Source organism: Oncorhynchus mykiss, chromosome 19 (genome assembly GCF_057628025.1).
Source record: "Oncorhynchus mykiss isolate SJ-2025 chromosome 19, ASM5762802v1, whole genome shotgun sequence".
NCBI lineage: Eukaryota > Metazoa > Chordata > Actinopteri > Salmoniformes > Salmonidae > Oncorhynchus > Oncorhynchus mykiss.
In genome coordinates this window covers 47,905,445-48,027,340 of record NC_143040.1, presented here as the reverse complement: position 1 = coordinate 48,027,340, position 121,896 = coordinate 47,905,445, and the positions used below count along the sequence as shown (strand labels likewise).

The window sequence follows — 121,896 nt, the reverse complement described above, 5'->3', positions numbered from 1 at the left end:
TGGCATATCAAGGAGCTGATTAAACAGCATGATCATTACACAGGTGCCCCTTGTGCTGGGGATATTAAACAGCCACTTTAAAATGTGTAATTTTGTCAACACAATGCCACAGATGTTGGCATGCTGACTGCAGGAATGTCCACCAGAGCTGTTGCCAGAGAATTTAATGTTAATTTCTCTACCATAAGCTGCCTCCATCATTTTTAGAGAATTTGGCAGTACGTCCAATCGGCCTCACAACCCCGGAGCACGTGTATGGCGTTGTACGTTTTTCTTAAAGGTTAGAGTGCCTAATGGTATGGGCGGGCATAAGCTACGGACAATGAACGCAATTGAATTTTATAGATGGCAATTTGAATGCACAGAGATACCGTGGCGAGATCCTGAGCCCATTGTCGTGACATTCATCCGACGCCATTACCTCATGTTTCAGCATAATAATGCATGGCCCCATGTCGTAAGGATCTGTACACAATTCCTGGTAGCTGAACATTTTCCTTTTTCTTCTATGGCCTGCATACTCACCAGACATGTTACCCGTTGAGCATGTTTGGAATGCTCTGGATCGACATGTACGACAGCTCGTTCCAGTTCACTCCAATATCCAGCAACTTCGCACATCCATTGACGAGAAGTGGAACAATATTCCACAGGCCACAATCAATTGCCTGATCAAATATGTGAAGGAGATGTCGCGCTGCATGATGCAAGTGGTGGTCAAACCAGAGACTGGTTTTCTGATCTAAGCCCCTACTTTTTTGTTAAGGTATCTGTGACCAACAGATGCGTATCTGTATTGTGAAATCCATATATTAGGGCCTAATGAATTTATTTCAATTGATGGATTTCCTTATGAATTGTAACTCAGTAAAATCTTTTGAAATAGTTGCATTTCATATTTTTTCGGTGTATAAAAATACAAACGTCACTTAGTTTTATTTGTTTTTTTACATGTCTGTGTGGAGATTAAATGGAGTTTATGTTTGCAGTCAAATTGTGCTTATTTTATAATTGTAGGAAGCTCTGTGGAAAGACGCTGAACTTCAGTCATGGATGTTGTGACAAGTTACCAACTTGATCCGAGGAGCGAACAGAGCTGTCAAACATCGACGTTTGTGGCCTCCCTCTGATGTCTTCAACTTCACAGGGATACGATGGCAGAGCTGCGGTAAATGCCTGGAGAGGTTATTTTCATTGTGCACAGTCTTCTGTTTTTGGAGGAGAGCATCCGTGTGGATACGAGTTTTTTGTGAAGAATTTAGGAATATCAGCTTTCTCTCTGATCTGGCCTTTCTTACTGACATAACCCAGCATCTGAAGGTGTAAGAATATTTTGCAGATAAATACACAACGCAGAGGACGAGAGGTCAAAGTACTAAAAGTAAATTGAGTACTAATGGTCAATAGGGAATTATCAATGGAAATGGTTGGTTTTCAGTACAACATCTGGTAGGAATGTCAGTCCTGAACTTATGCTATGTGTGGCACCTTCTTATTGGTCCAACCTGAAATGGAATACTTGTTATTTGGCCATTGGCCCAGTTTTATTGCAAGGAATTCTAATTGGTCAACCACAGGCTAGGGCTGTTATAAAACTACATTCTATCCCTTTGTTCTGTGGAGAGAACCATAGGAGAGAACCACTGGAGAGCATGAACATCTACCATCTACTTCCAAGCATGATTTGTCTGCTTTGAATACACCTATTTTCATCCCCCTGATTTGCTTTGGGGTCTGTGTTACTAAAGAATAACCAACTGCTTGACACAAGGACGAAATCAGACTGTGGTAGCTCTTTACGCCAATGTGAATGGGTTTCGGCGCAAACTTGGAACTGTTCAAAGACCACCTGTCATTAGACCTGCTGAATCTGGCCCACTTTCACACATGTGCAGATTTGCACACTGACATGTCTGAATGCGAGAACACTGTCCCCTTCAGCTGGTACACAGCTGACATCACATTATTACAGGAGCAATTCAAAGATCGCTTTCAAGACTTCCACAATATGCAGCCTCGCATCCATCTGTTCACTGATCCGATCTCCTCTGTTGTGAATGAACAGCCCACCGAATTGCAAATTGAGCTTTGAGAGTTGCAGGCCGACCCCTTCTTTCAATCAAAACGGAACGAGAGGGGGATTGAGTTTTGGAAACTGTTGCAAGAGTCCAGTTTCCCACGCTTGAGAGAATTTGCACCTTCACTGGCCAGCATTTTTGGGAGAACATTTTGTAGGAGCAGCTTTTCCACAGACTCACAAAACACTTCCATCTCATGCGTGTGGTATGTACAACCATCCCTCCCTTGTGCGTGCACATGAGAGACACAAGTGTCACATTTTAAAAGACAACTGATTACAAGTGGTTGTTGCTGCTGGTTGCACTTATTTCTGTAACCTAACCCTCACATTATATTTTTTCCATTTGGGGAGTATGTCTCCTGCACCATTGTGGGATATGAATTATTAAACAATGTTTGGGGTAGGGCAGGCTATAAGCAGTGGTGGAAAATGTACCCAGTTGTCGTACTTGAGTAAAGACCCGTTAATAGAAGATGACTGTACCAAATATTTGAAGACTTTTACTTAAGTATCAAAAGTAAAATCATTTCAAATTCCGTACATTAAGTAAACCCGACGGCACGATTTTTGTGTTTTTTAAATTTACAGATAGCCAGGGGCACACGCCAACACTCAGACCATAATTTACAAATTTAAGCAATTGTGTTTAGTGAGTCTGCCAGATCAGATGCTGTAGGGGTGACCAAGGATGTTCTCATGAAAAGTGTGTGAATTGGACCATCTTCCGGTTCTGCTAAGCATTCAAAATGTAACAAGTACTTTTTGGTGTCAAGGAAAATGTATGGAGTAAATTATTTATTTGACCTTTTTTACGTCACTACATTCCTAAAGAAAATAAAGTACACATACCAACAACAAACTACATGAACTAGTGTTAAAGTAGTTTTACTTAAAAGCCTGCACTTTTTGGGAAAATTAGCTACATAGGAATAGAGCATAGCCTACCATAAATATACCTGCCGCATGTATTGACAGCTACAAAATCTCCATTTATTTTACTGTTAGGCTAAAGAAATCTCTAAGGCAGATATTGACATTTTATGTGTTTAATACTCAATGGAAGTAGTGAGGGCTGCACTTATCTGTTGCCCTTTGTTTTGAAATTAACTCAAATACCAATGAATTTATATTGAAAAAAATACAAAATATTCCTTGAATGCAGTTTCTATACAAGTATAGAACTTCTTATTGTGGTATTATTTGTATCCAATGTCAAGGATTTTGAATGCCACTGGTATAATGCATCGAGTTGTGGTTTAACTGCACAAATGGGTTGATTGTAAAAATCAGTTGACTACATGTTTGGGTGTGCGTACACAGAACCACGAGCCACTGCTGCCCCTCATGCGTTCAAATTTTGTGGCCCTCACCCCCATCAAGGTAACCCATTTCACATGAGTCACTCCCCCTGTTCTGATGTTCTCTATACTGCTGTCTTGGCAAAATTAGAACGTAACCTCTATTTTTCTACTGTTCCACTTTTCTAAATTAGAAAATTCTGGGCCTAATACATCTTGGCTGGGTTAAATAATATAACCCTAAGCAGCACATCTGCATATATTTGAATGTTTAACTGTCAATGTGCTTTGCTGTCCTTGCCCAGCATTGATCACTAGACAGTCTGACAAGTCTGCCACAGTGCTGTTTAATTGTTAATGGCATCCAATCTATTCCTGTTGTCCTGAGTCTAGTCTACACATTGTGAACCTGGCTAGTGAGATTGTTTGCTCAATAGCATAGTTGATCTACCCCTAGGCTTTTTATGTTGGTTCTGAGAACAACGAGCTCATTGTTGAACTGGAATGCTAGTGTTGCGCACACTATCTCTTCGAACAGGTTAACAGGATGAATTAATCTGTGTAGGTTAGAGTAGAGGCGGGGGTTAAAGGTTTGTCACTGCGGCGGATTTCCATCATATGTATTTAGGAGAGGTCTTTTCTGAGATCAGTGTAGATCCGCAATAAAATCACATCTGGGGGTGGGCAGGGGTGCTGGTTTGGAGATGACACAGCGTAATACAGAAGCATGTCTGTTCTGCGAAATATATATTCCCAAATGTATTCTCATTTTTATTTTCGCTGTTAAACTTTATGCCCCCTACTGACATGCACTGGTGTTGCTAACACCACATTGCAGGCCATATAATTTGGTCAGGTATTTATTTACTTAATTTTTTAAACTCATGTTTCATGATCTGGCATAATGGTAGGCAACATTTTAGGCTTTAAAAGTGACTTAATAGTTAGGTCAGTTATTAAGCATTAATAAACGAAGAACCGTTTGGGAGCCAAATGAACCAGCCCACAGAAAAAACACAATACCCATCACTACGCAACAGAGCTCAAAAGGGACAATGGCGTGTTTTAAAAGGGCAACTCGCCGTTGCAGTGCATATACAAAATTACAATCTTTCCCTAAAAGCATGATGGTCATGACTTTCTTAATTGAAGGGTAGGTTAATTTGTTAGTTTGTCATGGGATTTATTTTTGCTTTAATCCCCGAGTTAAATGGCTGTTGTAGATATTTGTTTCAGGTACCATCTGACTATTTGCTAGGCTCTTAACAAGATTTGGGTCAATATCACTCAAACTTTTCCATTAAGAAATTATTCCTTAATTTACTAAACAGATGAAATTGACTCCACCTCAGTGCATTAGACTAGTAAACATTTTTACCTTCTGTAGACAAATTTAAGTAGCAGAACATTCCTGTATACATTTCTACCCTCTGAAAGAAGCTTATTCGTCTTGGTTAATACCACAATCATTCCCACTTTGTTTGTGTGTGGCAATGTATGCAAGCGCTTGTGAGTGTTTGAGAGGAAGTGTGCTTGCGAGATTGAGTCTGAGGCCGGTGTCTGAAGCTCTTCTACTCATCACTTCAGCAGCAGAAGTGGGTCTTATGGCAGGTACGTCCTACTCCACAACACCCCCATCCCACGCCCAGCTGTCTGTTTACATATGTGCGGTACATGACCACACACACTGTCGCTCTCTTATTGTGTAACTATTTAGTTTCTTTCGTATGTCTCAATTGGTGAACACCTGGCAGGAAACTAAAGCATGGCCCAACATTTTTGCATGGCCTTTTCATTCATTCTCTGTTGCTGTAGTAGAGCTATGGTTTGTATTTTATCGTGGTGATGTGGGTGTTGTACAGTAGTCATGTTGTCTCAAGTGGTTGATAAACTGACTACTGTGGTTGTGGCCCATGTGTCAGCGATGTTGCCTACACTGATTATGAAGCGCATATCAATGATGTGGTCTACACATTGTATGTAAACACCGTTTTTGGTTTTGTGATCTCATGACAGATAAGAACTGTACAATAAGAATGTAATTTTCATTCCAATGAAAAGTCTATTAAATCATGAGGCTCACCCGGAATAACAGTATGTCAATGCAAGCCCCCCCCCCATATAGCACAGAAATATGTAGATATTATATATTTCCACAGGAGTAAATAATGTAGAGAGAATTCCACACAGCTGGATGACGGGGATCCTTTCAGCTCTACAGGTGTGTCTAATATAGGGGGTAGAGGTTCATTTGGAACTCTGCAGAATTCAGAATGGCTTTAGGAGGTCTGCAGAGCAACATTATCATGCCTCTTGGTCGATTTGTTTAGGTCCACATCCTCGTGGTGTTTTCATTGTTTTCTTTTAATATAGCTAGGTTCGGTGAAGACGTTTCGTGTCTACTTTAATTTGATGAATCTATTCTGTCATGTGGGCTTCTAAGTAAAGCCAGGGACACTTTTTTTAAAATCCTAGATGTAGGCTACCATAAGGATGTGATGATGAAGGTAGTACTATGGTCTACTCCACATTAAGCTATTTTCTATGTTAATAGCAAGGAGGTTGACATAGTAGCTGTGTTCTTTGGATTGTAATGACACTACGTAGTTATGTTTGAGCAGTCCGTTTCAAGTGAAATTCTTAGTGACTTTCTTTGACTCAGTTGGATGGACTGCTGATCAGGGTGAGTTTGGTGTATGGATGGAATAGTGATGTTAAAACACATCCTGTATGTCAATTCTCACTTTGCTTTTTTTTTAAAGGCATGTCTGAGTCGGAGCAGTCTTTGAAGGGCACTTCACAGATCAAGATCCTTTCTGCCGAAGACATAGAAGGCATGACAGTTGTGTGTAAGGTAAATTATTCAATTGCTTTGTCACCTTTCTCCGTTGCCGTTATTAACATGGTTCTAAAACAGTTTGAAATGGAAAGACATTTGTCTTTTTGTAGCTGGCCCGAGAGGTGCTTGACATCGCCGCCCTGATGGTAAAACCTGGCATGACCACGGAGGAGATTGACTACACTGTGCATCTGGTAAAGACCCTGAACTCCTTTTCCCCCTCTCCCATCCCCTCATTCTCTTCCTTTCCCACTCTATTCTCCTCTCTCCCTCATCTTGGTTGTTGTGTAATTACTTTTTTGTTTCTCGCTCCAGGCCTGCACAGCCAGAAACTGTTACCCCTCCCCTCTCAACTACTATAACTTCCCCAAGTCCTGCTGCACGTCAGTCAACGAGGTCATCTGCCACGGCATCCCAGACAGGAGACCTCTGGTGGATGGGGATATCCTCAACGGTAGGCTTCCCGAGAGGAATCTCCATAGTCTAGTGGCTTCCTCATCTCACTCCCTTAGTTTTTACTGATGTGACTGGGCAGGTAAAAAACAAATCCCTATTTGGCATCCTTCATATGCTTTCACCTAATGGATGTGCTATCAGATCATTGAGTATAATGGGATTTAACTAGAGACAGCCACTTTAGACTATTGAGATGCACATAGAGAATGGGCTGTTCCCAATCGACAGACTGCCGTAGACTTCTTGCTCACAGCATGGTTTGACAAGAGAAATTATTTGATTTAGCAACAGTCTATAGGACTTCAGCCAAAATGTAGCCTTCGTCTTATATATTTCTGCTAAGTCTCTTCTGAAGAATCGGTGACGGAGCCAAAAAATGACTTTACAGCATGGTTAGACAAGACAAATGGTCTCATTAGCGTTCAGCTTTGCCATTTTGCTCCCTAGCATGCATATATTTCTGCTCATGTTCGGCATCTCTTTCCCCCTCCTTTGCAGTGGATATTACTGTGTACCATAATGGATTTCACGGAGACCTCAACGAGACCTTCTTTGTTGGGGAGGCAGATGAAGGGGCGAAAAAACTTGTCCAGACCACCTTCGAATGCCTTATGCAAGCCATCGACTCCGGTAGGATCTCTTACCTGTTGCCAGATGATGATGATTTCTTTAACAATTAGGTCACCATCTCAAAGTTAAAGGGGCAGTCAGCTGTTGCTACATCCATTTTGGGACTCAAATGAATGATATGTACTAGAGGTGGACCGATTAATCGTAATGGCCGATTTAATTAGGGCCGATTTCGTAACATTCGGAAATCAGTATATTTTTTTTGTATACCTTTATTTTAACTAGGCAAGTCGGTTAAGGACACATCCTTATATTCAATGACGGCCTAGGAACGGTGGGTTAACTGCCTTGTTCAGGGGCAGAACGACAGATTTTCACCCTGTCAGCTCGGGGGATACAATCTTGCAACCGTACAGTTAACTAATCCAACGCAATAACGACCTGCCTCTCTCTCGTTGCACTCGCCTGTTACGCAAATGCAGTAAGCCAAGGTAAATTGCTAGCTAGCATTAAACATATCTTATAAAAAAAACAATTGATCATAATCACTAGTTAACTACACATGGTTGATATTGCTAGATATTATCTAGCGTGTCCTGCGTTGCATATAATCTGACTGAGCATACAAGTATCTAAGTATCTGACAGCGGTGGTAGGCAGAGGCAGGCGCGTAAACATTCATTCAAACAGCACTTTCTTTGCGTTTTGCCAGCAGCTCTTCATTGTGCTTCAAGCATTGCGCTGTTTATGACTTCAAGCCTATGTAACCGAAGTGAAATGGCTAGCTAGTTAGCGCGCACTAATAGCGTTTCAAACATCACTCGCTCTGAGCCTTCTAGTAGTTGTTCCCCTTGCTCTGCATGGGTAACGCTGCTTCGATGGTGGCTGATGTCGTTGTGTTGCTGTTTTGAGCCCAGGGAGGAGCGAGGAGAGGGACGGAAACTATACTGTTACACTGGCAATACTAAAGTGCCTATAAGAACATCTAATAGTCAAAGGTTAATGAAATACAAATGGTACAGAGGGAAATAGTCCTATAATAACTACAACCTAAAACTTCTTACCTGGGAATATTGAAGACTCATGTTAAAAGGAACCACCAACCATGTTTCATTATTTACTTGAGTCTAAATAGATTTTATTGATGTATTATATTAAGTTAAAATAAGTGTTCATTCAGTATTGTTGTAATTGTCATTATCGCCCGATGAATTAATTGTAAAAATCGGCCGATGAATCGGTATCGGCTTTTTTGGTCCTCCAATAATCAGCATTGGCGTTGAAAAATCATAATTGGTCGTACTCTATGTACCCATTTGATTCTTGAAGAAAATAGCTTATAAATGCCTCATGAGCTTAGTTCAACTGCATACCCCATCCTTAACCCAAAATTGAAATATGTTTTACTCCAATGTTTGTAAACAAACGCCTCAACGTGGTTAACTATCATTTTGATATCATGGATGGTCAGTCCTTGCATCCACAGTTCTGTCTTTGAATTTGAGAGGTAACTTTTCTTCAGCCCCATCCCTCAGCTTTTTACTGAAACTGGTGGGGAGAATGCTTTGTTTCAACTGCTGATTGCCACTTTGTTTTTTCCCCTCCCTTTTCTAGTGAAGCCAGGTATCCGCTACAGGGAGCTTGGTAACATCATCCAGAAACATGCCCAGGCTAACGGCTTCTCTGTGGTGCGGAGCTACTGTGGCCACGGCATCCACAAACTGTTCCACACTGCTCCTAACGTGCCGCACTATGCCAGTGCGTAACAATACTTCTTAGGGCCGGGATGATACCTGTATTACGATAGTCATTTGTATCGTGGCAAGGAAACAACACAAAGCCGATGTAACTTGTTTAGTAAAACAGCCCTAATGTTGGAAACAAACAGTTGTTGTCATTTATTTAGTCATATTTATTTTCCAAGCTACAGCACACTATTTTACATACAGCAGGACCAAGGAGTTGCTTTTTTTCCCTTCATTTTTGCCATGGAAAAAATATAGATACTGGCATTGTTCCGGCCCTAATTCCTCTCCTTAGACCAATAAGCTTGTGAAATTGACATCCTATTCTCAGATATCATAGTAGCCTACTTTATTAATCCCAACTGTGAGTTGGGAAGATGTATAAAGCAGTGGGTTTACTCTTTCCTTTGCAGAAAACAAAGCAGTCGGAGTGATTAAGCCCGGCCATGTATTCACCATCGAGCCCATGATCTGTGAAGGTAAGGGCCCTCTGAGACATGACCGCAGATTTGGGGTGTAATTTTGTATGTAATGGTTGGTAATTATATACCTATGTGTAATACTGTGTGTGTGTTCTGTGTAGGTGGTTGGCAGGACGAGACATGGCCTGATGGTTGGACAGCAGTGACCCGGGACGGAAAGCGTTCGGCCCAGTTTGAGCACACCCTCCTGGTGACTGAGACGGGCTGTGACATTCTGACGCGCCGGCTGGATGACAATGGACGTCCCCACTTCCTGAACCAAACCTAAACTGGGGGGGGGGGACGACACAGCATCACATGGACTGTCTCACGGGATGCGTTCTCTTTTGCACCCCTGTTGTATCACACACACCTCTAACCTGAGGCATCACACCCCCTGGAGGCCCGCCCGCCGTGGCCCAGCTCTCACTGTTCAACGAATTTACTGTCCTTCTCCAAAATTAACGGAAAGTACTTGAATACATTTGATATCAACTGTGTGGATTTTTTTATCTAGGCTGTTTTAAAAAGAATTCTCATCAGGAGATAAAAAGGACAAATAAGAGAAGGGAAGTGTATTCATGAAATATGGCTTTGCGCAGTTGCAGGTTGAATTCTTACCTTGATTGTTAGCTTGGATTCTGTTGATGTGTATAACTGAAGAGGCATGGAAGGGATCAGGCTTTAGTTTGACCCCATGACTTTTAGACGTGCTGCCTTACTGTATTGCTTAATTGATTGCAAGGCAGCCATGCTCCTATTGACCGGCTGTTCAGCTCACCTGTAGTGTTCTGTTAAGGTGTGTCGTCCAGGTCTATTCAAATCTGGGCCCTGAGGAGTGAACTAGTTTAGTAATAATTGGAGTCCCTCACCTGGCATCCCCCGGTCTGGTTTGAATCGGGATTGAAGTCAGCAGTGCTACGAACCCTGGGGTCTGGATTGGACTTGTCCTGGTGTAGCGCGTTGGGCCTTCATTTTTGTGAATTAAGAATGAGCATGCTGGCTAATGTCCAGGCAGCATATATCCGTTATTCCTCAGTCCAGTCAATCACGATTTACCTTGGTATGCTGTCGATTTACTGGTGCGAGCAACAGTCTTGAGTCTCCATTTCCAGTCTTTCCACAGTTTTTCTGCCACCTTTTTATTTCTTCTATGATGGAGTGATAAGCAGCTGTTGTGTATGTTTTTTTTTGTTTGAGTGTGAGGACTGTATAAATGCCAAAGGCTCTATTGCAGCAGAAGTTTGGGTTTACCACCGACCTGTGAGTTAATACCCGATTCAAGAATACTGTATTAAAATAGTAATCATTTGAAGTATTGTTTTACATTAGCTGGTAGTTCTGCATTTGTTTTTCTTCCCATAATGTGCACATTTTCTAATGTGCACATTAGAAAATGAAAAATTAGACTAGATTCTTACTCCCAATGCTATGCGCAATTAGCCTGGCGAAGAGGTTCAAATGAAATTGACCAGTAGGACAATCCTTTGATTTATTGTATTAAATTCAAATTGTTAAACACTTTTCTAGAATTTCATGACAACACAAATACTGCAAAGTAAGAAAGGGGAAAGGATGGTATTAATTTATAACCTTGTAAATAGAAAGCTGGCTTTAATGTGATTCTTCTGCAATGCCTTACCATTTCCCAGCATGCATTAAACCAAAGCCCTCTGATACTCTCGAAGGGCAGTGTATGGGTCACAAACTCATCCAGCTTCTTGTTCATGTACTCACTGACCAGTTCAGGAAAACTCTCCACACTTTTATATCCTGTGGAAAGCAGATGCGAAGTGTGACCTCAATCTAATCAAAGACCACATCCCAGAAAATGCTGGAAAACTGATGATTGGATAATGTGGGGTGCCAACTACACAGAGCTATTGGCTCTAACTGTGACATCATTAGACCCATCCCAGTCACATCCAAGCAGTTCCAGTCAAGGTGCGTCCTGTCACCAGCTGGAATGGGCAATTCAAAATCTCTTGCCCGGCTGCTGCCACCCTCTGGAACACAGTATGTCACTTAGACAACCGTCACCTTGCTATGGTGCCACTCTAGCCATTGGGTGTAACAGAACATTTGCTGCAATTAAGATTTGAACCACTTTTTATGTATTATTCAATAAGATAAAATTGAGAAAAGCACTGTGTGCTCTACTTCCTCAATATTGTCAACAAAATAGTAATTCACTCCCCAAACACTCATGGGAGTGGTCAGTAAAGGTGACATTCACCTCATTGCCCACACACTCCAGACTAATCCAGTCCTTTAGTCATCTCAACCAAAACCTCCTGGATAGGATTGCTGTTACCTGATAGGCTTGCTGGGGTTCACCAGCTCAGTGACTCCGAACTTCTTGGCCACCTAAAACTTGTCTGGGTTGAGGTCGATCCCATTGGTCCTGGTCGCCCCTGCAGCTTTGCATCCCACGATGGCGCCCAGGCCCAAAGCCCCAAGGCCAAACTGCACAGGTGGAGCCCGCCCCCACCTGTAGGGGAATGGAAATGAAACACCAAAGCCAGTAGGTGAGAGTTGTCCTGCTATACTCAATCAGTTGAATCTGGTGTATTTAAAATAAAATAAAATCAACCCAACTACCACCACCCCCCTCTTCAGAGGACAAAATAAATATTTTTGGTTTTCTAGGTTTTTTGTTACATATTGATACATTTGACAAACATGGCACTTTTATATACAGCTTTCCCTTGACATATTAACGATCATGAGCTCCTTAATCGCACCCTTCAGCTGCTCCCAGCCCCTACCATCATAGAATCCGCTCATTTGGTTTCCATGTGCCATATAGTTTTCTAACTGCTGTTTTACATGTATTTTGAACCTTTCTAATTGCATAGTATCCACAAATTGTGACATAAAGATGAAAACCTTTGCTACCAGTTTTATATTGTTGATTGACTATGGCTTTCCAAATCGACCAACACTGCTATTTGTATGGTTCATTTTAAATGAATGTTTTGCTTTTTTAGCCATTCCTGAACCTGTGACAAGAAACGAGCTACATACCAGAATAAAATAAGGGCAATACCAGAATAAATGATCTAGTGATTGTCTCTTCGTGGTAAAATCTGCAGAGTTGAGATTGTTTTATGCTCCATATATATAGCATTATATTGGTGGCAATAATTGTGTAATTTAAATTGAAAAATTTGAAGTGTTGTTTCTTGTATGAGGTCATATACCATGTGCCATGGAATCGGTACTTCAAAAATATTTTCCCAGCTATTTTGCAACCTGTATGGCATAGCTGTCAACATTTTTGCCCTCAAAGTTCCCTACCATCTCCCTCTTCCACTTGCCTTCTCCATTTTTGTGGTAATGCTGCAATCATTTGGTTGTAACTTGGAATCTGATGTGTTAGTGAGGAAATATTCTGCATTTACAAAATGTCATGCTGTTTTCCTTGTTCTTGTTAAAGCTTTTAGAAATCGTGTTTTTGTCCCCCTGGAGTAAGTTAATTGCTGCCCCGTAGCCTGTGGAAATCCCACAGCACAGCAGCCAGACCCTGTCCAGAGATGCCTTCTCGTCCACCTTGTGCACTCAGAGAAAGTGCTCCAGCCCATGAAGTGGGGCCAGACACTTCCCCTTACAGGATAATCGGGAGGTTCCATCTGGCATCTGCTCCCTGCTCTGTGTCACCCTGGGTTAAGAAGAAACATGACTTTGGAAGAGTCCCAATTGCGCAAGTGTGAAGGATGTCTGGGCTAGTGGTTGTTTGATTGTTCTGGGTACAGTTAACACTCACCTGGCCTTTTGACACCGGTTGGTTGGTCATTGAGCTTGCACACTCCACACCAATGGATGTACAGGGGGTTCATAGTATCCCTTAAACAAACACACAATAAATAACTTAATATGAAGAGCCTGTACGATATCAAGATATTGCAATAAAATGATAAACTCTTTGAACACGAGCGATAGGTGACTTATTGCCCTTGTAAACCAAGAGCTCCCATTGGCTAATTGATAATCATGTGATTTAAGTGTTGCGTATTTAAACCCCTTTTTGTGTTCTAGGTGGCCGTCCATCCAGGAGCATGGTGGATCCCAGATGGATCACTGATGGCAGAGATCATGTAGCCAGAGGAAGAGATGAAACGAGAGGTTTTACTCTGCCCAAAATCCTTCCATGAAAATAAGCCCATGAAGTGAGTAATTTTGGGATGGAGGTCAGTGAGTGTTGAATTTGGTCAACAAAAATGTAATTGCTAATTTGCTACGTGAGGCTTATTTGATCTAATATACATTTTTTTATTTATTTTTATGGATAGGTTGTTAGGACTGCACTGATGCAAGTCGACGCACGTGGCATTTCGCCATTTTACCCCAAAACAACTTTATCAGAGTTGTGCCTGTTGTCATAGACACAGTAGCTAGAGGACTCATCATGGATATAACCTGTTTTAGCATGGGCAACTGGGTGGGGATTCCTATGAGTTCGGCGCAATCAGCCAATAAAAATTGACTTCTTTAAAGATACGCTATGTAGAAATCGCTCTGGCTTTTCCTGGATTCTAAAATTCTAATAATTCGCCTAATTTCAGTTTGTGACAAAATAAGCAAGTAGAGTGTACCATCTAAACCATCTAATATATTTTCCATAACCAAAAATATTGTATTTTCAGCTAGTGTACAAAAGTGAAAGATGCAAAAATTAAACTTCAGCATGGGAAGCATAAAAATAGTGCACATAGAGCTGATCTACCACTTCTTAGACTTGCGTTCAATGACAAGAACAGATCTAGAACTTATATTCAAATATGTATCTGCCCTATCGTAGGCTAGATTGGTCCCATCTGATCTCGCCTCCATCCGCCTGCCTTCCATCTTTGAGGATATGTATTTCGATTGTTAGAGCAGTCACTCTAATATCTTGTCAATATAATAGACCATCTTTGATGTGGCAAGCATTTGATAAGAGTGTATGGCTACTACTGAAGGTTGTGACGTGTCAGAACAGAAATGTCAAGATTATGATATAATGCTGTTATTGCATCAAATGGTTGTTTTATGCAACAGAATAAGGGCTTGTTAACGATCATCTGTGTGTCTTCTACTGAGGATGGGCCTCTGGAAGATTTACGATGTCTTTGGGTGATACCTCATTCCAGAGCATGAGTTATTTTTTCTGTTCTATAAGGTACCAGGGAGAGATGACCCTAGGGCCAAACCTTGGTCTCTACACAAAGATTATTTGTTTTTACAGCAGATACTGTCTGCTGTGAATTATAAGTATCCTTCATACAAATCTTAACCTTGTGACCCATTCCATACATTTGTTGTGCGTCATGTAGACTGAAGGAGGAGTATCTTGGCTATAAAATACCTTTATCTTTGTCTCGGGGCTCCCAACGAATCATCTGAGGGTGATTCGTCGACCAGCCATCATTATCATAGAGCACTCAATCGATTCACATTATATGTGTGTTGTATTGACATGCTCCCTTATTAATAAGTGAATAAATATTTTGTTTATGTATAACTGACTTGTGTGATAAGTTTCCCTCTTCATTTGATGGTAAAGAAATGAACCACCACACATGGATGGTTATAGAAAATGAATGCCTGCCTCCAGTGTTGCGCCGCGTCCTGTGCTTTTGTTTATGTTCTTCATTATGATATGTTTTTGTGTGATCTTTTCATAACTTTTTGTTATAATGTATGAGCTAAATCAAGCATAGTATGGAATTGGTTGAGACTTGATTGCAAAGATATGGACAGAACTATGCCTTAAAATAAATGTTTGAAACTGCCCCTTTGTTTTTGGTCTCTACTTCACTATGCCTTGTCAACCCAGAGCTTAAAGAACCTGCCACTGTTTTTGACAGTAACAATACCTTGAATGTATTTATTTTTCCACTGCATCATTCATTATGACTACAGGGTTTGAATTTGTTAACACTCTCTCCACTGTCCCAGCACCTTCATGGTCCAACACGACAGGGAAAACCCCCTCTGGGTCTGAGCCATTCAGGGTGTAGGAATCTTGATGGCAGATTGCTGCCGTGGCAACAATCTGCAACACACAGGGTAAGTAAATCTATTTTAATTCAGCCAATTAAGGAGATGATTCAACTTTACTGTTGTCTACTGAGGTAATTACAGTAACTGCAGTGTTTTCCCTCAAAGGCAAGTATGAAACCACCTAAGTGCCAATGATGTTAATAATTGAAGGGTAAATGGACTCTTGCCTACGATTCTTGGTTGCCCACTCACTCTCTCCCTTCCCAACACCCATCTTTACAGTAATCTCATATAGCAATATAAGGTGCTAAATCAATCCTATCTAAAGTAATCAAAATAAAGGGGTGCCTAATGTTAAGTGCTATTGTGAGCCATGTCTACTGTACACGAGACGGTTTCTGACCATTTGTGCATCAATTCTTCGCTTGTGTACACACAGTTTCATCACACAGTCTCAGACAATCCAGCAGGGGAAGAAGCCAGATACGGAAGTCTTGGGCATGCCAAAAGTGTGCGAAACTGTCAAAGCAAAGGGTGGCTACTTTGAAGAATCTAAAATATGACATATATTTTATTTGTTTAACGCTTTGAGTTAATACATTATTCAATATATGTTGTTTCATAGTTTCGATGTCTTCACTATTATTCTACAATGTAGAAAGTAGTCAAATTAAAGAAAAACCCTGGAATGAGTAGGTGTCTAAACTTTTGACTAGTACTGTATGTGACATTGTGTTGTGACAAAATTGTACATTTTAGAGTGGCTTTTTATTGTCCCCAGCACAAGGTGCACCTGTATAATGATCATGTTTAATCAGCTTCTTGATATGCCACACCTGACTGGTGGATGAATTATCTTGGCAAAGAAGAAATGCTCATTAACAGGGATATGAACACATTTGTGCACAACATTTGAGAGAAATAAGCTTTGTTTGAACTTGACCACCAATGTCATGCCAAGGATTCATGTATGGCTTAGCACTCAAAAGATTCCCCAGACACATCCAGATTATAAACAGCAGTTTTCCTTGTTTTTCCTTTACCAGGGTTTGTGTGGAAATAATTGCAACAGTGGACTATCTCTCCCAAAACGACAGATTGCTCAAGCCCTGAATTTATGCCTTTTCAGTTGAAAAACAGTAATCATGCTCTGTATAATTTAGCAATATTCTACATGACCTTTTGATACATTGGGATATCACAAATGGCTTCATATTAGTTTTTTTTCAAGAGGCATTGCTGCTGAGTGAGAATACAGCACACATAATGGCACATCCTCTTATAAACGATGGATACGCTGGAGAGCTTGTGTGTGTGTCTGACTACACAGTTTTGTTGACATATCACATTTAGAAAAATATGTAATTATTAATATACTACGCTCCTGTTCAAAAGTTTGGGGTCACTTAGAAATGTCCTTGTTTTTGAAAGAAAAGCATGTTTTTTTCTTGTCCATTTAAAATAACATCAAATTGATCAGAAATACAGTGTAGACATTGTTAATGTTGTAAATGACTATTGTAGCTGGAAACTGATTATTTTTAATGGAATATCTACATAGGCGAACAGAGGCCCATTATCAGCAACCATCACTCCTCTGTTCCATCACTCCTCTGTTGTGTTAGCCTTTTAGAATGATACACTTGGATTAGCTAATTGATCATTAGAAAACATTTTGCAATTGTTAGCACAGCTGAAAACTTGTCTTGATTTAAAGTAGTAAAACTGGCCTTCTTTAGACTAGTTGAGTTTCTGCAGTATAAGCATTTGGGCGTTCGATTACAGGCTCAAAATGGCCAGAAACAAAGAACGTTTCTGAAACTCGTCAGTCTATTCTTGTTCTGAGAAATGAAGGCTATTCCATGTGAGAAATTGCCAAGAAACTGAAGATCTCATACTACTCCCTTCACAGAACAGCCCTAACCAGAATAGAACGAGTGGGAGGCCCCATTGCACCATTGAGCAAGAGGAGAAGTACATTAGTGTCAAGTTTGAAAAACCGATGCCTCACAAGTCCTCAACTGGCAGATCCATTAAATAGTACCTGCAAAACACCAGTCTCAACATCAACAGTGAAGAGGCAACTCCGGGATGCTGGCCTTCTAGGCAGAGTTGCAAAGAAAAAGCCATATCTCAGACTGGCCAATAAAAATAAAATATTAAGATGGGCAAATTAACACAGACACTGGACAGAGGAAGATTGGAAGAAAGTGTTATGGACAGACTAATCTAAGTTTGAGGTGTTTGGATCACAAAGAAGTGTGATGATCGTGAGATGCCGAAAAAATGTAAAGATGCTGGAGGAGTGCTTGACGCCATCTGTCAAGCATGGTGGAGGCAATGTGATGGTCTGGGAGTGCTTTGGTGGTGGTAAAGTGGGAGATTTGTACAGGGTAAAAGGGATCTTGAAGGAAGACTCGCTCCATTTTGCACCGCCATACCCTGTGGACAGCGCTCAATTGGAGCCAATTTCCTCCTACAACAGGACATTGACCCAAAGCACAGCTTTGAAGTAGTAGTCAGCTGGTATTCTTTCCATAATGGAGTGGCCAGCACAGTCACCGGATCGCAACCCTATTGAGCTGTTGTGAGAGCAGCTTGACCGTATGATATGTAAGAAGTCTAAGCTAGATGTCCTCAATCTCACACAAATTATCAAGGAACCTACCAGGTACAACCTTAAATCCGTAAACAACGGGCACCCTCATAGATATTCCTGACCAACCTGCCCTCTAAATACACCTCTGCTACCTTCAACCAGGATCTCAGCGATCACTGCCTCATTGCCTGCGTCCGTAATGGGTCAAACGACCACCCCTCATCACTGTCAAACGCTCCCTTAAACACTTCAGCGAGCAGGACATTCTAATCGACCTTGCCCGGGTATCGTGGAAGGATTTTGGCCTCACTCCGTCAGTAGAGGATGCCTGGATATTCTTTATAAGTGCATTCCTCACCATCTTAAATAAGTACGCCCTGTTCAAAAAATGTAGAACAAAGAACAGATATATCCCTTGGTTCACTCAACTTCTCTCCTTGACCAGCGCAAAAACATCCTGTGGCGTACTACATTAGCATCGAATAGCCCCAGCGATATACAACTTTTCAGGGAAGTTAGGAACCAATATACACAGGCAGTAAGGAAAGCAAAGGCTAGCTTTTTCAAACAGAAATTTGTGTCCTGTAACACAAACTCCAAAAAGTTCTGGGACACTGTAAAGTCCATTGAGAATAAGAGCACCTCCTCCCAGCTGCCTACTGCACTGAGGCTAGGAAACACTGTCACAACCGATGATCTACGATAACCAAGAATTTCAATAAGCATTTTTCTGTGGCTGGCCATGCTTTCCACCTGGCTACCCCTACCCCGGTCAACAGCTCTGCACCCCCCACAGCAAGTTGCCCAAGCCTCCCCCATTTCTCCTTCACCCAAATCCAGACAGTTGATGTTCTGAAAGAGTTGCAAAATTGGACCTATACTAATCAGCTAGGCTAGACAGTCTGGACCCTCTTTCTAAAATTGTTCAACCTCGCTTTCGTATCGTCTGAGATCCCATAAGATTGGAAAGCTGCCGTGGTAATTTTCCTCTTCAAAGGGAGAGACACTCTAGACCACATATGTCAGAGTCAAGGCCCGCGGGCCACATCCGGCCCGCAAGAAGGTTTTTTACGGCCCCTGGGATGATCTTGATTTATTATTAGAACCGGCCCGCAGCAAGCCGGCAGCCCGCAGATCTTTTACACGCACCAATACTACATTTCCCACAATGCAAAGGTGACGCACCGAGCAGTAGGCTGCTTCATTTCAATATTTATTGGCACAGCAGTCGTCAGCATCACAGTAAAATTAACTTTCAGATACCCATCAAAAATGGCAAAACGGAAGGTGGATACTGAGAACCGGGGGTTTCAAACAAGGTGGGAGTCGGAGTATATGTTCACGAAGGTAGCTGGAAAACCTGTGTGTCTTCTGTGTGGAGAAAGTGTGGCGGTACTGAAAGAGTATAATCTGAGACGACATTATGAAACGAAACACGCGGACAAAAACAAGAATATGGACATGGAACAAAGGCTACAAAAGGCAGAGGAATTAAAACGAGGCCTCAAATCTCGACAGGCTCTGTTCAAAAAAGCCAAATCACAAGGCCAGGCTGCTGTCAAGGCCAGTTTTATTTTGGCAGAAGAGATCGCTAAATCAGCCCGGCCATTTACGGAGGGGGATTTCATCAAAAACTGCATGATTAAAGTTTGTGACGAAGTTTGCCCAGAAAAAAGGCAACTCTTTTTAAATGTGAGTCTGAGCAGAAACACCATTGCCGAGAGAGTAGACCAGTTGTCCATCAATCTAAAAGAGCAGCTTGTGAAAAAGGGAAAAGATTTTATTGCATATTCCTTGGCTGTGGATGAGAGCACCGACATTTCTGACATTGCCCAGTTGTCAATTTTCATCCGCGGAGTGGACTCCAGCCTAAGCGTGACAGAGGAGTTTTTGGCTTTACGTCCTATGCATGGCACAACTACGGGGCATGATTTGTATGAAGAGGTGTCAAGATGTGTAAATGAGATGGAGCTGCCTTGGGAAAAACTCGTGGGTTTGACAACCGACGGAGCACCTGCGATGTGTGGACACAGGAGCGGACTGGTGGCGAAGATACGGGAAAAGATGCAAGAGGAAAACGCGACAGGTGAGCTGACAGCTTATCATTGTATCATACACCAGGAAGCGTTGTGCGGTAAAGCCTTGAAAATGGAGCATGTAATGAGCATCATCACGCGCACAGTTAACTTTATCAGAGCCAAAGGTTTGAATCACCGCCAGTTCAAGGCATTTCTGACGGAGTTAGAAACGGAGCATGGTGATTTGCCTTATCACACAGAGGTGCGATGGCTAAGCCAGGGAAAGGTGCTTCAAAGATGTTTCGAGCTTCGTGAGGAGATTTGTCTATTCTTGGACAGCAAAGGGAAAGACACAACACAACTCCGAGACGAAATGTTTCTGTGTGAAATGGCTTTTCTGTGTGACATTACGAGTCATCTGAATGCAATAAACTTGCAGCTGCAGGGTCGGGATCGTGTCATCTCTGATATGTACAGTACAGTGAAGGCATTTAAAACCAAACTGACTCTGTGGGAGACGCAGATGCGGAAAGAAAATTTGAGCCACTTTCCCAGCTGCCAGACCATGAAAGAGAAGCTCTCTACCAGTGCGTTCCCGAGCACACAGTTGGCTGATAAAATAGGTATGCTTACCACTGACTTTCGACGCCGATTTGCTGACTTTGAAGCACAAAAAAGCAGGTTGGAACTGCTCGGTAACCCATTTGCTGTTGACGTGGAAAGCTCACCACCAAACCTCCAAATGGAGTTGATTGACCTCCAATGCAATGATGCACTGAGGGAAAAATATGCGGCAGTGGGTGCTGCGGAGTTTGCCCGTTTCCTCCCCGGCACAATGCCCCAGCTGCGCATCCAGGCTGCTCAAACGTTGTCTATGTTTGGCAGCACATACCTGTGTGAACAACTGTTTTCTTTGATGAACCTGAACAAAACATCACACAGAAGTCGACTTACTGCTGAACACCTCCACTCAATTCTGAGGATTTCTTCAGCTCAGAGCCTTACCCCGAACATTGATGAACTTGTGGAAAAGATGGGACACCACCAAGTATCACCCTCAACCTCAAACAAGTGAACATTACTGTGCAATCACATATTTAGAGTTTTTACTCAGTTCAAGTTTAAAAGTTAAAATGTAATATTTGTTTTCACTGCATGTTACTTCTCCTTAAACAAAGTGTTGTTTTTGATTAATAGATTTTTGCACTTTATTTTTTTGTATTTCAATCCAATTATATTTTAAAAATATTTCAGTTGAGTGGATGATAGAAAATTGCTATTATTGTTTTTTCTTTGAAGTAAATTTAGCCCACTTTTGCTAAAATAGAAAATATAGTCTACTGATGGTGCCTTGAATACCGGTTTCTTTCATTTAATGTTCATGTTATGGGGATATTTATATAAAGGAAATTTGTCTTTTGTGTCTGTTGAAAATTAAAGATTACTGACAGAGCCATAAGAAAATATTGCTTTATTTATCTGATCATATTGTAATATATTTGTTAGGTTTTCAGTAGGTTCAATTAGGTTCACTAGACTATATGCGTCATTTAAACATTTTTCAATGAACATTCGAACAGTCCGGCCCTCGTCTTGTAGCTGATTTTTTTATTTGGCCCTCCGTCCATTTGACTTTGACACCCCTGCTCTAGACCTAAACTGTTACAGATCTATATCTATCCTACCCTGCCTTTTCAAAGGCCTCCGAAAGCCAAGTTAACAAACAGATCACAGACCATTTCGAATCCCACCATACCTTATCCGCTATGCAATCTGGATTCCGAGCTGGTCATGGGTGCACCTCAGCAACGCTCAAGGTCCTAAACAATATAACTGCCATCGATAAAAGACAATACCTGCGATATTGCTGCATTTTGCTGAGAGGCTACAATGTCTCTCAAACCCATGAATACAGTCACGATGCCTTTGCGATCTAATCCAACAAGGACAAGTCCTGTGTGATGAACTGGTGGAAACCTTGAAAAATGAGTCCTTTTCATTCAGCTAAGCATTCACGTGTGGGCCTGTCAAATAGGTGAATCCGTTGCGTCCAATATCGTTAATCTGGGTATTATGAAAAGTGTTGAGACGCTTTGTTGACTATGTGGTGTCGCTTTGAGTTTAACTTTTTGTCCTGAATACAATACGTGTTGAATTTGCCCCAAACATAACATCACTGAGAAGCACTCTGTTTTCAAGCATGGTGGTGGCTGCATCATGTTACAGGCATGTTAGAGTTTTTAGGATAGAAACAAACAGAATCGAGCTAAGCACAGGCCAAATCCTAGAGGAAAACTTGGTTCAGTCCACTTTCCAACACACTTTCACCTTTCAGCAGGACAATTACCTAAAACACAAGGCCAAATATACACGAGTTGCTTACCAAGACGACATTGAATGTTCCTGTGTGACCTACAGTACCAGTCAAAAGTTTGGACAGACCTACTCATTCAAGGGTTTTCTTTTTTTCACTATTTTCTACATTATAGAATAATAGTGAAGACATATAAACTATGAAATAACACATGGAATCATGTAGTAACCAAAAAAAAAGTGTTAAATAAATCAAAAAAGATTTTAGATTCTTCAAAGTAGCTACCCTTTGCCTTGATGACAGCTTTGCACACTCTTGGTGTTCTCTCAACCAGCTTCATGAGGTAGTCACCTGGAATGCATTTCAATTAACAGGTGTGCCTTGTTAAAAGTTCATTTGTGGAATTGGCACAGTATACAGAAGATAGCCCTATTTGGTAAAATACCAAGTCCATATTATGGCAAGAACAGCTCAAATAAGCAAAGAGAAATGACAGTAAATCATTATTACAGGGTAAGCATTTCCCATCCTGCCTACCCTGACTCCACATCACCGCTGGTTAACCAGTAACTGTGTGTTGTTACTGTGTAAACTGTTGACTGTGGTATTGACTTTGAAGGACCAGGTCAGAATTATTATGTGGATGGAGTTCTCACAAACATCACTAAATATTCCTCCATGTGAAATCTAAGTCTTTTAAAATGGGGTCCATCACATTTTAGGTGAATCTTTTTTGTAATGTTTTTACATTTTAAAAAGTGTGTAAGCATGCATAGGCAAAGGTGTGTGTGTGTGTGTGTGTGTGTGTGTGTGTGTGTGCACCCTTTCAGGAAGAGCAAATAACTGTCATCTGAAGTTCATCTGTTTTTGTTCCCCATCTTCTCTGAATGATACAATACATCTGTCCTAACAATCCCAAATTACTTCAAACACTTATTTTCTCCACCCATGTACAGTAGACAGTTCGCTTGTATTATTGTAAAATACTTTGTTTTTACTGTAATGTTAGAATGTGAACTCATGGATAAGGATATTCTGGAAGTACTCTTTTTTTTTTTGTTTGTTTTACTTCAGTCTCTCAAAAGACTAATTTTAAAAACATGTTATGATTTACCAATGTATGTTTTTTGTTTTCATTCTGTTAATGCTGCAACAAGTTGGTCTTCTGGGAAAATAAAGATGCATCGAATTGGAATTGAAGCAGTGCTTTTATTACCTGTAATCAGACCTGTACTTTTTTATTTGTTATATTCTGAAACACATTTCGCTTTAATTTTCTATGTGATCAGGTTCCCATTCCCGGTCAGTGTGTGCCGCTCTGCAGTATGCTTGTGATCACATGCAGTGTGTGTCACCTCACCACTTTGATGTTTGTGTGTTTGATCCAGGCTGCTTCTGTCACTTTTCATCTGTGTGAGTCTGATGCAGTCATTGAAGTGACACAAATTGCCTGTATCTTTATCACTCTGTGGTTTTTAGTCAATGTTCTGATAGCAGCAATGTGTTATAAATATCTTTCATGCCAGAATCAATCCTACTCTATTTCAATCACATATATTTATAATTATCTAACTATAGAATATCATCAAATGTAGGGACAAGCTGATCCCCAACAATATTATTACAAATAACTACACTGTCTGATTTAAAAAAACAAGAAAGAAACAACTGGGTCACTCCTTGACAAACACAATCACGACAATAAGTATCATAACAGACTAACCCGGAGAAGCATGTAAGTGTTGTTGAAACACGTTTGTGTGGAAATGTACTCTGTTTATATATTAATAATAATGTATGAGAACAGACATTACACTGATAAAGGGTATTGAAAGGCCCGGATACCATACTGATAAGTTATCGTCGCTCACAGCGACTTTATGTTTAGATGCGCAAACTAAGGTATGAGATAGGATAACTAATAACCGCCAATCTATTGACCTAGCATTGATTGAGCAATGGCCAAGAAGTAGGGAATGGTTTTATTCAAAACTGACACATGATAGCCAGATCTCTTTGTCAAGTGGGAGTAGGATAAAGTACAATGACTAAAGCAGAAACATAATTGGCTTCCAGGCAACATAACAAAATCAAAACATGATTATCACTGTTGTTACAATGGTTACTAGCAGCATGCCTGCAGTATGCTACCTACCATTCACCCCTACTAATACATATTGTGATATAGTGAATCATTGGTTTATCAAGCCATATTGTATAGTTTTGCTCGTTGATTGCTTGAGCAGGAAAAGTAAGTGATATTGGCTGGGTTGAGTTGACCCTCTTACTGCAGTGCCACACTCAGGACTGACCGTATACTGCAAAACAAGGAGAACACAAGCATTTATTTTTCTGAACATTAAATTAAACTTCTCACAGAGACAAACAGTACTAAGGTGAAAGTTACCAGTCTCCTGTCTGCATGAGTTGGATGGCGTCGTTGACCTGGGCCAGGGTCATGTTGTGGGTGACAAACTCATCCAGCTTCACCTTCTTCTCCAGGTACTCATTCACCAGCTTGGGCACACCATCCTTACTCTTAAAACCTGGTGTGTGCACGCACACACACACAGACACACATTTAGAAATATATCACACACACTCAAATACATGCATAATGTTTGACAGTTGATTGATAGGTGGCACACCTCCAAACAGAGATCCTTTCCAGGTGCGGCCAGCTATGAGCTGAATGGGTCTGGCAGCAAAATCATCCATGTCAGTCCATCCGACCAGCACACTTACTCCCCATCCCTTAACACACGACTCCAAAGCACTCCTCTAAAGAGAGGAAGGAATAGATAGAGAATTATAGATCTATACCACTTGACTCAATCAAGACATCACACGCACACACTTATCTCAACATCATACAAACACACAATCTAAACCCACCATTACGGCCACATTCCCCACACATTCCAGGGAAAAGTCCACTCCTCCGTTGGTCATCTCATGCAGCACTTGACTGATGGGTTTGTTGTGGTCCTTGGGGTTGACAAACTCTGTGGCACCGAAGATCTTGGCCTTCTCATATTTGGTTGGGTTAATATCAATGGCGATGATCCTCTTGGCCCCAGCGTTTTTGCAGCCCATGACCGCTGCCAACCCCACAGCTCCCAGGCCAAACACAGCACATGTAGACCCTGGCTCCACCTGGGGGAAAGGTGTCCTATGCATCAACACTTTAGTATATGAAGACATCACTACAACTAAACCTGATAGTTACAATTAACACACCTTGGCTGTGTTAAGGGCTGCGCCATATCCGGTGGCGACTCCACAGCCAAGGAGACAGACCTTGTCGAGAGGGGCTGAGGGATGGATCTTGGCCACGGCGATCTCATTGACCACAGTGTATTCTGAGAAAGTGCTGGTCCCCATGAACTGCAGCACCTTCTTCCCCTTACAAGTGAACCGGGTGTCTGACTCTGACATCACATCATACCTATCACTGGCCCTGGTGGGATTGGCTCATGTTCAGTGCAAGAATAACACACAAAAGTTATATTAAAAAAAAAAAAAAGGTATTGTGAAAGTTTCTCAAGACTAGGCTAGTAATGGGACCTCACCAGCCCTTCTCACACAGGTTGGTCTTTGGGCTCTTGCAGAACCGGCACTGGCCACATTGGGAGATGAACAGAGGGATGACTTTATCACCTAACAGGAGGAGAGGCAGAGTACACAGCTTTTTCGTACATGCTGTTATTTGTATCCAATTTGAAAATACAGGTTTACTAGCTATATTTCCAACCTGGATTGAACTTGGTCACTTCCGACCCCACACTCTCGACAATCCCAGCCCCTTCGTGACCCAGGACACAAGGGAAGCCATCCTTGTGTTTCCCCTCAAACAGGTGGTACAGGTCAGTGTGACACACACCCGTGGCCACTATCTACACTCAACAGGACAAAAACAAAGAGGTATGAATTTTGAGAAGTGTTCTAAAAATATGCTAATGTGAGTGTCAGAAGTGTTTCTGTATGCTCATGTTTATTTATGTGTGGCACGTTGTGTGTATTCATGTGTATTTATGTGTACTGGACCCATGGCATGTTATGTGTATTTATGTGTACTGGACCCATGGAACGTTATGTGTATTCATGTGTGCTGTGTGTCCTCAGCAGTGCCCTCATACTTGGCCAGGGTAATATCAATGGCGATGATCAACACTTGATCATTGCCTTCTATGCGCTGCATAAATGAGAGCTTGTGTGTGTATTTGCATTAATTGTAGCCTCTCTCACCTTGATGCGAATCTCATGTGCCTGGGGAGGAGCCACCTCAATTTCCTCCATCACCAGGGGTTTGCTTGGCTCCCATGCCACTGCAGCGCGGCATTTAATCACCTATAAAACACAACACGACCCAAAACAGGTCCAGTGGTGTAAAGTACTTACATAAAAATGATTTAAAGTACTACTCAAGTCGTTTTATGTACATTAATATTTATCTTTTTGACAACTTTTACTTTTACTTCACTACATTAGTGAATTTGGCTATTTCAGCCACACCCGTTGCTGACAGGTGTATAAAATCGAGCACACAGCCATGCAATCTCCATAGACAAACATTGGCAGTATAATGGCTTTACTGAAGAGCTCAGTGACTTTCAATGTGGCACCGCCATAGGATGACACCTTTCCAACAAGTCAGTTCATCAAATTTCTGCTCTACTAGAGCTGCCCTGGTCAACTGTAGGTGCTGTTAAGTGAAAACATCTAACAAGTGGTAGGCTAAGCTCACAGAACAGGACTGAAGCGCATAGCCCGTAAAAATTGTCTGTCCTTGGTTGCAACACTCACTGCCATGGTCCAAACTGCCTCTGGAAGCAAAGTCAGCACTGTGAGCCAGGCCTAATCGCCAAACATCAGTACCCAACCTCACTAATGCTCTTGTGGTTGAATGGAAGCAAGTCTTAGCAGCAATGTTCCAACATTCAGTGGAAAGCCTTACCAGAAGAGTGGAGGCTGTTATAGCAGCAAAGGGGGGACCAACTTAATATTAATGCCCATGATTTTAGAATGAGATGCTCGACAAGTTGGTGTTCACATACTTTTGGTTATGTTGTGTAATTCAGCGAAGGGCTTCATTTCAGTCTTTATATACTTCATTGTTTACAGTACAATCTGATTCATTCAACTGTTGAGCAACTGAAACCCTATATAAATATTTATCTTTTAGTCCATTGGCTTTATCCCAGATGCACTCTCTGCCAAAGTCAATGGTTGTGCAAAAACAATTTGGATAGTTTCAGAGAGACTCTCCCCAAAAAACATATTATGCTTCACATTAGGCATGGAGTTTACAGTGTGTGTGTTTGTGCGTGAGCAAGTGTGAGGGAGTGAGTGACCGCAGTTGCCAGGTTTCAAGACCATTCCAGTTATTGTGTAATTCCAAAATGATATTTATCCCAAACAAGAGGTTGTTATTCTGCAGGACAAACCTCTGATGAACTTGAAAATAACTTACTAGAGAGCTATAGTAAGCCCAGCGTTGGGAAGTTAATCATTGTTTTTTAACGTTATATTGTAATCTAATTACAGATACTTTTGAAAAACTAGATGATTACTTCTTGGATTATATTTCTTAAGTTTTCGCAATGCCGTTCAATTCAGCATTGAAAAAAGGTGCAAGTTTAAGTTTGTTCCACCTGAGTAATCTCATCACAAGTCAGAGAGCACTATGATGACACACCAAATGCGTTTGATGGATTATTTTTGTCTTATTCTGATGCCTTTTAAGGGGAAATTAATGCAAAGGTAACTGAAAGCAATCCAATTAGTTTGGATAATCCAAAAATTGCGTTACTGTCACCACTCACAGTCATTTTCGAAAGTACACACTCAACCTTAATCAAATCGTACCAAAACACTTTAAATCACAGATTGTGCATCATCACATGTCAGTTCAATATCAGGTAGAGGCTTGATCAACTAATTCAAATGCAGAGGATTCTCTATTGTTACATCTTTACACATGCATATCTCTCAATAACAATCACTTGGTAGGAAGACAAATGTATGTGTACAGCTGTATGTGTACTGTACATGAACCCAAATACAAAATAAATAAGTGAGAAAAGTTTCAGTAGATATATTAATAAAAACATATATACAGATGTGTATTCGAGAAAGAGAGGGGTGAAGACAGAGATACATACTTTTCCTGCAGTTGCCATCTTCTATCAACCTAAGGAGTTTGGATGAGAAGAGCAATATATTTCAGCTTAGAGTTAGAGGGAGAGAGTGTGACAGAGGGATGGTTTGGACAACCTTTAAATACTCCAGCCATCCAGACTAGAGGCTAACATTCAAAAAGGGAGGGACCTTTTATTGCAAGGCTAGATATCCTTACACTGATACAAGTGGCATGAAATTGGATATCACAACTGCCGGTTCGTTCAACGTAGATTACAACTAACACTGCACAGTTATTGTTTGTAGCTAACATAACTGCATGTAATATAGATAAGTCACCGAGATGAGTCAATCATGTGATTCATCTGTTTGTAATGACCTTTGATATAACCTGTGAATTTTGGCTTTATGATTAAATGCAATATAGTGTTAACTAGAAACTAGATTGAACAGTCTGTGTGGGATAGGCTCTTCTGGGAGATAGTGTTGTCTCGTTCTTCTCGAACACTGTGGAGACTTATTCTCTTCGATATCTTCGGCGTCCTGGAAAAACCTTGTATCTCATTGTTTGGCGATTTTGTTTTTTTCACATACATTGAAAGTAGTCATTCCCCTCAATATTCAGTGAATGAATGAATTACATTTTATTTTTGTGTCAAATTGCCAGTTGGCAACCCATCCCTTACGGGATTAATTGATACATAAACATTACAATGATTCACAGTGATAATTTAGTGACAATTCCTCCGGTGTTTTACGGAGAATGAAAAATAAATCAATACATAATAGTAGATAAGGTTATCCAAGAAATAATAACAACCTAGAGCAGTAAAATAATACAAATAAATACAGATAAATTAAACTGAAGTTGTGAAGGTTTCATGACTCTAGGTCTAATACAAGTCACGCAAAATACCTTGTGATGTCCCATTAATAGAATAAAGCATTGTTCATAAAAAAGTTATTTTTTTAAATACAGGGTTTCCTCAAGGACGACAATAGGCAGCCTTTGCCTGTGGCTCAGATAGTTGCATGTTAGGTAATATTACACAGGTGATTTCAGGACTCAAAACATGTTACTCAAAACAAACAATCTGAAAATGATTGAGTGAGAAAAGAGTATATTATTTTTTTAAAGCTAGATTATGTAAATATGTATCAGCTTTCTGTGCTGATGAACTGCTGATATGGCAATGTCTCACAGCACTTTTTAATTAGACCCTGTTTGCTCTGGGTTTACAGATTAAAGAACATAATATTGAATAGCTTCCCGTCTTTGTTGCCAGTACCTTAGTGGATAGGTGAAAGGACTACTATGTTGAATAGCCATTTTAGCAGCAACACTTAGGCATTATTACACATTGTAAAAAGGGTTATGTAATTACAGCGTAGGCACATATATTGTTACAAAACTACTTTCAGGTATTACATCTGTTTGCAGCATGCACAATTTAAAATACAACTTTCAAATATAAACTCATACGAATTTGAGTTTTACAATTTTATTGCAAATGGAAATTTCTACATTTTGGATTTTTGTTTTATTGGTTATGCAAATGTTTTATAATGCTTCTCAATTAACTTCAGAAGTTTTGCCCTACTGTTCTGATAAAATGGTAATTAGAGACGTAACATCTGTAAGCTGTCTGCTGTATCTGTGGTTACCTTCAAAATAAAGGGACATTTGAATCCCAGACAACGTAGGTGCTCAATATTGTCTAGTAGATAATTGTAGCTCTTATTGTAAAGATAAAGAACAATCAATTTATGTTGACTTAGGGACATATAAAGGGCAGAAATGTATATGAAAGAGTTTTAATTACATCATACATTATCTTTTAGAGGCCAATCGAAACAGTAAGCAAACACAAAAGCAAATTATATTGTCAACTTTTATTCATCAGTCTTTGAGAGTTATTTTTACATCTTGCTCCTGTGGCGGCCATGTTGGATAGAGCTGTCCTTCATGGCGTCCTCTACTAGGACCTGGTGGTAGGTGAGCAGGGGCTGCAGGTCAGCCACCGAGGACTCCACCGTGCAAAGCAGTCTACTCAGCTTGTCATTCTCTTTCAGAAACTCGGCAGAGCGGTTCCGCTCCACGTCAAACTGGGCCTGCATCTCAGATAGCTGAAAAAGAGAACCACTAGACATTAGGCTTTGTAGCTCAGGGCTCAATGGAGGCCCACATGCATAGCTTCCCTTTTATTATTATTATGATTTTAAAAAATGAATTAGGCATGAGAGATAAGACTCACTTGAATTAAACAAGCATCCATCTTACCTGCATTTTCATCTCTCTCTGCCTCCGCCTCCAGATCTCCAGGTGCTCTTCAAGGGCTTGAACTTGGCATGTGTCCAGGCTGTGCTGTCTGTTGTTCAAGAGGCCGGCGGCCATCACCTGCATGCTCTCTGTCTCCCTCTTCATGTCGGCCTTCAGCCTCTTCACAATATCCCTCTGTCCCCCCAGCGTCTTCTGCCACCTCCACAGCAACGTCTCTAGGCAGGAGTGCTGGTCCTGGGCTCCCTTCTCTGGTTCTAGTTCTGGGTTCCTTTGGGACTTCCTTTGGGCCTGCATTTGTGGATCTGGGTGCATTGCCTGACACTGGTTTACGCACTCTGAGTTAAGGGTGTTTGCAGGCTTCCTCTCCTCTTCTTCTTCCTCCTCATCCTTCATCCCAGCCCATCCACCCCAGCTTATCTTGCGTAGCAGTATGGTGCTAAACTCCTGCACCTTCCCCCTCATCCGCTCCACCATGCCGCCCATCTCCTGGTTGGTCTCCATCTCTTGGTGGACAGTGTTCCAGCTTTCCTTGGCGTCTTGCTCCTGCTGCTGCCTCAGCTCCTCTGACTTCTGCTCGGCCCTCTCCAGACGCTCCACCAGCCTCGATACTTGGTCCTTCTCTCTCTGAAGCTCCTCCTGAAGCTGCTGGACGGAGACCTGGTAGGATCTCATGGGGTCTAATAATAGGGAGGGTGATGCTGTTGTCTGCAGCTGGAGGCCCTCTAAGGCCTGGTGCAGGTCGGAGTGGAGCTTCATGGTGCGCTGCAGCCGGGGCCTGCTCTGATTGTAGCCCATGCCTTCAGCAGCATCAGCAACCATCTAAAAGAGAAGTAAGCGCAAGTATGTAAAGCTGGCATAACTCCTTAATAAACAGTGTTAAGGTCAATGAAGAATAAACAGATACATAAATTTTACCTCATCTTGTTTGCCCGGCTTTTCCGTGCTTCATGAAATAAAGAAGAAATGGTCAACAAGGAATCATTATCAACTTAAATCTGGGGGTTTCGATTCCGGTCCCCAGAAATCATAAATGTTTTCGTGATTCAATAAATCAACTAATCATCAAGCTCTTGGGTAGAAATCTTTTAACACAGCCTTTCATTATCAATTTACAGACCTCCGCTCTGCAAACTGATTGGCTGCTTTCTTCTGCTCGGTTTTGACTGTCTCAATCAAACTGTCGGTCATCTGCCTGTGGTCTCCCAACAAACAGGTAAGGGAGGACACTACACATACACACACACACCACATACACACGCACTGCTGAAACAGGCCTTTTTGGAGCAAATTCTAGGATCTTCCCCAAGAAACAGATTGGGAAACATTGCACCAAATTATAAAACACACATTTTAGATGAAGATGAGTGCCATTGTTACCTTCATGGTGCAGCCGCTCCTCTTGGGCCCTCCAGTGGCTCTGGGCTGTGGAGAAAGTGTCCTGCAGGTCCTTCTGTCTCTGCTGGCACTTAGACAACTCAATCTCCAGGCCCTGGACAGCTTCCAGCAGCACAGCCCGCTCTACACGCTGGGCCTCCTGGGCTTTGCAGAGCTGCTGGTCCCCCTGCGGCCGAAAGCACAGTTCAACACATGATGAACATAGTTCAGCCTTCAACACCAAAGTACCCTCCAAGCTCATCATTAAGCTCGGGGCCCTGGGTCTGAACCCCACCCTGTGCAACTGGGTACTCGACTTCCCGACAGGCCACCAGGTGGTCAAGGTAGGAAACAACACCTCCACTTCGCTGATCCTCAACACAGGGGCCCCAGAAGGGTCCGTGCTCAGCCGCCTCCTGTGCTCCCTGTTCACCCATGGTTGTGTGGCCATACACGCCTCCAACTCAATAATCCAGTTTGCAGACGACACAACAGTAGTAGGCCTGATTACCAACAATGATGAGGCAGCCTACAGGGAGGAGGTGAGGTCCCTGGCAGAGTGGTGCCAGGAAAATAACCTCCTGTCAACATCAACAAAAAGAAGATGATCGTGGACTTCAGGAAACAGCAGAGGAAGCACGCCTCTATCCATATCAACGGGACCGCAGTGGAGAAGGTGGAAAGCTTCAAGTTCCTCAGCGTACACATCACTGACAATCTGAAATGGTCTACCCACACAGACAGTGTGGTGAAGAATGTGCAACAGTGCCTCTTCAACCTCAGGAGGCTGAAGAAATTGGCTTGGCCCCTAAGACCCTCACAAACTTTTAAAGATGCACAATTGAGAGCATCCTGTCAGGCTATGACCACATGGTACGGCAACTGCACCGCCCGCAACTGCAGAGGGTGCTGCGGTCTGCCCAACGCATCACCGGGGGCACTCTTGCTGCCCTCCGGGACACCTACAGAATCCGATGTCACAGAAAAGCCAAAAAGATCATCAAGGACATCAAACACCCAAACCACAGCCTGTTCACCCAGCTACCGTCCAGAAGGCGAGGTCAGCAGAGTTGCATCAAATCTGGGACAGAGAGACTGAAAAACAGCTTCTATCTCAAGACCATCAGACTGTTAAATAGCCATCACTAGCCGGCTACAACCCGGTTACTCAACCTTGCATCTTAGAGGCTGCTGCCCCATATACAGTGGGGCAAAAAAGTATTTAGTCAGTCACCAATTGTGCAAGTTCTCCCACTTAAAAAGATGAGAGAGGCCTGTAATTTTCATCATAGGTACACTTCAACTATGACAGACAAAATGAGAAAGAAAATCCTGAAAATCACATTGTAGGATTTTTAATGAATTTAATTGCAAATTATGGTGGATGATAAGTATTTGGTCACCTACAAACAAGATTTCTGGCTCTCACAGACCTGTAACTTATTATTTAAGAGGATCCTCTCTCCTCTGTACTCGTTACCTGTATTAATGGCACCTGTTTGAACTTGTTATCAGTACAAAAGACACCTGTCCACAACCTCAAACAGTCACACTCCAAACTCCACTATGGCCAAGACCAAAGAGCTGTCAAAGGACACTAGAAACAAAATTGTAGACCTGCACCAGCCTGGGAAGACTGAATCTGCAATAGGTAAGCAGCTTGGTTTGAAGAAATCAACTTTGGGAGCAATTATTAGGAAATGGAAGACATACAAGACGACTGATAATCTCCCTTGATCTGGGGCTCCACGCAAGATCTCACCCCGTGGGGTCAAAATGATCACAAGAACGGTGAGCAAAAATCCCAGAACCACACGGGGGACCTAGTGAATGACCTGCTGAGAGCTGGGACCAAAGTAACAAAGCCTACCATCAGTAACACACTACGCCGCCAGGGACTCAAATCCTGCAGTGCCAGATGTGTCCCCCTGCTTAAGCCAGTACATGTCCAGGCCCGTCTGAAGTTTGCTAGAGAGCATTTGGATGATCCAGAAGAAGATTGGGAGAATGTCATATGGTCAGATGAAACCAAAATATAACTTTTTGGTAAAAACTCAACTCGTCGTGTTTGGAGGACAAAGAATGCTGAGTTGCATCCAAAGAACACCATACCTACTGTGAAGCATGGGGGTGGAAACATCATGCTTTGGGGCTGTTTTCTGCAAAGGGACCAGGACGACTGATCCGTGTAAAGGAAAGAATGAATGGGGCCATGTATCGTGAGATTTTGAGTGAAAACCTCCTTCCATCAGCAAGGACATCGAAGATGAAACGTGGCTGGATCTTTCAGCATGACAATGATCCCAAACACACCGCCCGGGCAACGAAGGAGTGGCTTCGTAAGAAGCATTTTAAGGTCCTGGAGTGGCCTAGCCAGTCTCCAGATCTCAACCCCATAGAAAATCTTTGGAGGGAGTTGAAAGTCTGTGTTGCCTAGAAACAGCCCCAAAACATCACTGCTCTAGAGGAGATCTGCATGGAGGAATGGGCCAAAATACCAGCAACAGTGTGTGAAAACCTTGTGAAGACTTACAGAAAACGTTTGACCTCTGTCATTGCCAATAAAGGGTATATAACAAAGTATTGAGAAACTTTTGTTATTGACCAAATACTTACTTTCCACCATAATTTGCAAATAAATTCATTAAAAATCCTACAAAGTGATTTTCTGGATTTTTTTTCTCATAGTTGAAGTGTACCTATGATTAAAATTACAGGCCTCTCTCATCTTTTTAAGTGGGAGAACTTGCACAATTGGTGGCTGACTAAATACTTTTTTGCCCCACTGTGCATAGACATGGAATCACTAATCACTTTAATAATGTTTACATACTGCTTTACTCATTTCCTATGTATAAACTGTATTCTATTCTACTGTATTTTAGTCAATGCCACTCCTTCGTTGCTCGTCCTAATATTTATATATTTCTTAATTCCATTCTTTTACTTTTAGATTTGTGTGTATTGTTGCGAATTGTCAGATACTGTTGGAGCTAGGAGAACAAGCATTTCCCTACACCCGCAATAACATCTGCTGTATGCGACCAATAAAATATTACTTGAATATACAATAACTATATGTGACTGAGTTTCAACACAGATCACCTGGTCAGCGTCCCATATGACTGTGTTTGCCCGCTGAGCTAAAGCCTAGATTGTTGATCAAGAGCATAAAGAAGTTGTCAGGTCTCAGGCAAGATATTTTTACAAATTAAGCACTGACCTGCTCTTGCATCATGGTATGGTTAAATGTAGCAGGACCTTCCTGAAACCTCCCTGTTCTGGTCAAGGAATTTTGATTTACATCATAAACAGGTTTATTAAAATTCATTATGATGTCATCAGTTATCATCAGAACAGTATGATGTTATGACCATAGAATTAGAATTAAATATTTCTATGGCCATGACTTGCTCAACTAGTTTGGTAATTCTGCAGAGGCATACGTGTTGAGAACAGGACACACAGGAATAACATAACAACCCACTTAACCCCAACATTTCTCCAAGGTTTCACCATCATTGTAAAGCCCTAGTTAAGTTCTTTCAGGCGATTATTATTTATTTAATGTGATTAGTGATTCCTTTTAAGGTCAAAAAGGTAAAAAAAAATCCCCTGATCAACCCTGTTACGTGAATTTAACTATCGTTTTAATATGATGAAACTATTCCTTTCCCCAAAAATGTTTTTAAATATCTTTTTTTAAAGAAACATTGAAAATCTTTTAGTCATACCCTAGTGTAAAAGTGGTTGAACTCGTACTCTTTTCAACCATTTTCTGGTATTCTGTGGTGGAAAACTGAGTGGGTTGAGCATACCACATCAACCCTGTTACCCATCGATTGACAGGCTAGACTTTTTTTAATTTAAGGCTGATTTAAGATGAAATTGTCAACCCTGTCATGGTCAACCCTGTTATTTTATATGGCACTTACTATTGTCATATTTTTTTATTCAACCTCTTGAGATGGTAAAACATGTTATTTATTCATTTTGATTAAGTTTAACATGTGCTTTTTATGACAGAATGTAAAGATTTGGTCAAACAAAACTAACTTTTTACCCAGTTACACTACTCAAAAAGGCACCCAATTGGTGGAACGACCCTCATACTCATACAGTAGTAAAACATTAACACTTAGTGTACAATTAGTGCCAAAAAGATTGAGAAAAAAAACCTTTACATTGGTTACAAATTTCTCAAACATCATCCACCTTGTAATTTACCCAACATTTCAACATAAACAGAAGAATTATATTCTCATTTGTAAACAAAGATCACTCATCCCTTTAGCAAACTGATCACAGACATACCTACAGTGAATCTGATGCAATGTCAATTCAATCCAGTAAATTCACTCTCAATTCACTCGCTCCATTTGCAGATTCACATCTTGCTTTGCTTTGTCACCAAACACTCTTAAAAACCTACTTTGTAAGACATTCCACTTTTTTTTTTTTGCATATACAGTGCCTTTGGAAAGTATTCAGACCCCTTGACTTTTTCCACATTTTGATACGCTACAGCCTTATTCTGTCATGTGCCTTTTACTGAGGAGTGGCTTCTGCCTGGCCACTCTTCCATAAAGGCCTGACTGGTGGAGTGCTGCAGAGATGGGAGAACTTTCCAGAAGGACAACAATCTCCAAAGGTGAACGCTAGAGCTCTGTCAAAGTGACCATCAGGTTCTTGGTCACCTCCCTGACCAAGGCCCTTCTCCCCCGATTGCTCAGTTTGGCCAGGAGGCCAGCTCTAGGAAGAGCCTTGATGGTTCCAAACTTCTTCCATTTAAGAATGATGGAGGGCACTGTGTTCTTGGGGACCTTCAATGATGGCAAATTATTTTGGTACCCTTCCCCAGATCTGTGCCTCGACACGATCCTGTCTCGGCGCTCTACGGACAATTCCTTCAACCTCATGGCTTGGTTTTTGCTGTGACATGCACTGTCAATTGTGAGACCCTTTATAGACAGTTGTGTGCCTTTCCAAATCATGTCCAATCATTTGAATGTACCACAGGTGGACCCCAATCAAGTTGTAGAAACATCTCAAGGATGATCACCTGAGCTCAATTTTGAGTCTCATAGCAAAGGGTCTGAATATTTATGTAAATAAGCTATTTCTGTTTTCTATTATTAATAAATGTGGTAAAATTTCTAAAAGCCTGTTTTCATTATGTCACTATGGGGTATTGTGTGTAGATTGCCGAGGATTTAAAAAAATAATACATTTTAAAATACAGCTGTAACGTAACAAAATTTGGAAAAGGTCAAGGGGTTTGAATACTTTCCAAAAGCACTGTAAACATGGAACATGCCAAACACCAAAAAGCATTCCACAAGGACTACGGTATTTTAGTTGGCAGCACAAGATTATAAAATGACTTTTATTCTACAGTCGATGAATCCTGGTAGAGATTGGCCCCAGCAAAGATCTAGGATCAGGTTTCCCTAACCTTAACTATTTGGTAGCAAAGGCTACTTTGGATCGGCACTTATGGACAACAATAATTTACCAGTGTGGACTACATCCCTGGCTCTTGCACTCAACTAATAGTGTTGCTGAATATTTTCCTAGGAGTATATGTGATGTATCTAATACTCCACAAGTTAAACAATGATTCTCATGCAGTGAACACTGGGCATGCTTTGCAGTGCACCGGGTTACAGTAGTATAAGTAGATACTGTAAGCTATCATCCATTCTGATGTGTTTGATGTTGAATATTTAGACACCAATGACAGAAAAAAGTCATCCCCCATTATCTTCAAACTGTATGATAGTAGCCATATCTAACAAAAGCAGTGATTTAGTCAGTTTCAACTTTGCAATTTGATATAGACTTTCCCACATGAATTGACAATGAAAAACCATCAAGAAAGGTATTTGTTAGCCTTACAGCACCACCTTCTGGTTACATTTGGAGTGATTTTCAGAATGATATACCACTCATTAACAAGGGTATGTATGATTCCTGACAATGTACAGTGCATTTGGAAAGTATTCAGACCCCATTACTTTTTCCACATTTTGTTACAGCCTTACTCTAACATGTATTAAATCGTTTTTTCCCCTCATCAATCTACACACAATACCCCATAATGACAGAGCAAAAACAGGTTTTTTGAAGTGTTTGCAAATTTATAAAAAATACATTTAAAAAGCTGAAATATCACATTTACATAAGTATTCAGACCCTTTACTCATATTTCGATGAAGCACCTTTGGAAGCGCTCATGGCTCGGTTTTTGCTCTGAGATGCACTGTCAACTGTGGGACCTTATATAGACAGGTGTGTGTGTGCCTTTCCAAATCACCACAGGTGGACTCCAATCAAGTTGTAGAAAATTCTCAAGGATGATCAATCGAAACAGGATGCACCTGAGCTCAATTTCAAGTCTCATAGCAAAGGGTCTGAATACTTATTTACATAAGGTATTTCTGTTTTTTAAACCAGTTTTCGCTATGTCATTATGGGGATTGTGCGTAGATGTATTAAATAAATACAAATTCTCATCAATTTTAGAAAAAGGCTGTAAAGTAACAAAATGGTGGAAAAAGTCAACGGGTCTGAATACTTCCGAATGCACTGTACAATTCTCATTCAAAAGGATAGGCTTGAGATAAGTGCAAGTTAAACATCCATGATTGTCATGAGCACACATTTCTCCTTCACTTTGAGGTTACATGCATGTCAAATGGAGATGTTTGAATGCATATTAAAAGTAGGGGGACAACTTCAGTTACTATAGAACCTAATAAACCAGTCAGTGATATGCGTTCCAGTCCAAACACTTAAATGACACACCCTCATCCACTTACCCTCGCCGTATGCCCTTGGGGGAATCCCCGTCGCCATCTTGGCGGGTGGTCGAAATCTATTTTTGTTTGGTTATCTTTTGGAAATTGTAGAAATAAAACATTTCCCTTCACAAGTTCCAGCTAGGCAGGCTAACGTTAGTTAGCTAATTAATTTGCTAGCTATTATACAGTAGGCGTATATTAATAATTATATATTTAGATATGCACTCATAATTGAATGTAGTGCATATAAAGCACCGACAAGCCACCGGTGGCTGAAAACACAATCATCGTGGCACGAAGGAGTAAAGAATTTCCGGCCAAGAGGGGTCCATTTAAAAATCATTGCTTCCTCCCTCGCCCTGCAAGTGTATACTCGTCAGACGTCATGATAACGTCATCAGAAGTGTCCACTTCATTTGAGGGCTGAGGGGGATAGGGTGTGTCTTTTAAGTATTTGGACCGAAAGCTTTGTCCTTTTGAGGCATACAGGTGTTAGAATGTTGCTCCCAATTCGCCTTAAAAAGGTGCAATCTGTAAGATGTCCTGATGGTCATTGGCAATTAAAACTAATGCAGCAGCAAAAGACCTGCTGATTTTTTAAATAGTTGCTAACGACTAAAGGACATTCATTCCAATGTTTATAACGAAATGGCATGTAACATCAAATGTGGAGGTAAGTAATGTTGCTCTCACTACAAATATACTGTATCATAGAAATTATTATGAGCTGCTGATGTGTAAATCTCATAGAAAGAATATGGTCTAAGGCTACAGGTTAATTTCCCCCCACACATAATATAATTCCCTGAACACCATAGATATCATTTTACAGATTGCACCTTTAGAAATGCTACTTGAAGCAATCTGCATCAAAATGCTCCTGACAGACTTTCTTTCCTTGATTGCTATCACTCATGATCAAATTCTCATAACACTTGAAAATGATAGATACCAGTTAATCTGTGAGACAAAACTAGTTAAAGGTAGAGTCAGCTATATGATGAAGTAAACAGTATAGAGGGTCCATTTCTGCAACAACTAAGAGTTGGAGCGTGAGGCTAAAGTTTGCTGTTTTTGTCCAGTGGCTACCATATTGTAAGATCTCGACGCGAAACCGTGTACATGCGCAGATACTGTATGTGATTTGCATCTTGCTCATCACACTATCTGCAGCGCTTCTAGTGCAATGTCATTTCGCTGACTCTACCTTTAAGCTATGAGACATATTGCTTTCATTGATTCAGTTCTTTCAAATCAGTACTCACACGTAAGATCAGACATCGCCTTTGAGTATAGGGGTACAGCTAGTGAGCCAAGTGGTCTGATTTTGAGTTAGATTTGTTTTAAAAGCTTGAAACCAGGCAACTGGTAGTTAGAAGCAAGGCCTCCATTTTATTCGTCAGCACTCAAATGTTAATCCATATAGTGTACATTGGCCAGTATGAAGCTGAGCATCGAGAAATGCTCAACAAATCTAGGAAGCCTTATTGCAAAAAGAAAAGACAGTGAGGGACTCGCGCTGTAGGTTCACATTTTTAGACACCGGAGCTCCCAACTGCCAATCAAACAGGCCGGAGATCCAGTTACTTATGGATGAAGATGATGACAATGCTCAGAGTCCCCACCAGCCCCAGAGCTTGGATGCCCAGGAACCACAGTAGGACCCAGAAAAAGATGATCACAGGCTCCACAATCTTCTCCCCAAAGTACATCTGGGTGAAGCCTGCACTACGCAGGCACTTGTTCAGCTGCCCAAACAGGGTCCCCATCCGCTCGCAGTCGTCCACCTGAGGTCTGGTCGTGAGGTCGTCAATGCTTGGCCACCTTGCCGTAGGGTCACCGGCTGGGAGTGGTCTGGCCCTGGGGTCTCTGGAGCGGCATAACCTGGCTCTGGGGTCAGCGACTGGGTGGGACCTGGTTCCGGGATCACCAGAGGGGCATGACCACCAAGTCCTGGGGTCACCAGGAGGGCCTTGCCACCTAGATCCAAGTGGTCTGCCTCTGGGGTCATCCTGAAAAGACAAGTATGGATTAAGTTTAAATGACACCCCTATTCCCCATACAGTGTGCTGGACTACAATTCCCCAGGACGACATAGGGCTCTGTTCAAAATAAGTAGCTACTCTACATGGAATGTACAGGAGAGGATACCATACCAAGGATAGGCATGTGGTCTTGTTTAGTTTATTAGGATCCCCATTAGCTACTGCACATGCAGCAGCTACTCTTCCTGGGATCCATATACAATGTACAAATACATGAAAGTACAGAACAGTAATAGACAAGAACAATAAGATTTTATATATAGGAAAGACACCAAGAGACAACAAAAATACTACTTACATATACATGTTCATATATACAGTACAGCTAAAGTAGATCTTTAGAAAAAAGGAGGTGCTGTGGGGTGTTTGGTGGTAGTAAATTTCTCCTCAACCATGAAAGACTGTCATGCATGTTGTTGATGTTAGTTCTGTGTGTGCAGTTAAGCACAAGACTTAACTGGCTTGGGGAGGTCTGGTCAGATCCATCTGACAAAGGGAATGTGCTGGTGTGGGAGGAGGAGTTTACTGGGTCTGGTTACTGACCTCTTGTGCCGAGTCTGTGAGTTCCAGAGGTTCACTATGAGAAGCAGTGGAACTAACAATGTGAGGGTGTGGTAGTGAGGTTTGTGGTAGGCTACAGTTGTTCTGTTAGATTGTGGAGTCTCTGTGTTGTAGCATTTCTATGACTGCTGACAACTCCTTTTCTAACTCCTCCCTAATGTCAGCTACCTCATTATGCTCTGGACCGCTGCCAGTTTCTTTCTCAGCTCCTCCTTTTCCTGCCTCAGAACTGTCACCTCACCACGAAGCTCATTCACCTCTGCCTCCAGTAGGGAGATACTCCCAAAGGCTTGGTCACTTTGGGAGGCTGGTCACAGGCTTGGTCACTCTCCATGTCTGCTAGGGTGGCTTGGTTACATATGAGGATGGGGGAACTTTTGGAATGAACTGATTTCTCATCAGATCTGTCTTCTGATTGAAGTGTAGCAGTTAGAGTTCCGTTCTCTTTCAAGGTGTCTGCTAGCTCTTTCAGTGATGTCATAAGGCGGTGTAAAATGCTATAAGGTTGTGTGAATAGGACTCTTATCAGAGTATAACTTCATTATGTGCGTTATACTGGTACATGCTGGAGTCAGACTGCCTGTCAGCCTTGAAATGCAACTGTTGGTTGTGCAAGTAGCTAGGTGACAGCAGAATCCTTGGCCAAAGCAATACAATAAATGCACTAAATGTAGCTGTCAATGTTCCCTCCCTGATGACCCGAGGTACACAGATCACTGTTGTCATATCTACCTGTTAGCTAGCTATCGAGTTGCTCTCATATCATCATGACTCAAATACATGGCAAGGGATTAGCTAGCTAATAGTAATAATCCGGGCAAGCAAGCACAACATGAAATGTAAATCACCTAGCTAGGCTTAAACTTTTGAGCTGAAGCCACTTGATAAATATTGCGCTGCTCGCATTGCCTAGATAACTAGCTAACTACACCCGCTGGATAGCATTGGTTAACGTTACTAAATATAGACCAATGAGGGTTCATTATAAAACATATTTTAGCTACCTGGAACGTTTTCCTTTCTGTGTAGTTGGGTGGATTATGAGATTGACATCTTATTCGACTCTCTAGCTCCTCAACTCCCACCGGTTGATCATTCACAGTTGGTGGTATGGTCGACATGTTATACACGCCGTTAGAATGATGTTTCAGGAAACAAACAAAACATTCAAGACTGTCAATGGCACTTCCGGACCCCCGCCCACCCTGTGTCACGTGTGTAATAAACCAATCTAACAGCATGGTAAGGGGCGTGTCAACTTCAACTGTCAGATAGTTGAAATGTCAAAATCAAGCAACACTGTTTCTAGAATTAGTACAGTGCTTTTTTTTAGAAGTTTATATATATATATCATATATACATATACATATATACTGTATATATGATATATATATATATATATATATATTTTTACTGTGGCTCCACTATTTAGTACATTTAAGTGACTATCAAGCAGTATGTAACTTTTCAAGTGGTAAGTGTGTGGAAATGAAACTGAATAATATATAGTAACCAAACTAATACAGGACTATGCAAGAAAATACACATTTGCACGACAGAATAAAAACCATGACAAGTGTTGTGTATCAATTAAATATCACAAAACATAGCTATTTATTTAAAATACCATAAAATCTAACTACTGGAAATAAGGGTTTTTCCAATAATCAGCAATGGATTACATGTCAGGCCAACCAACTGGCATTGTTTTAGGTAGGGTACTTGACCTCTGATTTTGTGATTTAGCAGTATGCTATATAGTGAAGCACAGGATTAAGAAGAAGACCTAGTAACCTGCGTAATCCCAACTAATCTGCCTCTGCTTCTTTCCACTTGACGTTAATGTAGGAGAATTTGGGAGCGGCAAACTGGGAATGTCAGCTAAAGAGAGGAATGTGGAGCTAAACAGAGGTTTTGCTTACTCTGACCTTGCTTGGTGAATAATGTATCGACTTCTCTTGGTTCAGATGCTACATTGTTGTTTCCTGGTGGCCCATTCCTGCCCTACTCTGTGTACTTGTGTTTACCTAGGAGGGAGCAATGGGACAGGTCTCAGGTAGCGTACACTTTAGTTAATTAAATGTCTTAATTTACTGCCTTAATTTCAGTTGCTTGCTTGGGTGTGCTCCTTCTCTCATATCAATGGATCTGCATGAATTTACCTAACATCTTGGATCAATGGTGTTGTTCTTTAAAACATATACTGTACTTTATACAGCATTGTCTGACGGACTACATTTTGATCAACTATGCATCAATATGTATGTGCTCTGGAATGGTTGGACAACATTTTAGAAATATGTTTGGTCAGAGGTTGAGTAAAATATTATTGTAAAAAATAACGGCAAAGGAGGTGGTAGACATGTCATTTGCCATGCTTGTTTGTTTATACAACAAACACAGTTAACTCTTAAATTCCTTGAGTTGCTAAATAGGACTGAAAGGCATTTTTAGCTCTGATAGCTAGCTACTCTTCTCAGTGCATTCTTCACATACATGATTCATATATCACGCTGTTTGCACTGACAGGTCTGTTTTGTGCAGCGAACCCCGCATGTCGGCCATCCCCCTCAATGCTCCAGCCGACACAGTCAAGTTTCGTCTGGAGAAAACCTCTATCTCCAGAGTGCCCAGGGCAGCCTTCTTCTACCTGTCTGAGCTCCAGTTCCTGTGGTTGACCTACAACTCCATCACCACCATCCACCCCAGCAGCTTCCTTAACTTGAAGGTAGAAGTGGGCATACTCCTACCTGTATAATCCTCTCTATTTAAACTAGCAGTATCTGCAACACTATCCTTAGACTTACTTGGTTTTGTATGAAAACTACATTTGACAGTATCTAAAACTTACCTCTCCCTGAAGGCGTTGCGTGAGCTGCGATTGGACGGGAACCTTCTCTCTGCCTTCCCCTGGGAGGGGCTTAGGGACATGCCGCGGCTGCGCACACTGGGTCTGCACAATAACCGCCTCTCCAGCCTCCCTGCCCACGCTGCCCTCTTTCTTCCCAACGTCACCTACCTAGATCTGTCCAGCAACAGACTGACCACTCTGCCCTCAGAGCTGTTGGACCTTTGGTTCCCTCCCCCTGCCCAACTAACAGGCCCAACACAGAGAAGAGTGCTAGGTATGGTTCACTAATAGTAATCTTAGTGTTCTATGCAAAAATAGGTCCCTTGTCAAAGGACAGCATCTGAAATTGAGAAATGCTCATATCTCAAACGTTCACGTTAATTTCTTATTGGACATGTTCCCCATTTCACTCCCTTTCAAAGCTAAGCCAAATGGTCCAGCTCTTTTTGTGTCTCCAGGTGTCCATGACAACATGTGGCACTGTGACTGCCAAATCTCTATGCTGCTGGCCCAGTCTAAGTACCAGGAGAGCCCTGTAGTTCTGATGGACCAGCTCCTGACCTGTAGCCGTAGCGGGGGAACCGCCGACCAGCTGGGGGCCCCCCTCACAGAGGCTGACTTGTCGCGGTGCCAGAGGCCCTCTGTCCAGCCTTCAGCCACCCGGGTTACCTCCCCGCTGGGCAGCAACGTGATGCTCCGCTGTGATGCCACAGGCTACCCCACGCCAGTGCTCACCTGGACCAAAGCAGCAGGAGCCTCCATATACAACACAGGTAAATATCTATGAACATTCTGTAACATCGCACCTAATTAAACTCAAACCTACTCTTCAATTTTAACATGGAAAATCATTCCCTCTGCTGTTTTCAAATGTCTGATTATGTTTGATCTTGACAGAGTGCTGTCAACAACCGTACAGCAAATCTGACCCTGAAAAACTACCCATTAACTTGGACAGCTGTAAGTACTTCATGTGCATTGCTGCATTTTGACTCTTTTATTGCCGCATGTCTTGTCAATAGACTTGAGTCACCTATTTTTGTGTTACATTATAGTTATTCAGGAATCTCCGCGTGTGGGAATCCGATGGTCCATCATCAACCTAAATGGACTTTCGTACAAGGATGCAGGAGAATATCGGTGCCAGGCACGGAACATGGCAGGAACAGCAGAAGCCCCCATTAGACTTAGGGTGGTGGGGGTGGTGCCCCCTTCCATAAAGAGCAAGACCCGCAAAGCCCCTTCTAGATCCTCAACCAGCAACAGAAAACCTCTCCCACAAAAGCCGAAACGGGCACAGAATATTACTTCAATCTCCACCTCAAAAAATAAGACTCTTCTGAACCTCAAGTATGTTACACCCCCCACTCCAACGAACAAGACCCAGAGTATCAAAATGGCCCCGGTCCCCACCCCCCTGAAAAAAATGTAATCGTCCTCAAAAAAGTCAAACAGAAAACCTCAGATATCTGTCAATATTATACCCACCTCACCAGAAAACACTACCACTACATCGTCTTCACCAGAAAACAACAAGGACCAGATGTAGTGGCCCTTTCATCTATTACTATAACAACCCTTCTTATTCTATGCCTTTCTGTTGGTCAATATTTTAAAGAGCTCATACATGACCCTTTAAAAACAGAGTGATCAGTGGCCAACAGAGGGCGTCCAGAGCCCAGAGACATGAATAGCAAACTATTACTCAAACTATTACTGTTACTCTGTTTAAGTGACAACAATTACCATTGAGGATCTGATGTATTCTTTTTCCAGATTTGTTTTATTTTGTTTTACTGTTTTTAGAGAGGTAACGCTTATCACCCTCTTATCTGTGTAAGATCTGTACTTGTGCTAAAGATTACGAGGACATATTCCTACAAGGACATATTCTTACTAGGAGCTCAGCTATAAAGGGTAATTCCGCCACTTCATATTCATTCTCTCCTCCACCATACCAGTGTCTACATGAAAATGGTGCGTTTCTATGATCTCTGGTAAAGAGCAGAAAGGTCCTCAAATGCTTCTCAATGAAATAACAGTGCATGATGAAAGTAAAAGTAAGATATTTTTTTAATCATGGCTGAATTACCGACCGGGCATGAAGGCCACGTGCCCCCATTGATTTTGTTAGCCACTCTCACACATATATAATTCTAACATGGCATAAGTCATGGCAAAATGTGTAGAATTTCAGGAAATTAGCTTTAAAACAAAGGAAAAAAAATCTTTACTCCATGGCAAAATCTGTCGAATTGTAGTAAATGTGCTGTAACACTAACAATTTTCCTCTTCATCTCATGGCAAAATGAGTAGGTAGCCTAAAGGCAGATAGCCTAGCAGTTAAGTGTTTGGCCATGAACCAGAAGGCAGTTAACCCCCATCAACAACTGCTCCCTGGGTGCCATGGACGTTAAATAAGGCAGCCCACTGCACCTCTAATTCAGAGGGGTTGGGTTAAATGCAGAAAGCACATTTCGGTTGAATGCATTCACTTGTGCAATTGACTAGGTTTCCTAATTCCCTGAAATTAGTTATACATTTGCAAAATGTGTCCAATTTGCCATAAACGTGCTTTAAAGTTGCACAATTTTCTCTGTGCCTATGGTAAAATGTGTAGAATTGCAGGAAATTTACTTTAAAACTAAAATAAATTATTCGCGGTCAAGAAAGGGGGCCACTAAAATGTTTTGCTGCCGAGGTTTGCATGTAAAGGCTAGTAAACTTTGAAATGTGTGTGGACATTTCTTCAAGATTTAAAAAAAAATATATATATTTCACCAGGTAGGCTAGTTGAGAACAAGTTCTCATTTACAACTGCGACCTGGCCAAGATAGAGCAAAGCAGTGTGACACAAACAACACAGAGTTACACATGGAATAAACAAAACATACAGTCAATAACACAATAGAAAAAGGCTATATACAGTGTGTGCAAATGAGGTAAGATAAGGGAGGTAAGGCAATACATAGGCCATAGTGGTGAAATAATTACAATTGAGCAATTAAACACTGGAGTGATAGAGACTGGAGTGATAGATGTGCAGAAAATGAATGTGCAGCAGAGAACTGGAAGGAAAGGCGGCCAAAGGAGGAATTGGCTTTGGGGTTGACCAGTGAAATATACCTGCTGGAGCACGTGCTACTGGTGGGTGCTGCTATGGTGACCAGTGAGCTGAGATAAGGCGGGGCTTTACCTAGCAAAGACTTATAGATGACCTGGAGCCAGTGGGGTTGGCGACGAATATGAAGCGAGGGCCAGCCAACAAGAGCATACAGGTCGCAGTGGTGCGTAGTATATGGGGCTTTGGTGATAAAACGGACGGCACTGTGATAGACTGCATCCAATTTGCTGAGTAGAGTGTTGGAAGCTCAAGGATTGGTAGGATAGTCAGTTTTACGAGGGTATGTTTGGCAGCATGAGTGAAGGATGCTTTGTTGCGAAATAGGAAGCCGATTCTAGATTTCATTTTGTGTTGGAGATGCTAAATGTGAGTCTGGAAGGAGAGTCTTACCAGACACCTAGGTATTTGTAGATGTCCACATATTCTAAGTCAGAACTGTCCAGAGTAGTGATGCTGGACGGGCGGGCGGGCAGGTGCTGGTAGCGATCGGTTGAAGACTATGCATTTAGTTTTACTTGCATTTAAGAGCAGTTGGACGCCATGGAAGGAGAGTTGTATGTCATTGAAGCTCGTCTGGAGGTTAGTTAACACAGTGTCCAAAGAAGGGCCAGAAGAATACAGAATGGTGTCGTCTGCGTAGAGGTGGATCAGAGAATCATCAGCAGCAAGAGCAACATCATTAATGTATACAGAGAAAAGAGTCGGCCTGAGAATTGAACACTGTGGCACCCCATAGAGACTGCCAGAGGTCCGGACAAAAGGCCCTCTGATTTGATACACTGAACTCTGTCTGATAAGTAGTATGTGAACCAGGCGAGGCAGTCATTTGAGAAACAAAGGCTGTTGAGTCTGCCGATAAGAATGTGGTGATTGACAGAGTCGAAAGCCTTGGCCAGGTCTATGAATACAGCTGCACAGTATTGTCTCTTATCAATGGCAGTTATGATATAGTTTAGGACCTTGAGCGAGGTTGAGGTGCACCAAAGACCAGCTCGGAATCCAGATTGCATAGCAGATAAGGTACGGTGGGATTCTAAATGGTTGGAGATCTGTTTGTTAACTTGGCTTTCGAAGACTTTAGAAAGGCAGGGTAGGATAGATATAGGTCTGTAGCAGTTCGGGTCTAGAGTGTCTCCCCTTTTGAAGAGGGGGATGACCACGGCAGCTTTCCAATCTTTGGGGATCTCAGACAATATGAAAGTGAGGTTGAACAGGCTAGTAATAGGGGTTGCAACAATTTCGACTGATAATTTTAGAAAGAGAGTGTCCAAATTTTCTAGTCCTGCTGATTTGTAGGGTCCAGATTTGCAGCTCTTTCAGAACATCAGCTATCTGGATTTGGGTGGAGGAGAAATGGGGAGGCTTTGGCAAGTTGCTGTGGGGGGTACAGGGCTGTTGACCGGGGTAGGGGTGGCCAGGTGGAAAGCATGACCAGCCGTAGAAAAATGCTTATTGAAATTCTCAATTATCGTGGATTTATCGCTGGTGACAGTGTTTCCTAGCCTCGGTGCAGTGGGCAGCTGGGAGGAGGTGCTCTTATCCTCCATGGACTTTACAGTGTCCCAGAACTTTTTGGAGTTTGTGCTGCAGGATGCAAATTTCTGTTTGAAAAGTTGCATATCGGGGGCTATTCGATACTAATGCAGTATGCCCCAGATTTTTTTTGTGCTGGTCAAGGGCAGTCAGGTCTGGAGTGACCCATGGACTATATCTGTTTCTGGTTCTACAATTTTTTGAATTGGGCATGCTTATTTAAGATTGTGAGGAAGCACTTTAAAGAATAACCAGGCGTCTTCTACTGACGGAATGAGGTCAACATCCTTACAGGATACCCGGGCCAGGTCTATTAGAAAGGCCTGCTCGCTGAAGTGTTTTAGGGAGCGTTTGACAGTGATGAGGGGTGGTCGTTTGACCGCAGACCCATTACGGACGCAAGCAATGAGGCAGTGATCGCTTAGATCCTGGTTGAAGACAGCAGAGTTGTATTTGGAGGACTGGTTGGTTCGGATGATATCTTTGAGGGTGCCTATGTTTACGGATTTGGGGTTGTACCTGATAGGTTCATTGATAATTTGTGTGAGATTGAGGGCATCAAGCTTAGATTGTAGGATGGCCGGGGTGTTAAGCATGTCCCAGTTCAGGTCACCTAACAGCACGAGCTCTGAAGTTAGATGGGGGGCAATCAATTCACATATGCTGTCCAGGACACAGCTGGGGGCAGAAGGTTGTCTATAGCAACCGACAACGGTGAGAGACTTGTTTCTGGAAAGGTGGATTTTTAAAGGTAGAAGCTCAAATTGTTTGGGCACATACCTGGATAGTAAGACAAAACTCTGCAGGCTATCTCTGCAGTAGATTGCAACTCCGCCACCTTTAGCAGTTCTATCTTGTCGGGAAATGTTATAGTTAGGGATTGAAATTTCAGGGTTTTTGGTGGCCTTCCTACACCAGGATTCAAACACGACTAGGACATATGGGTTGGCAGAGTGTGCTAAAGTAGTGAATAAAACAAACTTAGGGAGGAGGCTTCTAATGTTAACATGCATGAAACCAAGGCTTTTTTACGGTTACAGAAGTCAACAAATGAGAGCGCCTGTGGAATGGGTGTGGAGCTAGGCACTGCAGGGCCTGGATTACCCTTTGCATCAGCAGAGGAGAAGAGGAAGAGTAGGATAAGGGTACGGCTAAAGTCTATAAGAACTGGTCGTCTAGTGCATTTAGAACAGAGAGTAAAAGGAGCAGGTTTCTGGGCGCGGTAGAATAGATTCAATGCATAATGTACAGACAAAGGTATGGTAGGATGTGAGTACAGTGGAGGTAAACCTAAGCATTGAGTGATGATGAGAGATGTATTGTTTCTAGAGACATCAATTAAACCAGGTGAGGACACCGCATGTGGGAGGTGGGGCGAGAGGTTTAGCAGAGGCATATTGAGCAGGGCTGGAGGCTCTACAGTGAAATAAGAAAATAATCACTAACCAAAACAGCTAACCAAAAATGGACAAGGCATATTGACATAAGGGAGAGGCATGCGTAGCCGGCGGGCTGGAGGCACGGAGATTCAGACAGCTAGCGGGCCGAGGATAGCAGGCTAGCGGAAGGGCTTTAGAGGGACGTCGCGAAGGAAGAAGTCTGTTGTAGCCACCTCGTGCAGTTACGTCGGCAGACCAGTCATGATGGATCAGCAGGGGTCCGTGTAGTAAAAGGGTCCAGGCCAATTGGCAAAATATGTATAGTAGCCCGATGGACCTCTTCAGCTAACAGTCCGTTATGCTCTAGGCAGCTAGCGGGCCACGGCTAGCAGGCTAGCAGATGGGCATTTAGGGGACGTCGCAATGGAGGCGCCTGTTGAAAAAAAAAACTCGGGCGGATTACGTCAGTAGTCCAGTCATGATGGATCGGCGGGGCTCCATATTGGCAATAAAAGGGGTCCAGGCCAATTGGCAAAATAGGTATTGTAGCCCAAGGAGTGGCTGATGGACCTCTTCAGCTAGCCGGGAGATGGGCCTTGCAAAGGCTAGCTCCAGGCTGTAGTATCTGGGATCTACATCGGTTTATATTAGTTACTGTGCTGTTACTAAGCAGTAATGCATTACGACAGTGTTACGTTACTACACCTAATAGGAAATGCACATGCGCACTGGGGTGCCGCGAACTGTAGAGCACGAGGGGTTTTGACTAAACAAAAACTAACTGTACTCCCGTCTCCTGCCTGGTCATTTCTCCACAACACAAATATTACACAGGCTAATTGGTGCTTGCTTCGGGACAGAGACGTTAGCCAGGAGAAGCCAATCGGATAGCAGCTAGCTAGCCTAGCTGTGATGATCCAGGTGAAGAGGTTCAGAACTTGCGGTGGGAATCTGGGGATATGGAGAAAAATAAGTCTGATAAGCTCTGGGTTGAATCACGCTGTGCAGACTGGTGTTAAGGGTTGAGTCAATCAAATCTAGTATCAGGATAAGTATGACACTGAGTCACCGTATTGTATACTATGTACTTTTTATTAGCTAAGCAATAAGTGGTAAATGCAATTTTCGTATATACGGGTTTGCTGTAACACCACGCAGGGTAGAACAGAGAACTAACTTGTTCCTGACAAAGTTATTATAATATACTCTGACAGAAGTAGTTCCCGCTTCTGAGCTGGCCTGTCACAGAGTAGAGTCTGGGCGTGGTTTAAACTCACTCAGCCTATCGTTGATTGTTGGCACACGAGCTGGTCCCAGCCCCCTAGGCGCTTCAGCGGTCAGTCGTTGTAGTTGTGTAGAATATCTATACGCTCACACACTCGATACAGTTATCACACACCTGGCTCCTGTTATCTAACAAAAGACCATTTGTTCTCTACACTACGTTCTTTTTCTGTATTTTTCCATCACGAGAAAGGCCCATGGCCCTGAAACTGTTAACAATGTCTCAAGTCAGCTATGTTGCATAACACATACACCCACACAAGCCAACAGCAGATAATATTAAATCACATATGATATGGTAACGGGCTATAGTGCATAACACAGAACCTCACACTGGCAGGAGTTGACCGGGCTGAAGGGTAGCTGATGACCGCTAGCAGTGGCTAGCTAACTACTACCTAGTAGCTAGTTAGCTGGCTAGCTGCTGTTGGGGGTTCCAGTTCTAAAGTAAAGAAAATAGCAGATCCATACCACATTGGGTGAGATGGGTTGCAGGAGAGTATGTTAAAGTTTGGGGTTAAGAAAAATAGAAAAAATATATATGCGGAGAAAAAAAATGTATAGAAGATATACCCGGGACACGACAAGATGAAGACAAAAGACTCCTGACTGCTACACCATCTTGGAATAGGATTGATTAAGATACCACAGTGTCTATGAACATCATTGATTGTCATATTTCATTGTAAAAATTGTACTTTTATATGATGAGCAATGCATTCTTTGAATACTGTCTCATACTTGTGTTAGGATGTTATAGACATACACTGAAGAGGCAAAGGTGTACACTGTGCAAGTAAAGTAAGTTGAAGTAACAAGGAAACCATGCTACCTACATTTAATCAAGGAAAGTCTCCTATTCTACACCTGCATTGCTTGCTGTTTGGAGTTTTAGGCTGGGTTTCTGTATAGCACATTGTGACATCAGCTGATGTAAGAAGGGCTTTATAAATACATTTGATTGATAGATATTCTGAGGAGAGCATGTGTGTACCAAATGTTCTAATAATCTGACAGTTTGGAAGCTCTTCACCTTCATGTATTTATTCATGCATACAGTGGTGTTGATGTGCATGGAGAAGTGGCTATACAAAAATTTTGCACAAAATTTCGCAAACAGCCCGCCTGGCGAAGGCGCCCCGCCCCGTGTGAAAAATTAGATGAGAAACAGTGTACTATGAATGACCTAAAATCACGGCAGTGCGAAATATATCCACCATGCAGCGGTTATTTTAGGATGTAAATCTTGGTGGGGCAAACAAATATATATATATATTTTTTAATGCATGCCAGCAAAGCCACAACACTAAACAATACATTCATTGCACTACAACGGTGACAAATGATGCCCACAAACTGTTAGGGCCTACATAAATCAAATCAAATAAAATCACATTTTATTGGTCACATACACATATTTAGCAGATGTTATTTTGGGTGTACCGAAATGCTTGTGTTCCTAAGCACCAACAGTGCAGTAGTATCTAACAATTCATAACAATACACACAAATCTAAAAACAAGTGAATGGAATTAAGAAATATATAAATGTTAGGGCGAGCAATGTCGGAGTGGCATTGACTAAAATACAGTTGAATAGAATACAGTATATAATATGAAATTAGTAAAGCAGTATGTAAACATTATTAATGTGACTAGTGTTCCATTATTAAAGTGGCCAGTGATTCCATGTCTATGTATACAGGGCAGCACAGGGCTACGGTTCTTTTTTCTGACTTTCCGCCTGACTGACGTGCCCAAAGTAAACTGCCTGTTACTCAGGCCCAGAAGCCAGGATATGCATATAATTGGTACCATTGGATAGAAAACACTTTGAAGTTTGTGGAAATGTTAAAATAATGTATAAGACTATAACACAATAGATATGGTAGGAGAAAATCCAAAGAAAAACCAACCGGAAACGGTACCTCTGCTGTTGAGTTCCGTTTTGTTCTTAAATGGAAGTTGTAGTTCCGTCGGGTCTCTCTTCCCCCGCAAAAAAATAAGCATCTAGAAGAAGTTGGAAGGAACCCCGGGACTTCAATCCACTTTAGAATGCGGATGATTTGATAATTTATACAATCCATCCGGAAAGTATACAGACGGCTAGACATTTTCCACATTTTGTTACGTTGCAATCTTATTCTAAAATTCATTAAATCGTTTCCACCCCTCATCAATCTACACACAATACCCCATGATGACAAAGCCAAAACTGGTTTTAGACATTTTTGAAAATGTATTAAAAATAAATATGGAAATATCATATTTACATACACTGCAGATATTCAGATTCTTTACTCAGTACTTTGTTGAAGCACATTTTGCAGCAATTACAGCCTCGAGTCTCCTTGGGTATGACGCTACAAGCTTGGCACACCTGTACTTGGGGAGTTTCTCCCATTCTTCTCTGCAGATCCTCTCAAGCTCGGTCAGGTGATTTCGGGAGTGTCGCTGCACAGCTATTTTCAGGTCTCTCCAGAGATGTTTCGATTGGGTTCAAATCTGGGCTCTGGCTGGGCCACTTAAGGACATTCAGAGACTTGTCCCGAAGCCACTCCTGCGTTGTCTTGGCTGTGTGCTTAGGGTCGTTGTCCTGTTGGAAGGGGAACCTTCACCCCAGTCTGAGGTCCTGAGCACTCTGAAACAGGTTATCATCAAGGATCTCTCTCTACTTTGCTCCGTTCATCTTCGCCTCGACCCAGACTATTCTCACACTCCCTGCCACTGAAAAACATCCCCACAGCATGACGCTGCCACCACCATGCTTCACCGTAGGGATGGTATCAGGTTTCCTCCAGATGTGACGCTTGGCATTCAGGCCAAAGAGTTCAATCTTGGTTTCATCAGACCAGAGAATCTTGTTTCTCATGGTCTGAGAGTGTTTTAGGTGAATTTTGGCAAACTTCAAGCGGGCTGTCATGTGCCTTTTACTGAGGAGTGGCTTCTGTCTGGGCCACTCTACTACAAATGCCTGATTGGTGAAGTGCTGCAGAGATGGTTGTCTTTCTGGAAGTTTCTCCCATCTCCACAGAAGAACTCTGGAGCTCTGTCAGAGTGGCCATCAGGTTCTTGGTCACCTCCAGGACCAAGGCCCTTCTCCGATTGCTCAGTTTGGCCGGGCGGCCAGCTCTAGGAAGAGTCTTGGTTATTCCAAACTTCCTCTATTTAAGAATGGAGGCCACTGTGTTCTTGGGGACCTTCAATGCTGCAGAATTTTTTTTGCTATCCTTCCCAGATTTGTGCCTCAACAAAATCCTGAGCTCTACAGACAATTCCTTCGACCTCGTGGCTTGGTTTTTGCTCTGACATACACTGTCAACGGTGGGACCTTATATAGACAGGTGTGTGCCTTTCCAAATCATGTCCAGGTTTTTGAATTGATCACAGGTGGACTCCAGTCAAGTTGTAGAAACATCTGAAGGATGACCAATGGAAACAGGATACACCTGAGCTCAATTTCGAGTCTCATAGCAAAGGGTCTGAATACTTATGTAAATAAGGTATTGCAGTTTTTTTGTTTACTAAATTTGCAAAAATGTCTAAAACCTGTTTTCACTTTGTCATTATGGGGTATTGTGTGTAGAATGATGAGGATTTAAAAAATATTTATCTATTTTAGAATAAGGCTGTAACTTAACAAAATGTGGAAAAGGTAAATTGGTCTGAATACTTTCCGAAGGCAATGTACATAATTGATATGGCGTAGGCCTTAACCTCCACTACACTACTTTGATATGCATCAGTGGGGATTAAGAAGTGAGTATATGTATACGCAATGCCCACTGAAAAACAACTGCCCTGCATTAGTGTATAAGATTTGCCTCCAGTGCGTGGTATTCCCTCTCTCTATTGTAGACTCCCCCTCAGCAACCCTGCTCCTCCTTCTCCACCTCCTCTCCACCGCTCCAGCTAACCTCTCTCCACCTCCCACAGGCAGCCTTGCACTCGATGGCAGGCAGACTGAGCTTGGATCAACTCAGACCAATAGTTTTTCATCTTTGATATGCTGGAACTCTGAATGATAAGCTGTTAGTTTCAGATTAGCTCAACCTAGGGTTCTCTTTTATCAGGTTTTACAGGAACTGATCTGTGGTCAGCTGCAACTCCTTGGAAATCTGATCAGGAAATAGTGTTTTCTTTCCTTACGTTATTCCTCCAGTAGGGGATTCAGAAGATATCTGAGGCCACAGCATTTTGTCTTGGGCCACCAAGGCGGGCACCATGGTTGAAAGCCTGGACTTTGAGAAGGAGGAGAAGAGGTATTGCATCCGAGGAAAGCATGTGGCCCTCATCTGTGCTGTGGTGGTGGTGTCAGCTGTAGCTGTGGGGCTGGGGGTGGGCCTCACACAGCCCGACAGTACCCCGGCTGACCCGGCCCCCACCGAGGGACCCCCCAAGCCCACCTCCCCTCCCCCACCAGCTGACAGGGGGCCCTGCAAGCCCTCCAACAACACTGACGGGGACTGGAAGAATTTCCGGCTGCCGGACTACGTGAAGCCGGTGCACTATGACCTCCACCTGGAGCCTGACCTGACCACTGACCTCTACATGGGGAATGTATCCGTGCACCTGGAGGTGAGACGACCCACGAGGCACCTGTGGCTCCACATCCGGGAGACTTTCGTCAGGGCAGTCCCCAGGCTTGTCCTGAAAACCCCACAGGCTCAGAGGGATGTGACTGTGGCCATCAAGGGTTGCTTTGAGTTCAAACTGCAGGAGTATGTCGTAGTGGAGGCGGAGGAGGAGCTTGCGGCCACCAAGCCCAATGAGGTGTACATCCTCACCCTGGACTTCCAGGGCTGGCTCAACGGATCTCTGGTGGGCTTCTACAGAGTCACCTACACAGAAAATGGGGCCACCAAGTAAGTCCTTCGAGGCATGCATTTGTGGTTATAGATTGGGTGTATTTCAGTTTGTTTTTGTGTGTCTCCATGCATGTATGCATTTTGGTACACCAGAATTACCTTCATTTCCAATGGAACGCTGCATTTGCCTTGCAGCATTATGTTGCAGAGGCAGTTGCAGTGCGTTCTGTGTTCTATTGTGGTGCATGCGTTGGATATATCCAACGTATACATCAAATTGTATTCGTATACTTGACAGAAATAGTATCAAAAGGTGAACTTTTAACTTTTGTTGCACACATATCCAGTTGAAGGAAAAAGGAAACCGCACACTGCTCTTGATAGTATCACCGATATTTAATAAGCTTACATATCGGCCTCACGGCCTTCGTCAGAGCCATATCAAGTTAAAATGTATAACTGCGGAATTTATTACTCAGCATTGAAGCAATGACACTGTCCGTCTGATCAAGGCGTAGGGGAAGACAATATTTACGAAGACATAAATTAATGATTGCTGAGAATGGTTACAATGCAGCTAAATCCCTCACATGCTCAGTGTTATGAGTGCTGCATATGCTACTTTGGACCCATTTGAATAGATCTATAACCATGACTCCATTATGCAATGTGGGATAGGGAAGAAAATCTGCAGAACTTTAGACCCTCAGCCAAATTCCTTCAAGGACAATTTCCTTTTGGGAACAAGTTTACGAGACGTAATCTGAGTGTTGACAGCTGAGTTTAGCTGAATGTGAGTGTGTGCATCTGTGCTTGTCTGTGTGTGTATGCGTGCACATGAGGCCCAGCAGCACACCATCTGTTAGTACTTTATGTCACACTAAAGAGACAGGGGTGTAATGGGATGAAACCAATGAGGGAAAAATAAACCTCGTCATTTTTTTTCACAGTAGTTATTTTCCCAGGGAGTGCATTGATTCTTAACACTAATAGGACCATGGTTGAACTTCCGTTAGGTAAGAGTATATTTACCCGTCACAGTACGTTATCGGTTAAGTTGCTCTTATTCAAAGTTAAAATGATAGTGTTGATAATGTACAGTCGTGGCCAAAAGTTTTGAGAAAGACAAATATTAATTTCCACAAATTTTGATGCTTCAGTGTCTTTAGATATTTTTTTCAGATGTTACTATGGATAACTGAAGTATAATTACAAGCATTTCATAAGTGTCAAAGGCGTTTATTGACAATTACATTAAGTTGATGCAAAGAGTCAATATTTGCAGTGTTGACCCTTCTTTTTCAAGACCTCTGCAATCTGCCCTGGCATGCTGTCAATTAACTTCTGGGTCACATCCTGACTGATGGCAGCCCATTCTTGCATAATCAATGCTTGGAGTTTGTCAGAATTTGTGGGGTTTTGTTTGTCCACCCGCCTCTTGAGGATTGACCACAAGTTCTCAATGGGATTAAGGTCTGGAGAGTTTCCTGGCTATGGACCCAAAATATCAATGTTTTGTTCCCCGAGCCACTTAGTTATCACTTTTGCCTTATGGCAAGGTGCTCCATCATGCTGGAAAGGCCATTGTTTGTCACCAAACTGTTCCTGGATGGTTGGGAGAAGTTGGTCTCGGAGGATGTGTTGGTACCATTCTTTATTCATGGCTGTGTCCTTGGCTGAGAAACAACCCCACACATGAATGGTCAGGATGCTTTACTCTTGGCATGACACCGGACTGATGGTAGCGCTCACCTTGTCTTCTCCGGACAATCTTTTTTCCAGATGCCCCAAACAATCAGAAAGGGGATTCATCAGAGAAAATGACTTTACCCCAGTCCTCAGCAGTCCAATCCCTGTACCTTTTGCAGAATATCAGTCTGTCCCTGATGTTTTACCTGGAGAGAAGTGGCTTCTTTGCTGCCCTTCTTTACACCAGGCCATCCTCCAAAAGTCTTCGCCTCACTGTGCGTGCAGATGCACTCACACCTGCCTGCTGCCATTCCTGAGCAAGCCCTGTACTGGTGGTGCCCCGATCCCACAGCTGAATCAACTTTAGGGGACGGTCCTGGCGCTTGCTGGACCCTGAAGCCTTCTTCACAACAATTGAACCGCTCTCCTTGAAGGTCTTGATGATCCGATAAATGGTTGATTTAGGTGCAATCTTACTGGCAGCAATATCCTGGCCTGTGAAGTCCTTTTTGTGCAAAGCAATGATGACGGCACGTGTTTCATTGCAGGTAATCATGGTTGACAGAGGAAGAACAATGATTCCAAGCACCACCCTCCTTTTGAAGCTTCCAGTCTGTTATTCGAACTCAATCAGCATGACAGAGTGATCTCCTGCCTTCTCCTCGTCAACATTCACACCTGTGTTAACGAGAGAATCACTAGCATGATGTCAGCTGGTTCTTTTATGGCAGGGCTGAAATGTTTTTTTTGGGATTCAGTTAATTTGCATGGTAAAGAGGGACTTTGCAATTAATTGCAATTAATCTGATCACTCTTCATAACATTCGGGAGTATATGCAAATTGCCATCATACATGAGGCAGCAGACTTTGTGAAAATTCATATTTGTGTCATTCTTAAAACTTTTGGCCACGACTGTAGTGTAGTTTTTAGTGTGTCGATAAGTATGACTTGAAAGGTGGACAGGTGTAGTAAAGCTACTTGCAGCCTTGGCCATGAAATGTAAATTTTCTCTTTGCTCAAGCACATTTAGCAGCCACAATCCAGTAATCGCTGTATACTTAAACATTTATTGTACACAACAGTCTAATAAAAAGTCATATAAAGGGGTGACTTAGTCATGCCATGTTTCTTTTTCTTCCAAGAAAAATTGCTGCCACCGACCATGAGCCGACAGACGCCCGCAAATCTTTCCCCTGTTTTGATGAGCCAAACCAGAAGGCCACCTACAAGATTTCCATCACCCATGACAAGGACTATGAAGCCCTCTCCAATATGCCAGTGGAGGTACAGTCTTTTCAAGAAAAACATTTCATAGTAACAAATTGCTCCTTATAAAACATACCAAATAAATGCATATAATGTATCCACAATCTATCACAAAAAAAGGTGTGCATAGTGTTATCCGTTAGTTTACTTGAAGCTGCAATGGAAGTCACTAAGAGGGAGAAGAGATTCAGTGCCATGAATGCAAAAGCAGGAGCCATCAATCTTTTGCTTTGGGTCCTTGGTGCTGAGAACACAACCATTAGAGAGGTTGACTCACATCTGTATTAAACCACAGACCTTCTTCCTCTCCAGGGCGCCCCAGAGCTGCTTCCTGACAATAAGATCAAAACGTCCTTCCAGAGATCCGTTCCAATGAGTACCTATTTGGTATGTTTTGCTGTGCACCAGTTTACGTTTGTGGAAAGGAAATCGTCTAGAGGAATTCCTGTAAGTACTTGCAATTTTTCTCAGCAGTCATTTTCACTGGTCCCTCTACTGCATTAAACTAAGAAAATATTTACTGTTGAAAGTCATATTTTATAGTCTACAGAGTATATTGAGAGTAAATATTGTAACACTTTACCTTAAGCCTGTCCAGTTCAAAGTTTTAAATGGTGTAAAAGCTAGGTAAAAAGTTTATTTAATTGTTGTGTTGAGATTTCAGCAGTTAGTTACACTTTACAATGTTTTGGAGAAAATCTAAATCATTATAAACACTGTGTTGATTAAATGCACGCATGTATGTACACAGGCATGCTCGCACATACTGTAGTGTATACACACTCCCATAACCTACCTCAACAACTTTGCTTTTAATCATTTTCTTCCAGTTGCGAATCTATGCACAGCCTGCACAAATTGCGACAGCAGAGTATGCTGCTAACACAACCAAGATCATTTTTGACTACTTTGAGGAATATTTCGACATGACATACTCCATCCCAAAGCTAGGTAATTTGATATCTCCTCTGTTTGTGAACTGTTGTAACTACTGGATACAATTAATTCATAATGACTTATACACACATGCTTGCAATTTTTGTTTTTCCAGATAAGATTGCCATCCCTGACTTTGGCACAGGTGCCATGGAGAACTGGGGTCTGATCACCTACAGGGAGGCCAACCTCCTCTATGATGAGAACCAGTCGTCATCGTACAACAAACAACGTGTGGCTAGCGTCATCGCTCATGAGCTGGTCCACCAGGTGAGAAACACCTGTCTCCAACATTCCCACAACAGAAACACAACCACGAGAAAACATTCAAAAGTGATTATAGTGGAAAACTAATGGAAAACATCTTATAGTGGAAAATTAAAAAACATATTTCATAGTCATAGTCATAGAGGGACCCAAACTCAATCACCCCAAAATGATATTACAGTATTCGGTGACGATTTAGCGTGTACATTTTGGTGGGGCAAACTCATATTTTTATGCATGCCACAAAGCCACTACACAACAAAACACTAAACAATACATTAATTGCACTATAACGGTGACAACAAAACAAAAAACGACCCTCACAATATCAACTGGAATTACATGCGTCTATTACTGAACTTTTTGTATGAAAACAAATAATTGAATGGGAAGAGAATGCCACTGGCAAACGTGGTTACAGATCCAACAACATTATTTAGTATCCTCTCCTCATGAAGAAAAGCACTTGAGCTAATTTATGCAGCAGCATACAAGCCATTTTTGGACTCACCGTTGTTGTGCTGTGCTCACTTGGACAGGGAGGTGGCGCAGCGGTCCTTCTTGTTGTCACATTTTGTTGTCAAAGGGGCTTTCAACACAACTGGGAACAAAAAAAAACCAAGGTTGAATCATGACGTCAGTGATCTTCAGGTCGTTGCTCTAGAAGAGGCCGTAGTTCTCGGTTTGGAATTCCGAGTTGGATGACCGTTCAAGATGTATTTTCCCAATCGGAGCTCGTCACTGAATTCCCAGTTCCGAGTTTCTAGTTGTTTTGTTCGCAGCAGAAGTCATGCTTGATTAACAGCATGTCCAATGTATTCAACTTTTTCTGGCCCATGGTGTTGCAAGTGAATCTTTTTTTTTACCCCTTTTTCGTGGTATCCAATTGGTACAGGTGCCATGGAGAACTTGTCTCATCGCTGCAACTCCTGAATGGACCTGGGAGAGGTAATGGTCAAGAGTCGTGCGTCCAAGCCGCACTGCTTCTTGACACAATGCCCACTTAACCCGGAAGCCAGCCACACCAATGTGTTGGAAGAAACACGTGTATACTGTACCTGGCGCTGCGCCCAGCCCGCCACAGGAGTCGCTAGTGCGCGATGGGACAAGGACATCCCTGCCGGCCAAACCCTTCCCTGGGATTGGGGAGGGTCATGGCCAGTTGTGACAGAGCCTGGACTCGAACCCAGAATCTCTAGTGGCACAGCTAGCACTGCAGTGCCTTAGACCACTGCGCCACTCGGGAGGCCCCAATGTTTATATTTTTAAGCTTGGAAAAGAGACACTTTCAGACAGATGTTTTAAATTCTTAAACCCAGACTTGGACCACACACCCTCGCCACCAAATAGCAGCCTGTCGAAGCAAAATAGTGATTGCTTTGCAACGCTTGCGGCTGAGAGGATGATGCGCGTGTTAGCGGGTGACCCACTCATTGTTGAAATTGCGATTTCCGACTTGTTGTGTAATGTTTATGTCCGATGGACGATGAGCACCGATACCTTTTATCTATAATTTATCTTCATATGACAAGGATTGAAAAGGAATTGCCAGTAGATTGTTTACGCGACGATGACTGCTTGTCTAGCTTGCTAGCTGAGATTTAGAAAGCAACATGATCAGTCCAATTAAAGCTACAGTAGATATAAGGTGATTTGACATACATTTTATCTGTGGCCGATGACCTTGAGCCTTCTTGGATGGGCACTTCTAATGTAAATCTATGGCAGCACCCAAGGGGGCTTGAACTGCCTAGCTCTCCCTGTAGATTCTGTGGTGACATAGTGTCCCCATGAGTGACAGAACACTGAGCCAATCATGGCACAACTAAAGAAGATTACCAACACCTACGCTCTGTATATTCCGCTGGCTGCCCCTCAACCACAGTAAGCACTGAGCTAGACTGAAACACCTGCATTTTGGAGCTGCCTTACTCAAGATAGAGACCATGTTTTTAAAAAAAAATAATTACAGTTTTATGTGACATGAATTAATGCCAAACTAACATGCAAAACAGGCAATTATTTTTATAAATGTATATACAGTTGAAGTCGGAAGTTTACATACACTTAGGTTGGAGTCATTAAAACTTGTTTTTCAACAACTCTACAAAATTTCTTGTTAACAAACTATAGTTTTGGCAAGTCGGTTAGGACATCTACTTTGCGCATGACACAAGTATTTTCTCCAACAATTGTTTACAAACAGACTATTTCACTTATAATTCACTGTATCACAATTCCAGTGGGTCAGAGGTTTAGATACACTAAGTTGACTGTGCCTTTGAACAGCTTGGAAAATTCCAGAAAATTATGTCATGGCTTTAGAAGCTTCTGATAAATTATGTAAATTAGCCTGAGTCAATTGGAGGTGTACCTGTGGATGTATTTCAAGGCCTACCTTCAAACCCAGTGCCTCTTTGCTTGACATCATGGAAAAATCAAAAGAAATCAGCCAAGACCTCAGAAAATAAATTGTAGACCTCCACAAGTCTGGTTCATCCTTGGGAGCAATTTCCAAATGCCTGAAGGTACCACGTTCATTTGTACAAACAATAGTACACAAGTATAAACACCATGGGACCACGTAGGCGTCATACCGCTCAGGAAGGAGACGCGTTCTGTCTCCTAGAGATGAACGTACTTTGGTGCGAAAAGTGAAAATCAATCCCAGAGCAACAGCAAAGGATCTTGTGAAGATGCTGGAGGAAACAGGTACAAAAGTATCTATAACCACAATAAAACGAGTCCTATCTCGACATAACCCGAAAGGCCGCTCAGCAAGGAAGAAGCCACTGCTCCAAAACCTCCATAAAATAGCCAGACTACGGTTTGCAACTGCACATGGTTACAAAGATCGTACTTTTTGGAGAAATGATGAAACAAAAATAGAACTGTTTGGCCATAATGACCATTGTTATGTTTGGAGGAGAAAGGGGGAAGCTTGCAAGCTGAAGAACATCATCCCAACCGTGAAGCACGGGGGTGGCAGCATCATGTTGTGGGAGTGCTTTTCTGCAGGAGGGTCTGGTGCAATTCACAAAATAGATGGCATCATGAGGAAAGAAAATGATGTGGATATATTGAAGCAACATCTCAAGACATCAGTCAGGAAGTTAAAGCTTGGTCACAAATGGGTCTCCCAAATGGACAATGATCCCAAGGACACTTCCAAAGTTGTGGCAAAATGGCTTAAGGACAACAAAGTCAAGGTATTGGAGTGGCCATCACAAAGCCCTGACCTCAATCCCATATAAAATTGTGGGGAGAACTGAAAAAGCGTGTGCAAGCAAGGAGGCCTACAAACCTGATTCAGTTACACCAGCTCTGTCAGGAGGAATGGGACAAAATTCATCCAATTTATTGTGGGAAGCTTGTGGCTACCCGAAACGTTTGACCCAAGTTAAACAATTTAAAGGCAATGCTACCAAGTACTAATTGAGTGTATGTAAACTTCTGACCCACTGGGAATGTGAAGAAAGAAATTAAAGCTGAACAAAATAATTCTCTCTACTATTATTCTGACATTTCACATTCTTAAAATAAAGTGGTCATCCTAACTGACCTAAAACAGGGCATTTTTACTAGGATTAATTGTTGGGAAATGTGAAAACTGAGTTTAAATGTATTTGGCTAAGGTGTATGTAAACTTCCGACTTCAACTGTATACAATAATACAGTATGTATTTTATAGCTAAACAGGTGTGGCCTTTCCCGGAATGACGGGTCACCACTGACGGTATTGTGTCACCATGATGAAGCCCAAATGATGAGGGAAAAGTCATGAAGCACATGTTAGCGGCAGAGCTCAAAGTTTGGAAAAGAGAACAACCCTATCTTTGTATCAATCAATAGCTTGGAATGGTTTGATATTGACCATGAATTTGTTCATGGGAATGATAGTGTTTTATTGACTTACGTCAGCCCTCCAGTTATCCATTAAGCCTTTTATGATGTGCAACAATGAGGATGTTTTTTCTTTTTTGGGCAATAAGAGAGTGATGGTGCTGTCCATAAAGTTTTATGAACTGTCCAAAGTGACAGGACTGAGGGGCAAGTGCGAACTGGGAGCTTTTTCCTTGTTCACACCTTCCTGTTTACAGGAAGGTGAATATCAGCACAGTTGCAACCACATCCTAGAGTTACAAGAAAACATGCTTACAATGTTCAGTTCAGATAGTGATCCAGTCATAAAGAAATAAAACACTCCGGTAATCCATAAAAAGCAATAAAGAGCATGAAAATCCACAGAAAAGCATATGTCTGTTTCTTACATTGAGGTCTACAATTCCATACCCAGCATTTGGAAATCAGCTTATGTCCTCTCACTGCTAAAGGGTGGAGATCCCTCAGATACTAATAACTATCGTCCTATCTCTAAACGCCCTATCTTGGCCAAAGTTTATGAATCCCTAGTGAACTCAGTTAAACTTCTTAATTGAAAAGAACATATTGAGCGTGGTTCAGTCTGGCTTTAGATCGGGGCACAGCACCACAACTGCAGCTACGGCAGTGGCAAACGACATCATTAATGGACTTGATAAAAAGCAACGTTGTGCTGCTCTGTTTGTGGATTCATAAAAGGCCTTTTATTCAGTTGACCATGAATTGTTGCTAGCTAGACTCAGTAACATTGGTCTCAGTGAAGGGGCAGTAAATTGGTTTAGGAACTATCTTTCTGACAGAACACAATGTGTATATACTGACAATCACAAGTCTAGCTTTCTTGAGATTAATAGAGGTGTGACCCAGGGTTCCATTTTAGCTCCTGTGTTCTTCTCAATTTTTATTAATGATTTGGGAAATGGGATGCAACCAGCAATGTTACATCTATATGCAGATGATACAGTTATATATTCATGTGCTCCTTCTCTGGTTCAGGCTGTTGAAGAGCTCCAGACTGCTTTTCAATCACTGCAGGCCTCCCTTTATTATCTCAAATTGGTCTTGAATATACAAAAAACTAAATTCATGACCTTTACCAGAGCTAGAACTCTGCCAGAGAGCATTAGCCTTGTCACATCTGGTGGCTTATCCATTGAAAAAGTGTCATCCTACAAATACCTAGGTATTTGGTTGGATGACAAGTTGTCCTTTAAAGTTCACGTGGATAATATTGTGACAAAGCTTAAATTGAAATAGGGTTTTTAGTTTCGTAATAAGTCTTGCTTCCTGCTTACGGCTAGAAAGAAGCTTGTTCAGGACACTTTTCTCTCTGTTATTGATTGTAGTGACTTGTTGCATATGCATGCAACCTCCTCCGTCTTACAGAGACTGGACTCTGTTTATCATGCATCCTTGCGCTTTATTACAAATGCCAAGTCACTCACCCACCATTGCACATTGTACCATATGGTAGGATGGACCTCACGTTATATGCTCAGAAAGATACATTTGTATGTGTTCATCGACAAAGCCCTTTTGGGTAAACTCCCTCTTTACCTCTGTAGTCTGGTCTCCTTCACCACTAGCTGTTACCATACCTGGTCTGCTAGGTGGTTGCTACTTAAAGTCCCCAGGACATTCACAGTATTAGGCAAGACTGCCTTCTCTTCTTGTGCACCAGACACATGGAATAGTCTACAATCCATGCTTCATCTAGATATGTTAGTGCCACTGAATGAATTTAAAATATTGATGGGAGACTCTGTTACAGAGGAGTGTAAATGCTTTTTTGGGGCTGGATCATGTTGTATTGTATTGTTGTATGTTTTAATTATGTAATGTATTGATTGTTGCTGCCTTCTTGGCCAGGTCTCCCTTGAAAAAGAGACTCTGGGTCTCAATGGGCTTTTTCTGGTTAAATAAATAAAATAAAAATAAAAATTAAAAAAAAAAATATATATATATATATATATATATATATATATATATATATATATATATATGAGTATATCATAAGAAAATGTGAAAAAGTGAGAGTAGCACTTAACTTCACTAGTAAATACCAGTAGAAACTATGTGGGTTTTATATGTTCTCATTGTGTCTGTAACTTTGTTCTGTGTTTTATGTTTTATACTGTATGCAGTGTGTGCATGAAAATATTGTGTTGTTGGAACTTTGTCTGGTATGTGTGTGTTTCTCTGTTGTTTTGTGTCCTTGGCTCACCTGCTATTTATGAGTCCAACTATCTTTGAGTCCCACTGTTGGCTGGAGTATCCAGAACACACAAGCACTCACACACACATGCACGCCCTCACACTCACCCATACACACTTGTTTGTAAATAAAGTCAGCTGGAAGATAACTTTGCATGTTGTATTTTCCTGCAGTGGTTCGGGAACATCGTGACAATGGATTGGTGGGATGACCTTTGGCTAAATGAGGGCTTTGCCAGTTTCTTTGAGTACATCGGTGTAGAGGAGGCTGAGCCCCTCTGGGGAATGGTGAGTCCATCTAACAGATCCTAAATTGAGTGATTTGAAATGGATTTGCTTTAACCTCAACTCTGGTTATGAATAAATTCTAAATCTACTTTGGTCTCGGTCTTTACCAGCGTGACATCATGATCATCAGTGATGTACTTCCTGTCATGGTGGACGATGCACTCGTCACCTCCCATCCAATCATTGTGGATGTATCAACTCCGGCTCAGATTACCTCTGTGTTTGATAGCATATCCTACAGTAAGGTAATCTTAAACTGTGCCTCTTTTCGCCTTACTTCATGAGATGGAATGAAATGTAATGAAATTAAATGAGTCCTTAAATTCATTCCAAACATGTTCCTGTAACTGTTATTCTAGGGGGCATCAATTCTCAGGATGGTGGAGGACTGGTTGGGTCGAGACAACTTCAGAGATGGCTGTCGGGTAAGAGTCAATTTCATCTGAGTCGATAGAAGTATCCTTACAGCAAGTCTCTTGATTCCTATTCAGTCAATAGCGGAATCATGTGGTAATAGCGAGTGTTAGGGAGATGCAATCCCTTCCTTGTTGAATTAAAATGATGATTACTGTCAGACACTCTACCATGGTAATACTTAACTTGAAAGGGTCATAGCAATACATAGCCTACATTTGATTTCTCATTAAATCTATGGATGGCCACATTGCTAAATTGATGGTAACCTGTTTTTCTCTCCCTTCAACAGAAATACTTGAAAGATTTCCACTTTGAGAATGCCAAAACAGACAACTTTTGGGCATCACTTGCTAATGTATGTTTGTCATATCTAATTTGGTCGTAGTACTTCAAAAATATATAAATTGTTGATATTATTGACATTATTTCACTGCATCTATCTTCGTGTTTTTATGTGTATGATACACACTAAAACATTTTGTTTGCAGGTGAGTGGGTTGCCTGTAGCAGACGTGATGGACACATGGACCAAACAGATGGGCTACCCAGTACTGGACCTGTCTACCATCAATGCTCAGACCAAACTCACCCAGCGACGATTCCTGTTGGACCCCAATGCTAATCCCACCCAGCCACCCTCACCACTCAGGTCAGTTATTCACAGCACTATCAAATCCCTTTGTGATAATTGATTGATTTCCCCATGGATATAGTTTCAGCTATATTTTTTAGGAGAAACCAGTATTTCTTAAAAGGTCTATGTTTTTATCTTAGTTACAAGTGGAACATCCCTGTTAAGTGGTACTCAGTGGATAGTAATACGTCTATTTCCATCATGTTCAACAAGTCCAATCCAGGTAAAGATATTTCTGACCAAATCCTAGACGTGACCTTTTTAACATTACATTTCCAGCCTCTGGTAACATCATGTATTTAGTCAAATTGAAGTCATACACGTTCGTCTGTCATACGAATAGAGCTAGTCCTAGCTGGCTATTCACCTGCTACGGATGGACTGCTGAAGGTCAACAACGACCACATTGGATTTTACAGAGTCAATCACCCTGACAGCATATGGAGCACAATTAGTCAACAACTCCAAACAAATCACCAGGTAATATAATTCAAACTGCTACTATTGTATCAGATGCAATATTAATTGTTTTAATCTTACCAGTTCATGGGTTAAACTTGTGGTAATCAGCATGACACTTTCTTTACTAGGAGTTAGACGCTGCTGACCGATGCAGTTACATTGATGATGTCTTTGCTCTGGGAAGGTAAATTAACACTACTGACATTTACTTGAAGTACATCTGTCAATATAAATCTGAGATTAAACATAATGTCGTTGTCTTATCGGCCTCATCAGGGCAGACGCTGTCGATTATGGAAATGCATTCAACCTGACAAAATACCTGACCAATGAGACGGAGTACATCGTCTGGAAACGTGTGTCTTCTTCCATCGCCTATGTGCAAGACATGTTATCAGACGACACTGTTCTTTACCCCAAATTCCAGGTGAGTCATTTAAAAACAAAAACATTTAACAGGTGAATTCCGCCCCCTGCTGGCCAACCAGAACACACACACACACACACACACACACACACACACACACACAAAATAATAATCTTGTGAGTTTACTCATACATGGGGTGTCACTTACTTTCCCTAAAGAAATTATTCCGTGAGCATGTGCAGACTATCTCCAGGCAACTGGGATGGGACGACGTGGGAAGCCAGAGAGATAGGTAAGACTAGGAGAGACGGTCTACTGTATTTGACAGATCACTGGTGTATTTACTGAATATTGATCCTAAACTGTATTGTCTATATTGGTTTTGTATAGGCTGTTGCGTGAGACAGTCCTGGAAATTGCTTGTCAAATGGGCGACCAGGAAGTTCTAAATGAAGCATCTGCTATATTTGACCAATGGATCGCAGGAACCATCAGGTAAATACAGTATTAGTCTTGACTCTTGAATAAAATCACTAAAATGACACATGATCTACTTACTAAACCAATCTGCCGTACATGGACATAACTAACTACTTCATTAGCATTCCTATTCCTAAAATCCTGTTTATCCCACTAAGCCTAAATGGTAACATGACCTTTGGCCTCCAGCACTGTGGGGGTGAACCTGCGCTTGCTGGTGTATCGCTACGGCATGAAGAACTCAGGCACTGGGGCGAAGTGGAACGTAATGTTTGAGAGATACAAAACAGAGAGTTTGGCCCAAGAGAAGGACAAGCTCTTGTATGGATTGGCATCTGTGGAGAACATCAGTCTTCTGAATAAGTAAATAAAAAACAATCATTCTCTTCATACTTTCTCTTTATATATAATTTTTAAAAGCATTATTCAAAATCACTTCTTAACATAATCCATTGAAAAGTTATTACTAGAGCGAGAGTACATTTATTGGCAAAAGTGTGATACTTTTTTTCTGGGAATATTTTAGTTTGTTCAGCTAGATATGGCTTATGAGAATGGTGCTTAAGATAACGGTGTTGTGTTGTTTCACAGCTTGCTGGAGGCGTGTAAAGATGAGAGTATTGTGAGGACTCAGGATCTGTTCACTGTGGTCCGCTATGTCTCTCTGAATCGCTACGGCAAGACCATGGCCTGGAACTGGGTCGTCCTCAACTGGAACTACCTAGTGAACAGGTGAGCCCATTCTCTGATTTACTTCTCTGAGTCTGAATGGAGAGTCACTGAGCCCAGAGTCATTGAAGTGATAGTGACTACATGGAATGCGATGCTGTAAGTAAATTGACTGAATTAGCAGCAATTAAGCCTCCTTTTGTTTTGTTACAGATACACGATCAATGACAGGAACCTGGGACGCCTGCTGACCAGAATCAGCACCACCTACAACACAGAGCTACAGCTGTGGCAGGTTAAGACAGAGCCCTTCTATTCATAGAACTGGAATAACTCTAACATTAAACCACTCAAATCGAAAACAAGCGCTGGTGTGCTCGAATTTAAGATTGACTGATGTATGTGGATTGTGCCTTTAGACTGTGGCTGTGTTTATGACTGACTGTTTGGTTGTATTTTAGATGGAGCACTTTTTCAAGCTGAACCCTAATGCCGGGGCTGGGGAGATGCCTAGGCAGCAAGCTCTAGAAACAGTGAAGAACAACATTGAATGGGTCAGGAGGAACAAGGCAGAGATCAGCTCATGGCTGGAGAGCAACTTCACTTACTGATGACATCAGGCCAACACAAGACTAAAGAACTGTAAACCTAATCCAAATCACAAACCTTCATGCGGTTTCTACTCAATCATTCAACAATAGGGATAGATCATGCCACAGGACTGCTTGTTTCTAAATCAAGTGTCAAGTCCCTCCATCCTGGGCACTCTGCTGTGCAAATCAAACACACTTCTGAAGGGCAGAAAAACTCTATCTGAAATGACTGAATTCCGGCCAGTAACTCAGCGGAATACTCTATCTTTAATCTAGTGGAATCAATTTACAGTACTTAGTGCCTTTCCTGCATTACTTATAAAAGTATGTTTTTGATGCAGAAATATTTAATTTTGTATGAAGTGCTTGTACAGAATTTCAGATGATCTAAATAACCATGAAAACTTTTCATCTCTGGCCAGGTATGTTGATTTACATGTATAAAAGATTATTTCAAAATTGTTTCAAACAATGAAAAGTGTTCAAATGTATAAGAAATAAAGAAGAGTGTATATGCACTTACTGTGAATACTGCTGTCTGGATGAGTGTGTTGCCACAGGGAAGAACATTTTGAAAGCATAATGTTGTACACAGAAACATACTTTGTTCGTTTATGCTAATATTACAGTAAAGTAAAACGCATCGGGAAGACTATGGCTATAATGTCATGAAATAAAAATGTACATGGTTAACCCCAACATATCAAAATAAATCCCAGTTAATATAGAAGCACCAACACTACATGACCAAAAGTATGTGAACACCTGCTCATTGAACATCTCATTCGAAAATCATTGCCATGAATATGGAGTTGGTCCCCGCTTTGCTGCGATAACAGCCTCCACTCTTCTGGGAAGGCTTTCCACTAGATGTTGGAACATTGCTGCACGGACTTGCTTCCATTCAGCCACAAGAGCATTAGTGAGGTTGGGCACTGATGTTGGGCCATTACGCCTGGCTCGCAGTCGCCGTTCCAATTCATCCCAAATGTGTTCAATGGGGTTGAGGTCAGGGCTCTGTGCAGGTAAGTCAAGTTCTTCCACACAGATCTCGACAAACCATTTCTGTATAGATCTCACTGTGCACAGGGGCATTGTCATGCTGAAACAGGAAAAGGCCTTTCCCAAACTGTTGCCACAAAGTTGGAAGCACAGAATCGTCTAGAATGTCATTGTGTGCTGTAGCGTTAAGATTTACATTCACTGGAACTAAGGGGCCTAGCCCAAGCCATGAAAAACAGCCCCAGACCATTATTCCTTCTCCACCAAACTTTACAGTTGGCACTATGCATTCGGGCAGGTAGCGTTCTCTTGGCATCCGCCAAACCCAGATTCGTCTGTCATATCAAATCAAATGTTATTGGTCACATACACATGTTTAGCAGATGTTATTGCGGGTGCAGCGAAATGCTTGTGTTTCTAGCTCCAACAGTGCAGTAATATCTAACAATTACCTAAATGTAAAATAATGGAATCAAGGAATATATAAATATTAGGATGAGCAATGTCGGAGTGGCATAGACAAATACAGTAGAATAGAATACAGTACACACATATGAGATTAGTAAAGCAAAATATGTAAACATTATTAAAGTGGCCAGTGATTTCAAGTCTATGTATATAGTGCAGCAGCCTCTAAGGTGCAGGGTTACATAACCGGAAGGAAGCTGCCTAGTGATGGCTATTTAACAGTCTGATGGCCTTGAGATAGAAGCTGTTTTTCAGTCTCTCAGTCCCAGCTTTGATGCACCTGTACTGACCTTGCCTTCTAGATGATAACGGGGTGAACAGGCAGTGGCTCGGGTGGTTGTTGTCCTTGATGATCTTTTTGGCTTTCCAGTGACATCAGGTGCTGTAGGTGTCCTGGAGGGCAGGTAGTTTGTCGGACTGCCAGATGGTGAAGAGTGATTCATCCCTCCAGAGAACGCGCTTACACCACTCCAGCCGCTGCTCGGCCTTGGAATCCCATTTCATGAAGCTCCCGACTAAAAAGTTATAGTGCTGACGTTACTTCCAGAGGAAGTTTGGAACTTGGTAGTGAGTGTTGAAACCGAGGACAGATTACTTTTACATGCTACGTGCTTCAGCACTCGACAGTCCCGTTCGGTAAGCTTGTGTGGTCTGCCACTTAGCGGCTGAGCCATTATTGCGTCTAGACGTTTCCACTTCCTAATAACAGCACTTACAGTTGACCGGGGCAGTTCTAGCAGGGCAGGAATTTGACAAACTGACTTGTTGGAATGGTGGCATCCTGTGATGGTGCCACGTTCAAAGTCACTGAGCTCTTCAGTAAGGCTCTCTTGACAATTTTTGTCTATGGAGATTGCATGGTGGTATGGCAATGGGTGTGGCTGAAATAGCCAAATCCACTCATTTGAAGGGGTGTTCACATACTTTCGTATATATAGTGAATCTTAAAAATGTAACCATGGTCCAGAAACACTGACATTGGACATAAGCTCTTCTTTGATACACAGCAATGCAGGGGAAAGCTGTAAGGTTGACGTCTAATGTGTCTCAAATTAAATAAAACCACTTTCGTATATTTTGATGTCCCAATAAATAATGGGTGACTTGGGCTGTACCTCAGTAGTCTTAAATAGATGTTTTAACTGTTCTCTCATGACCACTGGTAGGGTCTAGAAAGCTTGGTAGGGTAGGACCTTTTTTAAATAAATTTGTATTTTACCGTTATTTTACCAGGTAAGTTGACTGAGAACACGTTCTCATTTACAGCAACGACCCGGGGAATAGTTACAGGGGAGAGGAGGGGGATTAATGAGCCAATTGTAAACTGGGGATGATTAGGTGACCGCGATGGTATGAGGGACAGCTTGGGAATTTAGCCAGGACACCGGGGTTAACACCCCTACTCTTACGATAAGTGCCATGAGATCTTTATTGACCTCAGAGAGTCAGGACACCCCTTTAACGTCCCATCCTTTTAAAAAGTTGCTTACACCTATCCCATCCTCTAACATCAGTGCAATCAAATAATAAATACCATACAGTGTGTACATATACTGTAATTACACTGTAAATACATATACAGTGCCTTTGGAAAGTATACAAACCCCTTGACTTTTTCCACATTTTGTTATGTTACAACCTTATTCTAAAATGTATTAAATCGTTTTTCCCCTCATCAATCTACACACAATACCCTATGACAAAGAATAAACAGGTTTTTGTATAAATAAAATTCAAACTGAAATATCACATTAACATAATTATTCAGACACTTTACTCAGTACTTTGTTGAAGTACCTTTGGCAGCGATTACAGCCTTGAGTCTTGCTGGGTATGACGATACAAGCTTGGCACACCTGTATTTGGGGAGTTTCTCCCATTCTTCTCTGCAGATCCTCTCAAGCTCTGTCAGGTTGGATGGGGAGTGTTGCTGCACAGCTATTTTCAGGTCTCTCAAGAGATGTTTGATCGGGTTCAAGTTCGGGCTCTGGCTGGGCCACTCAAGAGACTTGTCCCGAAGCCACTCGAGCATTGTTTTGGCTGTGTGCTTAGGGTCGTTGTCCTGTTGGAAGGTAAACCGTCGCCCCAGTCTGAGGTCCTGAGCGCTCAGGAGGAGCTTTTCATCAAGGATCTCTCTGTACTTTTGTCCGTTCATGTTTGTCTCGATCCCGACCAGTCTCCCAGTCTCTGCTGCTGAAAAACATCCCCACAGCATGATGCTGCCACCACCATGCTTCACCGTAGGTGTGGTGCCAGGTTTCCTCCAGATGTGACGCTGGCATTCAGAACAAAAATAGTTCAATCTTGGTTTCATCAGACCAGAGAATCTTGTTTCTTATGGTCTGAGAGTCTTTATGTGAATTTTGGCAAACTCCAAGCGGGCTGTCATGTGCCTTTTACTGAGGAGTGGCTTCCATCTGGCCACTACCATAAAGGCCTGATTGGTGAAGTGCTGCAGAGATGGTTGTCCTTCTGGAAGGTTCTCCCATCTCCACAGAGGAACTCTAGAGCTCTGTCAGAACATCGGATTCTTGGTAACCTCCCTGACCAAGGCCCTTCTCCCCCCGATTGCTCAGTTTGGCCGGGCGGCCAGCTCTAGGAAGAGTCTTGGTTGTTCCAAACTTCTTCCATTTAAGAATGATGGAGGGCACTTCTGTTCTTGCGGACCTTCAATGCTGCAGACATTTTTTGGTACACTTCCCCAGATCTGTGCCTCAACACAATCCTATCTCAGAGCTCTACAGACATTTCCTTCGATCTCATGGATGGTTTTTTACTGTGGGACCTTATATAGACAGATGTGTGCCCTTCCAAATCATGTCCAGTCAATTGAATTTGCCACTGGTGGACTCGCATTTAAGTTGTAGAAACATCTCAAGGATGATCAATGGAAACAGGATGTACTTGAGCTCAATTTCGAGTCTCATAGCAAAGGGTCAGAATACTTATGTAAATAAGGTATTTCTGTTTTTTCAGTTTTATAAATTTGCAACAATTTCTAAAAACCTGTTTTCACTTTGTCATTATTGGGTATTGTATGTAGGATTTTTTATTAATTTAATCCATTTTAGAATAAGGCTGTAATGTAACAAAGTGTCAAAAAGGGAAGGGGTCTGAATACTTTCCGAAGGCACTGTAGGCATTATGGTCACTTTTTGCTGGCAATGACGTAGATCCAGGGATTGTAGAAAGTGGAGGACTTGGCAAAGAGAGGAGCGATGATAGCAATGGGGGCAGGACTCTTTTTGGGGTCCTCAAATGATGCCCATAGACACACTATGGAGTATGGTGACCACGCCACCAGGAACATGACCATTACAATTGACATCTAGCCAGCAACGACAATTCAGAGAAAAAAGATTAATGTAGTTTTAATGGACTGTACATAACCTTCTGCCGATTGCTACTGCTTGTTATAACCATAGAATCCTATAATCAAATCAAATGTTATTTGTCACATGCGCCGAATGCAACAGGTGTGTAGACCTTACAGTGAAATGCTTACTGACAAGCCCTTAACCAACAATGCAGTTTTAAGAAAAATACCTTCAAAAATCATTAAAGAGCAGCAGTAAAATAACAATAGCGAGGCTATATACTGGGGGTACTGGTACAGAGTCAATGTACGGAGGCACCGGTTAGTCGAGGTAAATGAGGTCATGTGTACATGTAAGTAGAGTTATTAAAGTGACCATGCATAGATAATAAACAGAGAGTAGCAGCAGCGTAAAAGAGGGGGTGGGGGGGACAATGCAAATAGTCCCCCCCCACTTGATGAGCCATTTCATGAGCTGTTCAGGAGTCTTATGGCTTGAAAGACTATGTTGCGTGTTGGGGACCATACCCAGCAAAAAGAGATTGTACCTAAGTTAATGCATAGGAGTTCAGACTGTGTAATTTAACGCTTTCATGCTGGTTCAGGATGTGAAGTAGCACATTAAAGAGAATAACACTGTTTCAGGATGTGAAGATGCATGTTAAAGAGAATAACACTGGTTTCCAATTGCATTTCAGATATGCTTGAATTACTGTTCATTGGAGAGGGGAAGATGTAGTAAGATGGCCCTTGTGGGTATCCGTACCTACAGTTGAAGTCAGAAGTTTACATACACTTAGGTTGTGTGATGTGATTCATGTGGTCTGAAAACAAAGAGCAAGTGAAATTGAATGGATACCCACTTGGATTTTACTTCTACTTTACCATTAGAGTCATTGTCAGAGGGGTGGCAACGGCCCCCCCTGAAATATGGTTGGCCACCCTTAAGGCGTCCGCATGCTTCCCAGCCGAAACAGTTCAGAAGAGTTCATGCATATATTATGACATTTTGTGGCGTTTTTGTTAGTTTTGCACTTCAGTAAGGGTTTTTCTGGCTGTTCGGGCGCAACACTGTTTTTCTAGAGGCAACCTATAGTTCGGAGCCGCAGTCTACACCCCTTCTTCGGGGATTGGTCAACAGTAGTGATTATTTAATAAAGTTGTCATTCAATGAGACAACTCATTTTCATGCTATTTTTTTCGGTGAGAAAAACTGCACAAAACATTTTAGTTTGACGTTAAAATTGAGCGACTAAGATCTCATTAGGTCAGAGCGGCGCTGTCAACTCGCTAAGATTGGAGAGGGAAAAAAACATGTCTACTATTAGCGGGTGAGACAAACAGCTGTTTCTATCTTCTTCATACAATCTTTGTCCTAACTTTTGAACGGTTAGAGCTATTCGCTATTATGACCCCAATCCTGAAAGGTAAAAATCTCAGGAACATGTAAGGGAGAACCTACACGTGTAGCTTTTTTCCTATTTACTCATACACCTTTCAAACCAAGATGTTTTCCCACGAACTTTAGCATCCCAACAACCTTTTTTTCTTTATAAATGAAAGGTATTGCCGGTGAAAAAGCCCCTACTTTTATTTCCGCCAACTGACCTAGTCATGATTGCCATAACGTTCTACCTACAGTTTAGTATGGAATGTAGCCGGAATGCTGTGGTGGCATTGACCAGCACTAAGCTCTTAAACTCTTGATGGTTGCTAGGCAGCGCCCGTTACCACTATCATCCTGGCAGTTCTAAACATTGCAAGGCATGTCACTTTACCCATCACTTCGCATAGCCCACCACATGCACTGTTTTCTTAACCACAACTAGATGGATCCATAAAGAAATACTGTGGGAATAAATATCACTGAATGACGAAAATATTGGAATAAAGTAGGCTAATGCAATTGATAGCATCAAATTGTTGCTTGCACAGTCATCACATTTTTATAATACCCATGTCTGAAGCAATAGCCTACCAGCGTGTGGTCAGCACCGTTTCGCGCTGCTTTGAGACAAGCGTAGGGTCTTGATAAATAAATCAATGTCAGATGTGTATTATTATCCATTTGGATATTGATTAGGTTACAATTAGGCTGTGGAAAGTTGAGGTCAGTGCTGCTCATGATCATCGTGTCTAGTTGGCTCATTCATTAGCACTGATCAGAACATTTTGCCAATATGTTATGTAGCTTCACAAGTGGATTATTTTGCTCTTCATTCGTAGTCGCTCAGTAGCCGAGGCCTACTCCCGACCAAAAGCCTGTCTTAATCAATGTGATTTTGTTTCACTGAATCTCCGTCTGCATATTTGTTTAATTCTCTGGCTGGGCAAATAAGTGAAGGTTGTATAGCTCATCTATTCATTTGCTCATCTATCACTGATCAGAAACATTTAGCTTGCAATAAGTGTAGGCCTATTCTTTTTTTTAGATTAAATGACAGATTAAATGAGAATCAAAAAAGCATGGGCTTGCCTTGGGTTCTGTTTCAAAATATAACTTTGTTTATATGACAGCGGTTCCACACATTACCATGACACGAGTTGTGTGGGAAAAATCAGGGTAGCCTAAGTGTGTCTTGTCTGTTTAATGAACAAAATAACTTTTGATTTCATGTGCATGGCGCAACCATATAGGCTGCACAGACCAGTAACAAAATATGCCATTCTATTCAGTTGAAAATACATTTTATTAATCTTAAAATGTTTCTTAGGACCTGCTTAAAATGTATTAATAATAGATTTCTTTGTGATGGTGAATATTCAATGGATTTATTCAAATAGACGTCCACACACATCCGCCCACGTCTACTCCGCTTCTACACTGGCCGGCATCTGCAAGGGAGATATAAAAGGTTTATCCCGGCAAGGATGTGGTAAACATGGGACTGTATGAATGGAGTGGTGAGAAGGAGGCGCTCAGCCACTCTACGTGTCCAGAAGTAATTTAGCCATTCATTGTAGCCATTGGTGCTCTTTAGAGTTTCTCGTGTAAATTACTCATTATACTAATAAAGTCTGATTTAAAAAGATAACTATTGTAAAATACATTGAGTCGATAAATCTATATAGTGTGTATAAACTGGAAGTAGAAGTGTTGTTGTCCATTAGTTTACTCCAATTAGGAGAGGGGTGGTAGGGTTAGGGGAAAATAATAAAGGAACATAAAAAAATATTTAAATACACACACAGTACCAGTCAAAAGTTTGGACATCTACTCATTACAGGATTTTTCTTTATTTTTTACTATTTTATACATCGTATAATAATAGTGAAGACATCAAAACTATGAAATAACACATTTGGAATAATGTAGTAACCAGACAAGTGCTAAACAAATCAAAATATATTTGGTATTTTAGATTCTTCAAAGTAGCCACCCTTTGCCTTGATGACAGCGGCTTTGCAGACTCTTGGTATTCTCTCAACCAGCTTCATGAGGTATGCATTTCAATTAACAGATATGCCTTCTTAAAAGTGAATGTGTGGAATTTCTTTCCTTCTTAATACGTTTGAGCCAATCAGTTGTGTTGTGACAAGGTAGGGGTGGTATACAGAAGATAGCCCTATTTGGTAAAAGACCAAGTCCATATTATGGAAAGATCCCCTCAAATAAGAGAAACAACAGTCCATCATTACTTTAAGACATGAAGGTCAGTCAATCTGGAAAATTTCAAGAACACTTTGAAAGTTTCTTCAAGTTCAGTCGCAAAAACCATCAAGCTGTATGATGAAACTGGCTCTCATGAGGACCGCCACAGGAATGAAAGACCCAGAGTTACCTCTGCTGCAGAGGATCATTTCAATAGAGTAAATAGCCTTAAAAATTGTAGCCCAAATAAATGCTTCAGAGTTCAAGAAACAGACAAATCTCAAAATCAACTGTTCAGAGTATACTGCGTGAATCAGGACTTCATGGTTGAATTGCTGCAAATAAACCACTACTAAAGGGCACCAATAAGAAGAGGAGACTTGCTTGGGCCAAGAAACACAAGCAATGGACATTAGACTGGTGGAAATCTGTCCTTTGGTCTGATGAGTCCAAATTTGAGAATTTTGGTTCCAACCACAGTATCTTTGTGAGACACAGAGTAGGTGAACGGATGATCTCTGCATGTATGGTTCCCACCGTGATAAATGGAGGAGGTGGTGTGATGGTGCTTTGCTGGTGACTCTGTCTGCGATTTATTTAGAATTCAAGGCACACTGTGTAAGTGTTATTTGACCAAGAAGGAGAGTGATGGAGTGCTGCATCAGATGACCTGGCCTCCACAATCACTCGACCTCAACCCAATTGAGATGGTTTGGGATGAGTTGGACCGCAGAGTGAAGGAAAAGCAGCCAACAAGTGCTTAGTGTACGTGGGAACTCCTTCAAGACTGTTGGAAAAGCATTCCAGATGAAGCTGGTTGAGAGAATGCAAAGAGTGTGCAAAGCTGTCATCAAGGCAAAGGTGGCTAATTTGAAGAATCTAAAATATATATTGATTTGTTTAACCCTTTTTTGGTTACTACATGATTTCATGTTATTTCATAGTTTTGATGTTAACTATTATTCTACAAAGAAAAACGCTTGAATGAGTAGGTGTCCAAACTTTTGATTGGTACTGTATATATCAAAGGAGTGCCTTTGATTTAACGGCCTGCGCATGTGCAGTTCGATGTGAGATGACCGTTAGACACGATGACGTGTTTGTAGTATGAGCTTTGATAGCCACGTCGCCATGACATCGTCTACAAGTCTGATCGGGGATTTCTACTGGTGAAGCAGTTATTTATACTGTACTACTTTCTTTGACTCAATGTTGTTACGCGCTTCTACATCTGCATTGCTTCCTGTTTGGAGGTTTAGGCTGAGTTTCTGTACAGCACTTTGTGACATCGGCTAATGTAAAAAGAGCTTTATAAATACATTTGATTGACTGACTAACAAATCCCTTGACCAGTTATCAAAACTCAACTCAGCCTCGATATAAGAGAACCTTGAACGTTCCTCAGCTAAAATGGAGGCAGACATTTTGATAGACATTTAGAGAAAATGTGCATATTTTCAAACACTAAACATACAAATATGTATTTACACTAATAAGGAAGATGAAATCTTAGTTTGTCCTTTTATAATTTGATTATACTATATTTAAAAGCATATACGTCATTTCAAGCCTTATCATCATATGGTTTTGTTGAATAGAAAATACATCATAAAATATTTCATATTTTTATCATATTTGTAAGTTACTGTAATCGAGTTTGTGCCCTCAAAAGTGACTACTAGAAAAGTAATATTTTAACCTTTCTTGGAATATGCAGCAATTGTTTATGGCCCTCATGATAAATAATTACTTTTGGGGATTACAAAGATTATATTTTAGATTACATTTAGTTACATTTAACTGGTTTAAAAGTTTTTAAACCATTTAGCAGTATTCTCAATGATAACTTCTCGTTCTTCGCATATCGTTTTTCCAATTCATAAGTCCCTCCTTCTTCTTTGGGTTTTATGGTGGACTACAACCCCCAAAAGGTGTATTGCCGCCACCAACTGGACAGGTTGAAAGGTAAAAATAAAATAAATATGTAATTTATGTAACTTCATTTTTTCATCATTCGATCACTCCAGGAATATTTTTCATCTCTTCAACATCGACTTCCCACAAGAGGCCAGATACTAACACCTTCATGGGTTCCCTGTTCCGAAGAGACATACACAACACGTCAAACTTCTCAAAGCGGGTGAGACGCAACACACGTTCCTTATGATCAGAGAAGTACGAAAACTCAACGCAAGCACGCCTATCGTGATCCTCGCAGCTTTCACTACCCAGCACTTTGGAAATCTCAGTTTGGACATTTGAAATAGATTTTTCAATATTGGTAATCCGATCAGCTGCTCCTCATTAACAAATTGTACAAGATACGAAGGGATATTCTCAGAACTGTACATTACTTCGCTCCGTTCTCTATTCTTTTGGACAATATTCAATATCTCCTTGATTCTACCGCCATTACATTCACAATCCACACCAGCTTCCGCTTTCTTTTCCTCCAGAAGTCCCCCTTCACTAAGTAACCAATGAATGAGCACGTACTGGTCGTATGAACAACCGGAGGTGAATAACGTGATCAGTACAGTGTGTTTACATTGTGTCGCCAGAAAGCAAGAAAAAACGGTAAACTTGAAATAGCCCAGATTCACAACGAGACCAAGAGGGTGAGCCTATTTGCTTAATTATTTTACAAGTTCTTCACAAAAAAATTGCTTTTCTGGTTATTTCGTTTTAATGAATGCCAGCACATGTTGCTGATTATAGCGACTGCAAGATGTAAGTTACTGTTTTGGTCGCTAGCTAAGTTAGCTAATACAAGCCAAACTAGCTAGCTAATACAAGCCAAACTAGCTAGCTAATTAGCTTGTTAGGGCAGATGCTTAACGTTAGCTATCTATCAAACTGTGAGGACGACATTTTATGTATGATTTGGATAGCTAGTTAGCTATATGAATTAGCTTGCCTTATTGGTCCTTGTTGATTCCCTGTTAGATCTCTCCATTCAACACCTCCAAAATGAGACTGGTGATCCTGGAGGACTATGACCTGGCCAGTGAATGGGCAGCCAAATACATCCGCAACAGAATCATCCAGTTCAAGCCCAGTGCTGACAGATACTTCACTTTAGGATTACCCACAGGTAAACTTTGGTTGATTTGCAGGTAAAATAAGTGTATCTGGTAATGATTGTAGCTTGCCAGGGACTAAATGTTAGTTTGCATGTCATGTAGGTATGTAAGTATCATCCATGTCCCTCTCTTTTAGGAAGCACTCCTTTTGGCTGTTACAAAAAGTTGATAGAGTTTCACAAGAATGGGGACCTCTCTTTTAAATATGTGAAGACCTTCAACATGGATGAGTATGTGGGTGAGTTTGAGCCTACAGGTACAAATTACACTCCCAACCACAGATGGGATAAGATTTTTTTTAGCCCAAGCCAAACCCTTAGTAGCATCAAAGGGTCAAATATCAAACAGACCCTGTATGATTTTTGGGGAGTAATAGAAGTAGTGATGTAGAATCAGAGTGGTGTAGCCTTGCAGGAAGAAAGAATCTGTCCACTCGGCTCATTTATAACCTGAGGAAGTGGGAGGTGACGCTGGCCGCTACTGGGCGTTAAGCTGACTTGGCTGGATTTTATTAGCAGCGTGATCGAAACTGGCATTTGTTTTTGCTTTAGTCTTTAAATGCAAGAATGTCACATCAAGTTATGGCCCTCTGCCTCAAAAGTCTGAACTTTCTCCTGTTTTAGCAAATTGGTAAGGTGCAGGCAATTAAGTAGAAACAACATTGCCTACTGATTCATCCCCATCTTATTGCATATGCCTTTATACTCCCTTTCTATCAGCAATGATAAGAAAATGTATTGCTCTAACCTGTCTTTCCTACCAAATCAAAGCTTATTTAGTAGCCTATATGCACACAGTACAATGAAATGCTTACTTGCAAGCTCTCCTCTCAAACAGTGCAACTGTTTAAAAAAAAATATATATAAGTAAGTAAAGCACAAAAGAACACTGTTATAAAATGTGTAAGTATATAACTATAGTAAGAAAAACAATTACTTATATTACTTATAGGCCTGCCCCGGGCCCACCCAGAGAGCTACCACTCCTACATGTGGAACAACTTCTTCAAGCACATTGACATCGATCCAGCTAATGCCAGTATCCTGGATGGCAATATCACTGACCTGGAAGCAGAGTGTGAGGCCTTTGAGAAGAAGATCACCCAGGCTGGGGGAATCGACTTGTTTGTGGGAGGTCAGTTTTTATACGTGCATGCATGCCTGTGGCTTAAATTGGTTTTAATGTGTTTTAACACCCTGAATACAGACTAAACATTCAGAGATGACCCGTAGTGTGTTTCTATTTTATCTTCAATTGATTGAATTTAGGTCCAAAGTCTCAGGGCTACCTTTATGTTAATGCAACTGTCCTCTGGTCTTTAATCAATTTGTCAATGGTCTATGTTCATTAAAGGAGCTAATGTCTTAAAGGAAAATTCCACCCTAAAACGATATTTTGGTATTTGTTTAATTAGTCCATTGTTGATATAGTCCCAAAATGTTTTGCAATCAAGTTTTCAAGATACACTACATGACCAAAGTATGTGGACACCTGCTCGTTAAACATCTCATTCCAAAATCATGGGCATTAATATGGCGTTGCCCCCCCCCCCCCCCCCCTTTTGCTGCTAAAACAGCCTTCACTCTTCTGGGAAGGCTTTCCACCAGATATGTTGGAACATTGCTGCGGGGACTTGCTTCCGTTCAGCCACGAGCATTAGTAATGTTGGGCGATTAGGCCAGGCTCGCAGTTGGCATTCCAATTCATCCTGAAGGTGTTCAATGTGGTTGAGGTCAAGGCTCTTTGCAGCCCAGTCAAGTTCTTACACACCGATCTTACCATACCATTTCTGTATGGACCTCGCTTTGTGCACGAGGGCATTGTCATGCTAAAACAGGGAAGGGTCTTCCCCAAGCACAGAATCATCTAGAATGTCAACGTATGCTGTAGCGTTAAGATTTCCCTTCACTGGAACTAGGGGGCCTAGCCCAAACAATGAAAGACAGCCCCAGACTATTATTCCTCCACCAAATTTTACAGTTGCCACTATGTATTGGGGCAGGTAGCGTTCTCCTGGCATCCGTGTTTCCGCTGCTCCAGAGTCTAATGGCGGCGAGCTTGACACTGCTCCAACCGACGCTTGGCATTGTGCATGGTGATCTTAGGCTTGTGTGTGGCTGCTCGGCCATGGAACCCCATTTCATGAAGCTCCCAACGAACAGTTATTGTGCTGATGCTGCTTCCAGAGGCAGTTTGGAACTCGGTAGTGAGTGTTATTCAGACTCGGCGGTCCCGTTCTGTGAGCTTGTGTGGCCTACCACTTTGCGGCTGAGCCGTTGTTACTCCTAGACATTTCCACATCACAATAACAGCACTTACAGTTAACCGGGGCAGCTCTAGCAGGGCAGAAAGTTGATGAACTGACTTGTTGGAAAGGTGGCATCCTATGACAGTACCACGTTGGAAGTCACAGCTCTTCAGTAAGGCCGTTCTACTGCCAATGTTTGACAATGGCGATATCATGGTTGCGTGCTCAATTTTAAACACCTGTCAGCAACGTGTGTGGCTGAAATAGCCAAATCCACTAATTTGAAGGGATATCCACATACTTCTGTGTATCTAACTTTCAAAATAGAGAAATACAGCCGGTATGATGTATTTCGCATCATATGTGTTGCAAAACATAAACAAAACATATGATGCAAAATAGCATACCGGCTGTATTTTGAAAGTTTTATATCTTACCTTGATTGTGGACATGCAAAACATTTTGGAACTATGTCAATAATGAACTAATAAAACAAATACCAAAAGATAATTTGAGTTATTAATTCTCTCTCAAGGTATCGGACCAGACGGCCACATTGCCTTCAATGAGCCAGGCTCCAGTCTAGTCTCCAGGACCAGAGTGAAGACTTTAGCAAAGGACACCATCGTGGCCAATGCCCGTTTCTTTGGCAACGACCTGTCAAAGGTCCCCACCATGGCCTTGACTGTGGGTGTGGGGACAGTCATGGATGCCCGAGAGGTAAACTAGGTCTTAACACGATATTCATCTATTTCGTATATTTTCATGGCACAGATATTTTTACACTATGTAGACAAAATAAACTTTTTAACCTAATGTAGATGTACTAATTTTCTTTACAAAAGCTAACTTGTGTTGCAATTTTGAATGTGTTCATTATGATTCTTGTGTCAATAGATGTTTCAATTATAATGATTTTATATTGATTGTGTTTGTTTGTTATAGGTTATGATTCTTATCACTGGAGCCCACAAAGCCTTTGCCCTGTACAAAGCAATAGAGGAGGGGGTCAACCACATGTGGACCGTCTCAGCCTTCCAGCAGCACCCACGCACCATCTTTGTGTGTGACGAGGACGCCACACTGGAGCTCAGAGTCAAAACAGTCAAGTACTTCAAAGGTAAGCATGGAATAGGACAGGGTTTATTATAAAGATCATTGGTTACAACAAAGGTAGTGCACTTTGATACTGGCCAGTTGGTAATTATTACCCACCTAACATGTTTACTATTAATTGTTAATTTCCCTCCAGGTTTGATGCATGTTCACAACCGACTGGTGGACCCAGTACTCAGCATAAAGGACCAATAATGGAGAATAAAACCAAGTCAGAGAATTACAGACCTCAAAATGGTGGATGGACCCAGTTGTTGGTAGGCTACAACCAGCATGACAATGTGCCAGAGAGATTGTTTGTCAGCACTTCAGTTGAGGGGCTGTGGTTTAAGGCTGCCATAACAACTAACCAAGCATTACAGTGCATGAGATTTTCTCAGTTTGTTACATTGCATTAGGATACTATGAAGGCTAACTGTAAATGCCCCCTCAGCTGATATGTTAAAGATGCCATGAATTCTCATATACAACTGTTACCAATATATTATGAGGTCAGAATCTTTGCAGTGTTAGTCTCAAACAGATTTATTTGCCTTCTCGACTACTCTTCTTTCTTCCTTCCTTCTGCACAATCTAGAGACGGGATGGATGAAAGCAAAATGTTTAGACCAGCTTAGATGAAATAAATCCCGTTTGGGTTGTTGAGACCTGTTTAACAGGGAAACATACAACACTATAGTTCCTTTACACTCCATGTCATTTGTAGCTTTGAACGCTCCGTAGGTTGGTTTACCTGACAGTCAGTTCTACTTTCCAAGTCGCCACCGCAGTGATTTACACTCAATATACTGTCTTTTGTATCCGAAATGTCATTCTTGGCCATGTTGTATGCTCTCACAAGATTGTATCGGCAATCATTTTATGTCAAGGCATCATGTTAACTTTTCAAGCATCTCTAATCAGTCATTAATTTACCTTTTTTTTGTTGTTGTTTTGTAGAACATTCTACCAGAACAAGTATGTTTTCATTTCAATGTAACTCAATTTTTCCCAACTACTGGGCTTACAAGATTACCGAGTCTTTTAGAAATTAATTGTGCACATAATGTACTGTAACTCATAAAAATGCTTCATACCGGCTGTATTTGTACTTTGAAAGTGATGTATCTTGAAAACTTGATTGCTGATATGCAAAACATTTTGGAACTATATCAGCAATGGACTAATACCAAAATATAGTTTTTCTGAGTTATTATCTCTCAAGGTATCGGACCAGACGGCCACATTGCCTTCAATGAGCCAGGCCCCAGTCTAGTCTCCAGGACCAGAGTGAAGACCTTGGCGAAGGACACCATCGTAGACAATGCCCGTATCTTTGGCAACGACCTGTCAAAGGTCCCCTCATAAATGGTTTAGTTCTATAATTTCAATGAAGATGCTTCTTGTAAAGAAATGTCATTTATTTAGTATTACTTATTCAGAGTTGTATACTCAGGAGTCAGATTTAGGGGGTTATTATTTTATGGAAAGAGGACATATTATCTAGTGCAAATATTGAGTTTTGTTACATTCATTTTTCTGAAATGCATGATACACATGGGAATGAAGGCAACACTATTGGGAGTGAAATATGAATTTCTAGTTTCACTGTTGTACACTAGGTGTCACTCTCTACTAAGATACAAAATCAGAGGGGCCAGTACCAATTGATGAGAGGAATAGTATACAATTTTTCGCATGTTCGTGCTCATCTGAACTGTGCTGGCTCAGATATTTTTAACATTGTCATTCCCAGCATGGCTCCACAAACTTTAGTGGATGCGAAACCAGGCCAGCACTGTACGGCTTGGTTCATTAGACATTTCCTATAGCTTTTCCTTCACTTTGAAAGCATGGAGTAGATATTGTTTACATCTTTCTTTTGAGATTGTCTTTCTACACAGCTTTAGATTTGTCTGCATTAGTTCTATCCAATTTATGCTTATTACTAATGCTTCTGCTAGCAAAACAATACGCTGTAAATGGATTACACCACCTCTTCTGTTTAATTTCTTCATTCATGGTGTTGTTCGGATCTTAGCTAGAAACCTGCCGCCACTAGCAGAGCATAACCTTGACAGAGGGAGACAATCTGGTTTTCACAACTGTAAAACTACCAGACAGATTCCAAGCACAGGTTGATATTTCCTGTTTACTGATTAAGACATCTCTGCTGCATTAAAATTGCTGTGGCTAATTTGATTTAATCTGGTCCTACATAAAACACTAGTTCTGTAAAAATACAAATACAAATCAGTCTGCGTCACAGTTCTAAAGTAGCCCTGTGGCAACTTTAATTATGTCATTTCTGATGTTGATTAGATTTGACATGTAAATACAAAGTAATTGCTTTGTTGATATTATGCAGAGCTTAATTACCCAGCCTGCAGAATGACAAGACGGAGTCAACCTCCTCTGCTCTTTGTTTGTGTGCTAATAGAATGATCTGACAATTTGTTCTGCTTGATGTTAATGGTTTTTCACTCAGTATGCAAAATTAAGGCACTGTTAACCAGTAAACTTAACCAAAACCCCCAAGGAATTGACATAATAGAGAAGCCTAAACTGTATCCATTATCAAGCAGTGCCATCCCTCTGCTTAAACAGTCCCACCAGTCCCAGTACCGTGAGATTATGATGGAGTCTGTTGATCCTATGGATTTAGGCCTTTCTACCCCTAACAACTGGACTAGAGTCAGTTTTGTGGTGCAACTCATAATTTCTTACATTCGGGGAGCGAGTGTTTAGGAGAGGTTTTTGTTCAAAGGGAGTTGGAAGAATTGACCCTAAATCAGTTGTTAAGGGCCACAAATAACTCCATTGAAGTCCATGACAGGATGAGGATCTCCTGATCAAATGCCCACCTAACCGCCCCTTTCATTACTGCCACCTCTGGTGCCGAGTGGTTCTTTTTGCACAGAATATCATGTGATACCCAATGTTCTAACACCCATTTGGGCTTTAGGTCTTTGCTTTGGCAGTAAATGAAAATAAACCGCCACAAATGGAGAGGAAAATTGCCTGTCAGTCGCTAGCCGTCGCTCTTAGTAAAGCAAGTGTGCTAAACTACCCAACGGGGGCAGAATAGCAAAGAAAGCACTAATCAATGCAATCTGAAGACAAACAGTGATACCTTTGCAATGTGTGACAGCTTGTCAGTAGCCTGTGGACTACTTGTTCTGTCAAAATGACTAAAAAAAACCTATTCAGTGTATGGGACTTGCCAGGTTTTCCCTCTAACCTAGTGTAAGACTATAGAAAACACAGAGGACATTTGGGCCTTGTTTTTCCTCCGATGAACATTGACTTTGATACTTGAATGCAGCCCACATAGCTTCCCTCACTCTCTGTCCATCTGCAAGGTTTCCAACACCTCTAGACTGTAGACAGCTTCAGTGCTGTGTGGGAAGGGCTGCCTAATCCATTTCTTAGGGTTCAGTGTACATCCAATCAATCACACCCACCATATAAATATGTATGCACTATCTTTGTGTACTATTAAAATCTTAATTCCTGAGTTAATTGTGTTTGTGTTCATGTTTATGTGTATTGGTGGGTAGTGGGTAGTCAAACTTATTGGATGTGACCACTGGTTAAAAGATCCAAAACAAAGAATGGGGCAATCCTCCTATCTGTCTGCAATGAATCAAGGCTCTGACCGGACAGTCTGTTACTGCTCCAATGATCAAAGACGACACTGACCGTATCTGACATAGCAATGAAACTCCTCTGACCCACACTCTCCCTGCTGCTACCCCAACACACCGATCAATACCTACTCCCAGGGAGATATTTGATGCTTGAGAACCCCCAAAAAGAAAAATACAGATCCACGATGTAAAGTATTCAATAGAAAACCAATGTATTCTATCTCTTGTAGAAATGTTTCACCCTGTTCAAGCTTCATCAGTGTCAAGCAATAAATTGTTGCAAAAAGACATTTCTCATTATAGCTAGGTGATTATTGGTTTGTATGACCGACTTATGGTTTGAAAAGAAAAGTGAGAACTAAAAACAACAAAAATTGAGAAGCCGTACATAGCCGAGGGTCAGTTTGATCTCCCTCTTAAGAACTGACTGCAATGTGAGGCCTTCAAATACCTTCACACCTTTTATTCTCTCAAACCGCCAAGCTACTGTAGCCTCCTGAGACCCCCCCCCCCCCCCCAAAAAAAAAGATTAGAAAAACATTTTATTGTTCTTTTATTGCAAAATGATTCATATTTTAAGTTGAAATTGTCCTCTATAGTGGTCATTAGGACTTAAATATGGAAAAAATTAACACTACAGTCAATGGGCACAGTAGGTAAAAACATAGTTGCAGCATATGGGTGGTCTCTACAGAGGCGATTTCTTGATAAGCTCTTATTTAGCTTTTATTTAATGTGAAAAAATTATTACACAGTCCTGACAATTCACTTAACAATTCTTGAGATATTAATTTCCATGAAATGTACTGATTTGGACGGCAGACATTTTTTTAAGAACCAGGAAGATAAAGTTGGAACATAACACGTGATATCATTGAAAAGCTGAGAATTTCCTCTCAAAGGGACAACAGTACTTAATACAGTGGCTTGTATGGCCTCAGAGATACGGCCCAAGAACTGATGTCCACTAGAGAGGACAAAATTGTCTTGTGTCTCAGGAGGGTAATGACAAAAACGGACAGCAAACTTTTATCTGTTCTTAAAAGTTCAAATTCTTTGTGCTTCTAGGCTTGCAGTTCAGTTGGATCCTTTAAAACTTGTTACCAGAGTGACAAAGGCTAACTAAAGGTGGGTGGGAGAGAAATATCTTACACTGTCAGAGTTATTAGAGGTAAGAAAACAACAGCCATGGAGACAGATTTACAAAGATGTAGGATGGGAGAGGGTCTATGCATTTATCTGGGTGAGATTGAAGCACAAGTTAAAGCTCATCATTTCATACAGGTTGTGTTTTTTTTTCTTCTAATTTGCTTTCTATGTGAATTACATTTAGATGGAATGACAGTTGCCATAATAAATTGGGAGCTACTGAATATTGCTGAATAGTCAAACTAGTTTACTGAATATAAAACATTTAGTTCCTGAATATCTTTATGATTTGGATGGAACATCCTTTGTCCTTTGAAATGAACCATCAGCAAGTAGTCTAATTCCATTGCATCTTAGAAAGGGATGAATGTGGTGACATTCATAAGTGACTCAACTGTGTCCTTTTTTTAAAACAAATCTCTTTGTGTTCAATAAAGGCACAATTCTCAACTGCATCTTCCTACTTTGATAGTAGAGCTGGGATTATAAACCAAAAATGATCGACACTAACCATACCGATCACTTATCGCAAGCATTTTGCTGATATCGTTCACTATGATAAGAAGCCCATACTCAGGGGATGTCATGCACCCCCAAAATCTGAGGGGGCACAAAGAACGTGAAGATGGAAGGGGTTGTCTGGAGACATCCCTCCCCCCATACGGAAGTTGGAGGGTTTAGCATTTTTCAAACACCTGAAACTGCCTTTTCATGCAATCTAGAGCCGTAATCATTATGCTTAATTCTATGTCAAAAATATGTTTATGTTTCTGCATATATAAGCATATGTGTTGAGCTGTCTGTATCCTCTTGAATAGTGGTTCCTTTTTTTAAACAAACTAAATGTGCTCTGCATCTCTGCTAAAACCTGGGTAAAAGATTGAAAGGAAGGTGAGTCTTATTCAGTAATTGCTTGCTTTTCTAAAGTCTACCAACCTTGCCAGCAGGCATACCAGCTAAGATACAGTAGTTAGACAAGCTAGATACTCTAACTTGATTAGCTTTGAGGTCGGGAGATTGGGAACCTATGTGCTAGCTAAAGCCAACTTAAAAAATAAATAAAACAAAAATATACATATGTACAGTGGGGCAAAAAAGTATTTAGTCAGCCACCAATTGTGCAAGTTCTCCCACTTAAAAAGATGAGAGAGGCCTGTCATTTTCATCATAGGTACACTTCAACTATGACAGACAAAATGAGAATAAAAATCCAGAAAATCACATTGTAGGATTTTTAATGAATTTATTTGCAAATTATGGTGGAAAATAAGTATTTGGTCACCTACAAACAAGCAAGATTTCTGGCTCCCACAGACCTGTAACTTCTTCTTTAAGAGGCTCCTCTGTCCTCCACTCGTTACCTGTATTAATGGCACCTGTTTGAACTTGTTATCAGTATAAAAGACACCTGTCCACAACCTCAAACAGTCACACTCCAAACTCCACTATGGCCAAGACCAAAGAGCTGTCAAAGGACACCAGAAACAAAATTCTAGACCTGCACCAGGCTGGGAAGACTGAATCTGCAATAGGTAAGCAGCTTGGTTTGAAGAAATCAACTGTGGGAGCAATTATTAGGAAATGGAAGACATACAAGACCACTTATAATCTACCTCGATCTGGGGCTCCACGCAAGATCTCACCCCGTGGGGTCAAAATGATCACAAGAACGGTGAGCAAAAATCCCAGAACCACACGGGGGGGACCTAGTGAATGACCTGCAGAGTGCTGGGAAGTAGCCACCCTTTGCACACGCTTGGCATTCTCTTTTTAATTTTTTTAATTTCACCTTTATTTTATCAGGTAGGCCAGTTGAGAACAAGTTCTCATTTACAACTGCGACCTGGCCAAGATAAAGCAAAGCAGTGCGGCACAAACAACAACACAGAGTTACACATGGAATAAACAAACGTACAATCAATAACACAATAGAAAAAGTCTATATACAGTGTGTGCAAATGGCGCGGAGGTAAGGTAATAAATAGGCCATAGTAGCGAAATAATTACAATTTAGCAAATTAACACTGGAGTGATAGATGTGCAGATGATGATGTGCAAGTAGAAATACTGGTGTGCAAAAAAGTAAATAAAAACAATATGGGGATGAGGTAGGTAGATTGGATGAGCTATTTACCGATGGGCTGTGTTCAGCTGCAGCGATCAGATAGCTGATGCTTAAAGTTAATGAGGGAGAAATAAGTCTCCAACTTCAGCGATTTTTGCAATTCGTTCCAGTCATTGGCAGCAGAGAACTGGAAGGAAAGGCAGCCAAAGGAGATGTTGGCTTTAGGGGTGACCAGTGAGATATACCTGCTGGAGCGCGTGCTACTGGTGGGTGCTGCTATGGTGACCAGTGAGATGAGATAAGGCAGAGCTTTACCTAGCAAAGACTTATAGATGACCTGGAGCCAGTGGGTTTGGCAATGAATATGTAGTGAGGTCCAGCTGACGAGAGCATACAAGTCGCAGTGGTGGGTGGTTTTGGTGACAAAACGGATGGCACTGTGCTAGACTGCATCCAGTTTGCTGAGTAGAGTGTTGGAGGCTATTTTGTAAATGACATCGCTGAAGTCGAGGATCGGTAGGATAGTCAGTTTTACGATGGTATGTTCGGCAGCGTGAGTGAAGGAGGCTTTGTTGCGAAATAGGAAGCCGATTCTAGATTTCATTTTGGATTGGAGATGTTTAATATGAGTCTGGAAGGAAAGTTTACAGTTTAGCCAGACACCTAGGTATTTGTAGTTGTCCACATATTCTAAGTCAGAACCGTCCAGAGTAGTGATGCTGGACGGGCGGGCAGGTGCGGGCAGCGAACGGTTGAAGAGCATGCATTTAGTTTTACTTGCATTTAAGAACAGTTGGAGGCCACAGAATGAGTGTTGTATGTCATTGAAGCTTGTTTGGAGGTTTGTTAACACAGTGTCCAAAGAAGGGCCAGATGTATACAGAATGGTGTCGTCTGAGTAGAGGTGGATCAGGGAATCACCTGCAGCAAGAGCGACATCGTTGATATATACAGAGAAAAGAATCGGTCCGAGAGTCAGCCTGGCTTTCAACCAGCTTCACCTGGAATGCTTTTCCAACACACTCTAAGGAGTTCCCACATATGCTGAGCACTAATTTTCCTTCACTCTGCGGTCCAACTCATCCCAAACCATCTCAAATGGGTTGAGGTCGGGTGATTGTGGAGGCCAGGTCATCTGATGCAGCACTCCATCACTCTCTTCTTGGTCAAATAGCACTTACACAGCCTGGAGGTGTGTTGGGTCATTGTTCTGTTGAAAAACAAATTATATTCCCACTAAGTGCAAACCAGATGGGATGGCGTATCGCTTCAAAATGCTGTGGTAGCCATGCTGGTTAAATGTGCCTTGAATTCTAAGTCACAGACTGTGTCACCGCCAAAGCACCATCACACCTCCTCCGCCATGCTTCACTGTGGGAACCACACATGCAGAGATCTGTTAAACAGTCGTGGCTGAACGACGACACAGATAATATAGATAATCCGTGCACTTACTCTGAAAATAGATGTTCAGCGACGCTCTCATCCAACCTAACAGAGCTTGAGAGGATCTGCAGAGAAAAATGGGAGAAACTCGCCAAATACAGGTGTGCCGGGCTTATAGCGACATACCCAAGAAGACTCGAGGCTCAAATCGCTGCCAAAGGTGATTCAACAAAGTACTGAGTAAAGGATCTGAATAGTTATGGAAAGGGGATATTTCCATTTAATTTTTTATAAATGTACAAACATTTCTACAAACCTGTTTTTTCTTTGCCATTATGGGGTATTGTGTGTAGATTGATGATGGGGTGGGGGAACGATTGAATCCATTTTAGAATAAGGCTGTAATGTAACAAAATGTGGAAAAATTGAAGGGTTCTGAATACTTTCCGAATGCACTGTATATTTTAAACAGGATAAATCTGAGAGGGCACATGCCCCTGTGCCCCCTATGGACATGGCATCTCTGCCAATACTAGAGAAATGTGAAGTTTGAAATGAAATAACTTTGCTATTATAGGTGATTGTTAATGGGACAATGGATGGCTACAATCATCAAACTTGTAGTGGTAGTTTAAAGCAGAGGTGCCAAACTCATTCCATGGAGGGCCTAGTGTTTGCGGATTTTAGTTTTTTCCTTTCAATTAAGACCCTGACAACCAGGTGAGGGGAGTTCTTTACCATTTAGTGACCTTAATTAATCTCTGAAGTACAAGAGAGGAGTGAAAACCCGCAGACACTAAACCCTCCGTGGAATGAGTTTGACATGTGGTTTAAAGAATAATTGAATAAAACAGTGGTGCACATTAATGTTATAAACTTATCGTTCTATTTATCGTTATCGTATCAATTCAGGAAATGTATTGCAATTTGGATTTTTGTCTATATCGCCTGTCCTGAAATCTTTAATTGAAATGTCTGTAATCCGTTTGAATGGTTGAGAAAAGTCTGTAGTTGGATTGATCTTGGCAGATAAAGGCCTAGTGTCTATTCTCACAGACACAGTTCACTGTGACTGGATCTTTATTTCAGATAACCACCTATGTAAGGGACGGGAAAATAGTTTCCATAGTAACATGCCTCACCTTAAGATAGCGACACAGCAATACACATGTAGCTATAAAAACAGGTGTACGTCCTTCTGTGCATTATGTATCAGTTACCTACATGTCCTGTAGCCTCATATCACAATGCAAGACCTCACAGAATATCATTGCTTTATAATAACTCACATTTGTAGGCTGTCTTTGTTGCAGATCACATCACTTGACATCACAACCAGAGGAGGCTGGTGGGAGGAGCTATAGGAGGATGGGCTCGTTGTCATGGTTGGAATGGAATAAATGGAAACACGTCAAACATATTAAAACCACAAGTTTGACTCCATTCCATTGATTCCATTCCAGCCATTAAAATGAGTCCATCCTCCTATAGCTCCTCCCACTAGCCTGCTCTGATCACAGCACATGTGTGGCAGTATGTGGCAGTGTTCTTCAATCCTGGCCCTAGTGACCCACCCTTGGTGCATATTTTTGTTCTGGCACTGCATTACATCCATTAATCAAGGGCCTGATCATTAGTTGATTAGCTGCATCAGGACAAGGAATGTATTTGTTTAGAGAATGACTATCAATGGTGGAATGGTATTGTTCACAACAAAATGCTGGATAAAATATTCTGTTACATGGTTTTACTTTTTGAAGAGGCTAGCCTCCATTCAGCATTCAACTGACACTGATTGTTAGGGGTGCCCTTAAAATAAAAATGGAAACATTTGAAATGCTAGCATGGTAGCCTACATTCATATTTTTAAGTTAATGTGGAGTGCCCTTATTTTCTTTGGGAGTTCCTTGCAGCCCTGCAATTCGACCCCTCTCTCTCTGTAATTATATTGGGCCAGGAACTGAAAGAACTGAAACTGAAAGCTGACTAAATGAAAAAACTGTTGATATGTCCTACAAAGTAGTCATCATTGACGTATCTAGCATTTTCATTAAATGTTATTATTGTCATTATACAGGTACACTCCCTCTCATCACCAGGGGGTCAATGATGTAACCAACGTCATAACCACTCCTGTTGTGTCCCATACCAACCAAATGTAGATAATGTACCTATTGAGATAAAGACTTGATTCACTGAGTTATTTCAAATGTGTGGAAACTGCCTCTTCCTCTTTGAATTTGGGGGTGGCTACCAAAGAATTCAAACCAATCTGTGACATTTAAATTTGCTCAAACCCACCCTATAGTTTACAAAAACAAATACTTATGGCTCAATATTAAATTGACAGAGATTGCCGAGTGTGGCTTTATTAGGCTGCTAAATGATGCTGTAGCTCTTTATCCCCCTCCTCTCCCCTGTAACTATTCCCCAGGTCGTTACTGTAAATGAGAACGTATTCTCTGTCAACTTACCTGGCAAAAAAAATATTATAATAATTGACTGACAGTACTACATTCTGACCCCTGCGCTTCTTTCCCTAACACGTATGATAAGAATTCCCTTTGGAAATGGGGTTGGAAATCCCTTTGGCAGAGTGTGGGCACTGTCATCATGGAAACTGTTAGTCGTACCACTGTGATGAGCCCCAGACAATGTTGTCTCAAACTCTATGGCCATGTGTATCAGCCGTGATAGCACTAGATACCGTAATAATGTTAACGCGTTTGCTTTGAAGAGAATCACTGGAGAAGAATGTCAGTCACAAAAAAAAGCAGAACGTAACAATGTGAAAAGCCCCCCAAATGTTTTGTTATAATTACGTCTTGTCATTGTTTCTGTGTCGGACATGCGTAGATTCTCTGACTCGACATCCACTGTACTTATATGCTTGTCATGGCCTTGCTGGCCTCCCTGCTCATGGAAACTAAGGAACTAGTTTGATATGAGAAACATGAAAAGAGCAGTGGGCGTGACAGTTACTGATAACAAATAAGAGACAGAAAAAACACAAGCATAATCTATATTTCCCAGGAAAATAACAGTTGAGTGACTGTAAGCAAATGTAACTTATGAGTTCTGACCCTCTGAAGTCGACTACTTCTGGTCTCCGAACAAAATAGAACTCTTTCCTATGAAATTAAACAATGAATTGCCTCTTCACAGGGCTACTGTGAATTCAGCTGGAGTTTAATTCCAGCTATTGCCTCACAACAATCCCACATCCGCATTGTATATCTCCTGTGTCCCTCTCAGATCACACTGTCAGATCAGTGAGACTTACTGACCTCAGTGAAAGGTGCTGCTTGACAGAGCATGGATGAAAATGGAGCCGGGAGACAAAACATTAGCCTAAGAGTATATAAGAATGCCAAATCATTGCCTTGGAACGCACACCTGAGGTTCAATCTCGAACTGTCCCAGGAGCCCAAAATATTTACTATTTGTGTTTAGTCCATAGAGGCTCACAGATCCTCATAGATCCTCCCCTGCATATGGTTCTCTACCGTGGCCATTTTAGCATGTAAATCTTGGTTGGGCAAACTCACAAAAAAATAGTTTTTGACGCATGCCAGCAAAGCCACTACACAACACAACACTAAACAATACATTAATTGCACTATAACAGTGACCACAAACTGTTAGGGCCAACATAAAGATTCCCCAACAGCAGTCCCATCACCTTACCACTGCTACACCTGGCTATCAGCGGAGCCTTGTCTGACAAGGAAACAGTTCAATCAGCCTACTTTACTGCCTTTAAAAAAACATTATTTGCTTAAAGAAATGTGGTTTCTACTGACAACTGAGATGTACAAACTATGGCATTAGGGGTCGACGAGCAGATAAGAGGCAATCCGTAATTTCGATTAAGACATTAATGAGCGGACTAGGATGTCCGAAGTCAATATAACTATTTGTTCAGCACTTTTGAGATATACAGCGACAGAATTCAGAACATGGGCCGTTCTTACAGTATTCTCCCTGTACACCAAGTCAGAACTGTAGGATAAATAAAGGGGGCATATAAGCAGACAATGAAAGCTCTTACAATATTCAAAGATGACATTTCTAGGCTACATGTGCACCACCAAGTCAGAACAGTAGGCTACGTTATGAGAGGGATAAGGGACCAAATTATTAAGGTGATGCACATGGGTTACTAACAGTTTACTACACAACATACACTTAGTATTACTTAGCTACACTATACATATCTCCCTGGCATATTACATCATTTATGGAGCAGCAAACAAGACATTTTTGGACTCATCTTGTTGTGCTATGCTCACTTGAACAGGAAGGTGGAGAGTCAGTCCGTTGTGGGCAAATAGCCACCCTTTTTCCAGATGACTACCTGAATGAAGCTGGTTAAGACAATGCCAAGAGTGTGCAAAGCTGTCATCAAGGCAAAAGGTGGCTACTTTGAAGAATCTCAAATATAAATTATATTTTGATTTGTTTAACACTTTTTTGGTTACTACATGATTCCATATGTATTATTTCATAGTTTTGATGTCTGCATTATTATTCTGCAGTGTAGAAAATAGTAAAAGTAAAGAAAAACCCTTAAATGAGTAGCTGTGTCCAAACTTTTGACTGGTACTGTATATATATATTTTTTTAGCTAAACAGTTGGGGCTCAAAACAGGTGGGCCTTTGCCCTAAATGACAGGTTCTCTGCGTCAACCAGTGGCCTCTGCTGTGGAACATTGGCTGCATTTATGTCATAGGAAGACACAGATGCAACTTAGTAGCATTAATGTGAACGCAAGGTGGAAATCTAGGTAGAACATTGTGAATATCAACAACTAGGCATGTATATGAACCAAAGTTAGCTGGCCAACTTATTAACCCTGCTTTGTGATACACCTCCCTGTGTTTTTCTTTTTTGTTTAGTTAAAAAGAAAAACTGAGGCCTCCAATGATACTGTGCCTTTGCAGTGTATGGACTCATTACATTATTATAGGATTTGATGGAGAGGGATATATTTCACTGAGAATGTCACAAAGGTCAGTTCTCCTACAATGGCTGTAGGGTACAATCAAGGCTACACACACAGAACTCAAATCGGAGCAGGATGGATGTTAGAGCCTATAGTAATGGACTTCAGTATTGGGTGTGTGTGTGCGCATCACAGGAGGTTTGTGGCACTTTAATTGGCGAGGACGGGCTCGTGCTAATGGCTGGTTTCCATGTGTTTGATGCCATTCCATTTGCTCTGTTCCAGCCATTATCATGAGCCGTCCTCCCCTCAGCAGCCTCCACTGGCACGGATGTGTGTGGCGTGATTGATGTTTCCTTGACAATGGACCATAGATTTCCCTTAGTCCATCTCTGAGGTGACTAACAACGATGTCTCAGCGTGTCTGAGGTCTATAATCTGTTATCATTGTGTGTATCATTGTACGCAGATGTTTGATCAGCAAATCCATATTTGGAGCATTGTGGCACAGGCTGCAGGCCATATTTGTGTACAGCATCTTGATTTCAGGAGATTGAACAGGCTGAGCGTATCTTTACAGAAACAGAGCAATAATAGTAAGACAATTGACATCAGTCATGTCAAGACACGTGCTATAGGCCCTTTTTGACAGTACAGAATGTCAACTGCTAAAGGGGGAGAATCTATTGATTTTAGACCGTACTCATCCTGGTATGCCACCGCATATCAATGGTACCTCACCTATGTTATACAGGGCAGTGTCCCCATCACTGCCCTATTACATTTGATAGTAGAAGAAGTAAAAGCAACAGACTAGCAATCATAGCAATAGCAGTAGTAGTACCAACAGTAGTTGTTGCAGGAGAAGGACCCCATGGATCTCCACCTTCTATTGTCGGCATAAAACCTGTCACATCTAAGTCGTGCACCAGCCGTTTCCGAAAGAGGACAAGTGGGAATTGATATGTCATTCCTGCCACAGTAAGGCATTGTAATAATTGATCATTGTAATCAATGCTTGACTTGGACTGAAATAGGTGTCAGTACTTATTTCAAATCAAATGAAATGTTATTTGTCACATGCTTCGTTAACAAAAGGTGTAGACTAACAGTGAAACGCTTACTTGCGGGCCCTTCCCAACAATGCAGAGAGAAAGAAAATGGAAAAAGTAATAATAATAGAAAAGTAATAACACATAATAATAAATACACAATGAGTAACGATAACTTGTCTATATATATATAGGGTACCAGTACCTAGTTGATGTGCAGGGGTACGAGGTAATTGAGGTAGATGTGTACATATAACTACTTGGAATAAAGCAACTAGGCAACAGGATAGATAATAAACAGTAGCAGCAAAAAAGTTAGTGCAAAAAGGGTCAATGAAGATAGTCCGGGTAGCTATTTTGTTAACTATTTACCTAACTATTATGCAGTCTTATGTCTTTTGGGTAGAAGCTGTTCAGGGTCTTGTTGGTTCCAGACTTGGTGCATCGGCAGGAGCAACACAATAATATTGAGCTAATATTCTTTAAGAGGCACAGGAGCTCAAGCAGTAGATGATTTGACGTGCCCGTATTCAGCTCCGGTGAGCTCCTGCCCAAGTCAAGCACTGATTGTAATTACAGATAAATTGTACTCCAGGCAAAAAGTGTAAGCTCTTTCCTTAAAACATGATATGTCTTATGAAGTGAGCCTACAGTCAGAGAATGGTTACAATACACAGTCAAAGAATGGTAATATGGCCACTAAACCACATCATAATAAACCCTTACATGTTCTGTATTTATGTGATCAATAGATCATTATTAGCTGGGTGGTTCGAGCCCTGAATGCTGATTTGCTGACAGCTGTGCTACATCAGACCGTATACCACAGGAATGACAAAACATGTATTTTTACTAATTCATTTGGTAACCCATTTATAATAGCAATAAGGCACCTCGGGGGTTTGTGGTATATGTCCAATATACCACATCTAAGGGTATGTATCCAGGCATTCCACGTTGCATCGTGCATAAGAACAGCCCTTAGCATTATTGCTTAAATAGAACTGTATGGGATTCCATCAAAACATATTTTTTGCTTCTAATAAAATCTATTCATATTTTCTTAATGCCGGCATAACATCCACTGACTGAGAAGCTTTGTATTCATATTATATTGCACCATGGGGGGTCAAAAGAAGCAGCCAGAGTTCATTCAGACTGTGGTGTGATCTCAAGGCCTCAATTTCACCCACACAATACATTATGATGCCACTATATTACTAATGACTTTTGGTTCTGGATGAGACCCCTGGCCAACCTTCCCATTAAAATGCTGCATTTTGCACAAAATCATCTGCATTTTCATAACTACCCTTACCACTGCACACGATGCACAAACACTGCTGCAGTACCAGCCTTCTATGTGTTTGTGAAGCTTTGTTATAGCTGTCATTATATACGTACAGTATATGTGGCCCTACACTGCTGTTCCTTGAATGTATTATCTTTTATAGTTACCCTATGTGTGAGTTTGTCTGTGTGAGTTTGTTTGTGTGAGTTTGTTTGTGTGAGTTTGTTTGTGTGAGTTTGTCTGTGTGAGTTTGTTTGTGTGAGTTTGTTTGTGTGAGTTTGTTTGTGTGAGTTTGTTTGTGTGAGTTTGTTTGTGTGAGTTTGTTTGTGTGAGTTTGTTTGTGTGAGTTTGTTTGTGTGAGTTTGTTTGTGTGAGTTTGTTTGTGTGAGTTTGTTTGTGTGAGTTTGTTTGTGTGAGTGAGTGTGAATGGAAGACTGATGAAACAAAGAAAAGGCAAGCGCTTGTTTGCGCCTGCTGCAGTTGTGCTTTTGTTGAATTTCCACAAATGGACTAATTTATCAGTCAGGGGTAAGAAATCTCTTTGCATTCCCACAGAGACTGTAGGATAATGACTTGCACAATGTGAGGTCACACGTACAGCAGAGATAAAAAAAAGAAAGAGGCCAATATACACAAAGAAACAAGATACAATTATCTTCCTGACATTACTGTGTTGAAAGCAACGGTATTACCATTTCCAATAAAGTAATATGAGCAGGAAAAAAGGCATGTGAACATACAGCATAGCAAAATACCCTGCCAAACAAAATATCACTACAAAGAAGAAAGAGAATCCAAAGGAGCTCTGCTCCTGCCATTCATACATACAGTATATCATACATTATTCACTAGGTTTTTCGGTATAAGACAGCCTGGTTTAACTTAACCAAGAACCACTTGAAGACAAACATGGAGCTCAGGTTTAACTGCTGAAATTTTTTACACTTTAAATAGGCTGCTGCTGAGATTAGGTTATTATTTATTAAAAATGACAGATTCTGAATGTCTTCACGAAAAGGCCTCATATCTATCTTTAGCCTTGTGTGTAGAGAAGCAGTCATGCGAGCACAGCACTCGAGGTACCATGGCAAAGCAGCATTGAGTCGGAATAGACCTCAGGGCCATAGGCTTTTTTCACACGCTTGGGTGCATCCATTGGTCAAGAAGCAAGATTTTGCCAATGTTAAAGATTACACAGTTAACCATCAGAATGTAAATAGAAAGCCACCGTATACTGTTCTAGTCTCACTTCCCTTTGTCAGTGTTCTTGAAGAAAGTTATTCTTTAAAGAGCAACTGCCCCTAAAAACCAAATTCTCATTTAGAAATCGGCCTGTGTGGCATCGATATGAAACATTTATTATACTGACAAAATTTACTACAAAGTGTAAATATGGTAGGATAATATCAGTCTTTTCAAAAACAGAGTTTTATGAGACTTGTAGTTGTGACTGCATCACAACGTAAATGAAGGTCGGTTTTGCTTCAATCCTGCCCACATGCCCACAGCTGGCAGCACACAAGTATGCGACCCAATCGCTGCATGCGACCCAATCGTAATGCCCATGGTAAATTTGAGTTGACTTTGGATATCCCTATATGGCTAGTTAGGGACCATCAGTAAATTACACAATGTACATGGAAAAATATGTTAAAATTCAAATAGCGCCAAATTTCAATGACTTAAAAACCTCAAAACAACTTTAAATTGTGGAAATGTATATACAAATATTGAAAGCATTTAATAAGAAACGTAAAAGGTGTGCAACATTAAAATATTGTCTCATTTACATTGTGTAATTTATTGATGGTCCGTAAGTCAAACCAACTTTGCCACGGTCACACACCAGCTGGCTGAAGCTAATTGGCCAAATCATTTGGCTAACATTTCCCATGTCACGTTTGAATTCAGTCATGGCCGCTAGCATTTCTTAGTGAACTAAATCTAAAACGAGGCCAAATCAGGAAATGCAGTCGCCCTTTCAGTTTGACAATATGCTCTGTTAATTCAGGTTTGAGAGGTAACATGTTTTTCTATGTGTTTTTTTCTCTTCAAAGTTGACTTTCGGGGAGTTCTAAGCTGTTGATAACATCCAATAAATTAATACAAAAGCTAGGGACAATGTCATAATATCTGATTTAAAAAAATTGTCCCAAAAGCCTAAATAGTCCAGAGAGGCCTCTTATGTGACACATACAGAAGTTAACTTTTATAATGAAAAAGTTGCAGAATTATGCAAGATATTCATGATAAACAAAGCTTATTAGAGCTGGGTTTCAATTTTAATTACAGTGCAAGGCTGAGGACACGCCATCAACCACAGTCCCCTTGGGCACAAACAATGTGGCGGTCAGCCTTATCTCCCTCATCAAACACGCTATTTCAGCATAGCAGACCATTGAACTCCAAAGCACCCAAAAAGCCACACAGTCTTGTATGCTCCCAAATGAGCATGCAGTATATATAATGAAAAGTGTTTTTTCACGACAAACCAAATATTAGATTAAACATAGACACGACCTTGAAGACTTAGCGAGAAACTCTTCATCGCGGTGTTCCTGCAGTGTTGCTGTTGGCATAGTGTTGAGTTTTTGTCTGTGGTTCTGTTGCTACTCTGTTGGCATCTGGGTCTCTTTTCACTCCTGTCACATTGACAGACCACTGACTGATTTCTCCTGGGTGAAAAAAAACGAACTCTGTTGTTTACCATTGGGGTTATTACATGGCAACGTTAGAGCATGGACGTCCAAATCTACTCTTCTGAATCAACAAACTTTCAAACAAGATTTGTTTAAGAGTTGTTATTTTCATTTTTGCAGATGGCTTCTTTCCTGAGTTAAATCAGCCAGCTGTAGTTTCCACCTGAGCAGGCCGGTCCAGAATACATGATGCTGAGACTGATTAGGCACATTGACACACAGGCAGTGATATCAACATATCAACTGAGATTGTTACTGAAGGAAGATAGAGATCCCTGGGGCCAAGAGGATCATGATATATGTACCTCAGCTAGAAAAAATACCAGTCTGTGCTGTGATGATTCAAGCCAGGATTGTGCAGGATTAGTAACTGGAAAACAGTCTGCTTGAGGAGAAGCAAGGGGTTGTTGTCCTGCATATTCCTTCACATTTCCAACAGTGTGGACTTTATGGGGTATTTAACTGTTAAAACCAGAGGATCTACTGTGCCTTCGGAAATTATTCAAACCCCCTCATTCTACATTTTCTACAAATCCTAAATGTATAAATATACTTTTTTTTCTCATCCATCTACCCACAATACCTCATAATGACAAAGTAATATCATGTTTTTATACATTTTTGCAAATTGAATGAAAATGAAATACAGATAGTATATCTTATTTACATAAGTATTCACACCACGGAGTCAAGCGATTACAGCTGTGAGTCTTTCTGGGTAAGTCTCTGAAGGCTTTGCACACCTGGATTGTATTTACATTTTTAATTCTTCAAGCTCTGTCAAGTTGGTTGTTGATCATTGCTAGACATTTACAAGTCTTGCCATAGATTTTTTAGACGATTTTAAGTCACAACTGTAACTAGGCCACTCATGAACATTCAATGTTGTCTTGGTGAGAAACTCCAGTGTATATTTGGCCTTGTGTTTTAGGTTATTTTCCTGCTGAAAGGTGAATTTGTCTCCCAGTGTCACGTTTACCTGTAGGATTTTGCCTGTGCTTAGCTCTATTCCATTTATTTTTATCATAAAAAAACTCTGTAGTCCTTGTCGATGACAGGCATACCTATAATATGATGCAGCACCACCATGCCTGAAATTATTAAGAATGGTACTCAGTGATGTGTTGTGTTTGATTTGCCCCAAATATAATGCTTTGTATTCATGACATTAACTTTGTTTCTTTGCCATATTTTTTGCGCTTTTACTTTAGTGCCTTATTGCAAACAGGATGCATGTTTTCACTCTGTCCTTTAAGTTAGTATTGTGGAGTAACTACAATGTTGTTAATCCATTTTCAGCGTTCTCCTATCACAGCTATTAAACTCTGTAACTGTTTTAAAGTCACCATTGGCCTCATGGTGAAATCCCAGAGCGGTTTCCTTCTTCTCTGGTAAATTAGTTAGGAAGGATGCCTGTATCATTCTTGTGACTGGCTGTATTGATCCAAAGGTGTAATTAATAACTTCACCGTGCTTAAAGGAATACTCCAAGTCTGCTTTTTTTTTTAAATTACCCCTATTTTGCAAGGCATTGGAAAACCTCTCTGGTCTTTGTGGTTGAATCTGCGTTTTTAAATTCACTGCTCGACTGAGAGACCTTACAGATAATCGTGTGTTGTGACTTGTTAAGCACATTTTTACTCCTCAACGTACTGTATTTAGGCTTGCCATAACAACATTTCAGCTTTCATTTGAATTCATTTGTAAACATTTACCAAAACATATTTCCACTTTGCGATTATGGGGGTATTGGGTGTAGGCCAGTGACACAAAATCTAAATGTAATCAATTTTAAATTCAGGATGTAACACAACAATATGTGGAAACAGTCAAGGGGTTTGAATACTTTCTGAAGAAACTGTATTTCTTCTCTGTTGCCAAGGAAACTGGGGTGGTTGTTCTCCCAGATTTAGCTTGACATCACGCTAGGGCCGGCAGCTCAGGACATATAGGCCAGGGCTTTCTCATTATCCAGAGGTGTGTGCTTGATTTTTTTGTTGTGCTTTTTGGCCTGGAACACTCAGGAACACTCAGGTGCCCTGAAAGGACAGCATAGACAAAAGTAAACAAGAATGTAAACATTTGTTTGAATTAGACACTGATAAGAAGATGTTTGTTGAATGCTTTGTACAGCAGACAATTTGTCTTTGCTCTGTAAAATGGAACTGAAACGGATTTGGCATCTCCTCCGTTTTTGAAAAATTTAATATTTCATGGTTAGGATATAGAATAAACTAGGATATACAAATAATTGTTTAATTAAATATTAAAGAGATACCAAATAGATGTTCAGATGAGGAATCAGCTACTATAATTAAAGTCAGTCTGATGTTAAAAGAGGTATTGTTTCACCATTACATACGTGGTTCACGCAGCATACAAGCCTCAAAATTATGTCAGTAAACATGGACAATGTTGACAGTTCTTTTAAATCTCCAGTGCTAGCCTCGCTTCGTTTTCTGAGCTCAGAGCCAGTAACCTGGGGGTGAGTGGCAGTTGTCTCTGCCTGCAGCCCAGGCTTCCTGCCATGAAGGCCTGGAGAACCAACACATGGCAGCTTGGCTCGCCTAAGTGACAAACAGGAACCTCAGCAAGTTGGCCCCTTCAAAGCCTTTCACAACTTGGACATTTTGTACAACCTTGTTAGTGCTACTCTGTAAGTATAGATGTCTTACAGGCTGACTACACCGATTGTGTCGCATGCGTGAGCGTTGCAAAATACATTTAGAAAACTATATTATTCAATTGTTGCACCCACACTGCTCGCACGCGCCAACGGCTAAAATAGAAGTCAGTTCTATTTCTGATGCAGATCGCGTTGCAAGTCCTGCCTCTCCCATCTCCTCATTGGTTTATAGAAGCAGGTACCTACGTGCCATATCCTCATTGGTTATACTCACGTGGGTGACTGAAAGAGGAACGAGGTCGGTGGCGGTAATGCACCTAATTTAAACAAGTTGCCAGTCGCAATATAAAGTCAAGAGAAGAAAAATCGTAGAAGGAGGAGAAATTACTAGAAACAATTCGGTTGACCGTTTTATGTGTGGATTAACTGTCTCAGTAGAGGACCTTGTGCTTTACAGGTAAACTAACAACTCAATGTTTATATCCCAGGACAAATGATCTAGCAACAGCAAGCTAGCTAGCTAAATTACCATAAAGGTTTAATGCTTTTCGACCTGTCCCCAAATGAATGTAATTGGTTCAGAGTTTGTTTTGATATTTTAACCTGCGTGTCGTGATGGCGTTTGGTGTGGGGGGACAAAATACATTTATGCACGATGGCGCACGACGGAGCACGATGGTGCACGCACGCAGCCGGTTTGGGTTCCGTGTTAGTATGCACTTATGGAGACAGAACTAAATGTATATATACAGTACCAGTGAAAAGTTTGGACAAGCCTACTCATTCAAGGGTTTTTCCCTTTTTCCCATTTATCAATTAACCCGTTTCTCTGTTTCTGATTGTGTGAAGCTGAGGGATGGATAATTTGCATATAAAAATATGCCTGGCTGAGTGAATGGTGCCGTAAGATAGTTTCTAGGCGACACTGTGTCATCCTGAAACACCAATCTGACAGCCTAATCAAATGTCTTCATACTTTCTCCAGCGACTGTATTTACATAAATTGGAACAGGATACACAACCACACGGTAGCATGATAATACATTTCCACTCAGTTATTATTTATGCATACAATAAAGCCCCTTTTCAATTAGATCTAGGGGAAAAAAACGTATTTCCTTTTGATAAGTTCAAACAAATGTTTATTCAAGAGCTTGTGCGATAAACAAACTGAAGACACTTACACAGTTCTATCGGGAATCAAGGTAAGACCCAAGTGCAGACTGTGTGAAGTAACAATGTTTATTGTAACAACAGGGGCAGGCAAACGACAGGTCAAGGCAGACAGGGGTCGATAATCCAGAGTAGAGTCCAAGGTACAGGACGACAAGCAAGCTCAGTGTTAGGCCAGGCAGAGGTCAGTAATCCTGAGGTGGAGCAAAGGTACGGGACGGCAGGCAGGCTCAGGCAGAGTGGTCAGGCGGGCGGGTACAGGGTCAGGAGAGGCAAGGATAAAAAAGAAACAGGAGGCAGAGAAAACGAGAGACTATGGAAAACCAGGAGCTGAGACAAAACGCTGGTAGGCTTGAACAAACAAGACAAACTGGCACAGTCAGACAGAAAACAGGTATAAATACCGAGAGGATAAGTGGGGAAGATGGGCAACACCTGGAGGGGGTGGAGACAAGCACAAGGACGGGTGAAACAGATCAGGGCGTGACAAGTTCAGCCATCAAATGCCAAACATATCTGATTGTTTTGCTTCTCTGTGTTTGTTGGCGCTTGTCTGATTGATTCACAATGCTCAATAGGCATTTGTTGTAGTAACAAATCTGCCCAATGGACCATGATTTAGTGCGCCCCATTTCCACAACAACATGTTTTTATGGAAAAACAGCAACTTGTTGGGTAGTGCTTCTGACTTACTGAGTTTGGCTTTAAATCTTGCTAAAATAATACAGTCAAGCCATGCTAAAACAGATCGACCGGAGGGATTATGAGTGGTTGTAATTGCAGTCCAAAATCAAATGTCCAATGCCAATCAACCATGCAGGCCTAAGACAATGATAATTACCCTCATCACTATTATGTCTGCTGTCTGACTCCGTTATTAAAGGTGAATCCGTGGATAAATCAATCACCACTCAAAACCTAGGAGAACAGTCGAGCTGTCGACTCAGAGAACAAACAAATTGTCATGAGAGTAGGGGACGGGCCAACCAGAGCAGGCAGAGCCAAAGGCCGCTATAGGGCTGAGGCCCCACTACTGCTCTAAACCCATTTAACCTGAACACAGTGACAAGAAATCCGCCTTATATGTTGGGTTAGTTGATAAGAAGGTTACAATAGAGGCAGAGTTATCTCTTCAATTACATAATGTATGAAAAGTACTCCAATCCTGTCTGTGTCCCAAAAATGCTGACTGCTCCTGACACAAATACACGTTTTGCTGGCTTTTCATAAGGAGACTTATTTACTGTGTTGCAGGGTCATTTTGTCCTCGGAATTATGGCACATCATTTTCCCATCTTGCTGATGGTTTGAGGACGGCATCTAAATCCTTACACATTCACAGCACCACTGTCTGTCTTTCTTTCCTCTTTTCCTTTCACTCCATCTCTCTTCCATTTCTTTCATCTCTTTATTGGACTTTTACTTTTAACTGTTGTTTACACTGCAGACAAAAACAAACTGCAATATAATGGAATTTAAGTTGTATTGGCTTGTTTTATTATTTTATTTTATTTTATTTTATTTCACCTTTATTTAACCAGGTAGGCCTGTTGAGAACAAGTTCTCATTTACAACTGCGACCTGGCCAAGATAAAGCGACAAAAACAACAACACAGAGTTACACATAAACAAACGTACAGTCAATAACACAATAGGAAAATCTATGTACAGTGTGTGCAAATGTAGAAGATTAGGGAGGTAAGGCGATAAATAGGCCATAGAGGCTAAGTAATTACACTGGAGTGATAGATGTGCAGATGATGATGTGCAAGTAGAGATACTGGGGTGCAAAAGAGCAAGAAGATAAATAACAATATGGGGATGAGGTAGTTGGGTGTGCTATTTACAGATTGGCTGTGTACAGGTACAGTGATCGATAAGCTGCTCTGACAGCTGATGCTTCAAGTTAGAGAGGGAGATATGTCTCCAGCTTCAGTGATTTTTGCAATTCGTTGTGCCCTTGAGCCTTGATTTAGGTTGCTTGTTCTATAGGCTATTACAACAATTACATATCAAATATAGGTACTTGAAAATTCAGCCAAGTCAATCAAGAGTGACGTTGAAATTGGACTTCTGTCCATGTCCTGAGGAATGTCGGGAAATGCCTTCAAAACTGGCCACTTGGGGCAACAGTGAGCGCTATTATCATCAAGTAGGCTTGGCTTTTGCTAAAGTTTCGTTGACAGTGGTGGTGGATGGGTGTAATCCAATGACACTGGATCAGTAGGCTGTGTGTTCAATCCAGTTGCGGACACTTCTATTTTTTAAATTCCTTTTTTAAAATCCCAAACCTTAACCGCTACTTTAACCATTTGGAATGAGTGCCTAAATTTAATGTTTTAATCCCTCTCCCCAACCTTAATCATTAATTTAACCATTCAGAGTGAGTGCCTCCTAAACTTAACCCTTAACTTCGAAATTTAACCTTTGGAATAGTGGAATGATACAGATACAGAAGCAACAAAAACACTTTGAAAATGGACGCTTGGAGCAACTTTGAAATTGGACGTTTGGAGAACATAGATGAAAGTCTAATTATGCAGTGAGATTGTGAAAGCTTGTTTTGAAAATGAAAATTACACTTTAAGTGCTTGAAAAAGTACTTGAAAGTCCTTGAATTTGCCATGCCAATGTCGGTATGAACCGGGTATAGGGTAATCTCTCAGCCCACAAATTAAAGATACAATCACCTGCTGTTGGAAATATGCACGCTAAGGTTGGGTGGTATTCAGATTTACATATTGTCATACCATCCTTCATTCATCCCGAAATGTACGGTATTACCGGTTTAGTACACAAGGGGGCTCCAAAAATAATACAATTCTGCGTCTATTACCAGAACGCTAACAAAATTAGCACAAGTAATAGTACATTTCCATGGAGACTGTTAGCTAAATATTAAAAGCATCAAACAAGCTCAGTAGCCTATATATAGTTGATGTTATTAACACAATGCAAGCTTCAATGGTGGAATGAAGACAGCAGTGCAGAATGCCTCAAGTTATAAAAATGTAATATTCAATATCTGTACATTTGACTAAATATTAGCACTTCACTCCATGCAATTGGGGGCAATAAGTCGATAAATGATAAATTGGGCATACTTGAACTAGTTAATAAAGATATAAAGGAGTTGAAGGCAAGCCTTGAGATGAGTGATGAAAAAGCTGCGACAATGGAGATAGAAACAAACAAGCCAAAAGGTACAGTCAATTGTATTGAAACTGTCGTTAAAGAACTTAACAAGGAGAACATGTTTCTGGTAGAAGCCTGACTTGGAATACAGACTATATCTATGCAAGAACATCTCGTACTTACTGGTATTAAAGAAAATGGGGGTTATGATCCTGAAAGTGTGGTGAAAGAATTCATTTTTAAAGTGCTACAAATCCCAGGTCATACTGTTGACAAAATCAAACTCTAAAGTGTACACTGTTTCGGGCAGAGAGGACAGCAATACAAGAGCCCAATCGTTGCCAAATTTTAATCCTTTAAAGATAAAATAATGGTTAAACGCCTGGGCAAAAGACTCGCTGGCATGAAAATAGGCATGAATGATCAGTTCCCAAAGGAAATTGGAAAACAGCGCAAAGTTCTATACCAACTCTTCAAGGTGAATAGGGAAATGTGTAGCTCTCGTAGTTGAAAAACTGTACATTGATAACCAAATGTTTTGAGACACCAAGACTACTCCATGGCTATTCTAAATAATACAAAGTTCCCATTGAGGAGTCAAATAATGGAACACGAAAATACTATCCATGGTAGGGATTGTAATAATAAAAACAGGAAAACGATCAAATACAACAATTGATGAAGAAATAAAATACAAATACAAAATACCCTTCAAGACGGGGAATGTTGTAAAATAATTAGTATTCAGCTTTCTATTTATAGTATTTTATAAATAGACAAGACAGCACTAGAAGAAAGGATCATTATTAAAATAATACATCTTCAACTATAAGGAACAAAAAAGTACTCAAAAGCCTGAAATTAGGTAGGAATCAACATGGTAGAGATAAAAACTCAGCAAACAGAGGACATAGAAGGCATGGAAGGTGGGGTGTGTTTTTATGTTGGGGAAAGTGTGGAGTTAAGTGGGTGAAAAGGGACAATGTTTGCAAATGCCAGAGCCCATGTGTGTCTGTGAGCAGGAGTTGTGACAGAGAGAGCTTTCAATTTTGTGCAGATATGGAATATACATTTTAAAATCAAATGTATTTATTGTCCTATCATGATGGAAGGATCCCCAAACCTAATCCCTAAACACCCACCTGAGTGACCCACACATTAAGAAGAAGTCCTTATCTGTTTTATAGGCCTATTGCAAGTAACCTATACGCAGCCAAGACAGAAATATAAACACAATCAGAGACAGACTAAAGCAGCACTGCCCCCTCAAGAGACTGAGTCTGCCTGGCAGGGTTGGTCCAACAAAGCCAAAGCCCCCGAATGGGTGAGTATAATTTCTCAAAGCTGCTAATGATAACCTTGACAACCTTATACCTAGCCGGTGGGAATTCCGGTGGGGTGCCCCCACCCAGGCAATGGCAGTGTTGGCAGCACTAGCTGCAGTAGCCCATGGGGAGGAGGTCACACTCAGACAATCAGAGAGGAGGCAAATTATTGTGACCCTGGTGGCACAAAATAATCAAAAGGTCTGACTGCACAGAGATGCTTGAGAAAATCTATATTTTAGATTTTAGATTCTTCATAGTAGCCACCATTTGCCTTGATGACAGCTTTGCACACTCTTGGCATTCTCTCAACTAGCTTCATGAAGTAGTCACCTGGAAGCATCCCGGAGTCCCCCCTTCACTGTTGACGTTGAGACTGGTGTTTTGCGGGTACTATTTAATGAAGCTGCCAGTTGAAGACTTGTGAGGTGTCTGTTTCTCAAACTAGACACTCTAATGTACTTGTCCTCTTGCTCAGTTGTGCACCGGGGCCTCCTACTCCTCTTTCTATTCTGGTTAGGGTCAATTTGCGCTATTCTGTGAACACAGAATAGTAGTAGTACACAGCGTTGTACGAGATCTTCAGTTTCTTGGCAATTTCTCTCATGGAATAGCCTTCATTTCTCAGAACAAGAACAGACTTTCAGAAGAAAGGTCTTTGTTTCTGGCCATTTTGAGCCTGTAATCGAACCCACAAATGCCTATGCTCCAGATACTCAACTAATCTAATGAAGGCCAGTTTTATGGCTTCCTTAATCAGCACAACAGTTTTCAGCCGTGCTAACATAATTGCAAAAGGGTTTTCTAACGATCAATTAGCCTTTTAAAATGATAAGCTTGGATTAGCTAACACAATGTGCCATTGGAACACAGGAATGATGGTTGCTGATAATGGGCCTCTGTACGCCTATGTAGGTATTACTTAAAAAATCTTCCGTTTCCAGCTACAATAGTCATTTACAACATTAACAATGTCTACACTGTATTTCTGATCAGTTTGATGTCATTTTAATGGACAAAAAAACATGCTTTTCTTTTAAAAACAAGGAAATGTCTAAGTAACCCCAAACTTTTGAATGGTAGTGTAGATACAGCAGATGCCCTTATTGCCTTTAGAAGCCATGTAATTCAATACTCATCTTTAAAGCAACTGCAATGTACAGTAGGTCAAAAGAGTTCATATTTACAAAGTAATAAAAACTGTACCATAGAGGCACAGAATATGTTAGAGGTAAAACAAAAACAAATGTAGGAACTTATTCAAGAAAGATCAAGTTGTAATATATTATAAAAATAAAGTAAACTAGATGAAATATGGGGAAAAATGCATAAAATTATTTTTATATCTTCAACATAGAAATACTACCAAAAAATAATATACTGAAACTTGTTACAAATGATGGAGTCACCCATGATTCACCCCATAAAATTGAAAGAGGAAGCAAAGTACTTTAAGTATATGTTTTCGTTTCATCTCCACTTTCATGTTTTCCTCCATCTCCACTAACCGGAGTTAAATGTAAGAATTTCTTTCTATTAATAATGTAAAATGAACTGCTGTACAGAAAGACTTATGTGAAGGCCAAATTACAGAGGAGGAACATCTTGATGCAATTAAAGAATTTAAGTCCCGGAAAACCAGTTGAGGTATACCAACAACAAAAAAATATGTACTGAGAGGACCGCTATTAGCATGTTTTAACCACTGCTATAAAAATGTTAGATTATCAGATACTCAACCAGGTCTGATTTCATTATTACTGAAACAGGACCCAAGTGGTAAATATTCAGTCCATTAAAAAAATGGTATTCATAACTGACTTTGAAAAGGCTTTTGATAAAGTATGACTAGAATTCATATATAAAAGCCTGGAATATTTCAATTAAGGAGAATCTCTTAAACAATGAGGTAAAGTTATGTATAGTAACCCTAGGTAAATTCATAAATAATGGCTTCTTCTCAGAAAGTATTAAACAGTCAAGAGGAGTAAAACAAGGGTTGTCCACTATCAGAATATCTATTTATTATGGGCAATAATATCATGGGGCTAGAAATTCAGGGCTTATGAACAAAGGTGTCATTGTACGCTGATGAGTCATGTTTTCTTTTCAATTCACAATTTGGATCCCTCCACAGCCTCATAGAGGATCTAGATCATTTTTCTAACCTCTCTGGATTACAACCAAATTAAGATAACGTATTGGATCACTCAAAAATAAAACTTTTACATTACCGTGTAGTTTACCAATAAAATGGTGTGACGGTGAAGGAGACATACTCTGTATTCATATCCCGAAAGTAAATTCTCTCACTACTATACATTTTAATTGAAAGTTAGCAAAAATAGATAAGGTATTGCTACCACGGAAAGAAAAATACTTGTCTATTTGTGTAAAAAAAAACGCCTTGATTGTAATGGTTTTCCTCCTCTTCGTCTGAAGAGGAGAGGCGAGAAGGATCGGAGGACCAATATGCGGCGTGGTAAGTGTCCATAGTTGTTTATTTAAACACATAAACTGAACACTCCATACAAAAACAATAAACGTAACGTGAATAACCGAAACCGAAAACAGTACCGTGTGGTGTAAAACACAGACACAGAAACAATCACCCACAAACAAACAGTGAAACCCAGGCTACCTAAGTATGATTCTCAATCAGAGACAACTAACGACACCTGCCTCTGATTGAGAACCATACTAGGCTGAACACAGAAAACCAACCTAGAAACACAAAACATAGAATGCCCACCCAACTCACGTCCTGACCAATTCAAACAAACAAATAACACAAATACTATGGTCAGAATGTGACAGTACCCCCCTCCCAAGTTGCGGACTCCGGCCGCAAAACCTGAACCTATAGGGGAGGGTCTGGGTGGGCATCTGTCCACGGTGGCGGCTCTGGCGCTGGACGTGGACCCCACTCCACCATAGTCTTAGTCCGCCTCTGTGGTCTCCTAGGAACGGCGACCCTTGCCGCCGACCCTGACCTGGGAACCCTAAACAACAGGCCCACCGGACTAAGGGACACCTCTGGACTTAAGGGGTAGCTCAGGACTGAGGGGTAGCTCAGGACTGATAGGTAGCTCAGGACTGAGGGGTAACTCAGGACTGAGGGGTAACTCAGGACTGAGGGGTAGCTCAGGACTGAGAGGCAGCTCAGGCTGGTTGATGGCTCTGGCAGCTCCTGGCTGGCTGACGGCTGTGGCAGCTCCTGGCTGGCTGACGGCTCTGGCAGGTCCTGGCTGGCTGACGGCGCTGGCAGCTCCTGGCTGGCTGACGCCTCTGGCAGCTCCTGGCTGTCGGGCGGCTCTGGCAGGTCCTGGCTGGCGGGCGGCTCAGATGGCGCTGGGCAGACGGGCGGCTCAGATGGCGCTGGGCAGACGGGCGGCTCAGATGGCGCTGGGCAGACGAGCGGCTCAGATGGAGCTGGGCAGACGGGCGGCTCAGATGGCGCTGGGCAGACGGGCGGCTCAGATGGCGCTGGGCAGACGGGCGGCTCAGATGGCGCTGGGCAGACGGGTGGCTCAGATGGCGCTGGGCAGACGGGCGGCTCAGATGGCGCTGGGCAGACGGGCGGCTCAGGCGGCGCTGGGCAGACGGGTGGCTCAGGCGGCGCTGGGCAGACGGGCGGCTCAGGCGGCGCTGGGCAGACGGGCGGCTCAGGCGGCGCTGGGCAGACGGGCAGCTCAGGCGGCGCTGGAGAGGAGGAAGGCTCTGGCAGCGCTGGACAGAGGAGCTCTGGCGCCTCTGGACTGAGGGGCTCTGGCGGCTTTGGACTGAGGGGCGGAAGCTCTGGCAGCGCCGGACAGGCGGGAGACTCCGGCAGTGCTGGAGAGGAGGAAGGCTCTGGCAGCGATGGACAGAGGAGCTCTGGCGCCTCTGGACTGAGGGGCTCTGGCGGCTCTGGACAGGCGGGCGGAAGCTCTGGCTGCGCCGGACAGGCGGGAGACTCCGGCAGCGCTGGAGAGGAGGAAGGCTCTGGCACCTCTGGACTGAGGGGCTCTGGCGCCTCTGGACTGAGGGGCGGAAACTTTGGTAGCGCTGGACAGGCGGGAGCACCTGTATTGATGGGACAGAGAGACAGCCTGGTGCGGGGTGCCGGCACTGGTGGTACCGGGCTGGAGACGCACCACAGGGTGAATGCCTTGCATACTATGCCAAATCAACAGCTCTCTCTCTTCACTCTCCTCCAATTCTATTAACAACTCCTTGAGTGTCTCCTCATCTCCCATCCGTTCACTCTCCTCCAATCTGTCCAATAACTCCTCGACCCTCTCAGACTCAGCCATCAGCTTCGCCAACAGCTCCAAGTGCCCCCCCCAATAAATTTTTGGGGCTGCCTCTCGGGCTTCCTTGCCAGTCGCGTTCCCTCGTATCGATGGCTCCTCTCTCCGGCTGCCTCTGCTCTCCTCAATGCCTCCACCTGTTGCTGCTTTTGCTTCTGCTGCTGCTGCTTCTTCTGCTGCTTCTGTTGCTTCTCCTGCTGCTGCTTTTGCTGCTGCTGCCGCTTCCTCTGCTGCTTCTGTTGCTTCTCCTGCTGCGGCTTTTGCTGCTGCTGCGGTAGCCCCTGCTGCTGCTGCTTCTCCTGCTGCAGCTTGGGACGGCGACACTCCCCTGGCTTTGCCCAGGGTCCTCTCCCGTCGAGGATTTCCTCCCACGTCCAGGAGTCTTGTGTCTTCGGCCGCTGTTGCCGCTTGGTCCTTGTTTGGTGGGTGATTCTGCAATGGTTTTCCTCCTCTTCGTCTGAAGAGGAGAGGCGAGAAGGATCAATATGCGGCGTGGTAAGTGTCCATAGTTGTTTATTTAAACACATAAACTGAACACTCCATACAAAAACGATAAACGTAATGTGAATAACCGAAAACAGTACCGTGTGGTGTAAAACACAGACGCAGAAACAATCACCCACAAACAAACAGTGAAACCCAGGCTACCTAAGTATGATTCTCAATCAGAGACAACTAACGACACCTGCCTCTGATTGAGAACCATACTAGGCCGAACACAGAAAACCAACCTAGAAACACAAAACATAGAATGCCCACCCAACTCACGTCCTGACCAATTCAAACAAACAAATAACACAAATACTATGGTCAGAACGTGACACTGATGAACTATTTAGTCATATCCCAGTGTACCTATTTGCTTATCCCCTTGCCTACACCTCACAACTTGTTTTTTAAATTTTATGAGCAAAAATATTCGTTTAGATTTGGAACGGTAAGCCAGAAAAAAAAATTATGGGCCTATTTATATAATGATTATGAATTCGGAGGGCAGAAATTATTAACTATTAAAGCATTAGACCTCGCACTAAAGGCTTCAGTCATACAGAAGTTATACTTAAATCTGGAATTCTCTAGCAGATGTATTTATTTTTTGATAGTAGAATGGCGCCGGAGAGGATGGCTGATGTTTTACGTGCTACTAACCAACTGTGTTATTTTGTAAAAAAAACTTGCCTTGTTTGTAACTTATTTTTTTACTTATTTTGTACATAATGTTGGTGCTACCGTTTCTTATGACCGAAAATAACTTCTGGACATCAGAACAGCGATTACTTACCACAAACTGGTAGAAGCTTTTCCTTTAACGAGTCCGACGAGTCCGACGTGAAGGATATACTGCTTTTCCGGGAACAGGCCCAAATCCCCATCATTTGCGTAAAGAGAAGACGGAGAAAAATGGGGCGGAGGTCAGACAGCCTTCTGATTCGTAGGCGAGTGAATAAAACCCCACTAGCAATCCGTTCTATTGGCAAACATGCAATATTTGGAAAATAAAATTGATGACCTGCGAGCAAGATTAAACTACCAACGGGACATTAAAAACGGTAATATCTTATGTTTCACCGAGTCGTGGCTGAACGACGACATGAAAAACATACAGCTGGCTGGTTTTACACTGTATCGGCAGGATAGAACAGCAGCCTCTGGTAAGACAAGGGTTGGGGGTCTATGTATATTTGTAAACAACAGCTGGTGCACAATATCTAAGGAAGTCTCAAGGTTTTGCTCGTCTGAGGTAGAGTATCTGATAAGTTGTTGACCACACTATCTACCTAGAGTTTTCATCTGTATGTTTCACAGCTGTCTACATGCCACCACAGAACGATGCTGGCACAAAGACCGTACTCAATGAGCTGTATACCGCCAAAAGCAAACAGGAAAACGCTCCTCCAGAGGAGGTGCTCCTAGTGGCCGGGGACTTTAATGCAGGAAACTTAAATCCGTTTTTCCAAATAAATGTAAAAGTGGGAAAAAACTCTAGACCACCCTTAGTCCACACACAGAGACGCGTACAAAGCTCTCCCGCACCCTTCTTTTGGCAAATCTGACCATAATACTATGCTCCTGATTCCTGCTGACAAGCAAAAATTAAAGCAGGAAGCACCCGTGACTAAATCAATAAAAAGTGGTCAGATGAAGCAGATACTAAGCTAATGGACGGTTTTGCTTGCACCGACTGGAATATGTTCTGTGATTCCTCCGATGGCATTGAGGGGTACACCACATTAGTCACTGGCATCATTAATAAGTGCTTCAATGACGACGTCCCCACCATGACTGTACGTACATACCCCAACCAGAAGCTATAGATTACAGGCAACATCCGCACTGAGCTAAAGGGTAGAGCTTCCGCTTCAAGGAGCGGGACTCTAACCCGGAAGCTTATAAGAAATCCCACTATGCCCTCCGACGAACCATCAAACAGGCAAAGCGTCAATACAGGACTAAGATCGAATCGTACTATACCGGCTCAGATGCTCGTCGGATGTGTCAAGGCTTGCAAAACATTACAGACAACAAAGGGAAGCACTGCTGAGAGCTGCCCATTGACACGAGCATACCAGACAAGCTAAGCTACTTCTATGCTCGCCCAGACGGATTACCAGGACATGTACTCCGAGCATGCGTGGACCAACTGGCAAGTGTCTTCACTGACGTTGTCAACCTCTCCCTGTCTGAGTCTGTAATATCAACATGTTTCAAGCAGACCACCATTGTCCCTGTGCCCAAGAACACTAAGGTAACCTGCCTAAATGACTACCGACCCATAGCACTCACGTCTGTAGCCATGAAGTGCTTTGAAAGGCTGGTCATGGCTCACATCAACACCATTATCCCAGAAACGCTAGACCCACTCAATTTGCATACCGCCTGAACAGATCCACAGATGATGCAATCTCTATTGCACTCCACACTGCCCTTTCCCACCTGGACAAAAGGAACACCTATGTGAGAATGCTATTCATTGACTACAGCTCAGCGTTCAACACCATATTGCCCTCAAAGCTCATCACAAAGCTAAGGACCCTGGGACTAAACATCTCCCTCTGCAACTGGATCCTGGACTTCCTGACGAGCCGCCCCCAAGTAGTAAGGGTAGGTAACAACACATCTGCCAAGCTGATCCTCAACACGGGGGCCCCTCAGGGGTGCATGCTCAGCCCCCTCCTGTACTCCCTGTTCACTCATGACTGCATGGCCAGGGACTACTCCAACACCATCATTAAGTTTGCAAATGACACAACAGTAGTAGACCTGATCACCGACAACGACGAGACAGCCTATAGGGAGGAGGTCAAAGACCTGGCCATGTGGTGCCAGGACAGCAACCTCTCCCTCAACATGATCAAGACAAAGGAGATGATTGTGGACTACAGGAAAAGGAGGACCGAGCATGCCCCCATTCTCATCGAGAATGCCCCCATTCTGTAGTGGAGCAGGTTGAGAGCTTCAAGTTCCTTGACATCCACATCACCAACAAACTAACATGGTCCAAGCACACCAAGACAGTCATGAAGAAGGCAAGACAAAACCTATTCCCCCTCAGGAGACTGATTTGGTCCTCAGATCCTCAAAAGGTTCTACAGCTGCACCATCGAGAGCATCCTGACGGGTTGCATATGGCAACTGCTCGGCCTCTGACCGCAAGGCAACACAGAGCATAGTGCGTACGGCCCAGTACATCACTGGGGCCAAGCTTCCTGTCATCTGGGGCCTCTATACCAGGTGGTGTCAGAGGAAGGCCCTAAAAATGATCAAAGACTCCAGCCACCCTAGTCATAGACTGTTCTCTCTGCTACCTCATGGCAAGTAGTACCGGAGCGCCAACTCTAGGTCCAAGAGCCTTCTAAACAGCTTCTACCCCCAAGCCATAAGACTTCTGAACATCTAATCAAATGGCTACTCAGACTATTTGCATTGCCCCCCCCCCCCCCCCCGTCTTTTACACTGCTGATACTCTCTGTTATTATCTATGCATAGTCACATTAATATCTCTCCATACATGTACATATTACCTCAATTACCTTGATTAACCGGTGCCCCGCACATTGACTCTGTACAGCCCTGTATATAGCCTCACTATTGTTATTTTACTGCTGTTCTTTAATTATTAGTTACTTTTATTTCTTATTCTTGTTTTTTTTAAGGTATTTAATATCAAATAAAATGTAACTGCATTGTTGGTTAGGGCTTGTAAGTAAGCATTTCATTGTAAGATCTACACCTATTGTATTTGGCGCATGTGACGCATTTGGCGCATTATCCTTAATTTACAATCTTTAGAAACTCTGAGAACTTTTGTGAAACTTCACAGCACAGTTGACAATGTATGGCAAATAGAAATCAAAACTGGATGGTCTTCAGAGATACATAGGAGGGGTTGAGGGTAGCTGAAGGATGGGACTAACAACAAACAAAAGATAACTATTGTAAAATGTATTGTGTCAGTAAAATGTAAATAGTATGTATTTTTTATTTTTTATTTTTTTATTTCACCTTTATTTAACCAGGTAGGCTAGTTGAGAACAAGTTCTCATTTGCAACTGCGACCTGGCCAAGATAAAGCGTAGCAATTTGACACATACAACAACACAGAGTTACACATGGAATAAACAAAACATACAGTCAATAATACAGTAGAACAGAAGAAAACAAAAAGTCTATATACAGTGGAGGTAGAAGCCTAAGTGTTGTTTTCCACTAGTTTACTCCAATTAGGGGAGGGGTGGTAGGGAAAATTATAAAGGAAAATTTGAAAAATATATATACTTTATAAATATTTCTAAATATTGTGCCTCAGGAAAGTATTCAGACCCCTTGACATTTTCCACATTTGTTACGTTGCAGCCTTATTTTAAAACAAAATAAATAAATAAAAGTTCTCAGAAATCTACACACAATAGCCAAAAGTTTTAAAAAAAGCAAAAATAGGATTTTAGACATTTTTGCAAATGTATTTAAAATATAAAAAATAAATACCTTATTTACATAAGTATACAGACCCTTTGGTATACGACTCCAAATTGAGCACAGGTGCATTCTGTTTCCATTGATCATCCTTGAGATGTTTCTACATCTTGATTGGAGTCCACCTGCGGTACATTCCATTGATTGGACATGACATGGAAAGGCACACATCTGTCTATATAAGGTCCCACAATGTCAGAGCAAAAACCAAGCCATGAGGTCGAAGGAATTGTCCGTAGAGCACAGAGACAGGATTGTGTCGAGAAACAGATCTGGGGAAGGGTACCAAAACAATTCTGCAGCATTGAAGGTCCCCAAGAACACAGTGGTCTACATTATTCTTAAATGGAAGGGAGGTGACCAAGAACCCGATGGTCACTCTGACAGAGCTCTAGAGTTCCTCTGTGGACATGGGAGAAGCTTCCAGAAGGGACAACCATCTCTGCGGCACTCCTACAATCCGGCCTTTATAGTAGAGTGGCCAGACGGAAGCCACTCCTCAGTAAAAGGCACATGACAGCCCACTTGGAGTTTGCCAACAGGGACTAAAAGACTCTCAGACTATGAGATACAAGATTATCTGGTCTGATGAAACCAAGATTGAACTCTTTGGC

At 41.6% G+C, this 121,896-nt stretch overlaps 7 protein-coding genes across 12 annotated transcripts; 4 read left to right on the top strand and 3 right to left on the bottom strand.

Annotated features, from left to right (window-relative positions):
* The first annotated feature begins 1,017 nt into the window (after window positions 1-1,017).
* Window positions 1,018-12,507, top strand: LOC149975220 (methionine aminopeptidase 1-like). The gene is made up of 8 exons (XM_090211152.1): window positions 1,018-1,168; window positions 6,141-6,232; window positions 6,328-6,411; window positions 6,533-6,671; window positions 7,172-7,303; window positions 8,858-9,001; window positions 9,402-9,467; window positions 9,572-12,507. The coding sequence occupies exons 2-8, from the start codon at window positions 6,143-6,145 to the stop codon at window positions 9,736-9,738; spliced, it is 822 nt and encodes a 273-aa protein (XP_090067278.1). The 5' UTR covers window positions 1,018-1,168; window positions 6,141-6,142; the 3' UTR covers window positions 9,739-12,507.
* An 11,821-nt stretch (window positions 12,508-24,328) lies between these two features.
* Window positions 24,329-28,689, bottom strand: LOC110497793 (alcohol dehydrogenase 1). The gene is made up of 9 exons (XM_021574161.3): window positions 28,530-28,689; window positions 26,614-26,715; window positions 26,120-26,261; window positions 25,938-26,025; window positions 25,606-25,825; window positions 25,261-25,521; window positions 25,014-25,146; window positions 24,773-24,911; window positions 24,329-24,683 (listed from the first exon to the last, which is right to left on the bottom strand). The coding sequence occupies exons 1-9, from the start codon at window positions 28,545-28,547 to the stop codon at window positions 24,650-24,652; spliced, it is 1,137 nt and encodes a 378-aa protein (XP_021429836.1). The 5' UTR covers window positions 28,548-28,689; the 3' UTR covers window positions 24,329-24,649.
* A 1,695-nt stretch (window positions 28,690-30,384) lies between these two features.
* On the bottom strand, window positions 30,385-40,360 carry LOC110497792 (uncharacterized). 6 transcript variants are annotated; one of them, XM_090211154.1, is made up of 6 exons: window positions 40,230-40,360; window positions 32,165-32,348; window positions 31,905-32,013; window positions 31,703-31,730; window positions 30,788-31,606; window positions 30,385-30,633 (listed from the first exon to the last, which is right to left on the bottom strand). In XM_090211154.1, the coding sequence occupies exons 3-6, from the start codon at window positions 31,973-31,975 to the stop codon at window positions 30,427-30,429; spliced, it is 1,125 nt and encodes a 374-aa protein (XP_090067280.1). In that variant the 5' UTR covers window positions 31,976-32,013; window positions 32,165-32,348; window positions 40,230-40,360; the 3' UTR covers window positions 30,385-30,426. The 6 variants fall into 6 exon arrangements, with proteins under 6 accessions (XP_090067280.1, XP_021429834.2, XP_090067281.1 ...); XM_021574159.3 differs by lacking the exon at window positions 40,230-40,360 and adding an exon at window positions 38,983-39,339; XM_090211155.1 differs by lacking the exons at window positions 31,703-31,730; window positions 31,905-32,013.
* LOC110497794 (uncharacterized) lies at window positions 40,331-42,811 on the bottom strand. The gene is made up of 2 exons (XM_021574162.3): window positions 42,575-42,811; window positions 40,331-40,976 (listed from the first exon to the last, which is right to left on the bottom strand). Exons 1-2 carry the CDS (start codon window positions 42,809-42,811, stop codon window positions 40,548-40,550), a joined length of 666 nt encoding a protein of 221 aa, XP_021429837.3. The 3' UTR covers window positions 40,331-40,547.
* Window positions 42,812-43,513: 702 nt separating this feature from the next.
* lrit3b (leucine-rich repeat, immunoglobulin-like and transmembrane domains 3b) lies at window positions 43,514-46,099 on the top strand. The gene is given in 6 exon segments (XM_036953845.2): window positions 43,514-43,626; window positions 44,100-44,298; window positions 44,434-44,695; window positions 44,880-45,194; window positions 45,319-45,381; window positions 45,477-46,099. Coding segments are annotated over 6 exon segments (1,446 nt in total). The 3' UTR covers window positions 45,971-46,099.
* A 7,201-nt stretch (window positions 46,100-53,300) lies between these two features.
* Window positions 53,301-71,244, top strand: LOC110497791 (glutamyl aminopeptidase). Its single transcript, XM_021574155.3, has 20 exons — window positions 53,301-56,605; window positions 59,382-59,523; window positions 59,818-59,952; window positions 60,336-60,456; window positions 60,557-60,711; window positions 66,979-67,092; window positions 67,203-67,337; window positions 67,452-67,517; window positions 67,799-67,864; window positions 67,998-68,158; window positions 68,284-68,366; window positions 68,487-68,623; window positions 68,734-68,789; window positions 68,882-69,032; window positions 69,192-69,265; window positions 69,364-69,468; window positions 69,643-69,816; window positions 70,045-70,185; window positions 70,336-70,417; window positions 70,584-71,244. Exons 1-20 carry the CDS (start codon window positions 55,965-55,967, stop codon window positions 70,731-70,733), a joined length of 2,889 nt encoding a protein of 962 aa, XP_021429830.3. The 5' UTR covers window positions 53,301-55,964; the 3' UTR covers window positions 70,734-71,244.
* A 9,723-nt stretch (window positions 71,245-80,967) lies between these two features.
* LOC110497790 (glucosamine-6-phosphate deaminase 2) lies at window positions 80,968-86,620 on the top strand. The gene is made up of 8 exons (XM_021574154.3): window positions 80,968-81,233; window positions 81,550-81,711; window positions 82,040-82,187; window positions 82,313-82,414; window positions 83,128-83,310; window positions 84,960-85,144; window positions 85,370-85,544; window positions 85,677-86,620. Exons 3-8 carry the CDS (start codon window positions 82,064-82,066, stop codon window positions 85,733-85,735), a joined length of 828 nt encoding a protein of 275 aa, XP_021429829.1. The 5' UTR covers window positions 80,968-81,233; window positions 81,550-81,711; window positions 82,040-82,063; the 3' UTR covers window positions 85,736-86,620.
* Window positions 86,621-121,896: the final 35,276 nt, after the last annotated feature.

Bases quoted from the DNA above. Each gene is read 5' to 3' on its own strand.
- LOC149975220 (XM_090211152.1), top strand. From the start codon at position 6,143: ATGTCTGAGTCGGAGCAGTCTTTGAAGGGCACTTCACAGATCAAGATC. The intron at 7,304-8,857 runs GTAGGATCTCTT...TCCCTTTTCTAG, and splicing joins TATGCAAGCCATCGACTCCG to TGAAGCCAGGTATCCGCTAC. The intron at 9,468-9,571 runs GTAAGGGCCCTC...TGTTCTGTGTAG, and splicing joins CGAGCCCATGATCTGTGAAG to GTGGTTGGCAGGACGAGACA.
- LOC110497793 (XM_021574161.3), bottom strand. The intron at 25,147-25,260 runs GTGGGTTTAGAT...TCCTCTCTTTAG, and splicing joins TGGGGAATGTGGCCGTAATG to AGGAGTGCTTTGGAGTCGTG. The intron at 24,912-25,013 runs GTGTGCCACCTA...TGCACACACCAG, and splicing joins GAAAGGATCTCTGTTTGGAG to GTTTTAAGAGTAAGGATGGT.
- LOC110497792 (XM_090211153.1), bottom strand. From the start codon at position 32,038: ATGTGGTGTGTGTGTGTATGTGTAGTGTCCTCCCTTACCTGTTTGTTG. The intron at 31,607-31,702 runs GTAAAATTTATG...CTTCTCTTTTAG, and splicing joins AGCCGGGCAAACAAGATGAG to ATGGTTGCTGATGCTGCTGA. The intron at 30,634-30,787 runs GTAAGATGGATG...TCTCTTTTTCAG, and splicing joins AGAGAGAGATGAAAATGCAG to CTATCTGAGATGCAGGCCCA.
- LOC110497794 (XM_021574162.3), bottom strand. From the start codon at position 42,811: ATGCTGTTAGATTGGTTTATTACACACGTGACACAGGGTGGGCGGGGG. The intron at 40,977-42,574 runs GTAGCTAAAATA...TTGTCTTTTCAG, and splicing joins CAGAAAGGAAAACGTTCCAG to GATGACCCCAGAGGCAGACC.
- LOC110497791 (XM_021574155.3), top strand. From the start codon at position 55,965: ATGGTTGAAAGCCTGGACTTTGAGAAGGAGGAGAAGAGGTATTGCATC. The intron at 68,624-68,733 runs GTAATATAATTC...TTTCTTTACTAG, and splicing joins AACTCCAAACAAATCACCAG to GAGTTAGACGCTGCTGACCG. The intron at 70,418-70,583 runs GTTAAGACAGAG...GTTGTATTTTAG, and splicing joins CAGAGCTACAGCTGTGGCAG to ATGGAGCACTTTTTCAAGCT.
- LOC110497790 (XM_021574154.3), top strand. From the start codon at position 82,064: ATGAGACTGGTGATCCTGGAGGACTATGACCTGGCCAGTGAATGGGCA. The intron at 83,311-84,959 runs GTCAGTTTTTAT...TTCTCTCTCAAG, and splicing joins AATCGACTTGTTTGTGGGAG to GTATCGGACCAGACGGCCAC. The intron at 85,145-85,369 runs GTAAACTAGGTC...TGTTTGTTATAG, and splicing joins CAGTCATGGATGCCCGAGAG to GTTATGATTCTTATCACTGG.